The 142,132-nt window shown below is 43.8% G+C and overlaps 8 protein-coding genes and 1 long non-coding RNA gene across 11 annotated transcripts; 5 read left to right on the top strand and 4 right to left on the bottom strand.

The window, feature by feature from the left end:
* Positions 1–27,545: 27,545 nt before the first annotated feature.
* Positions 27,546–42,043, bottom strand: slc1a8a (solute carrier family 1 member 8a). Of its 2 annotated transcripts, none has more exons than XM_071906631.2 (11): positions 41,792–42,043; positions 38,559–38,638; positions 36,435–36,650; positions 34,487–34,529; positions 33,780–33,987; positions 33,005–33,104; positions 30,661–30,894; positions 29,608–29,802; positions 29,247–29,381; positions 28,447–28,549; positions 27,546–27,716 (listed from the first exon to the last, which is right to left on the bottom strand). In XM_071906631.2, the coding sequence occupies exons 1-11, from the start codon at positions 42,041–42,043 to the stop codon at positions 27,546–27,548; spliced, it is 1,737 nt and encodes a 578-aa protein (XP_071762732.1). The 2 variants fall into 2 exon arrangements, with proteins under 2 accessions (XP_071762732.1, XP_071762733.1); XM_071906632.2 differs by having other exon boundaries at positions 27,546–27,692; positions 41,792–41,959.
* A 3,442-nt stretch (positions 42,044–45,485) lies between these two features.
* LOC139917509 (zinc transporter ZIP3-like) lies at positions 45,486–48,919 on the bottom strand. The gene is made up of 3 exons (XM_071906642.2): positions 48,826–48,919; positions 47,582–47,925; positions 45,486–47,269 (listed from the first exon to the last, which is right to left on the bottom strand). The coding sequence occupies exons 2-3, from the start codon at positions 47,786–47,788 to the stop codon at positions 46,535–46,537; spliced, it is 942 nt and encodes a 313-aa protein (XP_071762743.2). The 5' UTR covers positions 47,789–47,925; positions 48,826–48,919; the 3' UTR covers positions 45,486–46,534.
* A 1,766-nt stretch (positions 48,920–50,685) lies between these two features.
* Positions 50,686–61,351, bottom strand: sgta (small glutamine rich tetratricopeptide repeat co-chaperone alpha). Of its 2 annotated transcripts, none has more exons than XM_071906638.2 (12): positions 61,230–61,351; positions 59,863–60,012; positions 59,465–59,568; positions 58,970–59,060; positions 57,950–58,049; positions 57,127–57,231; positions 55,512–55,647; positions 55,013–55,075; positions 53,557–53,594; positions 53,276–53,467; positions 52,087–52,208; positions 50,686–51,366 (listed from the first exon to the last, which is right to left on the bottom strand). In XM_071906638.2, exons 2-11 carry the CDS (start codon positions 59,960–59,962, stop codon positions 52,097–52,099), a joined length of 1,041 nt encoding a protein of 346 aa, XP_071762739.2. In that variant the 5' UTR covers positions 59,963–60,012; positions 61,230–61,351; the 3' UTR covers positions 50,686–51,366; positions 52,087–52,096. The 2 variants fall into 2 exon arrangements, with proteins under 2 accessions (XP_071762739.2, XP_071762740.2); XM_071906639.2 differs by lacking the exon at positions 61,230–61,351 and adding an exon at positions 60,567–60,689.
* Positions 61,352–62,052: 701 nt separating this feature from the next.
* Positions 62,053–79,996, top strand: thop1 (thimet oligopeptidase 1). Its single transcript, XM_071906628.2, has 14 exons — positions 62,053–62,172; positions 64,138–64,344; positions 69,159–69,307; positions 70,342–70,449; positions 70,795–70,897; positions 72,706–72,863; positions 74,018–74,153; positions 75,233–75,375; positions 75,767–75,990; positions 76,723–76,924; positions 77,852–78,038; positions 78,498–78,626; positions 79,128–79,264; positions 79,458–79,996. The coding sequence occupies exons 1-14, from the start codon at positions 62,160–62,162 to the stop codon at positions 79,617–79,619; spliced, it is 2,058 nt and encodes a 685-aa protein (XP_071762729.1). The 5' UTR covers positions 62,053–62,159; the 3' UTR covers positions 79,620–79,996.
* Positions 79,997–82,795: 2,799 nt separating this feature from the next.
* nwd1 (NACHT and WD repeat domain containing 1) lies at positions 82,796–101,723 on the top strand. Its single transcript, XM_071906627.2, has 19 exons — positions 82,796–82,880; positions 83,298–83,383; positions 83,594–83,710; positions 84,356–84,710; positions 85,022–86,330; positions 86,974–87,177; positions 88,220–88,373; positions 88,856–88,973; positions 89,928–90,092; positions 90,459–90,656; positions 92,312–92,434; positions 92,720–92,925; positions 93,497–93,757; positions 94,058–94,148; positions 94,652–94,800; positions 95,680–95,953; positions 96,088–96,641; positions 97,526–97,631; positions 101,175–101,723. Exons 1-19 carry the CDS (start codon positions 82,796–82,798, stop codon positions 101,483–101,485), a joined length of 4,866 nt encoding a protein of 1,621 aa, XP_071762728.2. The 3' UTR covers positions 101,486–101,723.
* A 281-nt stretch (positions 101,724–102,004) lies between these two features.
* Positions 102,005–105,285, bottom strand: LOC144539771 (uncharacterized). The gene is made up of 3 exons (XR_013505096.1): positions 105,211–105,285; positions 102,636–102,767; positions 102,005–102,103 (listed from the first exon to the last, which is right to left on the bottom strand). It is a non-coding gene; the product is annotated as an uncharacterized LOC144539771 (long non-coding RNA).
* A 2,303-nt stretch (positions 105,286–107,588) lies between these two features.
* LOC139917505 (uncharacterized) lies at positions 107,589–110,906 on the top strand. Its single transcript, XM_078285625.1, has 4 exons — positions 107,589–108,711; positions 109,062–109,940; positions 110,308–110,432; positions 110,898–110,906. Exons 1-4 carry the CDS (start codon positions 107,589–107,591, stop codon positions 110,904–110,906), a joined length of 2,136 nt encoding a protein of 711 aa, XP_078141751.1.
* Positions 110,907–113,674: 2,768 nt separating this feature from the next.
* Positions 113,675–116,939, top strand: LOC139917510 (zinc finger BED domain-containing protein 4). The gene is made up of 3 exons (XM_071906643.2): positions 113,675–113,816; positions 114,499–114,585; positions 114,947–116,939. Exons 1-3 carry the CDS (start codon positions 113,792–113,794, stop codon positions 116,353–116,355), a joined length of 1,521 nt encoding a protein of 506 aa, XP_071762744.2. The 5' UTR covers positions 113,675–113,791; the 3' UTR covers positions 116,356–116,939.
* Positions 116,940–119,290: 2,351 nt separating this feature from the next.
* Positions 119,291–126,719, top strand: tal1 (T-cell acute lymphocytic leukemia 1). The gene is made up of 4 exons (XM_071906634.2): positions 119,291–119,398; positions 122,668–123,257; positions 124,632–124,696; positions 126,280–126,719. The coding sequence occupies exons 1-4, from the start codon at positions 119,291–119,293 to the stop codon at positions 126,717–126,719; spliced, it is 1,203 nt and encodes a 400-aa protein (XP_071762735.2).
* Positions 126,720–142,132: the final 15,413 nt, after the last annotated feature.

Below are 142,132 nucleotides of genomic sequence, written 5' to 3'. Positions count from 1 at the left end.
ATAGAATGTTGTAGCCTCAATATCCCTCTGTTTACAGATGAAATGTCCTATATACACACACACATATATATATATATATATCACAATATGCATCCGGCTTTCATTTTAAAGCTTTAAATCAAATGGTGATTTTGGTGATTTTTCATGCAGTTGCTTCTCAAAACATCAGAATGTGTGACAGAAGACAAGACAAAGATGTGGTCGCCTATTCACTGTTGGAATACATGAAAATTTATAACAGTTTTGGAAGGAGACAGAAAAGCTGCTGCATCAATCTGCAAGAATAATGCAGCAAACTGAACCATTTTGCCTTCAAAATAGAAGTATAAAATGTGTCACTTTTGGACTGGCTCGACTGTAAGGTCACAGCCGAGCCGCTGTTGAGCCTTCTTGAGCGTCCTGGGCCGAATTCACACACAACACACTAACTCAGTCAGCTGCAGCTGCAGCAGGGAGCTGCTGAACACTGCTGCCTGTCACCAACACTGAAACACAGCTAACAATACACACAGATCAAATAGACAAAAAAGCCAATGTGATTTAATGCCATTAATAGTGATTAGTGTGACAGCTTTAAGCCAGCTTAAGCAGGTAACAATGGACAGTAGGCCCTCATGTTTTTAAACTTTATTGGCATGACAAAATTAGCCTACAATTAAGATTACAATCCATATGAAGAAATTATTTCTTTATATGGATTGTAATTTTAATTGATAGATGCCATCATGTAAACTTAAATCAACTTAAAATCAACAGTAGGCTATGCAGATATGGAAATTAATGTTCACTCTGTCCGTGACCACACGTCGCTATTTGAGAGAACATTATGAAGTGTTGTCAAACTAGACCAGATCCAAACCCAGACCAGACTAGACCTGACGTGCTCTCTGGACATTAACATGTGTCAGCTATCGTCCTCTTCACTCTGGATGGAAAAGTGTTTGGGACATGGTTTTTGTTCATTTTGCTGAGAGGCACGTACTTTAGGCCAGCTAAGAAGAAGGGTAAATATGTGGATTTCAACACTTCAGTGCACAACCTGGTCGGGTCGAGTCTTTCTGTGCTGTATATTTTAAGTCAAGTCAAGGTCAATAGGAGAAACCAGGAAACACCAAGTTGTTTAAACAATGTATAGGCCTAGGTCGATTTTACTTTACTTACAGAATATTACAGTGTTTGTCTGCAGACTGAAACACTGAGCAGTGACTTGGCTTTGTGTCTTTTTGCTGTTTATAAGAAAATTATCCCTGACATCCAAATATATAGCTAATAAGTTCATAGTCCTAAACTATATAGATTAATAGGGTACATTTCCTGAAGGCTATCTCCATGGTACTGTGTGCATTAATTTTTAAACTTGACTGTATTCTTGAAGCATGGATTTGTTTACTATACTGAACAAAAATATAAACGCAACACTTGTGGTTTTGCTCCCATTTTTCATGAGTTGAAATAAAAGATCTAAGACTTTTTCTATGCGCACAAAAGGCTTATTTCTCTCAAATTTTGTTCACAAATGTGTTTAAATCCGTGTTAGTGAGCACTTCTCCTTTGCCAAGATAATCCATCCACCTGACAGGTGTGGCATATCAAGATGCTGATTAAACAGCATGATTATTGCACAGGTGTGCCTTGGGCTGCTCACAATAAAAGGCCGCTCTAAAATGTGCCACAGATGCTCCACATATCTTCACAGACACATAAATACCACACTGTACCTGTACTGGTCCTACTGGTAGAGTACCAGTACTACTGGTCGATGTAATAAATCATGATGGAAAGCAAAGTGGTTGTGCCGGTCTGTAAACACAGTCGCCCTGCTAACGGCCCTCCTCACTATCTGTTAATTCTGTTAATTCACAGTTTCCCCTGTTCGGTTCATTTTATTACTTGTCACTTTGATTTGAATGAAATGTTTCTGTTCCTATCCTAAGCTGTCATATTTAATGGTTTTAGGGCAACTTACCACATTATTATTTAATTACAAGTATCCTGGTTTATACCCAGTGTTTTCCTTTTGATGGTAGTGAATAATTAGGATAAGAAGTCCCCGTATTTATTTCAGAGTTAGGGTTTTGCTTCATCAGTTTTAGGTAAATAAACCACATCAAGCTCATTAATTTCCATTCATTGTCAGCTGGGGATCTTGTTACAGTTTTTTGACCATGTTACTGATTTACATTTAACTTCAAATTTTCACCACAGCATCTCCTTTTATCCCCCTGATTCCTGAATTAAGGAGGATTTTTTTTCTATTTTGATTTTAGGTCTTTAAGCCACATTATCATTGTTTTTTCCTAAATTCAGACTTGGATGATTTTTTTAAAAATGTTTGCCTATTTTTTCTAGACATTCTTTCTGGGCTCTAGTGAAAAATTTTCAGAGTTTTTCATTTCAATATTAGCTCATTAAGCCACGTTAAGCCCCCTTTTTTAGCCATTTTTTCCACTATATTAATTCATTAAAAAAATCGAATTGATGTAAATTTTCTTTTTCTTTTCACCATTGCTAGTCCTTATGTTGCTGTATACCTGGGAAAAAATCTAACTTTTTCATCGTTAAATATTTTTTTGCCTCGTTAAGCCGTTTTCATATTAAGCCTTTTAGAATGTCCCGATTCGGATGGCCCGGTTACCATGGTGATCCACCCGGTTCAAACTGAGACTGAGACGCCTTCGTGAGAGAACAGCAGCTCAGACTAACGGCTCTCAGCTTGTTTCAGGTAGGAAACAATATGAACACATCAACGGGACACATAAGCTTGTTATGGATGTTATCTATAGTGATAAACTCAGTTAACGGTTAACCGACACTACTTGAAAAAATGAAATGATGCTCCATTAAAAGGTTTCTGCAACAGTTTGACCGAGCGGAGCCCAGACTGTTTTGTTTTGTTTTGATTTGCTTTGGGAAACGGAAAAATACACGACAATACACGATTCATGTGTATTTGACCCAGGTGGAAAGAACAAGAAAGTCATTTAAAACACTTTCATTGTGGTCCTTGAAGGCAGACAAAATACCAGCGACAACACAACAAACAAAAACCCATTTAAAAGATGAGAGGATACATGGCACTAGCTAAACTGTCTCAATACTGTTCCACAGTAACGTTCCCACTTCAACTCCAATGTAATCACAATGTAGTTCCAGCCAGAAACACAAAACAAAATTGACTTCTCGGCTCATTTCAACGTTTCATTTAAAGTCATACTGAGGAGGATTTAGCTGCTTGTGGCTTGTAAACAACTTTCACAGTTGACCGCTCCTCCCTGGTTGCCAGATCAGTAAAAACCAGTAAAAAAGTACAGCGAGGCAAAACGAACCGATGGGCGATAAGTTATGATTGAGTAGGATTATTTTTGGATGAGTTTATGGTATTTCCAGGGCGAAAATCCTGCTCAGTATGCCTTCAACAAGGAGATGGATGATCTTAGAAATCCTACAACAACCGTTTTACTGATCCATCGTCCTGTCTGGAACAACTTCACCTTCCTGTTCCTGAGAGCTGCCAAAACTCCAACAAATTAGAATGTAACCGGGCCAATCAGGGACTGCGTCGTAGTTGATGATGTAACCGGGCCAATCAGGGACCGCGTCGTAGTTGATGATGTAACCGGGCCAATCAGGGACCGCGTCGTAGTTGATGACGTGAAATACAGGCCGCCGCTGGCAAAACAGTAACGGCGTCTCCCGAAGCAACGAGCGGTAACGTTAACGTTAGTAGAGTAAACACAGCCATAAGTGCAGACTCAATAACAACAATTAAACAAGAACAAGAGTATGCACTAGCGGAGTTTCTCGGCGGAAAAAACGTTTTCGCCGTTCTTCCGACTGGATTTGAATTTGGATTCGCTGATTGGCTGAAGGAGTTTGTCTGTCAAGGCAAGTACTCCCGCCCACTGAAATCGATGTGGGCGGCTAGAAGTCCAGACTGATTCGTGGAGCGAAACTGAATGTGAGGTCACGTGATCTTTTTTTTTATAACACTATTTGTTATAACGGCTATTGCTAGTGAAAGCTGGTGGGATTCCTTGTTCAACTGGGGCAATGGTGCCTTTGTAAATGGGTTTAAGATCGGTGTGATGGTGATTTTCTGGTCAATACCGATGTGGTTGATGAGCATTTTCATGTACTGAAACGAAAGGTGAAATCCCTTCTGACACCAGACAGTGTTGATCCTACAGCTCCCCCTTTTACCTTCTGGCTGTCTGGTACTGACAGCCTCAAGACTACAGCGGGATCTGCAAGTCATCCACCCTCTAACCATTCTGTGGACCTGGTTGAAGCAGTCAATGGGCTGTTTGAACTTGACTAATCTAATAAAGTCTATTTACAAATTTCAGGCTCAACTAATCAGATAAGGTACTGCAGTCTTCCCATTCCCTCTGGGTGTGCTGGTCACAAGCTCCAGGTCACAACAGATCACCTGTACAGCTGAGAGTACTGTTAGTCCTTTACAGGAGAAAAGGGGGGGTAGTGAAGGTAGCCATTGATTACATTTAAAATCTCATTGATTAATATGAAGGTAGTTATTGATTAAATCCTAGTCTTAGCTTGTATAATTATTGATTCATTTTTAATTGATTACATTCTAGGTTCAAGTTTTTAGCTTTCCGAGTTCATGTTCAAAAAATTCAAAAAATCTTTCAGGTCGTATTGAATTATTAAATTGCCACTGAATGGAATCATTTCTTTATTTCTTTGATTCATTTCTTTATTTTCTTTACATGTAATGATGTCTGGTGTTGCAAGGAGATGATTATTGAGTGTAGGTTATTGAGTTAGGATTTTTCCCTCTCTCAATCATCCTGAAGGTTTTTGTCCTAAATGTATGGCTACTGTATTCACCCACTGTGTCTTTTACTCTTCCCTTGTCAGCGGTGATGTGTGGAACTTTATGTCCTGCGACCTCCGCTGTGTAGGCATAAGGCTTTTTTTAGATTAACACTATCAGTCCCTTGGCTGATGGACGGAACTCACAGAACATACTGGAGAGGTTAGTCAAATGGTATCCCCTTGTGTTATACAGTATGTTGTGGGTATATTAATGGTGATCTGGTGATTATTGTTTATGATTATGTTATTGATTGATTGTTGTTGATTATATTACCTATGCACATATATATTTATCACCTTGATCACTTTTGTGTAGATCCAATTGAATGTACATACTTGTGTTAAAGATGTTAATTAGGGGGCATTGTGTAATTGTATAAGGTACTTCATGTTAGCTGACCAAAGTTGACCTAGTTTGGGCATGTGCTTAATGTTCCTGCTACATTTGGCTCCAAGCATCAATTGTTACGTCAGTTATCAGACATATGGAGACATGCAGGAGCCAAGTCTTGTCATTTTATCCGTCATGTACCTAACTGACCACTAGATAGATCACAGGTCTCTCTCAGTACGAGGAGAGACTAACAGCACTGACTGTTCATGTTGTTCCTCTCCAATGATGCATCATTAAATGTCTACCAACTGATCAGATCGACTACTGTCTGTTCCTGTGCTCCAGTATCAATATCACCATACAACATGTATTATTCATATGAAGTCCACGCTTTGTTTTGTTCCACCAGTTGTCGACAACGTTTGACAGATTTATTATCTTGTGTGGCTCCTGCTTTTGGCATTGAGTCCTTTCCAGTCTATTTCTCCTCTACCCAGCCATGAGTAAAATGTAAAATACTGTAAAAACTATGTTACTAGGTAGTGAACAGGTGTTAAGAGCTTCCAGAGCCTCCCAGGTGATGACTCTTCACCCTGGCCTGGAGCCTGCGTGCCTCAACCCCTACTCCCTTCAGAATGCTCTGAATATTTCCATGGCAGGTCATGGACCTCTAGCCATTAGACACAGAGCAGTGGAAGTATCAAAACAACTGTGCTGTACTGAAAACACATAATGCAGGATAAGATGAATTTTACACACAATAAAATTGCAATGATATATTGACAGGAATCTGTGCATGAACACCTCAGTAAAAATATTTAACCGCAGTAAGCCCACAAATAGGCTATAGCCAACATGTGATATAGCCTACAGTATACTGTATGTATACAAATATTTATATAAAGATCTGTTATGTAGGACTAGATGTTAATATCCCTTAATTGCACACGTGAGACATGCTGCTTAGACTCTGTGGGATGGTCAAGTGAGTGATGGCACCTTCTGGGTTATCAAGTGGGCGCCTTTTCCTCGATGTTTCGCTGATAGACCCACAACACCTCCAGAGGGTTCAGCAGTGAATCCCAGCATCCCAGGCTCACCCCGTAGATGCCATCTACTCACTTGAGGGCCCAGGTGGAGTTCTTTCTCTTCATCCAGAGCCACTGACTGCTCTTTTCAGCAGCTCTGGAGAGGTCTTTGACTGTTTGCCGGTGGGCCTTCCCTCGCACTCCCATCTCCCGGAGTAGCCTTGATATTGATGTGGCTATAAACCCTCTGCAGCCTACTTCGACCGGTCAGACCTTTGCTTTCCAGCCACGTTGTTGCGCAACGGCCGCAAGCTCAGCGTACCTCAGCTTCTTGCGCTCGTAGACCTCTTCCACTGCATCCTCCCAGGGCACTGTAAGCTCGATGATGTAAACGAGATGGAGTGAGGCCGACCATAGCACAAGGTCTGGTCTGAGGTTGTTTGACACGATCTCAGCTGGGAAGCAGAGCCTCTGGCCTAAGTCTGCCACCATCTTCCAATCGCGTGCCCCGCCTAGCTGCCCGGTGTCTGGTCTTGATGTGACGAGTCTGGCTTGACCCTCACCTTCCCGGACAAATACTGTCACCAGCCAGCGGGATGAAGGGGGAGGAAGGGCGTTGACGCTCATCCGCCGACTTTCCAGCACTGCTGCAAGACACCGTAGCACCTGGTTGTGCCGCCAGGTGTATCGGCCTTGAGTGAGGCTGGTCTTGCAGCCCACCAGGATGTGTTTTAGTGTTGCTGGAGTCGGGCAGAGGGAGCATATGGGGTCTTCTCCGTACCACTGGCTGAGATTCTTGGGAGATGGCAAGACATCATAGGCAGCCTTGATGGTGAAGCTCGCTCTGAATGTCTCCATTTCCCACAGCTCTTTACAGGAGATCTTTCTCTTCTCCACTCCCTCCCATCTCATCCATTGCCCTTGCCTTGCCTTGCCTGAGCAACGGCCTTTGCGCACCTTGCTGCCTCCTCCTGCTGACGTATCTCTTGCACCACGAGCCTGTGTCTCTGAGACAGAGTAGCCTTGTTCCAGGCTGGTGTGCTGGCCCCAAGGCCAAGACCACTCCTCCCTTGCTACACTCGGCCCACGATGTCCCTGTGCTTGAGCGCCGCCTTTGCCTGCGCGGTTGCTTCTGATGGGGTTCATTTCCTCCCAGTAGCCAGAGTAGGGGCAGCTTGGGCTACAAATGGATCACTCGACTCTGTTAGCATCATCTCCAGTCTTACCTTGGCGTACTTGTACTCCTCTGAGAGACTGGAAATGGGTAGCTCTAGGACTCCTTTGCTGTAGAGCCCTATGCTGCTGAGGCACCTGGGAAGACCAAGCCACTTCCTTGCGTATGAGCTGATCAGTCTCTCCAGCTTTTCCACCTTCGAGATTGGAGCTTCATATAGGGTTAGCGGCCACATGAGGTATGGAAGGAGCCCGAATTGCATAACACCAGAGCTTCAGCTTGCCAGGGAGTGTGGTTCTGTCGATGCTCTCCAGGCCACTGACGGCATCCTTCCTGAGCTGATGTACTTGCTCTGTGTCTTTGAGGGATGCGCTGTACCACCGACCTAGGCTCTTCACAGGCTTCTAGGAGACTGTTAGAATCGTCTCATCGCCAATGTAAAAGCGTTGGTCTGACAGCTTCCCCTTGACGATGGAAATGCTTCTGGACTTGCTCGGCTTGATCTTCATCCAAGCCATCTCGATGTTCTCTTGAAGCTTTCTCAACAGCCGTACAGTGCAAGCCTTGATTGTGGTGAGTGTTGTGAGGTCATCCATATATGCTCTGACAGGCAGCAGCCTCAGGCCAGGTCTTATGCACTGTCCTCCAACCACCCATCGAGATGCTCTAATGATCACCTCCATGGCCATGGTGAAGGCTAGTGGGGAGATGGTACAGCCGGCCATGATTCCCACCTCCAGACGTTGCCACGCTGTGGTGTAGTCTGCTGTTGTTAAGCATAGCTGTATGTCCTGGAAGTAGGCCTTGACGAGGCTTGTGAGGGCCACTGGGACCCTGAAGAAGTCGAAAGCAGTCCAGAGGAGGTTGTGAGGGACTGAGCCAAAGGCGTTGGCGAGGTCCAGGAACACCACGTGAAGGTCTGTTCTCTCCTTCTTGGCAACCTGGATCTGATGCCAGATGGTGCTAGCGTGTTCCAGACAACCGGAGAAGCCTGAGATCCCTGCTTTCTGGATTGATGTGTCAATTAGATGGTTTCTTTGCAGGTATCTCGACAGCCTGTGAGCCACCACCCTAAAGAAGATTTTGCCCTCGACGTTTAGGAGGCTGATCTGGCGGAATTGGCCGATTTCTGATGAGTCCTTTTCCTTTGGGATCAGGATTCCTCCGGCTCTCCGCCAGGATGTTGGTATCTCAAGCTTGCGCCATACCACCTTCATGAGCCTCCAGAGGAATCGCAGGACATTTGGTGGATTTTTGTAGAGCCTGTATGGAACTCCATTGGGACCTGGAGCTAATGAGGCCCTTGCTCTATGCACAGTTTTCTCCACTTCACTGGGCTGATATCTGGTGTTGGTGTTCCGGTGGATGCATTGGTGGCATGTCAGGTGGGAGGGTGATCTCTTCGTGGCGTCGGTTGTCTGTGTAGGACTTTTCCAGATGTTTTTCCAGGTCTGCCTTTGACACTGAGAGACTTCCACTCTTCTCCTTTGTGAAGAGACCCTTCACAAATTTGAAGGGATCTTTGTAGAAGCTTGTTCTTGTCCGCTCCTTCTTTCTGCGCTTCTTTACCAGGTTCTCAGCTCTCCTCAGTGTCGCATGCCTGCTCTGGATGTCTGCTTGCAACAGGTTTATGCCTTCCTTCTCCTCCTCTGTGGCCTTCCTCCATTGCTTCTTCAGCTGCCTCCTCTCTCTGACTAGCCGATCTATTTCCTTCTGCCTCCTGGACTTAGTGGGGATCGTCGGTGTAGTTTTCTTCCTCTCTACCGCTCCAAACCGTTCCGCTCCATAGCTGTAGATTAATTCCCCCATTCTCTCCAACTTCTTCATGGTGGTGCATCTGAGCGTCTCTAAGATGTTGCAGAGGTCATCGTTGACCTCCTCCCACATTGCCTTTTCGCAGGATTTTGGCCACTTGATCAACGGCTTTCGCCCCTGGATCTTCTTTTCCGCTGCAGGTCATAATGGGCTGGGTTCAGGTTGCTCTCCTGTGCCTGGCAATGAAACAAGAGCTCTTGAGGCAGATATCTCAGTTTACTGGATATTTTAAAATGTGAGACTACAGAAAACGTTTCCTAGCTAAATCTAAATTTGTAGGCCTGCATGCATCATGCCCACGTAATGTCCGCAGGTTCCCACGTCTGCCCGCACCAGCCCGTTGCCATTAAAAGAACGGCCGTGCAGACCTCTACAGTGAGCTTCAGAGGAGGCTACAGGCTATTTGACTGAAAGACAAAAGCAGAGAGAGGGAGAGAAGACAGGTTAGCCCCTAAAATCATGACTTTCATTTTACACACAACATTTGAGTTGTTCATCTTATATTCCATTATATAATGTGATAGTACCCACTTGTGGCCACTAGATGCTGCTGTTCCTGCTATCTGGCATTTTCCTTCTCACTTTTTCCAAGTAGCACCATCTGGTGGTTAGAATATGGTATTACACTGTAGGTCAACAACTTTCAATGACTCAATCTGTACAAGGGGAAATAACCATCACTGTATTCACTGAGAATACATCAAACAGTATGAAGCAGTAACACTCCAAGGCCCAGCTTCATACTACCATCAAGACCTGATGTTATAAACTGTTAGAATGGGATTGATGTGGGGTTGGGTGGGATCTGTGGGTGGATTTTGACAATTTATTTGGATTCTTCATATCTGAATCATGAACAAGAATGACTTTGGTACAAATTGGATGTTGGTTACTACATTTACTGAATATAATGAATCCTAACCAAATTACATGCCCAATTTGGGTTCAGTAGATTAGCTTGTTTTCTCTTAAATGTAATTACATTTCTATAAAACAATATTACAGGAATACTTATTATTATTATTTTTGTTTCTAAGTATAGGAACCCTTTCAGAGCAATCTGAGATGGTGGGTGTTATGGCATCATGGCATGACCTGGTGTAGTCTTTGGTTGGAATGAAAACCTGCAGACTCTCAGCCCTCCATGGCACACGGTTGCCCATCCCTGACTTACAGTATTGGAGATGGACTGCAACACAAGCTGAACATCTCAAAGAAGGCTTCACGCACTGAGGAACATGATGCAATGTAGAGTAGGAGGAAAGGCTGGCCAGAGCAGTTGACTTCATCCATCTTCTGACAGCAATAAGCAATTTAAATGTAAGACAGAAGCAGAGGGAGGGAGGGAGAGGAGAGAGGTTAGACAACAAAAACATGACCTGCACTTTTCACGTATTTGATCAGAATTACTTTACTTACAGTATTGGAGATGGAGCGCAACACAAGCTGAACAGCTCAAAGAAGGCAGTAGTCGTGCACAGCAGCTTATAATCAGGTGCTGGTTGGTCGCAGGAATACAAGATAGTCCATATAAAGGACTACTTTGGCAATTTACTCACATCTTTATTTTTCTCGTCATATTTGCAAAAATAGGCTTAAGGAGCGTACAACGCGTTTCGCTTGTTGCTTCCTCAGGTTCACTTGGGCAAGTGGACTTTGTACCGAAGTTCACCCTCGGCAGTCCTCGCCTGGCAACATCCAGCATACTCATTGAAGTAGAATGCTGTCAGGTAAAGCCTTGAAATCAAAGTGTTTTTGTGAGGAATAGCGCACACTTTATTGAACATTATAGCATTTTAAGACATCTATTGCCACGGTACAAAAAGACAAGCAAAGAGCAACAGCATGCCAAAAACACAGCAGAGAGCAAAATACTGTGCCTAAATAAAAAACACAACACAAACAAAAGCCAATTAAAGAATTGTATTGATGATAAAATCCTAGTGAGTGGCTCTCAAATCCTAGCTCTCAACGGATGATGTTTTTTTTTTTTTTTGGAAGAGTTTGCAGAGGTTGGTCTTCATCTTGGACAGCCTGGAGCGCTTCTACTCCGTCGGCTGACTGGTGGTGGAATTGGTGGCCACCTGGTCTTCTGCTGGCTGCGAGCAAGCACAGGAATTGGTGGCCTGATCCTCAGCCTGGTCCTGAGCAGGAGTCTTTGAAAAGAGCTTGCGGATGAACTTGAACCTCTTCTTTTTGCTCTTCTCAGCCTGCTTGATGTCTTCCATGGGATGGTCTGTGGCTGACTGGGACTGGGCCACAGAGGTCTGTCTGTATGTGTCCACCAGGGCCTGGGAGCAGGTCTCCACCAGGACCATGGGAAACCACTTGTCCTTGGTGGTAGCTGCAGCCTTCACAAGCTTCTCTGTCCCGAACTTGAAAACAAGACTCTCGTATGTACGATTGCAGAGTGTCTTGAGATCAAACTCTGGTTGACAATCATCAGTGTGGCTGATGCCAGTGTCGCTACAGAACTGAGAGAGGATCCTCTCAGCAAGATCAGCGGCCACTTTGTTCAACTCTGCTGTATCATCTGGGGACTCACTGATTTTTGTGAAGAGTCGACCCAATAGTAGAGAGACAAAACTACCATAGTCGTCAGTCGCCTGGTTCTTAGCAGGAGCCTTTGAGAAGAACTTGCGGAGGAAATTGAACCTCTTCTTGGTCTTCTTGCTCTTCTCAGCCTGCTTGACGTCTTCCATGGGATGGTCTGTGGCTGACTGGGACTGGGCAACAGAGGTCTGTCTGTATGTGTCCACCAGGGCCTGGGAGCAGGTCTCCACCAGGACCATGGGAAACCACTTGTCCTTGGTGGTAGCTGCAGCCTTCACAAGCTTCTCTGTCCCAAACTTGAAAACGAGACTCTCGTATGTACGATTGCAGAGTGTCTTGAGATCAAACTCTGGTTGACAATCATCAGTGTGGCTGATGCCAGTGTCGCTACAGAACTGAGAGAGGATTCTCTCAGCAAGATCAGCGGCCACTTTGTTCAACTCTGCTGTATCACCTGGGGACTCACTGATTTTTGTGAAGAGTCGACCCAATAGTAGAGAGACAAAACTACCATAGTCGTCAGTCGCCTGGTTCTTAGCAGGAGCCTTTGAGAAGAACTTGCAGAGGAACTTGAACCTCTTCTTGGTCTTCTTGCTCTTCTCAGCCTGCTTGACGTCTTCCATGGAATGGTCTGTGGCTGACTGGGACTGGGCCACAGAGGTCTGTCTGTATGTGTCCACCAGGGCCTGGGAGCAGGTCTCCACCAGGACCATGGGAAACCACTTGTCCTTGGTGGTAGCTGCAGCCTTCACAAGCTTCTCTGTCCCGAACTTGAAAACGAGACTCTCGTATGTACGATTGCAGAGTGTCTTGAGATCAAACTCTGGTTGACAATCATCAGTGTGGCTGATGCCAGTGTCGCTACAGAACTGAGAGAGGATCCTCTCAGCAAGATCAGCGGCCACTTTGTTCAACTCTGCTGTATCACCTGGGGACTCACTGATTTTTGTGAAGAGTCGACCCAATAGCAGAGAGACAAAACTACCATAGTCGTCAGTCGCCTGGTTCTTAGCAGGAGCCTTTGAGAAGAACTTGCGGAGGAACTTGAACCTCTTCTTGGTCTTCTTGCTCTTCTCAGCCTGCTTGACGTCTTCCATGGGATGGTCTGTGGCTGACTGGGACTGGGCAACAGAGGTCTGGCTGTATGTGTCCACCAGGGCCTGGGAGCAGGTCTCCACCAGGACCATGGGAAACCACTTGTCCTTGGTGGTAGCTGCAGCCTTCACAAGCTTCTCTGTCCCGAACTTGAAAACGAGACTCTCGTATGTACGATTGCAGAGTGTCTTGAGATCAAACTCTGGTTGACAATCATCAGTGTGGCTGATGCTAGTGTCGCTACCGAACTGAGAGAGGATTCTCTCAGCAAGATCAGCGGCCACTTTGTTCAACTCTGCTGTATCACCTGGGGACTCGCTGATTTTTGTGAAGAGTCGACCCAATAGCAGAGAGACAAAACTACAATAGTCGTCAGTCGCCTGGTTCTTAGCAGGAGCCTCTAAGAAGACGTTGCAGGCTTCCTGATAACAGGAAGAACTCACTTCCTCTTTGATATGTTCAGTCTTAGTTGGAAGAGGCGAGCTCTCTTGCCTCGGGGTCATGGATCTCTCTGGTTTTATATAACTGTCTCTCTCCATCCAGCACACTGCTATGCTCACTGTTTCATCCTCATAATGTGAGGACTGTGCGGAGGTGTCATCTCGGCCAGCAATCAGGCAATGATCTGCGCTCTGGGCCGGGCTGAGATGGACAACATCAGACAGCTCAGTGTAAACAGATGTCCCAGATAGAGACACAGGGAGAAGATTGTCTGTTTCCACTGAGGTTGATGAGCTGGTGGATTTAGAGGTGGGTGAATGAGGTGTTTGGTCCTGAGTGTTCTCCACTACTATGCTCACTGTTTCATCCTCAAAAGCGGAGGTGTCATCTCGGCCAGCAATCAGGCAATGATCTGCGCTCTGGGTTGGGCTGAGATGGACAACATCAGACAGCTCAGGTGTCCCAGATAGAGACACAGGGAGAAGATTGTCTGTTCCCACTGAGGTTGATGAGCTGGTGGATTTAGAGGTAGGTGAATTAGGTGTTTGGTCCTGAGTGTTCTCCACTACTATGCTCACTGTTTCATCCACTACTATGCTCACTGTTTCATCCTCAAAAGCGGAGGTGTCATCTCGGCCAGCAATCAGGCAATGATCTGCGCTCTGGGTTGGGCTGAGATGGACAACATCAGACAGCTCAGGTGTCCCAGATAGAGACACAGGGAGAAGATTGTCTGATCCCACTGAGGTTGATGAGCTGGTGGATTTAGAGGTGGGTGAATGAGGTGTTTGGTCCTGGTCCTCCTCCACTACTATGCTCACTGTTTCATCCACTACTATGCTCACTGCTTCATCCACTACTATGCTCACTGTTTCATCCTCAAAAGCGGAGGTGTCATCTCGGCCAGCAATCAGGCAATGATCTGTGCTCTGGGTCGGGCTGAGATGGACAACATCAGACAGCTCAGGTGTCCCAGATAGAGACACAGGGAGAAGATTGTCTGATCTCACTGAGGTTGATGAGCTGGTGGATTTAGAGGTAGGTGAATGAGGTGTTTGGTCCTGAGTGTTCTCCACTACAATGCTCACTGTTTCATCCTCATAATCTGAGGCGGAGGTGTCATCTCGGCCAGCAGTCAGGCAATGGTCTGCGCTCTGGGCCGGGCTGAGATGGACAACATCAGACAGCTCAGTGTAAACAGGTGTCCCAGATAGAGACACAGGGAGAAGATTGTCTGTTTCCACTGAGGTTGATGAGCTGGTGGATTTAGAGGTGGGTGGATGAGGTGTTTGGTCCTGAGTGTTCTCCACTACTATGCTCACTGTTTCATCCTCATAATATGAGGACTGAGCGGAGGTGTCATCTCGGCCAGTAATCAGGCAATGATCTGCGCTCTGGGCCGGGCTGAGATGGACAACATCAGGCAGCTCAGGTGTCCCAGATAGAGACACAGGAAGAAGATTGTCTGTTCCCACTGAGGTTGATGAGCTGGTGGATTTAGAGGTAGGTGAATGAGATGTTTGATCCTGAGTGTTCTCCACTACTATGCTCACTGTTTCATCCTCAAAAGCGGAGGTGTCATCTCGGCCAGCAATCAGGCAATGATCTGCGCTCTGGGTCGGGCTGAGATGGACAACATCAGACAGCTCAGTGTAAACAGGTGTCCCAGATAGAGACACAGGGAGAAGATTGTCTGTTTCCACTGAGGTTGATGAGCTGGTGGATTTAGAGGTAGGTGAATGAGATGTTTGATCCTGAGTGTTCTCCACTACTATGCTCACTGTTTCATCCACTACTATGCTCACTGTTTCATCCACTAATATGCTCACTGTTTCATCCACTACTATGCTCACTGTTTCATCCTCATAATGTGAGGACTGAGTGGAGGTGTCATCTTGGCCAGCAATCAGGCAATGATCTGCGCTCTGGGTCGGGCTGAGATGGACAACATCAGACAGCTCAGTGTAAACAGGTGTCCCAGATAGAGACACAGGGAGAAGATTGTCTGTTTCCACTGAGGTTGATGAGCTGGTGGATTTAGAGGTAGGTGAATGAGATGTTTGATCCTGAGTGTTCTCCACTACTATGCTCACTGTTTCATCCACTACTATGCTCACTGTTTCATCCACTAATATGCTCACTGTTTCATCCACTACTATGCTCACTGTTTCATCCTCATAATGTGAGGACTGAGTGGAGGTGTCATCTTGGCCAGCAATCAGGCAATGATCTGTGCTCTGGGCCGGGCTGAGATGGACAACATCAGACAGCTCAGGTGTCCCAGATAGAGACACAGGGAGAAGATTGTCTGTTCCCACTGAGGTTGATGAGCTGGTGGATTTAGAGGTGGATGAATGAGGTGTTTGGTCCTGGTCCTCCTCCACTACTATGCTCACTGTTTCATCCACTACTATGCTCACTGTTTCATCCACTACTATGCTCACTGTTTCATCCTCAAAAGCGGAGGTGTCATCTCGGCCAGCAATCAAGCAATGGTCTGCGCTCTGGGCCGGGCTGAGATGGACAACATCAGACAGCTCAGTGTAAACAGGTGTCCCAGATAGAGACACAGGGAGAAGATTGTCTGTTTCCACTGAGGTTGATGAGCTGGTGGATTTAGAGGTGGGTAAATGAGGTGTTTGGTCCTGAGTGTTTTCCACTACTATGCTCACTGTTTCATTCTCATAATGTGAGGACTGAGCGGAGGTGTCATCTCGGCCAGCAATCAGGCAATGATCTGCGCTCTGGGTCGGGCTGAGATGGACAACATCAGACAGCTCAGGTGTCCCAGATAGAGACACAGGGAGAAGATTGTCTGTTTCCACTGAGGTTGATGAGCTGGTGGATTTAGAGGTGGGTAAATGAGGTGTTTGGTCCTGAGTGTTCTCCACTACTATGCTCACTGTTTCATCCACTACTATGCTCACTGTTTCATCCTCAAAAGCGGAGGTGTCATCTCGGCCAGCAATCAGGCAATAGTCTGCGCTCTGGGCCGGGCTGAGATGGACAACATCAGACAGCTCAGGTGTCCCAGATAGAGACACAGGGAGAAGATTGTCTGTTCCCACTGAGGTTGATGAGCTGGTGGATTTAGAGGTAGGTGAATTAGGTGTTTGGTCCTGAGTGTTCTCCACTACTATGCTCACTGTTTCATCCACTACTATGCTCACTGTTTCATCCTCAAAAGCGGAGGTGTCATCTCGGCCAGCAATCAGGCAATAGTCTGCGCTCTGGGCCGGGCTGAGATGGACAACATCAGACAGCTCAGGTGTCCCAGATAGAGACACAGGGAGAAGATTGTCTGTTCCCACTGAGGTTGATGAGCTGGTGGATTTAGAGGTGGGTAAATGAGGTGTTTGGTCCTGAGTGTTCTCCACTACTATGCTCACTGTTTCATCCACTACTATGCTCACTGTTTCATCCACTACTATGCTCACTGTTTCATCCTCAAAAGCGGAGGTGTCATCTCGGCCAGCAATCAGGCAATGGTCTGCGCTCTGGGCCGGGCTGAGATGGACAACATCAGACAGCTCAGTGTAAACAGGTGTCCCAGATAGAGACACAGGGAGAAGATTGTCTGTTTCCACTGAGGTTGATGAGCTGGTGGATTTAGAGGTGGGTAAATGAGGTGTTTGGTCCTGAGTGTTCTCCACTACTATGCTCACTGTTTCATCCTCATAATGTGAGGACTGAGCGGAGGTGTCATCTCGGCCAGCAATCAGGCAATGATCTGCGCTCTGGGCCGGGCTGAGATGGACAACATCAGGCAGCTCAGGTGTCCCAGATAGAGACACAGGGAGAAGATTGTCTGTTCCCACTGAGGTTGATGAGCTGGTGGATTTAGAGGTAGGTGAATGAGGTGTTTGGTCCTGGTCCTCCTCCACTACTATGCTCACTGTTTCATCCTCATAATCTGAGGACCGAGCGGAGGTGTCATCTCGGCCAGCAATCAGGCATGTTGTTTGGTCCTGTGTGTTCTCCAGAGCCACGAGAGGCGTCGAGGACTCACTCTGGCATTTTTGGACAGTCAAATCTCCAAATGTACTGCCTTGTTGCAGAAGTGTCTCGCTTGGATACCTCTGATGCAGGTCCTTCCTCACATTGTCGCTAGCACCAAATTCAGCCAACTCACAACACATTTTAAAAAATGCTTTTAATCGTTGCTCCACCTTTTGCCAGATTTTAGTATAAGCAGAGGATAAAACTGAGGTGTCTTTAGCGATTTCAAGCTCAGCATAACACTGATGTATAAACTGCGTTAAATCCTCAAGGTCCTCAGCAACCTTTTTAATTATGTATGAAACTACTGATTCCACTGTCTTAGAGACATCTGACAAGGTGCGTTGGACTGGGGTGGTGGAGGAAGCATAAAAGGTCACTTTTGTGGCCTCCTCTGATTCGCTGTCGCTATCTTCAGAGGTGCTTTTAGCGCTCTCAGCCTGTTTTTCAACATCACTCTGATGGAGAGACTGCATTACATCCTCAGCCTCCTCAGCAACACTGTAAGCTGTCTCTGAGACTTCCGAATCGGCTATCTCAGAGACAACTGACTGAGTGTCTTGGACTGAGGCGGTGGCGGAGGTCACTTTTGCAGTGTCCTCTGATTGGGTAGAGGGTTCCTCCTTCTCCATCTCTGGAGAAAGAGGAACTGGAGGAATTGGAATAGTAGTTTTTCTAATTGAGTCTACAATGAAGTAGAGAAACGCAGTGCAATAGTCAACGGCAATGTAAGACTAGTCTTGTAGGCTACTGCTAGGATATTCTGCCAGGAGCCTTGGTAGGTGAGAATTCTTGATTATATACGGCTGTGGCAGTGACGTCATAATCGGCCCCGCAGCGTCATTCGTGTTGGAACAGTGTCAACACGGCAGCCAATAGCACTGCAGCTAATAACACAAATGCAAGTATATCTTATAACTAATAAACAACATATTAGACATACCAACCTGTACACATTTTGACAACAAAATACACCGGAATGAATCGTCAGTCTAAAAAAATGTTGTTGTTTTACATAACCGATAAAGAAAAAATTGTAGCGGAGGCTGGAATGATTGACAATTACAGTGTGAGTTTCCCAGCCAATCAGCGATCTTGACTCGGACATATCCCTCCCCCTCCTGCTGGCTGGTTTTCTTCCAGTACACAGCGGCCAGGTGAAGGTAGGACGAGGTAACTAAGTTAACTTTAGATTTAAAACAAAACAAGTTCAGAGGCTGCTGTAGTGGTTAGAGTATCTAATGTGGTAACTCCCGACAACACTGATGACTGCGCTTGTTTTCTAAAGCTACCTGTTAGGCTAGTTTCATTAGTTAGCTAACCTTCAGACAGGCTGTACACAGTAACGTTAGCTCTGTAGTAAATCCAGTTTGGAGTGAACGGTAAGCTAGACTCACAGCAAGGCTGACAAACAGTTCCCTCTGTCTGCTTAATCCCTGCCCACTCTGTCATTAGTTTGTTAGAACAAATTAATTAACACACATTGACAAATTAATAAAATGTGAAAGCAATAAAATGTGTGCTGGATTTAGCACCTGTAGCAACTCAAACCGATTTAATTCACTTCACCATAATGATCATTATGGTGAAGTGCCATCATTTCATGTGGCAAGTGGGCCAGATGAAAGTGGGGGGTGGGGGCCAGACTTATTATGGGCCAGAATAATTTTGCTATCTGGGGAGTTGAACTGACTTGATTGCATTCATTTGTTGAGGTTAATTAGCCGGATGTTTTGTTGAATAGAAACATATCTACCGGTAGTTGAATGAGGCATTTGATAAGGATTTCTTGATGAAGTGTAGCCTAACTTCAGGTAAGAAACTCAGAGGATGAGTTATCGGTGCATTACGTACTGACAGCTGCCATGCATGGAGTTATTGTTAGTAAAGAACAACTGACAGCTGCCATGCATGGAGTTATTATTAGTAAAGAACTGACAGCTGCCATGCATGGAGTTGTTATTAGTAAAGAACAACTGACAGCTGCCATGCATGGAGTTATTATTAGTAAAGAACAACTGACAGCTGCCATGCATGGAGTTATTATTAGTAAAGAACAACTTACAGATGATATATAGGCTGTCAAACCCTGACAGTCTGCAAAAAACAAACAGCTGCTTCATTCATTTATTTGCACTCTGAAACAGAAAAGAAGAACAACACAGCAAATGGGAGCCAGTTGTGCAGGTGAGATTAAAAATGGCTTATGGTGTTTCCCACCTAAGAAGTTAGTAACAAAACAAAGAAATGTCACTGGTCAGTTCCTCCAGTCTGCTGTAGCTCATTAACACAGAAGCTGCAGGACGGCGGCCCTCCAGGAGGCTGTAGAGCATCAGTTATTATGTGCACACGTTTTCTATCTATTCACACACTTTTCATTCATGTTTTCCTACAGGACGGCCAATCCCGGGCTTCATAGACATGAGAGAGGATCATATCAGACTCTAATCATTCAGACAGAGGAGAGACCCGTCCTGCAGAACCAGACCGGAGGGTTACAGCGCCACCTAGCTGAGAAGAGCCACGTCTGCCGAGTCCAACTGACAAACTGCAGCCGGACTGTCGGCTGTGTGTCGGAAAGGAGGAAAAGTCCAAATGGTTTAACATGTTGTTCAAACTAAGTAAAACTCAGGTAGGTGCTTTTTCATTCATTCTAGTTCACAAGCTACGGATCGTTCTCTGGTTTCGCCTCATTCACAGCCTCTTCTTGTTTTGAGCCACAGTTTCATATTTGGTGCAAACATAAAAACAGTTTAATGTGCAAACAGTTTTAAAGTCGACTTCAGTTTGGGAACGACTTGTGAAGCTGCGAGGCCTTATTGTTAGTGAGAAGCAGCTGAGCGGGACACTGAGAGCTGCAGCGCCACACGGTGGTCAACATGCAGACCGGATGTTGTGGACTCCACAGCGGAGCGCTCGGTTTGGGTCGACGCTTCAGCTGTCGGACCGGGATCGGCCTGAATGTGCTGATGGGAGTTTGTTCATTTTGATGAGACCGTCTGTTAGGATTTATTCTACTTTAATCCATACTGGAATAAAGCTGCTGTGAACTGTGCAGAGTTTTGTGCCGGGCTCTGTTCAGATGAATCTGGTCAGGCTGGTTTTGGATTATAGTCTCACAACATCTTCACTGATAAAATGTTTTCATCACTGAAAACTTTATAGAAAACTGGTTAAAAAACAACAACAACAACCCAGAGTGAAACAACATCGGCTTTAGTCGAGCCAAGTGTATTCTAGTAGAATAAACCCAACACGTGCCCCACTGTTATACAGCAGAAACTGTTGAGTGTGATTTCTCTAATCAGTGAAATCATTGAATCAGTGAATTATATTATGAGGATATGATTAGCAACTCTAGTCCAATCTTTATACTGTGTAGATCTATTATTTGTGGTTAATACTTGGTTACATGCATGTTTTCCTGAGCTCCGTACCACTTGGACCAAACAGCATGAAGGAGAGAGGATGGAGAGAGCCTCACACCAAGCTGCATTCAAACATCTGGAGATTTAATGTTTCCTTCATTATCGGCAAAGGCACTAACTGGTAAAACATAACTTCAGACCTTTTCTGGATCAATGGGATCCACTCTTCAATTCGGCATGCATCAACTTCATATCTTCATAAAGTTTAAGGTTATTTAACTGGTTTTCCTCTTAACCCCACAACCGGTGAGCAGTAGAAATTTAATTGAAATTAAGTTCGATAAGCAGGGCAGCAGTGAACTGGCAGATTTTGGAAAGGACTTTGGTGTGACGTTGCCTGTGGATGGAAGCCATGCAGCTCCGGTGGCTTTAGATCAGATTTTGACCCTGAGTTGAGGATTTCTGTTTCTTTGAATGTTTCATTTGCATAAGGCCCAAAGCATCATGTTGTGAGTTGATGTTAAATGTTTTCCACCACTAGGTGGCAGACTGACCTGCTGCAGGTCTGTGGCTCACATTCACATGGAGTGAGGGTGGTATGTCTTTGAATTGAGTAGCTGTAAATCATTTTTTAATTCGACCAATCAGAGTTCCTGCAACTACGTGTCAGTCAAATATTAATTTGGCCAATCATCAGCCAGCATCAGTTGTCAGTTATTTTGTAGTTCAGCCAGTCATTTTTCATCATTTCCCTGTTTCTTGGTGAAAGCAAATTTAACAATAATGCGTTTCCAGTTTGAGGACTGTGTGTTAGTAATCATTTTCTAATCCGGAGAATCTTCTAACAGAATTAAAAGCAGCAAAGAAAGAATTTGTATGGCAACTTGGAGGATGACACATCATATTACAGTTTTCCAGTCACTCCAACACAGAAACCAGTTTAAACCAAACATCCCAAACCTTTACATTAGCTACCAACACACACAAAACCATAAGTGCTACTCATCTGTTTTCACACAAACTGCAGAAACCCCACACACAAGTCTGTCCATAAAGCCGTTAACTTTATGTTTTCATATATAAAGCACTGTGTTCGATATAGAAAAGTCCAGTCACAACTCGACGGCTGGTTATTGGTCAAATTAATATTCGATTGACAGGTGATGGCAAACTGGCTGAATAATAAAAAATGATTGACAGTTGCTCAAGTCTCCGGTCTGCAGCGAGACAAACTTGGAGTCACATTAACCCTTATTATGTGTTATTCCGGGTAACGTCCAGTGGGTGGCGCTGTGGTTTACTGCCCAGCTAGCTGTGCTGCTGTTGCTGAACCTGAAGAGCAGCAGCTGCAGTTCCTCTACCGTCCGCTGGAGTCCGGCTCCAAAAAGACTCCAAACCTCCAACTGCAAGAAGTCAACGGACCACAACCCAACTTATGATAAAAATATAAAGTCAATACATTTCTTCCACAAGAGGTTTTGGTATCAGCAGCTTATTTCACTTCTTCTAATGTGTGTCCTTAATGAATATTAAAAAGTGATTGACAGGTCGCCGATTTTGGGTTTTACAGTCTCTAGTTCCACTTCACTGAAGGGATTTAGCTTTGATCTGCTCACTCTACAAGCTGTGGACCAACCAGAGACCAGAGAGAGAAGTTGAATTAATAATCTCTGATCTGGAGCAGGCGGACATGGAGAGATATGGGAGAGATGCTTATCAATAATTTCAGTTTCATCCGACTTCCTTTCCCTGTTTTTGTCATAATTTTGAACTTTGGTGCCAGAGAAGCTGAGTCGGTCAACTTTAAACGTTGATTTTTTTTCTACATTGTCATTCCTTTTTACCTTCATGTATGCAGAGGAAGTGTTCTGAGCTGCCGGGAGCTGCCCAGTAGATCCACTGAGCTGCTGGGAGCTGCCCAGTAGAACCACTGAGCTGCCGGGAGCTGCCCAGTAGAACCACTGAGCTGCCGGGAGCTGCCCAGTAGAACCAGTGAGCTGCCGGGAGCTGCCCAGTAGATCCACTGAGCTGCCGGGAGCTGCCCAGTAGAACCAGTGAGCTGCCGGGAGCTGCCCAGTAGAACCACTGAGCTGCCGGGAGCTGCCCAGTAGATCCACTGAGCTGCCGGGAGCTGCCCAGTAGAACCACTGAGCTGCCGGGAGCTGCCCAGTAGAACCACTGAGCTGCCGGGAGCTGCCCAGTAGAACCACTGAGCTGCCGGGAGCTGCCCAGTAGAACCAGTGAGCTGCCGGGAGCTGCCCAGTAGATCCACTGAGCTGCCGGGAGCTGCCCAGTAGAACCAGTGAGCTGCCGGGAGCTGCCCAGTAGAACCACTGAGCTGCCGGGAGCTGCCCAGTAGATCCACTGAGCTGCCGGGAGCTGCCCAGTAGAACCACTGAGCTGCCGGGAGCTGCCCAGTAGAACCAGTGAGCTGCCGGGAGCTGCCCAGTAGATCCACTGAGCTGCCCAGTAGAACCAGTGAGCTGCCGGGAGCTGCCCAGTAGATCCACTGAGCTGCCCAGTAGATCCACTGAGCTGCCGGGAGCTGCCCAGTAGATCCACTGAGCTGCTGGGAGCTGCCCAGTAGATCCACTGAGCTGCCCAGTAGATCCACTGAGCTGCCGGGAGCTGCCCAGTAGATCCACTGAGCTGCTGGGAGCTGCCCAGTAGAACCAGTGAGCAGCTCCTCTGCTGCTGCTGCCAACGTATTCATTTAATAATCATATGAAATGGAGAAAAGAAAGCACATTTGGGGGTAGGCGGTCCACTGAAAACATCGGTTTAGAAAACAGCGTGTTATTCTTAAGCCTCGCACGATGCCTTCCCTCTGAATGCTGAAGCTTTCTGTTCACGTCCTTGAAGAGTGAAGCGGCGCTCTGCAGTAAAGCTCACAGCGGTTAAAGCCACAAGACCCTCAGTAAATCTCTAAGTCCCTGTTGTTCCCGCCTCAGCCATTAAGTCTTCATCGGAGATTAGCGGCGGCTCACCTGCGGCTGCGTGTCGTCGGAGGGATCGGCTCCCGCGCTGCACGCTCCCTTCATTGGATTAATGACAGGATGGAGATCAGGACGACGTCTCGGTGCTACAACCTGAAAGTGTTCACATATTTTACTTGTTGGAACACACACACACACACACACACCCAAACTCATTTTAAAACTGGCTCAGCTGGTAGAGTGTGCCATGAGAAAACCCCAAAACCTGTGATTCTGTTATCTGTTGCTTTGCTTTTTTTCTCTCCATTCACTGCCATTGAATGGAGGAACAGGTCTGAAAATCACACTTTAAGCAAATAAACAAATGTAAACAAAACAGATTCTGACAATATATAAAAACAGTACTATCACTCATATGTGGTTAAGTGAATGGCTTTCTTTATGTCTATTAAACCTTTCAGTTTGAAAAGTGCAGCACTGGTGTTACACTTGTTCAAACTGAAACTTAAACTATACAGTGACTGTTTTTTTTGTTGCCTATTGTAAATATGTGAAAAAAAAAGTGAGAGACTTGTTTTTTTATATATTGGCAGAATCTGCTTTGTCAAAGTCCTGTCTCCCACCTTTTTTCACCTATTTACAATTATTGGTAAACACATTATTTCCTTCGTTCCATCGTTTCACAAGTTTCCTCTGATTTCGGTGTTCCACTTGTTCAGACTGAAAGGTTTAATAAACATAAAGAAAGAGATTCACTTCAAAACAATTCAGCAGCTTGACTAGTTTTTTTTTAATATATTGTCAGAATCTGCTTTGTCGGCGTTCCTTTATGTGCTAGAAGTGATTTTCAGACTGTTCCTCCAAACAGGCAGTGAATGGAGAGAGAAAAAAAACACAATTCTCCAGTCTGCTCTACCGGAGCAACAGATCACAGAATCACTGATGTTGGGGTTTTATCATGGAGGAAGAGACACGACCCAAGACTCTACCAGAGTTCAAAAGCACTTTAAGTAGAACAATAAGAATGAAAACAAGAATAACAGCTTGCATGCAGGGTGTGCAGAATGACAGCAGGAGAGCAGGAGGGAAGCAAATCAATGGAAGAATATGCATGTTAGGAAATGTATAAAAAGGCATATATTTCATATATGCCTTTTTAAAGTAACATCAAGATACATGGAATATACACTACCAGTCAAAAGTTTTTAAACACCACATTTTTCTAAATTTTTTACTATTTTCCACATTAGAATAATAGAAAAGGCATCAAAACTGAAATAACACAAATGGAATTATAATTATTAAAAGTGTTAAATCAAAACTATCTTATATTTTAGATTCTTTGCCTTGATGGAAAGGCAAAGGCTTTGGAAAGAAATTCATACATAGGATCAACTTCACTATTTATATTCTAAGAAACTCATTTCAAGCATTTAAGCAGAAGACTTTAGATCAAAATGCTTTAAGAGAATGAAACAGAACATTCAGTCAGGTGGGTCCAGACTTTAGACTGGTAGTGTGTATTATAAGAAAAGTATGAGATTATGTTTTAAAGAGCACATATCAGGGAAAAGGATGAGTGGCTGTAATATAAGACAGCATGTTTCTGTCCTCTGTCCAGGAGCAGCTGAGTCATGTGATGTACGACCAGGAGCAGCTGAGTCATGTGATGTACGACCAGGAGCAGCTGAGTCATGTGATGTACGACCAGGAGCAGCTGAGTCATGTGATGTACGACCAGGAGCAGCTGAGTCATGTGATGTACGACCAGGAGCAGCAGGGCGTCTTGCTGCTCCGAGAGACATCCCGTAACCAGAAAGTCACACGTTCAATCTCCACTACAGCTACTGTCTGTCTGTCCGGCGCCGCCGCTGGTCCTCCACGAGCCGCTGGTCCTCCACGAGCCGCCGGTCCTCCACGAACCCGACCGGCTCGCTCACCCTGCTGCTCTGCATGAGACTGGCAGTCAGTATTACTGGATGGACCAGGGGAAGAAGTCTTTCACAGGAATATATATTAACACGGTGTTTAATTTCAGATACAAATACACACGAATCGCACAAGTTCAAAAACACATGCATACTTCATATAAAAATAAAGACAGAAGTATATACATGACACAGTTGAATGAGAAATCTGCTTTGGTACTTCATGAAAATGAGACTGAGACTGTGTTGGCAGACAGAAAGAGGTTTGTGGATTAGAAAGACCAGTCAGAGATGAACTTAAGGCAAGTCCACGTTTTCATGTCTAACACGACTAACAGTGCCGGGTTGTGGATATTGGCCAGTCAGCAGGTTTCCTTTGTGTTTCAATGGAGAGTTTTAGTGTCCCATGATGGTCTGAATGTTTCCACCCTGATAAGAATACGATTATGGGGGAGAGACTGAATACTTGGAATTTATCGGCATAAAAATTGAAAATTGAAAGAATGAACATCGGCCATTATTAGCTTCAGTACAAAACATAACGGTCGAACCCGACTACACACCGCTAACCAGCCATTAAACAAAGCTCCCAAAAAGAAAGCTGACAGCAGAGTCGTCCGACCCCGGCCTCCCGCCCCGGCTCAGACACCGCCTCGTGTCTTTGAGCGTTCGCTTTAGTCTGCCAGTACAAGATTGGAGGTTTAGTTGGTTTTATGGTTCCAGGCAAGATCAGTCGATCATAGAAAAGTTAGGCATGAGATGAGTTGAAACTAACTAGCTGCACCTGATACTGGTATGATGCCCATAATCCCAACAGCACTTTGTTTGCTTGCAGATGAGCAACGTTCGAGTTAAAACACCACAGAAGAAGATAATGCACATAGACTACGACTTCAAATGAAGCCAATCAGAACGCATGCCAGCATGCTGTCAAATATAAATGAGATGGACGGAGGCGAGTCTGCTTGATGAAGAGCACTTTGAGACATTCAGCCATCAGTTTCAACAGGATTCCACTTTAACCAATGAGAGCAACGGCAGCGGTGAGCACCAGCCAATCAGCTCCATGGAACAACACAGGTGTTGTAGCAGTAACACCTGAGAGGGCGTAACTCACTGTGAGTATGGCTCGGCACAAGCAGCAGCACCAAAGTCTCCATAACCCAGAGAAGAATTCCCTTTAGTATATTATGGCTTTTATACAACAGTTGCCAACACATGAATTCTGTCTGGTTTGCCTCGATGTTTTTTATAAGAATAAAGAAACAGGAGAAACAGGAAAGTTCACTCAGCAGATCGCTGCTGACTGCAGCAGCTGGCATAGCATCCACTTCCATTTCTGATAAATCAGATGGGATTTATCAGCATGGTTGGAATCAGTCTGAAAAAATAAAAGATACACGCACAGCACTGCACTCTGGGAACTATTCTCCCAGAAGTCCAAAGTCCACAGAAAACAGTAAATTCCTTCACGCAGGATTAGTCCTGCCTTCATTTAGTTTTAGTCGCTGCTTCAACTTGTCTTCAGAAAGGTCTGAAACCTCGACTGTAAACAGCCTGATGCTGGTTATCCTGTGTGAGGGAGTTCTCTGTTCTCTGACAGCCAGCTGACAGTAAGCCAACTCATCACATCGGCTCTTTTGAACGTGCCTCCAAACTGCTCGGCTGGCGCTCTGCGGCGCTGAACGTGTCTCAGCTTTAACTGCAGCGTGACTCTGCATCTCTGTCCAGCAGCTCTGGGATCAGATGATGAACCTGCGGCCGCTCTGTTCTCCTGCAGAACGTCAGGAACCTTCATCCTCCTTTCAGAACCGACTCCTCTTCCTCTTCCTCAACAGCAAGCAGACTTGGAAGTTGTTGTCAGACTTCGCTCCTCCGCTTGTGTCTTCAGTAGAGAGCCGATGCTTTCCAGTCCGTCCCGTCCGCTCGCCCTCTTCCTCGCGCTCCTGCTCGGACGGCACGGCGAGGTTTGGGTGAAGCTCTCCGGAAACAAACAGAGGTCCAGAGGTTCGAGGCGAGCGTCTCCCGCCGGGTGTCATACTTGGCAGATGTTGTAGTAGACGGTGTGTGGGTGCCGCTCACCGGCCGAGTCGCCCATCATCTCCGACATGCAGTCTTTGTGTGTGTGCATCTCCGTCATTGGCACGTTAACGCTGTGGGAGTTGTTGGGTGTGTGTGGAGTCTGAGTACCGTAGGACGGTACAGGCTGGGGAGGAAACACACACAGACACACACACACACACACACACACACACACAAACAACACACACACACACTAGTCAGCTTCCCACAGAGACATGCTTTTTATTGTTTTGTTGTAGTTTCTGTAATCCCTCTTTATATCTCTTGGACTTCCTCTTTGTTGTATCATCTCTTAATCCTCACTGTGCTGATGATGATAACGTCTATCTACGCATCCATCTAGCCTTGAAATAACAGCTCACAGCTAATGGTTCCCATCACAAGTTAAATAGTGTTCTTGACTGGTATAAACTTGTATAAGTATTGTGTTTTATTTATTATTTTTAGCCCTGCGACAGCGGCGACTGTATGGATCACAGCGCCGGTTGCCCGGTCGCTCTGTTCATCACTTGATGAAAGTGTTTCAGGAAGTCAGACTGCGGACTCAGGAGACCCGGGTTCGATTCCCAGCAGAGACGCTTCCACAAACCTCAACGTTGCACGGCAGTCTTGTTTTAAAATCATTCTCCCTGTCTTTCATTACTCTCTCTTCACTTCTCTATTATCGTCGTTCATTTTCGGCTCACAGGAATATTTCCATCTATTGTGACCTCTGACCTTTGATCTCCTTACTATTGGCTGCTTGTGTTGGTGATGTAGGAATTGAAGCTGATTCTACTGTCGGTATCAGTGGAGTCTCTCTGGATCAGAGTCAGATAAAAGTGATAATGGATGTTGGATCGGGACTGCTTCACCTTTCCCGTGCCGCCGTGAGGGAAATCTTTCCGACAGAGGTGGCCGATGATTCCCGCTGCCAGGGCGTCGCCCAGGACGTTGATCATGGTGCGAAATCTGTCTCTGGAGCAACAGAAGGGGAAACATCAAGTTAATCCAGACTGATGGTGAATGAGACTCGGAGCCAGAATAACACCCAAGTCAGTGGGAACAGCATCTCCATCGGGAATCAAAAACAACTTGTGATCTGATGTGATGTGTTTCTATCAAATTGGGTGAAATCATGTAAAAAAAAAAAAAAAAAGGTTATTACATAATGAATTTTTAACAGCTATTTTGCTAACAGCCATGGTGCAGATGTTGCGTCCGCGCGTCACAAAGATTTTGTACCGTCAGTCATGTAAGGATTCACTTCACTTTCAAATACTGAATGTCATTTTGGAACAGAACTGAACAGACGGTTAATTTCTGTCTGTTTCTGACTGAACTGATCATTTCATCACTGATCCATCTGATTGATTTAGTGTTTAGATAATGTCAGCTTGTTAGCTAGCTAACCATAGTATCTGGTCAGCTAACATCACTGTCTTGTTGTTAACACATCTGATTAGCACACTAGCTAACGTAGCTAGCACTTCACTTTTACTGAGAACGTTACTGAATGGATCTACAGCCACACCACAACAAGCTGACTCAGCTGCTCTCTGTTTCTAGCTGCTTGCTACAGATTTATTAACTAACACACAGTTCTACATGTTCCTCCATCATGGAGACTCAGCTGGATGATAAAACTGTAAATCGTCTAATCTTCTCTACTTACAGGACCCAATCGATGGCCACGATGAGCGTGATGTCATCTGGCGGCAGGCCAACTGATGTCAGCACGATCACCATGGTAACCAGACCGGCCTGGGGAATCCCGGCTGCTCCGATGCTGGCGGCTGTAGCTGTGATGCTGCCATACAGACAAAATATTAGTTAATATAATATTCCTTAAAATGTTTCATACCTTATTTTGTCAAAGTTTTTAAATAAAATGAGCTTGTTCTCAGTTCAGCAGAATTGTGTGTCATGATTTCCCAAAATCATCAGATCATCACCATATGATTCACTGAAAGACCGTAAACGATGATATTGAATTATCGCCCGGCTCCAGTTTGAGTGCGTCGGTGTCGGTTTACCTGATGGTGACCAGCTGGCCGAAGTCCAGCTCGTAGTCGTTGACCTGGGCGATAAAGATGGCCGCCACGGCCTCGTACAGCGCCGTGCCGTCCATGTTGATGGTGGCGCCCACGGGGAGGACGAAGCGAGCGATCTGCCGGTCCACATGGCAGTTCTCCAGCAAACACTTCATGGTGATGGGCAGAGTGGCCGAGCTGTGGAGAGAGACGCGGGTCAAACCGGCTCAGGCCAACAAACTAATGATCTGCTGGGGGAAACTGGGTCGTCTCAACAAACAACAACAAAAGATAAATAGCAATAGAGCAAATGGGAGTATTATAGTAAACAATTTGAACACAGGAACATGCTCAGCAGAAACTTCAGAAACAATCTGAAAAATATATGAATTACAGCAGGTATGCAGGGTGTGCAACATGACAACAGCAGAACATGCTGAGACGAAACCCTACAGCAGTGGTTCTCTACGTGGGGTCCGAAACCAAACATTACCGTTCGGTTCAATTGGATGAACATTAATTTGATTATTTAACATGTGATTTTCCATACATGAGCCATATTTTGAGATATATCAATATTGAAAAAAATTATGATTATTGTGATATCGCCCAGCTCTACTCAAACTGTCTCTGAGACTTAGATCGGAGCGTGAAACCAGTGAAAATCACAGGAGGACCACCAGGGGTCCTTGAGGGGGTTCCAGAGGGTCCCCAGCAAACTGATGAATTGTTAAACTTCAGCATTATTTCACTTACAAGAAGTTAGAGACTGTAGAAGAATGACTGTTTTGATCATAGTTTCTCTGTTATCTCTCTACCTACAATACAGATAGTCATGGAGTTCTGGACAAAATCATATCTGACAATAAAAATGTCATCAAATGGGTCCGTGGCTCTAATGTGGACTAAGTTAGAATAAGGTTCAGAATCACTGCTCTGAAGAGCTAATAAAAACATCTCAAGTGAAGTGAAGTGGATAAGAGAAACTTAACGACAACAAAACTCATTCCTCAGGTTAAATCAACTCTTCCCAGCATGCCGAGCTGCGCGTCTGACCTGGAGGAGGTGGCCAGGGCGATCACCATGGCCTGCAGCAGCCCCCGGATGTAGGTGAACGGGTTCTTCCGGGTGAGGATGAAGTAGAAGAGCGGGAGGAGGATGAGCCCGTGGACGAAGAGGCCGGCCAGCACGGTGACGGTGTACCAGCCCAGCTTCTTGCCCAGCGTGGTCGGGTCCTGCATGTCCAGGATCTTCCCCGCCACCAGGAAGATGATCCCGAACGGGAAGTACCTGAGGACAGAGACGCTCCGTCAGCAGAGAAGATCAGCAGAGGTGTGACCAAGGTGCTTTTTTGTTTGTTTGTTTGTTTTTTTTGGGGGGTTATTGTTGTTTCCATAGTATACACATCATATAATCTTATTTCTCGATGGGTTTCAAACCTCCCCGGCACATGCACTTTTATGTTTTGTATTGTCTTTATTGTTTTTCTTTCATGGTGCGAATAAAAAAATAAAAAAGTAAACTTTGCTCAAGTCCCAAGTCAGTCTCAAGTCTTGAGGCACAAGTCTCAAGTCAAGTCTCACGTCTAAATGGAGATTACCAAGTCAAGTCAGAACAAATCAAGAGTCTAGCATCTTTGACTTTAGAAACCTTTTCAAGTCAAAGTCAAGTCCCAAACACCAGAACCAAAGTCAAGTAAATTCTCAAGTCTTCTCTTCATGCATCAAGGCGAGTCTCAAGCAATTAAAATTGTGACTCCAAGTCCAAGTCATGTGACTCGAGTCCTCAAGACATTTACAATCAGTGCGTTTACAACTCTCAGTTCAGCAGCTTGGTGACAATATTATCGTCATTCTAATTCTTAATATCTTGGGTTTCAGTGGAGAGTTTTAGTGTCCCATGGTCTAAATTCCGAAGAAAATTCTGACTAAAACACTGAATTTTTTGGATTTTTATTTTTTGGCAAGAAATGGTAAAATCTGCAGATGGTGAATCGCGGCACAAAACATCAGCAGCTTCAGTGCAGAAATATCCGTGTGTCTTCAAAGCCCCATGCAGGCCGGTCCGCAGGTTAAGCCTCGCGTCGACCCGCGGGCCGAGGCCGGCTAATCTGCTCATGTGCCGAAGCCGCGGCTGGGCGGAGCCTCAGAGCGGGAGGATGTGATGTCACGGCCCGGCACGTTCTCACCGCATGACAAACCCTGACAGGTCATCAGGTCAGAAACACAAACATCTCTGTTTCAGGAGACCAATCACTCAACACTGACTAACTGGGTGACAGAGATGCAGACCGTAATGTACATTAATATTAACTAAATAAACAGATGCCATACTGTAAATTAATATGAATTAAATAAGCAGAACCACATAACCCTCACAACTGATCGGGGGCAGATCTGAAACTAAATTCTTCACAAAAACAGAAGTTGTAGCTCTGGATGTTGAAGTACTTTGAGTTTGTGTGACAGAAAAACTCTGTAACAGAAGAGCAGATCTTACTGCTTTAACATTAACACCAGCACACTAACAGCAGATCCAGGTTCCACTGAAGGAACCAGCAGTAAATACACACTGCCAGTTGCAAACTGCATGGAGATTTCATAATTTATATCTACAGTATATGTATCTTCTGGAGTTGATGTGGGCCTAATTCAACCAAACGTCTGCTCGGTTCAAGCTAAACAAAAATTCATATTTTTAGTTTCTATTAAAGGTCCATATCCTCCACTGTCCAGAGTTTTATTTTGTGTCTTTCTGTCCATTCAAAGCTGTGTGTGTGGTGTCATGAACCAAAAACACTCTCAATTCATTTCTCCACGTTCATTTTCCAGCATCTCTCTGAGCCTTACCAAGAACAGGCCGTTTCTGTCGCCGTGTCTTTAAGGCTCATTAATATTAACGACCCTCCGTTCCGATCGGCTAACCGTTTCGAGAGCGAAACGTGAGACGCCGCGGCCCGGCGGCTACAGGTAGGGAAAACTCTCCGGTAATAAACGATGACGACCGCTCGACCGCTTTGAAAAAAACACTTTGTTAGTCTATTATTTCTTACAGAAATGATAATGAGCGAACCTTTGTGACGCCACAAAGTTACGGAAGTCCAAACGGCTCGTTTAGAGGCTCGCTTTTCTAATATGGATTGTGTGGATTTAGTTTTGATACTTTCACCATGTTTAGATACACATCCAACTCCTTTATCATCACAGAGGAGAGGGAGTCCTGCTTTACACCATGTGGACCTTTAACATTTTCTCACTGACCGTGATAAAAACACACAGTTTGGGCAGACTGGTGTGTTTGGATTCACTTCACCAGCAGTTCTAAGGACTTGTAGAAGAGACCTTGTGCTCTTCACTAGTTTATCTAACTGTAGTAAATACTGTGTCGGTTTCCAGCTCACCAGACCGCAGCGTTGATGATTTTCATGACGCACTCGTTGATGCACTGACACACGTTGACCAGCGGCGCTCCTCTCTCTCCCATCCTGCCCAGCAGCAGACCTGCAGGAGGAAACGGTCACAGCTGCTTCAGTACTGAGGACGGGACGAGTCACAACGCCGTCCCGTCTGCAAGATCAGGACAGAGCCGCAGCACTGCTGACGCTTCTGATAGGCTGAGGACAGTCAGCTTGTTAGGCTGCGTCCCCCCATCATGTTCAAGTTTATCTGAACTCTGCAGGATTGGTTATTTGGTTTCTGGTGGCACCAAATAACGGCACCGAGAGTCTCAGTCCTCTAACGAGAGAACTGCGGTGCGGTTCGTTAATCCAACCGACTACAGGAAACCACTCCAAAACACAAGGGATTATGGGTAGAAGGAGCCAGATGCGGTTCCTCATGCTTGGAAAGCCTAGCAGAACAAAATGAAGTCTGGACTGATGCTCATATTCAGCTGTTCATGTGTTCTTAACTGGTATGAACACCACAGAAGAAGAGACAGACAAGTCCGTCTTGTTAGATGAAGTCTCGGGGGCTGGAGTCAGATTTCAGAGCAGTTGGACTACCAAGAATCTCAGGCTGCAAAATTGGTATCATCTTTTAAGTCACTTCTCAAAACCTACTTTTATGTAATGGCCTTCTCTTAGTGTTTATTTTAACTTATTTTATCCGGGCGGGGCGCTGCCCCGCCCCGCCCCGCCCCACCCCACCCCGCCCAGCGCCGCCCCGCCCGCTCACCCATGGTGGCGGAGAAGATGACGATGCCCAGGACGTTCATCTGCTGGCTGCTGCCGGGGCTCGTCTTGTAGGTGACCTCCGGGGCGGGGGTCAGCTCCAGGTACACCGTCCGGCCGTTAGGGTCGCTGTCGTCCGGGACGACGTACACGAAGTTGGGCTGGACGGTTCTGGCCGGGACTCGCAGGATGGGAATCAGGTCCGTTTTGTACTGAAACACGAACCCAAGACGAATCAAATTTCAAAAATCAAAAAAAAAAAAAAAAAGACAGCAGGATAAAAACAATAAAGAACAGACACATGACAAATTATTTTTCTGTCTTGGTTTCATCTGTTTTTCCTCTTGGACAGGAAGACAAAACTAAAAAAGAATGAAACTGAGATTTCTACTGCAAAATGCAAAGGATCTTTTTGAAAAAAAAAAAAATCATTAGTCGCATTCGTAGTTTATAATTCAGTATCTCTAAAATATAGATGATCTAGTTTGTAAAGGTGTCATTTTGTCAGCCTAGCTCTTGAGTTATAGTTTCCTTTAAAATGTCTCAGATAGTTTAATTTTTTTTGTTATTAATCATTCTGTTAGTGTCATGTTTTTCAAATCTGATTTGTGCTGTGAGAGCAGTGAACTGGTGGATTTCAGTGAGAGAATAGACGGTCAACTGTGGTTTAATGGAAACATTTGGTTGTAATTCACTTGGCTGTTTGCTGACCTGCTGAAACGTGGCCTCGATGATGTTGGATGGGACCATGTTCCTGTGGAGAAAAGGGGAAATTATGAGAAAAATACATTTCCAGCTTAAGTTTCCATCTGAATCCACCAATCACGCGCCTCCTCTGTTTTCATAAACTGATGTCATAGTTCGTCATGTCAGCGGCGTTTCCGTCTCTTCCATTTCATTTTCCTGCAAACTGTCAGATGTGACTGAGACTGTGCTAATGCTAACGCTAATGCTAATGCTAATGTAACAGTGCAGATGTGTTGCCTGAAGTCTTCCTCGCCACAATTTTGACAACAACCCAGTAGGTTGTGAGTTGTTAGCGAGGCAAACTGAGGCAAACAGTTTGGTCTCTGAACCTACAAATCTGTTGAAGAAGGAGGTAAAAACATCAGTAATCTGGCCAATTATTGGAAATGTGTTAAATTTTTCATTTGATAGTTATCCAACAATTTTGATCTTTTTGGGTTCAACTGTTGGAGACTACTTTGGCTCTGTGTGTGTGTGTGTGTGTGTGTGTGTGTGTGTGTGTGTGTGTGTGTTGGAGAGCAGCGCTCCCTGTAAAGCTCTACTGTGAAGTAAATGATGAAATTTTCATACACAGGTAAGGTCAATGTGCTTCACATTAAACGACCAAAATAGTGACAGTAAATAGAAAATACATATATAAAACACACTCCACATAAAACACTCTTTCAGCCACACATACAGACACACTGTGTAAAGGGTTCTTCACAGCACCATAAAGGTTCTATTGAACCATTTGACCATGGTGCTATAGAGAACCTGTGTAAAGGGTTCTTCACAGCACCATAATGGGTTCTGCTGTGGTACAAGTCTAAAGAACTACAGAAGAATCAGCTGGGATCAATAAATAACACAAATAACCAGTGAGCAGTCAGGAGAAAAGAAAACTCATCATCATACCAAGTGGCTTCCATCAGCCTGGTCTAATCACCTGAACAACCCCCCCCCCCCAATACACACACACACACAGAGGGGTTAAAGGTCAAGAGGATGACGTGGTCGACCTGGCTCGTGAGGCTGTTTACAAAGGGGGCGGGGCCTGTGTGCGAGGCACGAGACCGCGGTCTGCCAACGTGCCGCAGCAGAGATCACCGTATCCACCGCCGCTGACTCGGTTAATCTGTCAGTCATCCGCCCGGGATTACTAAAAATATACTAATCACCCCTGTCCTGTAATTGGATCGGTGCGTGTGTGTTTGTGTTTGTGTGTGTGGAGTTGTGTGATGTTGCGTTGGACGGGTTCGGCCTGCTGCATCTGGATCAGGTTTACAGAAGTCTTGCTGTCCTTAGGAAATCTTAACAGTTTTGTGTTTGACGGCTTCAGCTCAATCCTTTCGCACGGATGTTATTATTGTCAAATAACTTTTTATGAACCAAAACGTTGCATGAATGTGAAACAATTTGTGGATATTAAGGAATCCAAGCCAGCAGCTTCATTCAAATCACTGGGACCAAACTGCTTTAATTAAACTCATAGTAGTTATAGATTATATTACTGTTTATATTGCATGAACATTCAAATACTACTACTACTGCTACTATTACTACTAATACTAATGCTGCTGCCACTACTACTGCTACTGCTACTACTAATACTACTACTAACAATAATAGTAAAAATTTTATTTTTTTTTTGCAAGGCACTTTTCAAAACAAAGTCAAGGTGCTGTAGAGGAAACTATCAAATCACAGTTGATCCATTTCAAACAGTAATGCTGAAACTGCTTTAAATGCGAAATGAAGCTCAGATGGTTTAAAATCAACATGATGAAGTTGATGAATACAGAATGGAAAAATAACAGCCGTCACTCAACTGTACGTCGTCTCCAGTACTGCACAAGCTGACAGTCAAACCCCCAACAGCGTGGCTGCCCCTGACCTCTGACCTCTGACCTCCCAGCGACCGAAGTCTTACCTGATGAGGTCGAGCAGGGCGTCGGCCGAGGTCATCACCGGCCCGCCCCCCAGCCGGTTGCTGTCCATGTCCGTCCCCACGCCGGGTTTGATGATGATGACGAGCACGATGCCGACCACCACGGCGATGAAGGTGGTCCAGAGGTAGTAGGTGACCGTCAGGACGCCCATCCGGCAGCAGGCTTTGGACTCCATGGACGACAGACCCGACATCAAACTGAGGAGGCAACCAGAGTCCAAACGTCAGACGTGATGATTTTCCTAAGTTCAACTTTGAGACTACAGAACTCAAATCAGTTCATGAACAAACTCCGCAGTCTCACTGAATTTAGTGAAATGAGCTCGAAGTCTGAAGCTCAGCCTCCATGTTTCTGACAGGAATCCAGTTCAGATCAGGTTCCTCCTCCAGTAAAGGATTCTGGTCCAACAGCAGGAACTGGACTGGATGTTTTCATGTGAAAAAGTTAGCGAACAGTTTTTTTTGGTTGCATTTTTTCCTTTATTAGATAGTTCAAAGTCGAGAGACACAGGGAAGACCGAGAGAGAGACGGAGATGACGTGCGACAGGTCTTGAAGGATTTGAACCCAAGATGTTTGGTTTACAGCCCACTTCAGCCCACTGAGCCACCAGGACCAGGACCAGGTTAGCTTAACGTTACGCTGAGGCCACTGAACTCTGGTAAAGGTTAGGCTAAGATTTTGCTCATGGTTAAATAAATTAAAACTTCTTGACATGAGTTGCTGACAGGAACCCAGTTATGTTCCAACAGCAGGAACTGGACCGGACATTTCCACCTGTTGGTCTCATGAGAAGGTTAGCTAACGCTTCAGTTTAGCTGCTAAAACAGTTAGCTTCAGGTTAGCTTCAGGTTTTGCTCACGGTTCAATAAATGAAAAATTGTTGTCATGAGTTGGGAGTTGAACCATCCGCCCCCCGACCTCCGACCTCCGACCTCCACACCCTGACTGTCCACCGTCAAACTACTTCCTGTTTCCTGTCCTGTCTCCTGTTCCTTCCTGCTGGGAAACACATTTCCTTCACTTTTCCTGCATGGAGCAAGCACCTTATTTGCATTTTAACACATTGTGCTCATTTCATGATTTTTTTTTTCCAGTTCAGTCCAGTTGCTGAGCTGAGTTTTATCTATTAAGGTTCAATGTTTTAATAATGCCCTCAGTGCTTCTCTGTCTCACCTCCTTCTTTCCTGTTCCTGTGTGTTGTCATTCATGTCTGCAAATAAACAAAACTACAGAAACATTATCTCAAACTGCCATTTTTGAGTTTGGTACTTCAGAGAACAGCTAACATTATGAACAGCTTAGACCCAGAGACCAAAACAACCCAGAATTACACAGAAGTTGAATTAAATTTATACAGGTTGGATGTAGCAGTGCTGTAGTTTTATTATTTGAGGTAAAACACCAAACAAGTCTGCTGAAAATAGATGGAAGTTGAGACTTTAATCCCTAATAAACCTTCACATCTCTGTTATATTGATCATATTTTGGTAATTTGGTATTATTATTAGTAATAATAATTTATATTTAATTTTTGAGAGTGTCCTCTATTCTCTTAACAACAAGAGTTCTATACGGAACCAGAAAATGGTTCTTTAGGTTTGCACCATGGCAGAACCCTTCATAGTGCTGTAAAGAACAGACCGGTTACCTATAGCACCATGCTCAACTGGTTCTACATAGAACCTTTATGGTGCTGTGAAGTACCTTTAAAAACACATGAAATGTTCCAAACCAGCAGGATTAAAAGAACTTTGAGAACCACGCTGGGTTCTTTATTCTGATTTACCAGTTTTTTATTTTGACCGGAGGATTCGTTTAGTTGTGACCATGTAGAACCACCACCCTAACCACAGAACCCTTGAAGAACCCTTAGTTTTTTCTGGGTGTATAATTTGTTGAGAAACCTAAAAATCAGTCGCACTGTTCAGTCTCCAACAGAAACGAGTTCCTGAACAAACCGGCTTCATAACGTTCAAGTCCGTTTTCGTCCCAGGCTTCACCGAAACATTTTACCTCACAGAATCCTCCTTTTCTAAAATGTTTTTGATCACCTGACCAATTGAAAGGCTCCTGCCGTGTGATTGGACGTCTGTCTGCTGTTTACCTGGACGTGATGAGAGGAAGGATGAGCATCTTCAGCATCCTCATCAGCAGCTCTCCAGGAAAGGAGAAATAGATCTTCGCCTGGAATGAAAAGGACAAAATGTTTTAAAGAATATCCATCTGCTGTCAGATCAGATCAGAGGTGAGACCAAGTCAACTTTGCTCGAGTCCCAAGTCAGTCTCAAGTCTTGAGGCTCAAGTCTCAAGTCAAGTCTCAAGTCTAAATGTAGATTACCAAGTCAAGTCCATGTCATTAATGTCAAGTCTCAAGTCTAAATGTAGAACAGCAAGTCAAGTCAGAACAAATCAAGAGTCCAGTATCAATTTAATATCTTAAAGAAAACTAAATATCTAGGACTTTTCAATGCAATATGGTTTTAATAGGATAAAAACTTGGTAAGAGCATCATGAGTTTGATTTCTATAATCAGTTTCAACTTCAATAAATTCAATCATTCCATACAAATTCAGAAAAGAGTCCCAAGTCACCAGAACCCAAGTCATGTCAAGTCTCAAGTCTTCCCTTCATGCATCAGGTCAAATAAAACTGGACCTCTGGATCAGATCAGATGAGCCTGAACCTATGGGACAAAAACAGGACCTATGGGCCAAATTTGTCTCTTTGTAAAACATTTCTTGGCTTTTTACAGATTTTTGTCATTTCTGCCTTATTGCACAGCTCCCCAAAATCCTCCAGAGTTTTACAGAAAGCAACAGGATATTATATTTGGTCTGATTAGAGAACCAAGTGTCCAATCCCTACGCATTACATTTCTGAGTAATCAATGTCCAGTAACATCTGTTTGACCGTCTGACAGTGGCTTCGGGCCGCTGGTCAGCGGAAACTGTACTCAGCAGACAGTTTACTGAGCCAGAACAGACTCTGACTCTGGGGTAAACAGCAGATAACGGAGCTACTGGAGGCTCTGCAGTATTAGAAGCTGCTCTGTGGTCTCTGGGCAAAAAACACTTGAAGAAAGAACTCCTCCACTTGCCTTCGTTTATCCTTCACTGCAAAAAATAACAAGCTGTCCAGTGATTTTCTCCTGTCTCCAGACCTATCAGCTTATTTCATGATATTTTTAGTCAAATTCTCTCACTGCACTGGCAGATAATCTGCTGGTTTCAGTAAATTTCACTTGATTCATGCCAATATGACTTCTTTGAAGAAATCATCATGAAACAGAAGAAAAGAAAATTCTGAAAATCTGGAAACAAGAAACTTTCTCCAAGACAATTTCACTTTTACCAAGTAAATGTCCTGAAACAAGTTACAAGTGACAAAAAAGTCTAATTTGTTTAATTATCTGCCAGTGCAGTAAGATGATTTCACACTTTTTTTTTTTTTACTAAAATCAGCTTGATAAGTCTGGAGATAAAGATAAAATAACTGAACAAGTTTGTCAGTTTTTGCAATGTTTAAGTTTTTTATCTGGATGTTTGCTCACATTTACATTTTATGCATTTAGCCAGGAGAGGAAAGAGTTCCAAAATATCCTCCTCAAGCAGAAGTGCTGTTAGTTGACTTAGGTGGAGGTAAAATTACCGGTGTAGAAATCTACTTCTGTAGATTACTTAACTTTCTGTCTGCTGAAGCGTCAGCATGCCCACCGGACAGAGCCACTGTGTCTACTGGAGGCTGATGATTTTGGAGTTTTAAGCGAAAGATTAGAGTTAATTTCATGATTTTTGGTAAGTGGTATGATCCTTTATTACCATGCCCACCTGCACTCTTGGATATTCTTCCACTGTCAGGTCTCATCAGTCTTTGATGTTCAATTCATTTTTGTGAGTCATTATTATTATTATGATTGTTGAACGTCTCTCGGTGCAAAATGGCGGCTCTAGAAAGAAGCCCTCGCTCTTTGATTCTGAGGGACTGACACCAAAACCTGACGTTTACCGCTGAGGTTTTACATCCTGAAACATTTTCTCATGTCAGACTCCACTGTAGCTGCTGGAGATGCAGGAACCTTCATCACCACTAGCTGTTTCCACATGCTTTCACATGACAGTTGACCCCTGGTGTCTCCTGCATGGTGACATCAGCTGTTGTCACTGTAAAGCTCTCAGGTTTCACCTTCTAGGTAGAAACAGTCTGGTCACGTGTCGCCTGTGCTGATCCAGCAGCCTCAGGCCACGCTAACCGCTAACCGCTAACCGCTCCAGCCTGTCGGTCAGCAGGCCGCTGGTCCCTCTGCTGACCTCACACACATCAGTTTGTAGTGCGGCGCTGCAGTTTCCACCATGCAGCAACGAATATCTCGAAAGAACCGAGAAGAAAAACAGAGAGTGCTTAAAAAATTATGCAAAGTGTCAAAAGAAAACTTCAAAGAAACTGCTCTTTGGTTTAAGAGTGTGTAACTGAATGAAACAAAAGTCCAAAGCACTCTTCTTTGAAAAACTTAAGAACAGCTTTATATTCTGGGCTCATCTAGAAATATTTAAAACATAAAAATAAAAAAATTTACAACACTCCAACACGTTTCGGCATTGGCCTTCCTATTACATACATAAACATTCTTATGAAGCCTAATGCTGAAAGCTTCCCCATCAGCCCAGACTGCAAGAAGTTTGGATCAAGAAAAATAAACAGATTTTACCTTAAACTTAACTTTGTAACAGTTGTTTTGAAAAGTGCTATATAAATAAAGTTTATCATTATTATTATTAAAGGCTCCAGAAAACCCCATGATCCATCTCATGTATAACCTCACATGAAGGTAAACATTTCTGACTTCTGCTTCCTGACACGAACACAACAGAAGTGACATCACACCGACTTGGCTCTGCAGGGTCCAGCAGCAGAACCGAACCTGAGGTCAGTCTGCTCCACATGTGGCAGTGAAGAGTCTCAGCGCTCAGCGAGGAGAAGAAGCATCTCGACGCCTAACGGCCGCTAATTCAATGGAAGGGATTAATAAATCTGGACTGGGAGTCTCATTCAGTTGTTGCTGCTCCAACGCTGTTTTCTACACAAACAGCATGTACCGACTGTCTGGTTGACAGGCCGGTGAGCTGGGAGGTTGATAATATGTTGAACGCCTCGGAGAAGAGGAACAGGGAGAATAAGAGATGAACAGATCTACAGCAGACAGAAGACAGACAGATGCTCATGCACAAGACGATGCAAGACGAGACGAGGCTGCTGCATTTCAGACGGTCATGTCACGGTCCTCCTGCCCCCTCCCCCCTCCTCCCTTAGTCCACATCTACCTGCCAAGGTGTGACATACCTGTGTAGAGAGCTGACTTCCCCTCAGCATAAACCCCAAGATACAGCCGGTCAGCACAGCCATCAGAGAGAGAGTCAGCAGCCCGTTGCGCTTGCAGAAATTCTTCAAGCTCCGTCTGAAGTCCCCGCTCACCGTCTCCTGGAGGAAGTTCTTGATGCGATCCACCATGGTTTTCCCTGAGTCTCCCGGAGCGTAAGAGCTGTGTTCGGAGCGCGCCTCCTCTTCCCCGGTCGGTAAAAGTAGCTCCTCCATGGCTCCGAGTTCTCCTCCTGGCAGAATGACAAGCTGTGAGAGCGCCAAAGACAGCCTAACCTTTTCGCCGAGGGATTAAACCGCCACGGCCTCGCCGGAACCAACAGCAGCCAGCCAACCTCCAAGGAGACTTAAGAGGGACTAATAGGCTTACCGGCGTGGAATCAAATCTCACACGCCTTTGTTGTAGGTGGCGTCCAGCCGTGCTGCTGGATCTGGACGCTGTTGTTGTCTCCCATTTACTCTCCTGGCAGATCTGCAGGGTCAAAGCCCGGGTCAGAGATTAGGCAGGCTCTCAAACCTGCAGCGCTTCGGTGTCCAGCTCATGTTTTTTTGAGAGTTCCTCCTGGTTTCCTCTGAAGGTTTAGGGTTTGAGCTGCTGGATCCGTTAGTTCGGCCTGTCCTTTTGCTTTGTTTGTGTTTAATTTTGTTTGTACACTATATTTCATCATTTTGCTTTATGACTGATGGATTGGTTAGATCTAGGCAGGCTCGTTCGTTGTGAAGTCGTTTGAGACAGACTGTGATGATGGACTGTAGAAATAAACCTGACTTCACTTGACTCAAACACAAAGAGTTCAATTTACCAGCTTTATTTCCTTTAATAATCTGGAGGTCGTCCAGGCAATCTGCAGTCTGCAGGTTTTCAGTCTCCTGATGAACCCCCGGGAGGACGAGCTGAAGAGTGAGATCAGCTGCTGTGGTGAAAACCTGCAGACTGTTCGGTCGCCTGGTTGAAAACCTCCGGACCAGACAGAGCGAGTCTGGACTGCACACGGGTCCCAGTCAAACCCGCCTCCTGCTGCAGTGTGAAGCTCAGCGAATGAGGACAGACGAGGCGGTGACATGTTTCACTGCTCCACTTGTTTAGTTTTCTGACTTTTCTCAAGTCTTACTGACTGAACTGGGTAGGAGAAGTAGAACGGTGTGCACATCCGGCCCGACTCGGATGCGACGTTTCGACCGGTACGAAACGTTGCATCCTTCCTTATCTCTCTGTAAGTTACTGATTGAATTGGTCCTTCCCTTCCCAGAATGCTTCATTGCCTCTCGTCTACGTCATCATTTAATGAGCTTTCTGCTTGATTGCTCGTGCCTCCTGGGGACAAACCCTTCACACTGAACCCATACCGTCCAAACGCTTCATGTTGTCGGACAGTCTGCGTTAAATGAGACCGAATCACAGAAAGACGGCAACTTTCAAAGGAGTCGAACATCTCTGGATAACAGTCTGATGTGGATCTAGTTGGAAAGTCGATGTTTCTCACAGCGTGGGACGCTAGCTTTACAGAGAGATCACACAATCCTAATTACAGAAACAAAGTTAAGTCTTGATCAACCAACCAACCACTGAGTTCACATCGCTGTAATCTGCAGATCGAGCTCTTATTGATCACATTACAACCTGACTAAACTCTGGGATTAATTCGAAAGTTAAGAGGTCAGGCTCATGACGTAGGATTTGTCGGTGCTGTGTGTGTGTGTGTGTGCCAATAAACAATCAAACGCTGGCCTGTGACTGCGCTCCAGTCCAATCCTAATCCCATCCTGGCTGTTAAAAGCTGGCTTTACGCCGGAACTGGGTCTGATGGAGCTGAGGAGCAGGAAGCTGCGTGACGCTCATTCATCATTCAGACCAGTTCCCTCCTCCTTCACACCAGAGTTACATTACTGTGACATTATTTATACACACTTCAGACTCTCGACTCCCTCTGACACTCCGCTTTACGCTTCATCACTAACCTCAGACCATGAGGTCTGAGGTTAGTGATGTGTCCTGTGTCCTGGATCAGGAATTACACTGGAACTCACCAGAAGACTGATGAACTGGTACATTTATATTTACAAAGCCATTATAAGTAAACTGCCCTCTTCTTTCTCTCCAAATATCCAGCCATGCCTCCGGTCTCAGATCGCAGTCCTGCTGCTTCTTAAACCTCCCAGAGTCACAACTGGTTTTGGTGAAAAGACATTTGATCATTTTGCCCCCCGGTCCGCGAACAATCTCCATTTTATTCCCTAAATCAGTTCAAACAAATTATCACAGTCTTATGCAAGATGTGCGCTCCTGTTTCTGATGTAAATTGTGATTTTTTTTTTATTGTACATACTTTTTTTGTATTTTTTTGCTGTATTGTATGTTTTATTGTGTAACCCCCTGCTGCCATGCCTTGGCCAGGTCTCCCTTGGAAAAGAGATTGTGAATCTCAGTGTTACTTCCTGGTACAATAAAGGTTAAATAAATAAAATAAAATAAAATAAATTAAACCAGTCGGTCACCAACCAATGTAATAATGTTCCTGCTTGGTCTAAAACTGGGCTGTACAGAGACAAACAGATCCTGGACTGTATGAGAGTGTAGTTCTCAGTGGGTTCAGTTATTCATTTTCTTTACCTGCTTACTTCTCTTCAGGGGGAGGGGGGGGGGTCTGGAGCCTATCCCAGCATGCACTGGGTGGAAGACAGGTCTCCAGTTCAGATAGACAGACTCTCCATCAGTCTCCAGTCCGGCCGACTGTGGGAGGAAAGCGGCAGAACAGAGGAGAACATGCAGCTGCACACAGAGGAGCGGGAATCCAACCTGCAACCTTTTCACTCTCATATTAAACTGAGCGGCTCGAGTGAGAGAGCAGGTTGAGGGTCCAGCGTCTTGCTCAAGGACACTAAAGATGCCAGGACGCCCTGCTCAGAGCTACAGTCCAAGTTTGGATATCGGTCGCTGGATCGAATCCCAGACTGAGACTGATGCTCTGAAGCCCTTCAGCAAGGCACCTCACCCTCAGCTGACCGGTTGAACTGGTCCGCTCCCAGTCGACTTTACCTGGAGAAATAAAACACAATCTGGACAACAACTTACCCGACTAAAACCAAGAGAGAGTCTGGGAATTCTGCAGGTGAGCAGAAAGAGAGAAATGTGACTTTTGTTTTTACGTTTCCACCAAGAACGAGGAAACTCCGGATCGTTTCCACAGCTTCAGGTTTTCTGTTTGTTTCCTGTTTTTAGAAGAATGTTTTTCAGAACCCTTGTTGCTTTATGTAGTTCATCGTTTCAGTGGAAAATGTTTGCTACCTGAAATTCATCAGGCAACAGTTGAAACACAGAAATGATCCTGTCCTGAAACTCTTTAAAGACCATTAAATGTCTTCAGATGATTCCTAACTTCAACACTAACCAAGACTGCGCTTCTCTTTCCTGCCAGCAGTCACCGAGGCAGAGAGGCTGTCGTGGTTTTAGACGGCGGATCTCTCAGTCTGGTGCTGCCGTCCGTCTCAGCTCAAACTGGAGAAACAGTCTGAACTCCAGCAGGACGAACCTGCTTCAGTAAAGCTTACACAAGAGATAAAGCAAGATAAGTCATATTGAGAAATATTGACTGAGTGCAGCAATAATGTCACTTCTGTTTTAGATGCATTTAAAGCAAAACTTTAATTTAAAGCTCTCACTACTTTCCAACAGAGAAATTTCTGAAACATTGAAATATGACACGAGGTGGAGAAAAGAACAGAAGACACATCAAGATGACACAAACTGTCAAAAATACAAAATCATTCAAGATCACAATATCATCACATTAACCATAAAAAATATTCATATAGGCTATGTCATAAAAATAAAAGTTAGTGGACGTGTTGACCACTGTTTAAAGGGCTCCAGTGTGTTTACTCACGAGTTTACAGCTTCATGTAGCTGCAGAAAACACAGTAGCAGTTATTTTAACTAATCTGAACTTCATATATTTATATAATTCAAGGAAAAATATGATTATTGTGGAGTTTCAGTGTCAGTACCTGCAGTGAAAAGTATTATAGCTGCTACCGGGCGGGTTTCAATGTGTGAAGCGTTTCAGATTTTGAATAAGCTTTGGTGATTTGAATGATTTCAATAATCCAAATCTCCCAGTGGTGCAGATAAACAGGTTTGGGTTGCATGCTGCTAACAGGTTCAGTAATAAGGCTGAAACAGCAGGATTACCCAGAATTAACTGGACTTTTACCTTTCTAACAACAGCTGCTGACAGCCTGTCAGTTTTAGGTTTCAAAACCATCCAGGACTAAGTTCATCTCTTCCTTTGGAATTCAATGGAGATAAACACAAAAGTGAACTCAGTGTAAAGATGTTTTATGGAAGCTCAGACCGAAACTACAGTCGCATCGCACCAACAGATAAAAAACAGTCCTGCGTTCTAGAAAACACACCGATCATCCTCACTAAGGTTTACTGCAGGGGGAAATAAATAGTTTCTCCTCAGCCAAGAGGAAAAGGACTGTGGGGCAGAACGAGGAAATCAACAAGGAAACCTCAACAGATCATTTCCAATAAACAAGATCAGTTCAAACCCAAATGAACTGTGGGTAACGAGCAGCTGTACTGGACCTGGTTCAGCCGGGCACAGAACCATTACAGATGAGAAGTCCCCAGTCTTCCTTTGGTTTTGCAGCGTTCGCACGGTGTGTGTCGACGCCGTGACTCCGTGTGGCGCCGGCGGCGCGTCACCACTTGATGAGGACGAGCGCGGCCAGCGAGCCGTAGCCCAGGATGAGGAACAGCACTTTGAGCAGCCGGTCCCGCTTGTCCTCCAGCTCCCGGGACAGGATCTCGAAGAAGGTGACGAAGAGGAAGGTCCCGGCGGCGAGGCCCTGCAGCACCACCGACACCAGGCCGGCCGCCAGCGTCTGGGCCGACTCGATGCCCGCGCCCACCACCATGCCCAGCGGGATGGTGAGGCTGACGGCGACGGCCAGCTTGACGGCGTCCTTCATGGACAGAGCGGCTTTGGCCACGCTGACGCCCAGAGCCACGGCGGCCAGCGTCTCGTGCACGGCCACGCCCAGGAACAGGCCGCCCAGCTTGGCGCCGTCCTCCTGCAGGCCGAGCGCCAGGCCCTCGAACACCGAGTGCGCCGACAGAGCCAGGACCAGGCTGGCCAGCCGCAGAGGCCCCGCCCCCGCCAGCTCCGCCGGGCTGAAGTGGCCGTGCCGGTGGCCGCCGGCGCCGCCCGGATGGCCGCGCGTCGGCGAGATGAAGGGCGTGTCGTACTCCGAGTCGCTGCCGGCCTCCGAGCCGCCGGCGTTGAACGTCTCCAGGTCGATGAAGGACGGCTTCTCCTTCCGGAAGGTGAGGACGGCCTGTTCCACGAAGACGGTGAGGAAGAAGCCCAGCATCATCATCGTCTCCGCCACGGGATAGTCGGTACTGATCTTCAGCTGCCGGAACACTTCGTCCACCTGAGCAAAACACACAGTTTTCACTTAAGATTTCTGGCATATTATTATATTATATGTAGCATACAGTATATCTATATAACATATTTGTATTTTACAAATATTTCATATTTTTTATATATCTTCACATTGTTCACATTCTGCACTCATTCTTCCCAGTCCCACTGCTGCTGCACACCTGATCCTGCTGTAATCCAGACTTCTTACCAAACTTTCCATTCAAACATTCTACTTCACACACTGCTGTTGAAAATGTTTCTATAACCCATCTGCTGTTTCAGTTCATTCCGTCTCCTGCTGTGTCTCGTGTGTCACCTTGTCTCTGACGGCGGGCAGCAGGGCGTTGAAGCAGGTCGCCAGAAACACGCCGCCTCCGAAAGAGTTGCAGAGGGCCAAAGGCTTCCTGTACCTCTGGGCCTTGTCCTGGTCCACCAGCAGGAGGCGCACCGGGACCAGAACCCCCGCCAGCATCAGGCCCAAAACCCCCAGCAGGCACAGCAGCTTGGCCACCAGGATCTGCATCCCGACACTGTTCACACCGCAGCAGCTACAGCGACCGGGCCGGCATCACACACCGCTCCTCAGCTCTGCTCTGTCCTGGTTTTACTGGTTTCTACTGCGGTCCTGACATCGTGCCAGTGTGTTCCCAGCTGTTTCCACTGGAAGACAAAGTAATGATTGTAATGTTAAAAGCTGAGAGAAGTCAGACAACAGGGAAGTAGTGGAGGATAAACCAGTTTACCCAGATTTTTTTATATTTCACCACCAATACAGGCTGACACAAACCTTCGTGACTTAATTCCACAGTTTAAACCACAGTAAATAGTTCCAAACTGATGCAACCCATTTAAAGATGGCGTCTTTTAAGATGCAAAAAGCATAATTTACTGATTTTTCTGCAAATATTATTGTTTTTTTGTTTCTGTTGGTGGCTGTCTGCGCCGACTGGAGGTCAGAGTTTTCTCTCTTTTCTATTTAACACGAACTACTTCACTGTCAGTTCAGGTTTTCCAGACACACGGCTGCAGTCTGACTGTTTATCTGTCGGTTATCTAGTTCACTAATGTTCTGTCATGTTAATGTTGTTGTGTTGTTAATGTTGTGTTGTTAATGTTGTGGCTGTAGGCGACAACTGTCAGGCCAACCAGAATTAACAACTTCCTGTCAAAACATTCAAAATAAAACCCTTACTACCACGCTCCGTAATAACATATTAACTTTTTTAGTATCTATTTACGCAGCTGTTCAACTCCAAATTTAACCAATGATTGCAATGAGTCTTAAAATACGGTTTGTCCCTTATTATTCTTACATTAAAGGCAAAATACCCGTACTTCCTGTCTATCTCTGGCTAACTCTAGCTAGCTTGACACAGCTAGCTAATGTTAGCTATCGTTAGCTTCCCACCAGCAGCAGCTGAAGGAGCTAGCTAGCAGCGAAACTCCGCGCTCACAGGGGGAAACGACAGTTTTTACATACCACTCTGTTATATGAACGAGTTCAAGTACACATAAATTTATAAAACCAAAAACATCGATTAAAGTTAACATCTTGTTTACCTGTCCTTCCGCTCCCTCCCAGTAAGGTGTCTGTTACTTCCTCGAGTAACGTCACGAAGCATTCCGGGACGCTGATTGGTGGGTCTCTGACATGCGTAGGTGAGGGAACCCCTGCGTCCACAACATGGATGGATGGAAGGTCCTCGATCACAATAATAGAAGCTGGCTGGTGCCTTATGACTCCATACAGATACAAACAGATACAAGCCCAGGGAGTCCTTTTAACTCCCTGGGCTCGTTCAGTTTCCACCTGCTCCTGCATGACTGAACGCTGTCAAAGGTTTACAGATGCAGCCTCCAGGCAAAATAATCTAAAAAAAATCAGTTTAAAGATAAACTCCTGATAATTGGCATTCCTTATCTGGACAAAATGGAAATGTTTCCATTTAGTGAGCAGCTGACGCAGATGCTTTTGCCATCGACTTCAGTTGTTTACATGAGGCCAACATTCACAAAACTGTCACAAATTCATTTTTTGAGATGAAATTGTGAAATCAGACATCTGCAATGACTGGAAACATTTATTTTCCTGAAGCTTGGGCATTTATTACGGGAGAACTGCCAGCGGCTCTGTGCAGCAGCATGTACAGTCAAACATGTTCATGCACTGTAGGCTGGATCTTTGAAAACGTTAAAAACCCTGTAGATCTTTAAAGAGGGTCGGACTTCATATTTGACTGAAGGTTGCAGTGAAGCAAAGCTTCCTCACATGTTGATGGATGGAAAGTGAAACAGAGTTCTGTGCAGAACCTTCCACTCATGTTCTGCAGTTTGCTGTAGCGCCACCATGAGGCCGACTGGCTCCACACTGCGGGGGGCATCATCTGGCGTGAGACCGAACCTCTGTGCAACATGTGGGGAATTTTCATGCGTGGAAAGACAGTTTTAGTAGAAATACATATGTATTTACGTATGTAGAAATACAGGAGAGTTCTTGTTAGAGGCTGAACTCTAATGAGAACAGGCACAGAGTTTCTCCAGCTGTTTCTTCTGGGTTTCTTCCTGAGCACTGGAAGGTTTTAATGAACATTCAAAGACAAATATCGTTTTCAAAACAGAGGAAATCTGACCTAAATGGCTTTAAAAACATTCAGTGTTGTACATATTTGTTTTCTTTAAAATACCTTATTTGTGGTACTTTTATTACATTTCATAAGAGTGACTACTTCATGTTTTCAACCACCTTTTTTTTTTTTCTGAAGAGAAATTAAAACATCTTAAAAGTGTGAAATTATTTGCATCCTTTATGTAAGAGGTTAAACTTGTATTTCTAGGTTAATTTTCCAGTGAGAATTGATTAATTGAAATGTAAATTCACTGCAGTCACACCTCCTCATATTTTAGACTTGGGAACACCAAAACTCCAAATATGAATTGCATTTCAATACAATGAAAAGTGGTTCCTCATGAAGCAGATATTCTAGAATATTTGAAGCAATGTTTGTATTTGTTGTTTTTAAATAATGGATTTGGACACAAAAAATGACAGTGTGTCGTTGACCGCATTACATTTACTCCTTAACGTCCGGAAAATGTGTAAAAGCAACAGATATTTCAGATGTTTGTTACAGCAGACACTTCTGACTCGTATTCTGAACCGAGTGAACAAAATATTAGAAAGACCTGCTTGACCTGAAGCAGACTGAGCAGGTAAATCCACACAAAGTCTAGAACTGATTATTGATCTCCTCCAGTCAGGAAGGAGTGAGACGGATCTGAAGGAGAGGAGAAGCTTAAACCTAAAAATCAGGTGTTTTAGTGGAAGCTTTAGTAAAGCCGGTGTACAAAAATAAAGACTACAGGAGGCTCGTACGATACGAGTCACAAACCTGCTGAGACAACAGACGCAAAAACAGGAAGTTGTAAAATTTTGCAATGCTCCTTTAATTCCCATCCTGTCCACAGTCCTGCCTGCCTGCCTTCCTGCCTCTGCACAGACTGAAGCCTGTCAGCTGATCTTCTGGTGGGTTTGTGGAAGCTGCAGCGATTAACTTCCATTAACATGAATCGGCCCTGCGCTACACTGCAGTACAACCAAGGCTCTCCTGCACACACACACACACACACACACACGCACATCCAGGTCCATCACAAACAGGGTACTGAAAAAAATTGCATTTAAAGTTGCACTGTGTAGTTTTGGGATGAAAGAAAAAGAATTTGCAAGCGTGTTTTAAATCTCATGGCGTTCGCCTCTCAGTGAACCGACCTGCTTCACTACAGACAGACAGCTTCAGCTTCAGATCCAGGTTCCTGTTAGTACACTTTATTTATTCATTACTAATGTGATAAACTTTTTTTTTTGGTCAGGTCAGAGGTTCAAAAAGTTCTTCCTAAAACTACACAGAGCAGCGGGAAGTGGGTGGTGTTTTGGCTGATCTGGTTCCTGAATCGGGAGGAGGCCACTCATGCAGTAAATATTCAGTGATGAAAAACTTCCTTTTTGTCCCTTGAGTTGCAACAATACAAATCAGAACGAAGGACAGCCGGTCTCCGCTTCTTCTTCTTCTTCTTCTCCACACACACAAGTCTCTGTCGGACCTGGAGACAGAGACAAGACGACACGCTGTCAACACTAAAATCAACTGGAACATCACTGGTGTTCATTCTTTGTCAGCCTAAGAAGATATTTTTAGAATATGAAAGGAGCACTGGTGGGGACTCGAGTCACATGACTTGGACTTGAGTCACAAATTGTTTGAGACTTGACTTGATGCATGAAGAGAAGACTTAAGACTTGACTTTCTAAAGTCTTGACAAAAGATCTTATGTTTGTGTAAATGTCACATGACTCTCAAGCAGCTTGTTTATTGGACAGTTTGAACCTGTCATCCTGCAGGTTAGAGACTAGACTCCCTGTTACTTTATCTAACATGATGGACTTGTCTGTCTCTTCTTCTGTGGTGTTCATACCAGTTAAGAACACATGAAGAAACAGCTGAATATGAGCATCAGTCCAGACTTCCATTCCAGTCCATTTTGTTCTGCTAGGCTTTCCGTCTCCTTCTACCCATAATCCCTTGTGTTTCGGAGTGGTTTCCTGTAGTTGGTTGGATTAACGAATCACACCGCAGTTCAGTTAGAGGACCGAGACTCTCGGTGCCGTTATTTGGTGCCACCAAGGTCATTGTTCTCACCTGGACAAACCAACCAACTAAAGGAGGAGAATAAAGGTTTCCACCCATGTATTTACCGGCTGTCTGTATTTACCGGCTGTCTGTATTTACCGGCTGTCTGTATTTACCGGCTGTCTGTATTTACCGGCTGTCTGTCATGGCTGCTCCTCGTTGCTGGCGCTGGGCGTCCGGCTGCGGATCTGACTCCTCAGCTGTTCGATGAGTTCTGGGTTCTGCTGCTGCATCTGCTGAGCAAACTGCTGACCGCTGCAAAAAACAACCAGCATGTCAGTGAACACAACACTAAACAACCAGCATGTCAGTCAACACAACATGAACCAAACTACCAGCATGTCAGTGAACACAACGCTAAACAACCAGCATGTCAGTCAACACAACACGAACCAAACAACCAGCATGTCAGTGAACACAACGCTAAACAACCAGCATGTCAGTGAACACAACATGAACCAAACAACCAGCATGTCAGTGAACACAACATGAACCAAACAACCAGCATGTCAGTGAACACAACATGAACCAAACTACCAGCATGTCAGTGAACACAACGCTAAACAACCAGCATGTCAGTGAACACAACATGAACCAAACAACCAGCATGTCAGTGAACACAACGCTAAACAACCAGCATGTCAGTGAACACAACGCTAAACAACCAGCATGTCAGTGAACACAACACTAAACAACCAGCATGTCAGTCAACACAACATGAACCAAACAACCAGCATGTCAGTGAACACAACATGAACCAAACAACCAGCATGTCAGTGAACACAACACTAAACAACCAGCATGTCAGTGAACACAACGCTAACCTTTACTGACAATATAATATCATCAGTGAAGCAGGTAGAAACACTGACGCCTCTAAAAACTTAAGATACTAACTTTAAAATACTGAATTTCTGATCAAATGGTCAGATTTAAAGATACTTCAAGTCACAATGAAGTGAAAAATGACTTCTTTCCATGTCATAAGTTTTTCTTTTATTTCTTTCTTATCAGAATCCCATTCCTTTTCCTTCCTGATGAGCAGAGCATCTTTAACGATGACCTCACACTGCACCAGGAGGCGTAACTAGAAACTCCAACCAATAAACCATCACAGACCTGTCCCGCCCCTCCACTCCTCCCATCCAATAAAACTGCCTTGCTCTCCCTAACTGATCTCCCATTGGTTTAGACTTTTGAATGATCCCGCCCCCACATCCTGTTTCAACAGGAAATACATCACATTAAGATGCTCTCCAAATGCCGTTTCATTGGGACTTTTATCACTGAACCAAAACATCATCAGCAGCAGCAGTACGTACGCCTGGATCAGTCCTGATATGTCTCCAGGTCCGGCTCCTGCGGCCGCGGCTCCGGCTGCGGCCGCCGCTGCAGCTCCGGCTCCGGCTCCAACTCCGGCTCCGGCTCCGGCTCCGACTCCGACTCCGGCTCCGGCTCCAGGAGGCGCCGCCGCTCCCATGGGGCCGTAGGCTCCTGACATCATCCCCGACATCCTGAAAGACAGGAAGTAGACGGTAAATCGGCCGCTCCGTCCCCGACGACAGAACGCATCACTGAGCCGGACAGACGGAAATCAACTTACAGCTGCTGGACTTGTGGGTTGTTCATCAGAGTGGACGCCTGGGGGGGAACACAGGGATATGTGACAAAAAATAGAATACAAACAAGAATAAAGCAGGTGGAGCGGCATCAAACTGACTGCAGCCGACAATTACGACACTAGAATGTATCGAGTAGAAATATATGAATGGAAACGCATGGAAATATGCAGATTACAGCACTGTGCAGGGTGGGAAACATCTCCAGCAGGGTGATAATGTGCATATAACTGCAGCGGTAGTTGTAATAAGCCTGTGTGTTTGTGTGTGTGTGTGTGTGTGTGTGTGTGTGTGTGTGTGTGTGTTCTCCACATCAGTAGGCCTCTGGCACGCTGACACCAGGCTTCAAAATAAAAGCGTTACACAAATTAACATGCAAATCCTAACACACCTAATAACCCTCTCCCTCAGGCCAGAGGGATAAATCACACAGAGCTGCATGTTGGGTTTGTTTGATTTGCTGTTCGCTCTAACTTCTGTTTGTAGAGGGGCTGGGTTACTGCTGAAACCATTAGTCGATTCATTGATTAGTCGATCGATTGATATAATAATAAAAAAAATCATTGATAGATTAATCAATCAGGTGAATGGTGCAATTGGTGTTTCCTGATTTTGTTTCTAACAACAAAATCAAACTTCTGAGAGTCTTTTTTTCCCCCACATCTGTTTAGTGTTCAGCTTCACATCAAGCAGCGTCGCTCAGTTTGGAGTCCAGATCTCCTCCGGGGATTTGACGGGTCGGTTTGGACTGAAGATCCAGGTAAACCCAAATGAACGACAAGCGCCATCTAGAGGCCGCCGGCAGAGGGGGAAGTTGGTGATGTTGGTGGCGATGATGATTTGTCCTATGCAAGATTATTATAGTTTATAGTTAGTTTTCATGTTTAGATTTCGATAGTTTTCAGTGTGGGTTTGGTCATTTTAGTTTATTTATTTTATTTCTGGTAGGGCTGGTACTATTTAAAGTTACAATGATAAAAGTCGGGTTAGGGTTTTTACATTTTATTACATAATTTTCTCGATTAGCTTTCAGTAAAAATAGCCAAAAATGTATTCTTTTTAACCCTGCACATAAACAGAATGATGAAAATTAAAAACAAGTAGACAAGATCGTTGACTTTTTATTTTCATTTCAGTTTCTGTTATTTAACCCCTAGTTTTGGTTTTAGTTTACCGGACACGTGCTGCTCAGCTCGTCTCCCCACTGTCTGTCTGTCTCTGTCTGCCTGTCTGCCTGTCTGTCTGTCTGTCTGTCTGTCTGCCTGTCTGTCTGTCTGTCTGTCTGCCTGTCTGTCTCTGTCTGTCTGTCTGTCTGTCTGCCTCATGCTTTTATTTAATGCTGCGGTTAATACTTGCTGCCAAACCAAATGCCCTTGGGGACAAATAAAGATGAAACCTGAGCTTCAGCCGACACGGACAGCACCAGGCCGCAGATCTTACCATGTTCATGAAGCCAGGGTTACTGAGCAGACCGGCCAGATCCACTCCTCCCATCCCCGCTGTCTGGAGAGAGGGAGAGGGAGAGAGAGAGAGAGAGAGAGGGAGAGAGAGAGAGAGAGAGAGAGAGAGAGAGAGAGAGAGAGAGAGAGAGAGAGAGAGAGAGAGAGAGAGAGAGAGAGAGAGAGACAGACAGACAGACAGACAGACAGACAGACAGAGAGTGTTAATATTTGCAATTTTATTACAATTGAAGCAATGTATTGCTTTGGCAACATAGGACTCCTGTCATGCCAATAAAGCTGATTCGAAGAGATAGATAGATAGAGAGTTCGATAGATAGAGATAGATAGAGACACAGAGAGAGAGAGAGAGAGAGAGAGACAGAGACAGAGAGAGAGAGAGATAGAGAGAGACAGAGAGAGAGAGAGAGAGAGAGAGAGAGAGACATCAGCACTGAGCCCTCTGCAGGCAGCACAGCACGGCGCTCCTGTCAGCTCACCGGACTTGGCGTCTCCATCTTCTGCTCTGCGATCTTCAGGTTGGACTTGTACGTGTCGTTGTCGGGGTCGAGCTCCAGAGCTTTCTTATAGTAGCTCACTGCCTCTGTGTGTTTGTTCAGGCTGGCCAGAGCCAAGCTGCGGCCGGGGAGACACAACAAGGCAGCGGTCAGCATGAAAACTGATGATGGATTTTCATATAAAAATACAAGAAGATAACATGTTTTGGCAGTTATTGTTAGACAGGTGTCTGGTATGATGTAGAATTAACTAACAAAGTGAAACTTTTTTCCATTTTCCATTTCACTGTGACTTTAAATTCCACCCAGACTTCATCTGACTACAGATCCATGTTAGACTGAAATGTTTCCAGATATTTCTGCAGTAAAATCAAAGTGTGAGTCTGACAGGAGGAGAAGGGAAGCAGCTCAGAGGTTTGAGCAGCAGCCTTCTAACTGGAAGGTTGCCGGTTTGAATCCCAGACAGGCTGCAGACGTCTGGGTGCAGAGAGTGAATGAGCAGCAGTCTCCCTCCATCAACAGCTGCTGTCGAGGAGCCTCAGAGCAAGGCACTGAAGTCTGCTGCTGGGAACCAGCAGCAGACTGGCTGTACTGGGCAGCTCCCAGTGTGAATGTGAAGCAGAGTGGAACTCAGTCAACTTTCGGGGGAATTAATAAAACTGAAAGGATGATGCTGTCCTGCTTCAGACTCCTAAATCATCCCTCAACTCTTCAGATTTTGTGGAGCGATTCAGAGAGTCTGGTGTTTCCATCGTCAATGGCTTATTTTCGCTCAGAGGAACAATCGAGCCAATCAGAGCCTTTGTGGGCGGGACTAAAGTTTGAGCCGTTCGTGCAACGGGTTTTCATTGGTGTTTCGGCAGAATAGATTTGTTGAAATTATCTCCTTAACCAACAGATTGTCTTTGCAAAGGCGATATTTTTGTCAAAATGGACAACATTCTTGGTCAGTTGGTAAATGTCTGCTAACCATGTAGAGGCTGACTGGCTGCAGCATCATGTGACTGAAGTGACGTCAGAGCGGCCGATACATCAGTCACTAGTGATCGGTTCAGATACATCGGTCACTAGTGATCGGTTCAGATACATTGGTCACTAGTGATCGGTTCAGATACATTGGTCACTAGTGATCGGTTCAGATACATCAGTCACTAGTGATCGGTTCAGATACATTGGTCACTAGTGATCGGTTCAGATACATCAGTCACTAGTGATCGGTTCAGATACATCGGTCACTAGTGATCGGTTCAGATACGTTGGTCACTAGTGATCGGTTCAGATACGTTGGTCACTAGTGATCGGTTCAGATACATCGGTCACTAGTGATCGGTTCAGATACATTGGTCACTAGTGATCGGTTCAGATACGTCGGTCACTAGTGATCGGTTCAGATACGTTGGTCACTAGTGATCGGTTCGGGGAAAATCAACCCCCCCACACCAGATGGACGTTCAGTCTGAAGATCAGGACAGGATGATGAGAGTTATTTTCCTCCTCTTGCTCTTTGCTGAATCCCTTCTCTACTTGTTTATCGCCTAATGATCAATCAGAAATAATGAGCAAAAGAAGAAGAGCTGGCTGCCTTCTGCTTCCCTACCCCATCCTTCCATATGCTTTGCTGTAGTTGGGGTCGATGCCAATGGCCAGCTCACAGTCTTGCACGGCTCCGGCATAGTTGCCCAGTTTGCTGTACGCTGCGGCCCTGCACACCACACACACACACACACACACACACACACACACACACACACACACACACAGGATCAACGCACAGTTCAACTGTGAGCAATATGGGGACATGGGACCAGAGTGTCTGCAGGTTTCATCAAGGACTGGTTAAGATCTTTTTATGGCAGTTTGAATGAAATATCAGACCTATTTTGCAATTGAAATGAAGTGGGAATTGAAAACAGAGCAGTCAGGATCCAGATCTGAGAGACTGGACTGACTTCTCACTGAAAGAACAGCGCAACAAGAAAACAGCATTTTAAAAGACCTCAGAAACTGAATTTAAGACTTAAAATGCTTTAACAGTATTTGACATCTTTTAAGGCCTTGAGTTTAGATAATATGATTTAAGACATTTTTAAGACTTTTTCAGGACCTGCAGACACTCTGACACCAGGACTGCAACACAATCCATACTTTACGTTTCCAGACCTTAACTACTCGACTTGATGTGAAGATTTATGACGGTCAACTAGATCACATCACTGTATAGCGGAACATTATTCTAATATCACAGTTTGTGAAATGACAGCGGATCCACAACTACACAGAATGTGTAGTCGTCTCTAGCTGAATTCCTATTTCTGAACACATTCTAAAACTTCACCATATAAATGATCCTGAACTTCTCCACACTTCCCAAGATGAGACCTGTGAAGGAACGCTCCCACCGAGCTTCATAGGAAACGTACCTGTTGCAGTAGTAGACGGCGTTCTGAGGGTTTATGGCGATGGCCTTGGAGTAAAACTCAACAGCGGCTGCAAAGTTCTCCACTTTCATTTGGTCGTTACCTGAAGATGAGACAAACTTGATTTGTCAAGGGCTTGAACTCAGCCTGTCACTGGAAACAAGACTCACTGAGCGCCTTTTCATGCTCACTAAAAACCCGGTAACTGGGAATAATGAGGTTATGGCAATAATTCCACTGATACGTTTACATGCACTCTAGTAATGTGATAACAGGGAAAACCGGTTTACATGATTCAGTCAGTTGATTTCTCTCCTTAAGGAAGTGATGTAAAACTCAAACTTCCTGTCGGTTGTTTTGCATTTTGATCATAAAGCCGCGCGCAGCTTCTTTTCATCTGGTCAGGTTTCTGTCTCATTACTTTGCAGAACAGTTTAACAACAGTTGTTTACTGTTCTAATGTTCGCTGCTTCCTGGACGTTGTTCTCTGTCCGGTTACGTTTTGCTCTCAGGCTCAGATGTGAAAAGCGTGAAGAAATCAGACTGAAGGTAAACATGCGCTAAATATTTTGAAACATTGGTAAAAAACCTGCGGTGTTAATCGGGTTTCTCATAATGCGATTCCAGCTTATCAGATTAAGGAAATCACACTGTGCTGTTTACATGAGCACTTGAATAATGATGAACTGCCTATGATCAGTTCATAGGCAGTTCATCATTAATGTGCTTGTTTTAACAGCCTCAATATTTTAGCCCGTGTAAAGACAACACAGCGTTAACCCTTTATAGCTTTGTTTCCAATGCATTTTAAACCAGCTGACAGAGGGAAATGAACACCAGCCTACTGATGAACTTCATTGCTGATAAACTTTAACAGTGGCTGGTAAGTCGATCACTTGTGTTCGCCACTTTGACAGATCAGTCCTTTCTCTTCTCAAAGTTACTGCAGCTGAACTCTGAATCCGCTGAGTCTGTGTGACGAACAGCTTCTGGTCTGAAGTGACAAACTGCTGCCGGTCTTACCGTCGGTTTTGAGTCGCTCTGCCTCGGCTATCTGTTCCTCGGTGGGGGAGTCGGGGGTCGTGTCTATCTTCACCTGGGGCGGGGCGGTGTGCTGCCACACAATGACAACACTGTGAGTCATCCACTTCCTGGAGCATGTCGGCTAACAGTGTGACAGCGGTCCGGATGACCTCACTGACTCAAAATTCAACATCATTTCCACAAATACTTCATTGTAACGCCTAAATCAACAAGTACAACGGTCCTGATTCTATTGTTATAAACTAATTCAAGGATCCAATAGTGCAAACACTTTGAAACGACTAACAGCCAGGTTCATTCCTCACAGCAGAGATCTGCACCACAAAGGCCTGCAGCTGCAGCTTGGCTGGTCATATAGACTACATGTGTGAGCCTTTTTCAGTTCGACCGTCATGTTATGAGCACTATCTTCTGACAGCAGGTTGAGATGGTGCCATGTAAAGCAGATACACGCTGGTTATTTACCGAGTCTACCTTGGGTGTAGCAGAGGCGAAGATCTCCGGTAACGTCTGGGTGACGGCGAGGCTCTGGTCGTCAGTCGAAACTTCGAAGGCTGTCTCCAAACACTGGACAGCAACTGGAAAACAAAAACGGAACACGTGTAAATGAAATATACCAGCCTCAAATTAATTATAGTAGTGACATTCAGCACTGCAGTACATGGCCCTCGTCAGCTGCCTGCCATTATAACATTTCATTATTTATTCTCCCTTGTGCTTTTGCTGCTTAGCTTACCAATAAACCATGAGTGCTTAGATTTAATGGGTAATAGAACACAACAACTCCCAACTTAAGTACATAAAGGACAGGCATGTCTTTGCTGCACCCTGAGCCAACACATGACGAGCTGCGGTCAGTAGCCGTCTGTCACCTTCTAGACTCTCCTGGGCGTCTGAGGTCAGGTCCCCGGAGTCGAGCTGCTCATGGAGGAACTGGATGATGGAGAAGGCGAGACGCTTAGTGTCTGTCATTGTGATGGATGGAGGCTCAAACCTCTGTGCTCTGTGATGGAAGAAAGACCCTGGGACAGAGATACATAGGGCACACTTAATTAGATACCTAGCAAGTTATACATGAATGTCAGTAGCTGTCTACATGAAATATATGGCTTAGAAGAAAAGAGATGGCTTACAGATTCGTTACTCATGTATATAATGAATTGAATTGACTTTCATCCCGTCCTAAGTAACATGTACAGAGGCACACTTATCAGACTAAGTTAAGCCCCTAGCATTAGCTTATCGAATATTCTAGAAACCCAGGCTAAATATGTCGAGGCACGGCTATCTTACTAAAGCTAACAACTGCCAGCTAACATTATCTTTGTAACGTTAGTTTCATAATCATGCACGCTGACGCTAACGTTAGCTACTTAATCAACGTTGAAGAGTGCTACATAGCAGGTGGCTAACTGTTGGATCAAAGCTAATTCAAGTTAAACATCACCAAGCCGGTAGGGTCGTACTGAAGAGGTCAGTTTGAACTTGAACTCTTTATTCATCAATCAAGTTAGCTAGGTAACCGTAGCTACTTTTAGCTTAGCCAGCTATCATGCCAACAAAAGGCTTAACTTACGCTAGCCTCGATACGTTCCGTTCAATGTTGTGTAGAGAGAACGTCACGCCAAAGTCCAATCACAACTCTGGTAATTAAATGCTGACGTGCTTATCGGCGAAGGCACGGACCTGTCAGAACACGATGTAAGACCGTTTACGAGTCATTGGTGTCTTCTGGTAAATTCGGCATATACGTGATTCACCGAGCAGCACTTTATTTCAATAAAATGGAACTTGAAAATTGATTCCTCATTGCTCGCTACCGCCCACCAATGTGTAACGTTAACGTTATTGACAATGTTGAAATAAAGGGCAAAACAGTTATAAAAGGTGTAATTTTATTGAAATAAGTACTGCTTGGTGTATTGGATGTATGCCGAATTGAACAATGGCTCCTAACATATCATAAAAAGTCTTAAGTTATGTTCTAATAGGCATGTTCCTTTGCCGATAAACTAGGCCACATTACATTGCTAGAGTTTTGAAAGGAGCTTGGCGTGACGTCTCCATGCGAGAACGGCACGTATGGGAGCTACAATTCCGCGAGAGCTAAAACTAGCAGAGAAGCTAACGGTTAGCTAGTTGACCATTCGTGGACACTGTCTGTAACAGTGCTGTATATATATGAATCTGTGTCATGCCACCAAATCTAGCATTATAATCAGGTGAAGTGTTTTCCTACCAGCTGTCTTTGTATTTCAGGTCTGGATTAGCGTGGTATGGGTGTTGTTAATCGTTACTGCTCCTCCAACAGCTCTAACGTAACATTAGCCAATCAGCTAGCTAGCTCGTCGCCTAGTTATGTCGTCGCATGAGGCGCACTATGCTCTGCCGTTGGACAGCTGCTGCGTCAAGCTATCAGGAAAAAAACAGAAAAGGACCGGAAATAGTGGCAATTTTGTCTCCAGAATAAAAACCTTAAGAAGTTGACGTGATACTGGTTACTGTAGTTCTCATTATGTGGCATATAGGCCTACAACTGTGCCTTGCCCATGGGTTAAAATCGACTTTTACAAGGTAGTAGACATCCTTAACTTGTCTGGTATACATTTTGTGTTTGAGGATTTGTTTGTAAAAGTTCAGCAGAATAGACCTACAGTACTGTATATCTGCACCCACTGTACACCTGAACGTCCATTTCTGAGGTTTTCGTGGGAGTTTTCCCCATGGGAGTATTATATAGTTTTCCCTTGTTTTCACTGGGCCTAAGGTTTCGGGTATTGTTTTCATTTTCAATTATCGTATTCATTCATTGTTTCATAACGTGGACATTGTGAAGCCCTTTGAGAACTACACAAATAAACTTGACTTCATCTTGCATCTCTCTTGTGGGTATATAATACGGTATGGGCATAAAATGAAAAAACAACAACAACATTTTAACCAACTACAGATTCCTCTTGAATAATATTTTTCTTTTCACTATGGTGCTTTGTGTATTTTTACTGAAAAATTGGCACTCGTTCGTCAATAAGGGTTTTATTTTGGAAAATGGTGACCGGAAGTTTTTTTTTTTTTTATTCTAGCTGCCTTGACACGCCCGTAGAGCTGACTGACACCCAGCAGCAGACCACACGCGCACTAACAAACGTTGTGATTCATTTTCTGCAATATGGGACCGACAGGTATGTGCCGATGTGTTTATGTCACTATGTCAGTATAATGTAAAAGTAGTGAGCAGCGGCTGGACAAACTGTCCGCTCTCTGTCCCGGTGGAAACATTTTGGCTTTAGTCAATGAATCAGAGTCATCTAGCTAGTTGACGTGCTATTAGCTGGCTAAAGTTACAGTCACCAGAATATAATATAATGTTAGCTGCATGCCGGTTCAGTGTATAAGAAGAAAGCTAAACCGCCGTGTATTTTTTGTTCGTTTCTCGGTAGTTCTGACTGATCCAACCCGCCTGCTGCTGAGTTTAGCATGTTAGCTCATTCTGCTTATTCACGGAGCTAACAGCAGAGCACGGGGGCTTCTGCCCTCACGGCGAGGCTGTGGTGTGGCTGCGGAGAGCAGGCTGGGCAGGGATGGATTATCAATCCAGTTGGATTGGATTAGCTCACAACACCAATCTCTCTAGCCTCGATGCATTCTGGCTCATTTGTAAGGAGAGAAAACTACGTTAACTGTATTCAGAAATCTGTGAATTCAGTGTTGAATTGCTTGTCGCCAAACGTACATATCACGTAAACCACAACTCAAGACATTTAATGAATCGTTATGGTCTGCTGATAAATTCGGCATACATCTGATCCACCAAACAGCTGCTATTTCAGCTACATTTCAACTTTTGTAATCGGTTCACACTGCTCGCTACCGTTCACTACGGTGTATTTTTGGTGAAAGAAGGTAGTGGGAATAGCAGGCGATCCAACTCTAAAAGTTGAAATTTGATTGAAATAAATTGCTGCTTGGTAGATTATATGTATGCCGAAGTGAATGATAGCTCCTGATGATTCAGTAAAGGTATTGAGACGTATTTTATGGGGTTCGTACTCTCGCTGACAAGTAATGACTTAAAAAATTGGCAGATTTTTAAAGGGTGTCACGTTCCCTCCATGCAAGAGAACGGCAGCTTACTTAGATCTTTCTGTCATCAGTTACAGGCTGAATATAGATGTTTGTTTCAGATCTGAAGCAGCCAGCGGAACCTGCTTCTGCCTTGTCTCCTCAATCTGCTGCTGGACAAATAAACCTCTTGTTAATCTAAAGCAGTGGTTCCCAAACTGGGGTCTGGGGACTGCCCGGGGTCCTTGAGGAGGTTTCAGGGGATCCCCAGCAAAATGAGGAATAGTTTGATTTTAGTATCCCTTCACTGCTTCCCTCCCCACCTACAGTATAGACAGTTATATTATTCTGTACCAAGTTATATCTAAGAGCAAAAATGTTGATATGAGGAAGCTTGGGCATTTGGTTACACCACAGGCCTTCATGCTGAGTAGCTGCTCACAAATGCTTTTTTTATTCAGGATGACTGTTCATATCTATTCTGGGATGTAACCCACATCCCATGCCAATATGAACTGACAGTGGCGTTAAATAAAGCAGAGTAACAATAGCAAAAAGATGTCCCATCTGTTTTTATTCCAACACATTTTGGTTCCAGTTTGGACTGAATTGAGTCGTCAAGTTGTCTGTTTTCTTTCCATCGCTGTTTCTCATTGTACTCCACGCTAATGCTGGCCGAAACAAAATTATGACAACTGTCTCAGGGGAATGATGTAAGATTTACTTGTTGTCATGGCGTTGTGCTTAAAAATTTCAATACAAGTTGCATGGCTGCAGATGGGAACTGAAAAAAAAGTTGGGAAACTTTCAGCTGCAGTGTGAACGAAGCCTAAATGATTTAAGATTTCTTCCTCAGTCCGACCAGCAGCCAAAAAACCCAAAGAATTCATTTTGTAACGATATGAAACAGAGAAAAGCAGAAAATCTCAGCATTTGTGAAGCTGTAACCAGTGAATGTTTGGTATTTACACTTAATAAATGACTAAAACGATTCATTGTTTATCAGAATTATAACTGATGAATTTTCTGTCGATGGACCACGTGTCTCAGCGGTATGAGTCTGACCTCGGCGCGGTGTGTTGCAGGAGAGGTGGTGTTCGGCGGCCCGGCGCCGGTCTGCTCTGACAACCGTCTGCGCTGGGACCTGAACCCCCAGCAGATCCAGCAGCTGTCAGAGGAACTCATCACCAACACCAAGAAGGTGTACGACTTGGTGGGGGGGCTGGAGCTCGACGCCGTCACCTTCGAAAACACCCTGAAGGCCCTCGCCGACGTGGAGGTGGAGTACACAGGTCAGCCTCTCCTCTGCCTCCCTCCTCTGCCTCCCTCCCTCCTCTTCCTCTCCCCCTCTTCCTCCCTCCTCTTCCTCTTCCTCCCTCCTCTTTCTCCCTCCTCTTCCTCTCCCCTCTTTCTCCCTCCTCTTCCTCTCCCCCTCTTCCTCTCCTCTTCCTCTGCTGCTGGAGTCAGAACAGTATTCCACTTCGACAGCTGTGGCTGTTCCAAGACCGATACTGATACTGTTGTGTTGAAGCTGCTGATAGCTGATATTTTGTGCTGATATTTAATATCTTTAATATTATATTATAATATCAGAATCATATCATATATATTCAACAGAGGTGTGACCAAGTCAACTTTGCTCAAGTCCCAAGTCAGTCTCAAGTTTTGATGCACAAGTCTCAAGTCAAGTCCCAAGTCTAAATGTAGATTACAAAGTTAAGTCCAAGTCAAGTCCAAGTCATTAATGTCAAGTCTCAAGTCTAAATGTAGAACAGCAAGTCAAGTCAGAACAAATCAAGAGTCCAGTATCAATTTAATATCTTAAAGAAAACTAAATATCTAGGACTTTTCAATGCAATATGGTTTTAATAGGATAAAAACTTGGTAAGAGCATCATGAGTTTGATTTCTATAATCAGTTTCAACTTCAATAAATTCAATCATTCCATACAAATTCAGAAAACAGAATTTAAATTCAGTCGTCCGCTGGAACAAATCTCATCACTTTCAATCTAAGTCATTTACACAAACACAAGATCTCAAGTCAAGACTTTAGAAACCTTTTCAAGTCATCAAAGTACAAGTCAGAGTCAAGTCCCAAGTCACCAGAACCCAAGTCAAGTCAAGTCTCAAGTCTTCTCTTCATGCATCAAGTCAAGTCTCAAGCAGTTCAAACTGGGACTCGAGTCCAAGTCATGTGACTCGAGTCCCCAAGCAGAGGTGGGCTAAACAAACAATTCCATGTATTCACAGTTTCCTCCAGAGTTTTCTTCTTGTCAGGGTGGAAAAGCCGCTGAAACATTTCGAGCATCAAGGGACACGAAAACTCTCCACTGAAACCCCCTGCCCCCCACCCCCGCCCCCCCCGCCCCCCGACTCTATATAAAGGTCTGACAGGTTAATGTTGCCTCATTGTCAGCGAACAATACACACATTGTAGCACATGTACACCATTTACTTCACTAGCAGCCGCTGGAAGGTTCAGTATAGTGTAAATGGTGTTAAGTGACATTCTGCATTGAAATACAGAACGTATTGTTCCAGCAGCCTGCCAGCTTTTTACTAACCAAATCCAATATGAAGAGAAACCTGATGATGAACACTTAAAGGTGATAAAGTAGGCCTAAACCTCACAAGGAGGATAGCTTTACAAAACTGATGATGAAAACGATGCGTGTTTTGATCGCCAGGAACAAACTGAAAAAAGCTGCCATAAACGGCTCTTCTGATTGGTCAAGCAATCTCCGTAAGGCCGCCACCCCCGCTCCACCCGTTCAGATAGAGACTTGCACATTTGTAAATCTTTTCCTCAGGTGTTTTGCCACAATAATATTTCACAAGTCCGATCTGATCCAGTTCACTGTGTTGGCGGTTCAGTCTCAAGCACACAGACTTCTCTAGAACTCTGTGGCTTTATACTGACAGAAATAATGAGACGGGCCACGAGAGACGAGACGTTTTCTTGGTTATCATTGTTTTTGTCCTCCAGATTTTCTTGTGTTTCGTACACTTTGTCAGAGCATTAACTTTGTGTGAGTCGCAGTCCAGAACATCACGGTCAGGTCTCCGCAGCTTCACCTAGCTCTCCTCTCCTCTCGCTCCTCTGCTGCCATTGTGAGCGGAGAGGGAAAGGTCTGAGTTGGCAGGAACGAGGTATGTGACGGTACAGCAGGTCAGCAGTTTGTACAGAAAGAGCCGCTGAACCAGCCGGGGCTCCTACAATAGAGCGGAGGCTTTGTTTTGCAGCGCAGCGGAGTGCGGGCTGAAAGCACCTGCATGCTGTGAGCTGCGGGTCAGAGCTGCGGGTCAGAGCTGCGGGTCAGAGCTGCTGCGGGTCAGAGCTGCAGCGGGTCAGAGCTGCGGGTCAGAGCTGCTGCGGGTCAGAGCTGCAGCGGGTCAGAGCTGCGGGTCAGAGCTGCTGCGGGTCAGAGCTGCGGGTCAGAGCTGCAGCGGGTCAGAGCTGCAGCAGGTCAGAGCTGCAGCAGGTCAGAGCCGCCGGTCAGAGCTGCAGCGGGTCAGAGCTGCAGCAGGTCAGAGCTGCAGCGGGTCAGAGCTGCAGCAGGTCAGAGCTGCAGCAGGTCAGAGCTGCCGGTCAGAGCTGCAGCGGGTCAGAGCTGCAGCAGGTCAGAGCTGCCGGTCAGAGCTGCTGCGGGTCACAGCTGCGGGTCAGAGCTGCAGCGGGTCAGAGCTGCAGCATGTCAGAGCCGCCGGTCAGAGCTGCAGCAGGTCAGAGCTGCAGCAGGTCAGAGCTGCAGCAGGTCAGAGCCGCCGGTCAGAGCTGCAGTGGGTCAGAGCTGCAGCGGGTCAGAGCTGCAGCATGTCAGAGCCGCCGGTCAGAGCTGCAGCAGGTCAGAGCTGCAGCAGGTCAGAGCTGCAGCAGGTCAGAGCCGCCGGTCAGAGCTGCAGCGGGTCAGAGCTGCCGGTCAGAGCTGCAGCGGGTCAGAGCTGCAGCGGGTCAGAGCTGCAGCAGGTCAGAGCTGCCGGTCAGAGCTGCAGCGGGTCAGAGCTGCAGCGGGTCAGAGCTGCAGCAGGTCAGAGCTGCCGGTCAGAGCTGCTGCGGGTCTGAGCTGCGGGTCAGAGCTGCAGCGGGTCAGAGCTGCAGCGGGTCTGAGCTGCGGGTCAGAGCTGCAGCGGGTCAGAGCTGCAGCGGGTCTGAGCTGCGGGTCAGAGCTGCAGCGGGTCAGAGCTGCAGCGGGTCAGAGCTGCAGCGGGTCTGAGCTGCGGGTCAGAGCTGCAGCGGGTCAGAGCTGCAGCGGGTCAGAGCTGCAGCGGGTCTGAGCTGCGGGTCAGAGCTGCAGCGGGTCAGAGCTGCAGCGGGTCAGAGCTGCAGCGGGTCTGAGCTGCGGGTCAGAGCTGCAGCGGGTCAGAGCTGCAGCGGGTCAGAGCTGCTGCGGGTCAGAGCTGCAGCGGGTCAGAGCTGCGGGTCAGAGCTGCTGCGGGTCAGAGCTGCCGCGGGTCAGAGCTGCAGCGGGTCAGAGCTGCTGCGGGTCAGAGCTGCGGGTCAGAGCTGCTGCGGGTCTGAGCTGCGGGTCAGAGCTGCAGCGGGTCAGAGCTGCCGCAGGTCAGAGCTGCAGCGGGTCAGAGCTGCGGGTCAGAGCTGCTGCGGGTCAGAGCTGCGGGTCAGAGCTGCTGCGGGTCAGAGCTGCTGCGGGTCAGAGCTGCAGCGGGTCAGAGCTGCAGCGGGTCAGAGCTGCTGCGGGTCAGAGCTGCAGCGGGTCAGAGCTGCAGCGGGTCAGAGCTGCAGCGGGTCAGAGCTGCTGCGGGTCAGAGCTGCTGCGGGTCAGAGCTGCAGCGGGTCAGAGCTGCAGCGGGTCAGAGCTGCTGCGGGTCTGAGCTGCAGGTCAGAGCTGCAGCGGGTCAGAGCTGCAGCGGGTCAGAGCTACCGGTCAGAGCTGCGGGTCAGAGAGCAGCGACTGGTGACTCCAGCTCTCATCAGGTTAAAAGTGACGGCCTTTTGTCACAGCTGCATGACTAAATGACAAGTGAAAACTAGCTTAGCATGTAACAGGTTGCATGCTTGTAGAGCTGAACAGTTAATTGAAAAAAAATCTAAATCACAATATGAACTTCTGCAATTTCCAAATCTCAGAGGCTGCAGTTAATTTCTTCAGAGAGAGTTCGGTCCACTTGTGTTTGTGTAAATGACTAAAAGACCAGACCAGAATTTAAATTCTGTTTTCTGAATTTGTATGGAATGATTGAATTTATTGAAGTTGAAACTGATTATAGAAATCAAACTCATGATGCTCTTACCAAGTTTTTATCCTATTAAAACCATATTGCATTGAAAAGTCCTAGATATTTAGTTTTCTTTAAGATATTAAATTGATACTGGACTCTTGATTTGTTCTGACTTGACTTGCTGTTCTACATTTAGACTTGAGACTTGACATTAATGACTTGACTTGGTAATCTACATTTAGACTTGGGACTTGACTTGAGACTTGTGCATCAAAACTTGAGACTGACTTGGGACTCGAGCGAAGTTGACTCGGTCTCACCTCTGATAACAAGTAAACATGTCGTCCCCCGTGAATGATGCAGACTCTCCTCGGGCCAATCAGGATCAAGACACATCATCCCAAGTCACAAGCCGACCCATTTAATGTTATTTTTACATGTTAGCAGATATCGTCATATATTGATATTGAAATACTTCTTATGATTATCATGATATTAATTTTGTCCGCATCACAGCTCATTGGCTGTGTATATATTATTATAATCACCTGTTATTGGCCGTGTGCTAATGGAACAGAACACTTTCCATTACTCTCCTCTCATGGAAAGCACCAAGCAGCTTCTCCTGCTGGAAGATCTGTGGCACAAAGCAACATGAATATCAATATGAGAGTTGTAGCTGTGATGGGCTTGATTTTCCATTCTGATAGATACCAGATACCAGCAGCTTCTATTAGAACTATTGAAGTTTCCATTTAATTTGATGGCAGAATGTTTTTGATGGCAGAATTAAGTTGACATGTAGAATCACAATTTCTCCACCCATAGAGGAGCATGGACTCATTCAGTTCAAGCAAAAACATGAAATTCATCAAACTGAATGTGATTGACGTCTCTTCCCCCCCCCCCCCCCCCCCCCCCCCCAGTCCAGAGGAACATGCTGGACTTCCCGCAGCACGTCTCTCCCAGTAAGGAGGTTCGGACAGCGAGCACCGAGGCCGACAAGAGGCTGTCAGAGTTCGACGTGGAGATGAGCATGAGGGAGGACGTTTACCAGAGGATCATCGCTCTGGAGGTGAACTGAGGAGATGGATAGATGGATAGATAGATAGATGGATAGATGGATGGATAGGTAGGTAGGGAGGAAGGAAGGTACCACCCTTCCTCCCTAAACCCATCTAACCTCAGTTTACCCAACATTTTATTTACTCTGCCTGTCAAAAATTTGGACGCACCACATTTTTCTTTATTTTTACTATTTTCCACATTTTAGAATAACAGTAAAGACTTAAAACTATGAAATAACACAAATGGAATTATGCAGCGACCAAAAAAGTGTTAAACAAATCAAAACTATCTTATATTTTAGATTCTTTGCCTTGATGGAAAGACAAAGGCTTTGGAAAGAAATTCATACATAGGATCAACTTCACTATTTATATTTGACTAAGAAACTCATTTCAAGCATTTAAGCAGAAGCCTTTAGATCAGAATGCTTTAAGAGAATGAAACAGGACATTCAGTCAGGAGTCAGACTGGACTGGCGGTGTAGAGACAGTGGAGAAGAAGGTTTAGAGTTTGGAGGAAGACTGGAATAAATCTTTATGGTGGAAATTAATAGTAAGTAGAATCAAACTGATGCAAGTTAAATGAAGATGTGGTCTTTTAAGGTGGGGCAACACATTAATATTTCCTGCATGTTTCTTCAATCTACATCGATCAAAGAAATATGCAGGCTTGTTGTAGAGTTTTTGATACTGATGAGGATTTGCTCGTCCAGCAGGACAGTCTGCAGAAACCAGGGAGTAACGTGTTTCTGCCACAAGGTGGAGCCAGTTAATTTGGTTAGAAATGAACAAAATTGACCAGACATTTTGACTGCAGAGTGATATTAGATGTGAAACAGCAGTCTGATCAGCCAATCAGAATTGAGCATTCAAAAGGCCATGCGGTAATATTTATTTATTATCTGTTTGTGTCTGTAAAGAGGAAGGAGAGGAATCATTTAGATTCGGTCGACTTCCTGTCGTACGTCGGTGTGTTGCAGGACTTCTTCACTGTGCTGCGTGCTCATGTCATTCTCATAAGCCGTGTTATTTCTCACTGCAGAAGAAGATTGACGCTGACAGCCTCACCACAGAGTCCAAGAGGTACATGGAGCGACTGATCAAACTGGGCAAGAGGAACGGCCTCCACCTGCCCAAAGAGACTCAAGAGGTGACGGCCGTTTCTTCACGCTTTAACACCTGAAGAGTGCTGTTTCCTAAGATCTTTGTATTCATCCCCAAATGTGACATCTTTAAATTCATCATTGAGTATTTCCAAAATACAGAAGATCCAATCAGTAAAAGTGCTTGTAGCGTTCAGTCAACCAGTGACTCAAGTTCTCTACTGTCCTTTGAAAAAGTACGATCTCTTGTTCTAATGTTGTGCTGTCAATCATTTAGTCAGAGAAACTGGAACTTCAGATGGTGAAGATCTGACTCTGTATCTCTGCATCACATATCAGCGTCTCACTCCTCTCACTCCTCTCACTCCTCTCCATCTTCACTCTGCTGACAGGAGATCAAGACGATTAAGAAGAAGCTGAGCAACCTTTGCATCGACTTCAACAAATATCTGAACGAAGACACCACCAGTCTGTCCTTCAGCCGGGAGGAGCTGGGTGAGTTCTACCTACCTGCAGTACATTAAAGCAATACTCTGCTTAGTGTTAACATGGGGTTATCTGGCTCTGGACCGCCATGAAAACCAGAATATAAACTACTCACCAAGATCGGATGCACCGTGATGGGCAGTGATCTATACTGATCTATACTGATCTATAGTGATCTATACTGATCTATACTGATCTATAGTGATCTATACTGATCTATACTGATCTATAGTGATCTATACTGATCTGTAGTGATCTGTATGATCCATACTGATCTATAGTGATCTATACTGATCTATAATGATCTATACTGATCTATATGATCTATACTGATCTATACTGATCTATACTGATCTATAGTGATCCATACTGATCTGTAGTGATCTGTATGATCCATACTGATCTATAGTGATCTATACTGATCTATACTGATCTATAGTGATCTATACTGATCTATACTGATCTATAATGCCCTATACTGATCTATAATGATCTATACTGATCTATAATGATCTATACTGATCTATATGATCTATACTGATCTATACTGATCTATAGTGATCTATACTGATCTATAATGCCCTATACTGATCTATAATGATCTATACTGATCTATAGTGATCCATACTGATCTGTAGTGATCTGTATGATCCATACTGATCTATAGTGATCTATACTGATCTATAATGATCTATACTGATCTATATGATCTATACTGATCTATACTGATCTATACTGATCCATACTGATCTATAGTGATCCATACTGATCTATAGTGATCTATACTGATCTATACTGATCCATACTGATCTATAGTGATCCATACTGATCTGTAGTGATCTATAATGATCCATACTGATCTATAGTGATCTATAGTGATCTATACTGATCTATACTGATCCATACTGATCTATAGTGATCCATACTGATCTATAGTGATCTATACTGATCTATACTGATCCATACTGATCTATAGTGATCCATACTGATCTGTAGTGATCTGTATGATCCATACTGATCTATAGTGATCTATACTGATCTATAGTGATCTATACTGATCTATATGATCCATACTGATCTATACTGATCCATACTGATCTATAGTGATCCATACTGATCTGTAGTGATCTGTATGATCCATACTGATCTATAGTGATCTATAATGATCTATACTGATCCATACTGATCTATACTGATCTATATGATCCATACTGATCTATAATGATCTATACTGATCTATAGTGATCTATACTGATCCATACTGATCTATACTGATCTATATGATCCATACTGATCTATAATGATCTATACTGATCCATACTGATCTATAGTGATCCATACTGATCCATACTGATCTATAGTGATCTATAGCGCCGCCCAGAGGGCAGCATCTGGACAAGGTGGTGTGCTGGGTGGGGGGGGGGGGGGGGGGGGGTTCAGGATGAATTTCCTTGCTGTTTTAGAGCTGCAGGTAATCTTTGCTCCATGAATCAAAACCTTTCATCAGACTCGAACTCCTGCACACTCACATTTATTTTTTTAACAAAATGTTAAAGTTCTAAAAAGTTTATGACAAGAAAAACTTGTGATGATATGAATCGCAGTTTAAATTGCAATTACAATATTCTATCAAATAATCACAATTACATTTTCTATCAATATCTTTCTGCCCGACCGCCAACTCCTAAACCTTTAACTGTGGCTGGTTAGTCAGTCTCCTCTCCAGGTAACCAGCCGTCACTGGGCGTCCCGTTCTAATTGGCTTCTTGATTTCTTCCCTGGTTGCCGTGGGTAACATGACACCTGTCTGTCTCCAGGCGGTCTCCCTGAAGACTTCCTGAGCTCCCTGGAGCCGGACGGGGACATGCTGAAGGTCACCCTGAAGTATCCTCACTACTTCCCCACCATGAAGAAATGTTTCGTCCCAGAAACCCGCAAGAAGCTGGAGGAGGCCTTCAACTCCCGCTGCAAAGAGGTGAGACAGTCACATCAAATCAACACGGCGTTTAAATCACAGGTCACACAGTCAGCTGATCCTGATATCCAGAGTGATTTACGATGCATGCAGCAGTCACATGAGCTTCATTTCTTTATTGCCAAAAATGTACAAGCAGCCCGCAGTGCCAGGTCAGGGATTTGTACATATAAACCCTGAAAACAGATAAAATGCTGAAACAAGAGAGAAGGAGGACAAACTGTGGGTGAGACGGTGAAACTCAGCACAGTGTCACTGTGTTGTAGCAGAAGATGAAAGTATTGATGAAGTATTAATAGCAGATTTCCCTCCAAATCCACCCTGGTGGCGCACAATGTAAAATGCAGTGTAGGTTAAGACTTTTGGAAATTTAAATTATGGTGTTAAAGGAATAGTTCACCCAAAAAAATTAAAATTCGGTCATTATCTACTCATTCTCCTGCCAGTACAAACTCGGGTGAGTGTTTTTTCTTCATACAACTTACCTGGAGTTCTCCAGGCTCGCTGCTGGAGGAGCTTCTTCCAGTGAACTGGGAGCCGGACGTTCTGCTTCAAAAAGGGCAACAAATGTCCGTAAAATTACTCCATAAAGCTCGTGTAGTATAATCAAAGTCTTCTGACGCCTGACGATCGCTCTGTGAGTCGAAAAAAATGAAATTTTATCAATAATTTAATGAAAATCCGAGTCGATCGCCATTGCATTTACTTAAGCATTACCGTGTACAGTGTGTGCGATAGTGTGCGACCTCCATCTCGTGAGGTTTGGTAATGCGATCGACTCGGATTTTCATTAAATTATGGAGCAAATTTTGTTTTTTTCAACTCATAGAGCGATCGTCAGGCGTCAGAAGACTTTGGTTATACTACACGAGCTTTATGGAGTAATTTTATGGACAGTTATTGCCCTTTTTGAAGCAGAACGTCCGGCTCCCCGTTCACTGGAAGAAGCTCCTCCAGCAGCGAGCGTGGAGAACAATTTTTGGGTGAACTATTCCTTTTAAGTTTATAATTTTTGTAAACTTGAAAATTTAATTTGGAAAGTAAGTAATTTGGGAAGCATCTTTGAGTACTACATAATTAAAATGTATTATGGAAAAGTTTTGGATGTAGTTGTGAATAAGCGTGTCAGTAACCGGAGTGCTGTGCGGCTGCAGGAGAACTCGTCCATCCTGAAGGAGCTGGTGCAGCTGCGGGCGCAGAAGAGCGCGCTGCTCGGCTTCAGCACGCACGCCGACTTCGTCCTGGAGATGAACATGGCCAAGTCCGGCAGGAAGGTGGCCGGCTTCCTGGGTGGGTGTTCCAGACCGGACTCGCATCACAAACCTGTTGTCCGGTGGAGGCAGAGAGACGAGTGAAGAGCAAACAGAGACAGAGAGAAGCTCATCCATAAAACTGAGCGGCGGGTGTAGCGTGACGTCGGGGGCGGAAACCGTCACAGTGGGGCGTTTTCCACCTGATCTAGTCAGATGGTATACTGTAGAAATGAATGAAAACACATTTTAATTACTAAAAAAAAATCAATAGATTAAGTTCCATTTAATTATCACTGGAAGCATGAAAATGTTTAATAAATAAATATGACTCTCACACTGGCTTTGCAGTCAATTAGCGCTCTGATTGCGGTTATAAAAGCCAGTTTCTGATATGTTTCAGTTTATCATAATAAAAAAAGAGAAGATGATCATTTTTATCAGCTGCTGGAGTGGTAGAGAGCTACAGCACACGGCTGCCACTGCTCCCATATATTTATCTTACAGCGTCTCGATAGATCTTCATCAGGTCACGATCACCACATATGTTCAATTTATCATTTCAGTAACTCGCATCATAAACATTTGTTTTATCATGGTCAACATAGGAAGTTGCAGCAGTAAGTGCATGAGGAGCAAGAGGTTTATCTGCCGTTCTGACTCGTCTCTGCTGCCCACTGACACACAGGTGGACAAGCTGTTAAATATGTAAAGCTTAATTAACATGTCGGTTTTGATTGGCTAGTTTTGCTGTTTTGACTCTGTACTGTTATCTCTTTCAAAATCAGCTGATACGTTGACTGAGGTTGAATTACAAACACTGAAGTAACTGTTCAAACAAAATGCTACTTATATTACACCTTCCCCCCATTTGACAAAGATATTACATGAACATCGCCACACTTGATATCATATTTCCAACCACTTTATTGTGGTGCGATGTGGAGTCCAGTGTTAAGACTATTGAAATGCATCCAGAAGTCAGGCAGAGGAAAGATGCAGATCCTTCTTTAGGTGATTAGAAAACTCTTACATGGGCCGTCTGTGTTTTTATAATGCAGAGAAAACTCCTCTCTCCTGACCCCTCTCTCTCTCTCTCCGCTGCTCTCTCTCTTCCAGAGGATCTGGCTCGGAAGCTGAAGCCACTGGGCGATGAAGAGCGGACGGTCATCCTCAAACTGAAGGAGAAGGAATGTCAGAAGAGAAGTTTGCCTTTCAACGGCGAGCTTCATGCCTGGGACACCCGCTACTTCATGACCCAGGTGAGACTTTTAGTCCTGGGACACCCGCTACTTCGTGACCCAGGTGAGACTTTTAGTCCTGGGACACCCGCTACTTCGTGACCCAGGTGAGACTTTTAGTCCTGGGACACCCGCTACTTCGTGACCCAGGTGAGACTTTTAGTCCTGGGACACCCGCTACTTCATGACCCAGGTGAGACTTTTAGTCCTGGGACACCCGCTACTTCATGACCCAGGTGAGACTTTTAGTCCTGGGACACCCGCTACTTCATGATCCAGGTGAGACTTTTAGTCCTGGGACACCCGCTACTTCATGACCCAGGTGGGACTTCCTCCTCTTCCTCTTCCTCTTCCACTTCTTCCTCCCTCTCACTTGTTCTCTTCTTTGCTTCTTTGCTTCCTTCCCCCCCAGGTGGAGGAGACGCAGTACGCTGTGGACCAGAACCAGCTGAAGGAGTATTTCCCGATGGAGGTGGTGACTCAGGGTCTGCTGGACATCTACCAGGAGCTGCTGGGTCTGTCCTTCCAGCTGGTGGAGGGCGCCGCCGTCTGGCACCCCGACGTCACGCTGTACTGCGTCAAGGACCGCACCTCCGGTCAGGTGGTGGGCCAGTTCTACCTGGACCTGTTCCCCAGGTGAGGGCCGGTGGGCGGGGCCACGCGGGAGGATTGGATAATTTAGACTATTAATCTGGAAAAAGAAAAATCGACAATCGCAAAATGAATTACTTTGAATTAGTTGATATCGTGCAGCCCGAACTTCAGCCGACAAAAACACTGTCAACGTTATCATATAACCAGTGTTTCTCAAACTGGGCTCCAGGAATCTCCAGGGGTCTTTGAGATGTTCAAGGGGTCTCCAGCAACATGAGGAATAGTTTAGTTTCAGTATAATTTAATTCACCAATTAGACAATTATAAGAATGACTCTTGTAGTCCTGGGTTTAGCTCTCACCACTGTTGTCTCTCCACATACAGTTCAGACAGTTATGCAGTTCAGTTAAATGCTAAACAACTAATATGGGTCACGAGGATAAAATCTGATTATAAAGAGTCTACAGGAAAATGTTTGAGAACAGCTGTTTAACATATCCTGATAATTCCAGTCAGGCATTTATTTTGTTGGTTTGTGCCTGTATTGTTTTCCTGCTCTGTTTGCCTTTTATTCATCGCTTTATTGACCGTCAAGCACTTTGTCACTGTTTGGAAAAGTGCCATACAATTAAATTAAAAGAATATTTAGACATTACTAACAGACAATTCTCCAGTGTTCCTCCATGATGGAGACGCAGCTGGCTGGGTCTCTGTACATGTCTCGCCTCTGAACAACAGGCTTCAGACTCTCTCTACGTGTTTCCCTGTCTGCAGAGAGGGGAAGTACGGCCACGCCGCCTGCTTCGGCCTGCAGCCCGGCTGTCTGCTGTGCGACGGCGCGCGCCAGATGTCGGTGGCGGCCATGGTGGCCAACTTCAGCAAGCCGACGGCCGACGCCCCGTCGCTCCTGCAGCACGACGAGGTGGAAACCTACTTCCACGAGTTCGGACACGTCATGCACCAGCTCTGCGCCCAGGTCAGCTGATCGCCCCGACCGGCAGTCTAGTTACTGTTCCGTTTTGGAAAAATATCCGTTATGTGATACTCCAACCCAATATAGTGCCAGCTGTATTGTGTTAGTATTTTCTAATAATATAGTAGAGAGGTAACGCACACCAAAAAATATTTTTGTAGAGAGGTGCTGATCAAAAAGTGTCGCACACTCCAGCTCCATAGAAAATACTCTCATAGAAAATACTCTCATAGAAAATACTCTCATAGAAAATACTCTTTAATTGATAACGATAACACTTTTTCTTCTGTTTTCTTCAGTATTTTATAATAAATCACTTTGCTGTATCAGCAGTGCTTCTGTGTAAGTAAGTAATGTGCTATAAGCTGTTTGTGAGGCAGCTGATCAATTAGGGAGCCAGAGAGCTGAGACTGAACTGATCGTTAATTAATAAACTGATCAATAAGTCGGTCTGTCTGTCACTGTGGGACTGGACACGATGTCATCAGGGAGGACGATGCATGGCTCTGTTAGTTTGTTCATCATGTGATCTCAGACTGAGCTGATCACATCTGGATGAAACTTGGGGGAATGATGTGTCTCACCACTGATCTCCCTGATTGGGCCAAACGGAGATACAGACAGTTCAGTTTACTGTCGTCAAGAGGAAAACATCACAGATCCTCCTCCATTCACAAAACAGCAGCAGAGGAGCGGATCAGTGATGTCAGCAGGTCTCAGTCCAGTTAGGGAGCGTGTTGAGCGTTACAGGTCAAAACCGACATGCTGTATTTGTTCCTGATTGGCTGTGAGGACGACCGCATCATTCCTGGGGGACGAGTTTCCTGTCGCCTGGTTTTCAGTGCAGTGTGTGTGTGTGTGTGTGTGTGTGTGTGTGTGTGTGTGTGTGTGTGTGTGTGTGTGTGTGTGTGTGTGTGTGTGTGTGTCCAGGCGGACTACGCCATGTTCAGCGGGACTCATGTGGAGCGGGACTTCGTGGAGGCTCCGTCCCAGATGCTGGAGAACTGGGTGTGGGAGAAGGAGCCGCTGCAGAGGATGTCCCGCCACTACAAGACAGGAAGTCCCATCCCCGACGAGCTGCTGGACAAACTCATCAAGTCTCGCCTCGCCAACACCGGTGAGGAGCAGGACTGCAGTACTGCACCTACTGTCAGTACTGCAGTACTGGACCTACTGTCAGTACTGCACCTACTGTCAGTACTGCAGTACTGGACCTACTGTCAGTACAGCAGTACTGGACCTACTGTCAGTACTGCACCTACTGTCAGTACTGCAGTACCATACTGGTCCTTGTATGATACAGTATCGTTCTATACTACAAATGTCTCTCACATGTCAAATGTTACTTTTCCAGCGGTGTAAGCATTTTACATTAAAGACTTATTTTCCAATTTACTCATTCATTTACTCACTCTTTTGAGTTTCGTCTATTTTGAGTTTCTGAATGATTCACAAAATGTGGATTTGGCTGGGCTAATCAATTTAAAAAAATAATAGATACAATGTCTCTTTCTCTCTCTCTCTCTCTCTCTGTCTCTCTCTCTCTCTCTCTCTCGCCCCCCCCCCCCCCCCCCAGGTCTGTTCAACCTGAGGCAGATCGTCCTGGCCAAGGTGGACCAGGCTCTCCACACCAAGTCCGGCCTGGACCCGGCTGAGGAGTACGCCCGCCTCTGCCAGGAGATCCTGGGGGTTCCTGCTTCACCAGGTCTCACACACACACACACACACACACACACACACACACACACACACACAGATAGTAAAACCTACTTTTATTCTTGTCTTTTATTTCTTTTTATTATTATAAATTTTCTATTAAATGATTTTACCCTGTATGTGAAGCGTCTTTGAGTACCTAGAAAAGCGCTATACAAGTCTAATGTAGTATTATTATTATTATTATAGTAGTAGTAGCAGCAGTACTGGTGGTAGAAGTTGTAGTAGCAGTAGTAGTGATAGTCACTGCAACAGTAGTAGCAGTATTATTTGTAATAGTGGTAAATGTAGTAGTATTACTAGCAATAGTAGTAGCAGTAATAGCAGTAGTAGTTTCCATCAAAATAACTCTCCTACTCACTTTGTTAGGACAAAACTTCTAATCCGTCTCTGCCACCTGTTCTCACCTCTCTGCTCCTGGTGTCATGCTCTGACCTCTGACCTCTGACCTCTGACCTCTGACCTCTGACCTTTCCGTCGTGCCCTGCAGGAACCAACATGCCCGCAACCTTCAGCCACTTGGCCGGCGGCTACGATGCCCAGTATTACGGCTACCTGTGGAGCGAGGTGTACTCCATGGACATGTTCTACGCTCGCTTCAAACAGGAGGGCATCATGAACCCCAAGGTCAGATGAGGTCAACATTAAGAGGATACAGCAAAGAGAATGGAATTGAAATAAAAATAGAAGAATTAGAGGATATTAATAGAGGGTAATAAAGTAATTAATAGAGGGTATTAAATGCAGCAATTACAACACTAGAATGTATTAAGTAAGAATGTTTCAGTGAATGTTAAAATGTAAATGTGTTTTCCTGCAGGTCGGTCTGGACTACAGGAAGTTCATCCTGCGGCCCGGCGGGTCTGAAGACGCCTCTGAGATGCTCAGGAAGTTCCTCGGGCGCGAGCCGAAGCAGGAAGCGTTCCTCCTGAGTAAAGGACTGACGGTGGAGCTGGAGGCGTCCACGCCCTGCCCGTGTTGACCAATCAGGTCGGCCGGCAGGAGCGCGCCCCCCGCAAAGAATCCACCAACCGCTGGGCTCGACGGGAACAAAGGACTGAGGTTTTCTAGAAAAAAAATAAAACAGTAACCCAAGATGGAAAAAATGATCAATAAATAAAAGAATTTCAAGTGACCCCCCCCTCCACCTCCTGTGTGCTGCAGATTCTAACAGAAATATCATTAAGAATAGAATCAAACCGGTTTGTCAGCATTTGTTGGCTTAGAAATAATGTTTTTTTTTAAGATGTTGAGCTAAAGGTAAAAGTGAAATGTTACTAACAGCTTACTGCTGTTGTCACATGAAAACCACATATCTCCAAAAAGTAATTTCTTTAATGAATAATAAACAGAATGCCTCTTTTCTCAATGAGATCCATGTATTTTTGAAATTACACAATGAGGTTTTCAATGGGTTTAAATAGTTATGAAACTCTCTCAACACATAAATAACCACAGAACCCTTTAATTCATGTAAAGAAAAACACAAAACTGCAGTGATGAATATGTAATGATAAATATGTCCTATAGCAGCCAATCAGAGCGGAGTGGTAACAGACTCAGAGACAAAATAACAAGAAGCAGATTGTGTTGTGATTGATTTTAATCTGCTTTATTCAAGGAAAACTCCCCTAAAACTCTGTAACTCTGTTAAAAACAGCTGTTGGTGATGTTCTTTTCATCTCTGGCTCCATTCAGTAGTTAGTTGTGTTTTTCTTCTTGGTGGAGAACCGGCCAATCGTAGACGAGGTGACGTCACCTCCAGATGTTTCCAGCAGCTACAGTGGAGTTTGATATGAGAAAATGTTTCAGGATGTAAAACATCAGCGGTAAACGTCAGGTTTTGGTGTCAGTCCCTCAGAATCAAAGAGCGAGGGCTTCTTTCTAGAGCCGCCATTTTGCACCAAGAGACGTTCAACAATCATACAGGGAGAAATCCATCGTAGTTTGGGGTTTGAGTGAAGGGGAGCGCCCGCCGCCGTAGACGCGCCACACTGTCCAGCTGCTGAACGAAGCGAGAGCAAACCACTTGGAGCAAAATGTCGTCACCCGCCTTTGAGTGACAAGGTGACGCCCCCTCTCAGGGTTGTCGAAAGGCATTCTGGGAAACCGAGGAAATCGCTAACTGAAGTAGAAGCAGGTTGAGGGAAAGTGGGTTCACCAAAAAAGTAAATTAATAACTCCTGGAGTGTATTAAACATCACAGACTGATGATATGAAACCGAGGAAGAGGATCTGAGGGAGTTCTCCTTCATCTCAGTCACTTTACTGTGCAGCAGCTTTGTGATGACGCCTTTAAAATCCCCTGCAGCACTGAGGCGGGTCTGGGTGTGACAGAGAGGCGGCGTGTCTCCCGGCCAGAGACTCACTTGATGATGAAATCCTCCTGTGAGACCTGCAGCCTCAAAACAGCTCCGGGCTCCGGGCTCCGGGCTCCAGGCTGCGCTGCAGAACAAACAGCAGCAAAAACAAGCGTCCGTCTGCTCAGCTCCACCCCCCTGACATGTTCAAATGAACAAACACCCTTTATGTTTGGGATCCGATTGACCCCAGAAATTTAAACCTACAAAAAATGATTGTAATTGAAAGTGTTACCCAAGTTTACACTTCAGAACATCAGCAGGTAACACAGCAGTTAGTCAGTAATGAAAAAATAACACCAATAAAAAGTTAATTAGTCACCAAATAGTCTTTCAAAGAGCTGACAGGACAGAAAATCTTCAGGTGAGATAAGATAAATGGTTTAGAGGGCTGTGTGTGTGTGTGTGTGTGTGTGTGTGTGTGTGTAGTAAAAATAAAGAAAAATGTGGTTTGTCCAAACTTGACGGGCGGTGTACATTGCGCTGGGTTTACTGGTCTTCTGATGGTTGTTTGTCCTTTAGTGAACCCAGTGTGATGTAAGTAATCCATTGTTTTGACTCTTGTGTGTTGGATCAAGACATCAGCTGGTCTCTCCTACAGTCTCTCTCTCTCTCTCTCTCTCTCTCTCTCGCTCTCTCTCTCTCTCCTGCTGACGATCTCTGGCTCAGTCTGCAATGAATCAATATTCATAATCTAGTGCTGACTGTGCAGGGAAATGTCTCCAGCTGTCTGTGTCTCCCATGACATTTTAACCCCGCTGTACAAAAACTACAGACACAACAAAGACGTCCTACTACTCTAATACTGCATTATTAGTATTATTAGTATTATTAGTATTATTAGTATTATTAGTATTATTAGTACTGTATCCCTTGACTTCAGTGTAGTCACAGGTGAGGCCCAGCTGTGAGCTGCGGCCCCTGGAGGCCTCGGCTCCCAGCGGCCCGCTCAGTAAACACACAGCTGATTGTACCACTGAAGAAGAGTGCTGCGCTGTAACAGTTACAGTTGGCTCTGGTACTGGCATGGTGGAGGTGTTACTGGTTCTGGTTCTGGTGAGGTAAAGAACCTAAAATCCCTGTTGTCAGGTGAAAACCTTGAAAAACGTTTCAGTATGCAAGAAAAACAGCCTTGTTTTCAGCTTGACCATCATGCATTTATCCACTCTGTTTTGTAACGGTTTCATAAACCATGTGAGCATGTGATCCTGCTATTGAAGATAAAACATGAAAATCACTCATACTATAGCCATACTGCCCTGCAAAAGTAAACCACAGTAACTGTTTTTGTATCAAACATCATGAGTCAAATTTAGATTTAATTTGAACAGATGCTACTAAACAATATATTGTATATTATCCGCTTATGTACTAAGAATCCTTTAATCAGGACAGGAGGTGATGAACATAAAGTAATTCCTGTCAGTTTCACTCTGTCTTGGTCTCATGCAGCTGCTGCCTGTCAGCTGTGTGGCAGCACAGTCCTGATGCTGTCCTGCAGTGGGACCGGTTCAGGTACAGCATGGTGCAGCTGTGTGGCAGCACAGTCCTGATGCTGTCCTGCAGTGGGACCGGTTCAGGTACAGCATGGTGCAGCTGTGTGGGAAGACTCTGGTTGTCTTGGAGGAAACTCTCTGAGGGAAACAAACCAGGCAGAGAAAAACAGCCGAGGCAGAGAGACGGACGCAGATTTAGAGCTGAGAGCGTCCGGACGGCTGCAGAGCGTCCGGCAGGAGGAAGAGGAGGAGGAGGAGGAGGAAGAGTGAAGATGGAGGAGTCTCCAACAGGACAGCAGAACATGGAGGTCCTGAGGGGCCAGGCGGCCGGACCGCAGCGGAGCCGGTCCAACATGGTCCGAGTCTTCATCAGCTCCACGTTCACAGGTCAGTGGGTTGACTTCACCTGGACAGGACTGACCCGAGCCCTGCAGACGACTTGGTGAGGGATTTACAGGTCCAGTTCTGTTGAACGAGCTCACACACACACACACACACACACACAGCCCACAGCAGCAGGTTGTGTCAGGAGGAATAGTTTTTATCACACATGGAGAAAAGGTTTCACTGATGAACAAGATGAATATTCTGCTTTCTGGGTACAACCAGGTAGACACTAATAACTTGTGTGAACATTTATTTCATGTTTTCACCAAACATGTTCACATATGAAAACTGAGATGTGGGTTTTCACATTTTTGACTTTTTTGTAAGTTGTTGTTCCTTAAACCCAGAATATATTCCAGTAAAGCTGTTTGTCTGCATTGGGAAGTGAGACTGTGAAGTGTGTTGTGGTTTGTGCAGATATGAGCAGTGAGAGGAGAGCCTTGCTGGTTAAAGCTTACCCAGAAGTCCATGCTTTCTGCCGAAGTCTGGGATTGGTCTTTGAGGTAAGATCACCATATTCGGATTTTTTCCTCATTAATCTTATGTAACTTAAAGTTTACTGGAAGAACAAATAATCTCTACAGCTGCAACCAGGTCATGCTGCCTGAATGTACATATGGTTAAATGCTGAATGTATATTATATATATCTGAGACTCATTCCTGTATTTTTAATGGACTTGGCTGATGAACAGACTCCGGTTGCTCCCTGTAGGTTGTGGATTTGCGGTGGGGGATTCGAAATATAACCAGCGGAGACCACGAGGCGCTGGAGCTGTTTGTGAAGGAGATCGAAGCCTGTAAGAGGATTTCAGCCGGTCCAACTTTCATTGTGAGTGTCTCTGTTTCATGAGAATGGAAAGTTCGTTTAGTCGTACCGTCAGATACTTTACATCTCTCTTTAAAGGGGCGAAAAGAAAGATTTTTACTGTCCCATAGAACAAAATGAACATAATATATCTGTTGTTGGTCAATACTAACAGGTAATCCTTTAAAATAACCTTACATTTTCAGTACTTCGCATTAATTCACCCCTTAATTCATGCAACATCCCTTTAAAATGAATTAAGGGAGTTATTCATGGAGGAGATTACTTTCTAATTTAAGGAAAAATTCAGGGAGACAGGAACTTTTCCATTCATTTCCACTTAATAACCCTGTAAACCTGTACAAAAGGTATGAAAAATCCTTTAATTACTAGTGTCTCCATGAATCAATAATGGATAATTAATGTTTATGTAATTGAAAAAAAATTAAAATTAAGGGGTTTGGTTTCGTAGTGGATGATGCTGGAATCTTTGGAGCTGAAACTCCTCACCAGTGGAGGGTGATGTTGGATAGAAGTCATAGATTACTTAGTTCCCCTTTTAAGTTAGTAGTGGAAGTGTGTGGGAGGTAATCTAACATAACATGAGTATCATGGAATTCCAACTTTTTGTTCTTCTGTTGTTTTTTCCCCTGTGTCTCGGCTCCAAAGGCTCTGCTGGGGAATCGGTACGGTCACCGAGCGCTGCCTCGTCTCGTCCCAGAGAAGCAGTTTGAAGTGTTTTTGTCCAAGCTGTCGGAAAACCCCGAAGGCCTCAAGCTGCTCAACCAATGGTTCTTGAAAGATAACAATGCCGTCCCGCCCGCGTACGTCCTTCAGCCAATCACAGCTAATTTCCCCCACTACAGTGACCTCCGACCCGAGAGTGGGCCGCAGCGCGACAAGAATGTCGCTTCCTGGCGTTCCACAGAGACTCGACTGTTGCAGGTCCTACGCACGGCCGCCACACAGGCCGAGGCGGACGGAGACGCCACAGCTGAGCAGAAACAACACTTCTACAGATCGGGTCAGAACTTCAGACAGTAGAGGTTTAGTTGGACTGCTGATGTCCACTGCATTCTCAAATTTGTTTTGTGAAATTGTTTGAAGTTCCTCTGTTCATTGCAGTTACCTCCGAACGTCTTCCTCTTTTTAGATCACTGAGTGTTCATCTTGGAAGCTTAGAAATACGAAGTTACATTAGAGATTAGAACTTAAGGAACTTAACTAGAGGTTTTATTGGATTACTAGCATAGTCCTTCCTTTGCTCCGTGAAATTGTTTGACGCTCTTCTGTTCATCGGTTGGCTTCCCGCTGTCTTCCTCTTCTCTTCCACAGTCACAGAGTGCGAGATCGAAGAGGGTTTGTGGAAGGAAGAAGAACCATCGGCCCTCCTCTTCGTCCGAGAGCTTCCCCGCCAGAAGGTGAGGGACGGTCCCAAACGCCTGGCCAAGTACTTGGACGTGACCGCCGGCGGCCTGTTGGACGCAGAAGCCCAGGGACTTCTCTCCGGTCTCAAGTCGCGCCTCTACACCACTTCGCAAAAGATCCTCAACTTGCACTGCGTGGAGCTCAGCAAGGGAAGCGTCGACCCGAAACGCAAAGAGCACGCTCAGTACCTGGAGAGCATCTGCGAGCAGTTCGTCTCCCAGATGAAGGCCAGAATCAGCCGGGTGATGGAGCCGCCGGTCGGGGAGAGGCAGAGGAAGAGATGGGGAAGCATCGAGGAAGAAAGGGAAGACTTCTCCAGCTTGGTGCTCGAAGAAGTCGGCCGCCACGCTGCTCTGAGCGCCGAGCTGTGCGGCGGGCTCCAGGGAAGGGAAGGCCTTCTGGGTAAACTCTGCCTGGCCATGTGGGAGTCCACCAACGCCCGCCATGGCCCGCTGGTGCTCCACGGCGCAGGCGGCATGGGCAAGACGGCTCTGCTCTGCAAACTGGCCCAGGAGATGCGGAACGTCCTGGAGCCCAAGGCGGTTGCGGCGATCAGGTTGCTGTCTGCCTGTCATCCTCTGAGTCCTGACGTCGACCACGTCCTCCGCAGCGTCTCCTTCCAGATCTGTTTGGCTTGTGGTTTGGCGCCTCCTGCCCCGCTGACCGCCAACACACATGTGGAGCTCGTGAGGTTCTTCCAGGACCTTCTAGCCAAGGTTTCCCACCAAGGAAACACTGCGCTCATCATCCTGGACTCCCTGGATCTGCTCTCTGAGGAACATCAGGCACATAAACTCCACTGGCTGCCCGCCGACTTACCGCCCAACGTCCACTTGGTGGTTTCCACAAACACCAACAGTCAGGTGTTTGCTGTCTTGCGGCTGAAGTTGGAGACATTGGAGAATTTCTTTGAGGTGGAGCGTTTGTCATGTGATGAGGGAAAACAGATCATGGACTCCTACATGCGAGCCTCGCAGCGAACTTTGACCTCGGAACAGAGCGCCGCTGTGCTGAGCAGCTTCGAGCAGAGCGGCAGTCCTCTCCACCTGAAACTGATGCTCGCCGCGGCCAAACGCTGGACGTCCTTCACCCCGCGAGCAGAGCTACGCCTGGGCACCAGCCTGCAGGATATGATGTCACTGCTCTTCCTGTCTCTGGAGGAGAAGCATGGAAAGAAGCTGGTGGGCGCCGCCTTGGGTTACATCACTTTGGCGAGGTGAGGCAGTCATCACACAACATCAAAAAGTAATACGTAACTCCTTAACAAGTAATTTAATCTTGATACTATAATAATAATAATATAATTACTTTATTTGTACAGCACTTTCTTGCTTTCGTGCTTTGACAAATTAAATAAATCAAACATTATATAAATCAAACATTATATATTATAACAACAGGATAAGAACAGAGGGTAAAAATGACAACAGGATAAAAAGTGGATTTACATTTGAAACCAGTGAAATCATCTCCCCCCAATGATGGATTTTTTTCACTTGTTAAATGAAAACTTAGATTCATTTGTTAATAGGGATATTTTTTTTTACAGTGTAAATTTTCTGTCACAACAGATAATGTAATAAATGTCGGATAATGTAATAACTTGTAATAAAATGTCCCTATATTCTATAAAAGGGTCAAAAATGTAATAAAGCCTGTTAATGTAATATATTGCCAGTTAATGTAATGTCATCTTTAGACTGATATCGAATAATTTTAAAAATTGACACCTGTTCTACTGTTATAACTGGCAGTTAATGTAATATTGTGCTACATTATCAGGAATAAATTATTACAGTATTATGTTTTATTACATTTTTGCTTCCGTGTCTAATCACTGCTACGTCACGACTCTGTAGGGAAGGTCTGTTAGAGGCTGAAATGCGTGATGTCATGTCGCTGGATGATGATGTCATCAGTGAGGTGTACAGGTTCTCCCTCCCACCGAACCCCTCTGTGATCCGGCTGCCCCCCCTCCTCTGGGCTCGGCTCAGACGGGACCTGGGAGAAATCCTGGAGGAGCGCCAAATCAGCGGGGTCGTGATGCTCGTCCTGCAGAACCGGTAAAGATCTGGCTGAGATTAGATTAGGTTAGGTTAGATCAGATTAGATTAGATTAGATCAGATTAGATTAGATTAGATTAGATTAGATTAGGTTAGGTTAGATCAAATCAAATCAAATCAGATCAAATCAAATCAAATCAAATCAAATCAAATCAAATCAAATCAAATCAAATCAAATCAGATCAGATTAGATTAGATTAGATTAGGTTAGGTTAGATCAGATTAGATTAGATTAGATTAGATCAGATTAGATTAGATTAGGTTAGGTTAGGTAAAGTTAGATTACATTAGGTTAGATTAGGTTAGGTTAGATCAGATTAGATTAGATTAGATTAGATTAGGTTAGATCAGATTAGATCAGATTAGATTAGATTAGGTTAGGTTAGGTAAAGTTAGATTACATTAGGTTAGATTAGGTTAGGTTAGGTTAGATCAGATCAGATTAGACTAGATTAGATTTGATTAGGCTAGGTTAGGTTAGGTTAGGTAAAATTTGACTAGATTAGATTAGATTAGGTTAGATTGACTAGATTGACTAGATTGGTTAGGTTTGACTAGATAAGATTAGGATAGACTAGATTAGGTTAGACCAGATTAGATAAAATTAGATTAGATTAGATTATATTAGATTAGGTTAGATTGACTAGATTAGATTAGGTTAGGTTAGGTTATGGTTAAATTAGATTAGATTAGATTAACTAGATTGGTTAGGTTAGACTAGTTTACATTAGGATAGACTAGATTAGATTAGATTAGATTAGGTTATATTAGATTGACTGGATTAGATTAGGTTAGGTAATTTTAGATTAGATTAGATCAGATTAGATACAATTTGATTAGATAAAATTAGATTAGTTTAGTTTAACTCCCCATGAGGCCTGAGATCTGAATCAGAACCATTTCCTCTCTGACGACACACTGGCTGTTAACAGATACTGTGACAGAAATTAAAAGCATGCAGGTATTGGTCAAGGATGTTAAAATAATGTTCTGTTTAAACTGTGTGTGTGTGTGTGTGTGTGTGTGTGTGTGTGTGTGCAGACAGCTGTGTGAGGCGGTGGCAGCTCGGTACCTGACAGCGGAGCAGCGGGGTCGGAGGTTCAGGATCCTGGCTGAATACTTCCTGGGCCACTGGGCCGGCAAACTGAAGCCCATCGCTCTGCCGGCGCTGTCGCTGCTCCTGTCCGACAGAAAGGTACCGCCCACCGCCGCCCACCGCCACTCACCGCCGCTCACCGCCGCTCACCACCGCTCACCGAGGACGATCATCACACACACATCAGGGTCAGACTGATACATCGGGCCGATATCAGCCCGTCAGTGTTTCCCACCTCTGATATGATGGAGGAACCAACCTGACGCTCTAAATGCTTTTGCGACTGAGCGCCAAGTGATTTGATTGGTTGACATGAAATGTAGTCTTCTGGCTGGTGACACTAAACAGGTTCACACTCTGGTATCCTTCATGTTTTGGAGAATATCTTTTTTTGAATTATACTTCACATGTTCACACCCCAATGGATAAAGCAGAAATCCACGATCCACTTATCTCAGAAATAATCTTGAGTAGCATGAGAACATCTAGTTCTGCTACAGTAAAATATTAGTGTAACCCACATATGGAAGTGATTTCCTTTTTGTTCAGTGTGTGTTTTGATTGGTCCTGTGGTGTCCCAGGTCCCGCCCCAACCCCTGTGGTTTGCTCCAGGATTGGCTAACATGAGGAAGCTGCAGGAGCTGCCCTATCACTTGCTGCACGCCGGCTTGTGGGAGGAGCTTCGACAGGAAGTCATCGGTAAGAAGCTGCGAAGCTCAGCGGAGCTTTTATTCTTCCTGATGCTGCAGTCTGGAAGACTTGACGGTTAAAAGCAACGAGTCAGAAGTGTTCACACTTTCACACGCTTTGAATCTGTGAAGATGCCTGGATTGTAGTTTTCTGTAGACTTCGGTTTCTCCTCATCAGCCGAGGGCATCAGGAGCCAAATTCAGGTCAGGCAGTCAGTCAGACGTCTGTTGCTTCATTAGATGTCGCTTCATGAGATGGCCTGTAGAGAGCGTCTTTGACTAAGAGTTGGCCTCTCTTCTATGAGCTAAAGGCCACATTGAGTCCCACACAGTGAGCCACACTCTCCGCCGATTTACAGACATCCACGTCTTCTGCTGCCCTGCAAACTTTAACGGTAGGTAACGTTATTACCTGTGGTTACGTTAGTGGAATTCAACACATGCGCCATGGGCCTGTACAGGATCTGTACTTGTTCAACTTAACACACATGAACTGAGTGATGAAACATCTGAGTTAAGATTTGTAGTCACAACATGACTTCTGTGATGAAAATCCTTCATGTTGGTTTATCTGAAATGAATCTGTCATTCCTACACTGGACTGCAGCTGTTTCCTGTTGGTGACGTCAGAATTCAAGTTCCCAAGTAGAGTTTACCATCTGAAAGCTGAGGAACTGTATTTTCTAGCTGGAAGCTCATATTTACCGTCTCTCCTAGATGATGTGAATGCAGCATTAGACAACTTTAATTGTCAATATGGAATTTGGTAAAGCAGCCTTTCACATTGTATGCATCTTTTAAAAGGAACCAAGTTTTGAAAAATCAAATGTATTCGAATGTATTAGACGCATCTTGGTGTTGTCTGTACTGTTGTGTCTGTACTGTTGTGTCTGTATGTTGTGTCTGTACTGTTGTGTCTGTGTTGTTCTGTATTCATCCTGTCCTGTCGGCCTTGTGTTTGCAGGCAGCGCTGACTGGCTGTACGTTAAGAGCAGGACCTGTGGGCTGTCCAGTGTGATCCGGGACCTGAGCCAGTGTTCCCGCTATCTGGACTGTCCTGAGACCAGACTGGTGCGGGACACTCTGGTCCTGATCAAACCCAGCCTGGACTTCCTGGACGGTCACATGGGTCGGTACACAGCAGCAGGGTTCAACCGTAACGGGCTTTTAAAGATCAATACTGATTATTTTGGATTGAAGCTGTCGATATATAGTTGATATTTTGTGCCGATATTTAATATTTGACCATTTTCATGCCTGAAAATTCCAAGTATTCAGAGTTTCCCCCAGAATTTTCTTCTTGTCAGGGTGGAAAAGCCTCTGAAACATTTATACCATCATGAGACACTAAAACTCTCCACTGAAACCCATACTACTACTACTAATAATAATAGCAATATACAGAGAAAGAAATGAATAAAAAATATGTACAATATGAAAATAAACGGAAAATATTTCTAGTAATTTTCCAAACCTCTCTCTCCTCCCATGACAGATATGTCTCTGTTCTCTACTGAGCTGTTGGCCAGGCTGCACTCCCTGGCCACACCCTTCCCCTCTGTGATTGGCAGGCTGTGCAGCCAATGTGAGGAGTGGTTGTTGACCTGTCCGGAGCCAATCCTGGTCCCCAAGTGCAGTTTCCTGCAGCCTCCAGGAGGGGCGCTGCAGCACACACTGACCGGACTCCAGAGAGGTCAGAGATCTGATCTGATTAGATAATAATAAAATATCATTTAAATAATAATTTAAAATTATTTATTTACCAAGTACATGTATTGTTCAGGCATTGGTACATTACCATTCACTTGGTATATTATCATTTACTTGCTATATTATTATTCACTTGGTATATTATCATTTACTCGGTATATTATCATTCACTTGGTATATTATCATTCACTTGATATATCATCATTCACTCGGTATATTATCATTCACTCGATATATTATCATTTACTCGATATATTATCATTCACTTGATATATTATCATTCACTCGATATATTATCATTCACTCGGTATATTATCATTTACTCTGTATATTATCATTCACTCGGTATATTATCATTTACTCTGTATATTATCATTCACTTGGTATATTATCATTCACTTGATATATCATCATTCACTCGGTATATTATCATTCACTCGATATATTATCATTTACTCGATATATTATCATTCACTTGATATATTATCATTCACTCGATATATTATCATTCACTCGGTATATTATCATTTACTCTGTATATTATCATTCACTTGGTATATTATCATTTACTTGGTATATTATCATTTACTCAGTATATTATCATTCACTCGATATATTATCATTTACTTGGTATATTATCATTTACTCGGTATATTATCATTCAATTGGTATATTATCATTTACTCGGTATATTATCATTCAATTGGTATATTATCATTTACTCAGTATATTATCATTCACTCGATATATTATCATTTACTTGGTATATTATCATTCACTCGATATATTATCATTTACTCGGTATATTATCATTCAATTGGTATATTATCATTTACTCAGTATATTATCATTCACTCGATATATCATCATTCACTCGGTATATCATCATTCACTCGATATATTATCATTTACTTGATATATTATCATTCACTTGATATATTATCATTCACTCGATATATTATCATTCACTCGGTATATTATCATTTACTCGGTATATTATCATTTACTCGGTATATTATCATTCAATTGGTATATTATCATTTACTCAGTATATTATCATTCACTCGATATATTATCATTTACTCGGTATATTATCATTTACTCGGTATATTATCATTCAATTGGTATATTATCATTCAATTGCTATATTATCATTTACTTGGTATATTATCATTCACTTGGTATATTATCATTCAATTGGTATATTATCATTTACTTGGTATATTATCATTCAATTGGTATATTATCATTCACTTGGTATATTATCATTCAATTGGTATATTATCATTTACTTGGTATATTATCATTCAATTGGTATATTATCATTCACTTGGTATATTATCATTCACTTGGTATATTATCATTTACTTGGTATATTATCATTCACTTGATATATTATGATTTACTCTGTATATTATCATTCAGTTGGTATATTATCATTTACTTGGTATATTATCATTATCATTCACTTGGTATATCACCATTTACTTGCCATTTCAAAGTGTACTGTTCATGCTGTTTGAGACACACAGTCTCATTTTAAAAGATATTTCAGTGAGCATCATGTGAGTCAGTGTTTTCCTCTCTGAAGCAGTTCCAGCTGGTTGTGTCTGTCACTGCTGTGCTGTGTGTCTGCAGGAGTTCTCTGTCTGGACGTCGGTCTGGAGGCGGAGCTTCTGGCTGCCGGGTCGGACGACGGCGCGGTGACGGCCTGGAGCCTCGCCGACCTGCAGCTCACCCACACACTGCTGGGACACACAGGTGACTCTGGGTGTGTGTGTGTGTGTGTTTATAACAATAAGAGTGCTTTACAAGATAAACTAAAATGGGAGCAATGAATAAAATGTGAACACATCATGGTTCAGGTGAAAGCAAGCCTGGAAAGTGTGTTCTTAACAGTGTTTTAGGGGAAGACAAAACAGTGTTCTGCTCTGGTCCAAGCTTAAGGAACCATTTTCTGATGCTGTATAGAACCCTTTTGTTAAGAGTGTAGTGAATGTCTAAGAGTTTAAGAGTATGTTCTGTATGTGTATCTGTGTTCTACAGCTGCGGTTCTGTCCGTCAAGGTGATTGACGGGTCCGGCCACTGCCTGTCATTGGCTGCTGACGGCTCTCTGAGGAGGTGGAGCCTGCGGACCGGCAGACAGCTGTTCTGCATCCAGGAGGCGGTGCCTGTTGACTCCGCCCCTTCCTCAGTCCACCTCCACCTGTCTGACCAGAAACACCTCGTCTTCGTTTACACCAGGACACAAGTACTACTACTGATAATACTACTACTGCTTCTGCTACTGCTACCACTACTGCTACTACTGCTAATACTACTACTACTACTACTAGTAGTAGTACTACTACTACTACTACTACTACTACTACTACTACTACTACTGCTAATACTACTACTACTACTACTGCTAATACTACTACTACTACTACTACTACTAGTACTACTCTTACTGCTGCTACTACTGCTACTACTACTGCTAATGCTACTACTACTACTACTGCTACTACTAGTACTACTACTACTACTACTTCTACTACTACTCTAACATTTGTCATTTGTGCACCAGTTATTAGAATATTTATGAATCCTACTGGACTTGTTTTATTGGTCTGTTTAGCATTTACCAATCTACAGAGTTGATGTTGCAATCCTTTGTGCCATAATCCAAGGTGAGCGTTCATACAGAAGCCCAGTTCACATGTCAAAAGAATGATGTACTAACCTACAAATGGTGACTATAAATAAAGTTAACTAGTTTAGGTCTCATAACTGATTTCTGTCTCTGTTCAGATTTAAGTTCCAGTCTTGTTGACTTGCAGGTCAAAGCCTGGAAGCTGGAGGCTGCAGAGCTGCTCTTCAGCGTCAGCGACAGTCAATCTGTGATTCTAGGAGTTTTGGGGGAATCGGTGGTTTCTGTGTCGGACTCTGGTCTGGTCAGGATATCCCATCCTGCCAACGGGACCAAGGCAGTGGAGACTCAGCTGGAAAACTCGCAGAGAGGTTTGACCCTCGTCAGCTCCGTTACATCTCCAAAACGTGGGAGACTGTTGATGGTTTCTAAAGAAGGCTTCCTCTATCAGGTACTTGTGTTGATACTTTGGTTTGACTCTTCTTATGGCCGTGACATTCTTCTGATCATACAGCTGCTGCAGAAAAATCACACAATTTGGGAGATTTATTTTTCATCACCTTTTGGCCATTGAAACTTGTTGCCACCTTCATTTTAACATCTCAAAACAACATAGGTCCATATGTCAGCCAGAAAATAAGCATTCTTTTATTCATCCCTTAAAAACACATCTTTGACATTGAGATGTTGTGTTGGTGACATGCGTGATCCTGACTCAGATCACAGATGTTCTCCTTCCTGGTGTGTGCAGATCTCCGGGACGGGGAACCAGACGGCCGTCAAGTTTCCTCTGGTTCCTTCGCTGCTGACAGTCACTGAAGATGAGAGAATCCTGTTAGCAGGTAGGACTGTGCTGAGTTTAGCTAACAGACTAACTCGGTGGTTCTCAAACTGGGGTCTGGGGACCTCCAGGGGTCCTTGAGAAGGTTCCACCGATCCTTGTGTGGGTTTCAGGAGTCCTTGAAGGGGTTCCAGAGTTCACAGCAAAATGAGGAATACATTATTTTCACAATAGTTAAATTCACTAGAAATGATTCCAGTTAGAGAATGACTATTCTAATCCAAGGTTTCACTCTCACCACTGTTATCTCCCCATGTGCAGTGTAGACAGTTCTATTATTCAATACTAAGCAAACAAGAGCTAAAATCTTCCCATATGGATCCCTGGGGGTCTGAGGTGTACTGTGTGTTTATTTGGGGTCTGTGGCATGAAAACCTTTGAGAACCCCTGAAGCGACCATCTGATGCAGGAGTGATATTAATCCGGGGGACAAGAAGTTTCAGAGTGTGTTCGGTGTCAGTGAGACCGTCGACAGACTCAAACCTGTCCGTTCGTCACCCGCAGGCTGTGAGCGGACGCTGAGCCTCTTTAACGTGGAGAGAGAGTCTCTGGACAGATTCCTGGACCTGCAACATGACGAGGCCGTTCTGTCCGCCTGCGTGTCCCAGGACAGCAGGCTGCTGGTCTCCGGAGCCGCGGACCACGTCGTACGAGTAAGAACCAAACAGATATGATAACAATCTCAGCTACAGAACAGCTCACCTGGAGCATTATGTTGCTCAAGGACACTTCAGCAGGGTGGGGGTTTGGACCCGGGTGTCTCTGAACTTCAGACCGCCCTGCCAACCCAAGCAACTGTTTCTACCTGTTTTGTATTCCTGGTATTTTTACCTTAGTGATTTTTATATATTATTTTGTTTGTTAATGTTGTGTAAAGCACTTTGTAACTGTTTGGAACAGTGTGATGTGACTATAGTTTATATTCTTCTTCCTCTTATCATTATTATTATTTGTTACTGTTATTATTTAGTAGTTCTAGTAGTAGTAGCAGTGGTAATAGTAGTAATAGTATTATAGTAGTAATAGTAGTAGTATTTAAGGATCCATTTCTCACACAAACACTGGTCTTCTTTACCACAGCTGTAATAGATACTGTATAGTGTTCACAGGACAGGAACCTGGACCTCCATCCATCTGCTTTATCTTAATGGCTTTATTAGTATTTGTTTTTTACTTGGAAAACAACACAGTTTTGAATGGGTCATTGCTGCAGCAGCTGAACAGAAAAATAGAAAATAAATAAGAATACAGCAAATGAAGAGCATTAAACAGAATGTAACACTATAATGCGTTAAGTAGAAATATAAGAAAGAAAAGTATGAGTGTAACTGAACTACAGCATGTATAGTACTGAGGCAGAGAAAAAAAAAATATATATATGTACAATATGAAATATACCATAAACATTATACATGCAGTATGAAATAAGTGAAAAATGTCTATATGCAATATAAAACAAATTATAAGATTGTGAAAATATAAAGGAAACAAATGAGTGAATTGGCAGCATGTCCATGTTGTGTGTCCGGCAGGTCTGGTCGGTCACCACCGGGCTTCTGCTGGACGGTCTGTGTGGGACGGACGCTCCCGTCTCCTCTCTGGCTCTGTATAAAGGCTTCATAGTTTCAGCCTCCGCCGCCGCCACCTGCGTCCGGCTGTGGAGTCTGAAGTACGACACCCGCCACAAACCCAAAGCCCACATCCCAGCCGGCTGCCGCCACGTCGCCCTGACCGCAGACTGCGACACGGTTTACTACACCAGAGAGGAGAGCCAGGCGGAGGTCATCAGCTGGAACAACCTCACAGGTCACACAGGCTTTAAAGATAAAATCTGTCATTTTCCTCTAAACAGAAGCAGAAACACCACAGCAATGAGGCTGAGCAACAAAGATGGAGACTAAATAAAAAACCATAAAACCTTCACCCTGATCTCCATGCAGGTTCTCCCTCAGAGTGCTTGGAGGTTTCTGCTGAGGTGTGCTGTCTGGAGTTAGCTCAGCAGAAGCGGCTCCTGCTGTGCGGCCTGAAGTCCGGCACCATCCTCATCTACCCTCTGGCCCTGCCGCAGGAGACGCTGTGCATCCCGCCTCCGGAGAGCCTGCCCCGGGTGCTCTGCCTGGCCGTCGACCCGCAGGAGAAGCGCGTGGCGGCGGCGTACGAGGACGCGGTGTGTCTGTTTGAGATCACGGCCCGGGACTGCTTCCCGGCGGTGGAGGGGCCCCTGCACAAGTTCCCTCTGTCCCTCCTCCACTCCCCGCTCTCCTCCATGGCGCTCCTGGGCGACCGCAGGCTCCTGTACGGGACCGGCTGCGGGGAGGTGAACCTCCTGGACTTCCGGAGCGGCGGCACCTCGGCCCTGGAGCCCCACCGCAGCAGAGTGACCTGCGTGACGGCCGGGAACTGGGGCCGCCACGCCCTGGTGGGCTCCGAGGACGCCGTGCAGAGGCTGTGGGCGCTCAACCCGCTGGTGCTGGACCACACCATGGAGTACAAGGTCAGAGGGAAATGGAAATACACACAACACAAAGTATTTATACTATTCCTCTTAGTTATATTAGCAGCCATGTTTCCCTATGATCTCAGGACAGCTGAGTTGTTATGCTGTCAGGTTTATCAGGTCAGATACAGGACTTTCCCACCAGGAAGCTCACCGCCCCTCCATGTTGGACGGTCAAGTCAGGGAAATTGCAATTCTAGAGGCAGCACGAATTGTGCCGTTTCTTCCTTTTTCAACATGGCGGCCGAAAACATCACAGTAACAACAGAATAACAGATAACTGCTTACTTAAAAATTGATTCATCACCTTACACATCTCTTCTCATCCTCTTCATCCTGCAGGTACTGATGACACTCTGTAGATGTTTAAAATATAAATCAGATGCTTCATCACCCTCATTTTTTATTTCTGACCAAAAAGCACAAGTAGACTGACAGAGTAAAACCCTCTCAGCTGTTCTGAAATCAGTAGAAAGCACAGCGTTGAGGTTATTGTCTTTTTTTTTTTTAAACTGCCACACATTCATTTTAAGATTGAGCTCTTGCTTGAGAAATGAGGAATGTTGCCTGTTAACAAATGGAGAAAAAAAGTTTCATTTTTGAGGGTTTGGAGCCTGAACGGCGCAACTGACATTTTGAGCAAAAATGACATCTATATATGAAGTAAAAGCTCATGAGGAGATTTATTTCATAGTGCAAGTATCTCTTTATTTATGTATTTACGTGATTACATTATTATTATTATTAGAAGATATTTACAGCAGTAGATCAAAGTTAGGTCGATGGTTTTGTTTGTTTGCCCAAAACCTTCTGCCGCCCCTCACGCTCCAAGCCGTCCCGTCAGACCGCTTCAGTCCAGCTGTCTTCCTGTTGATGCTCAGGGTTTCTTCTTCGAGGGCGTCCTGTCCGCCGCCTTCTCTGAGAGCGACCAGTTCGTCTTCACGGGATCTCAGGACAGAACGGTCAAAGTCTGGGACGTCGCCACCGGTAGGTCCCGCTGCGTCTGGACACACTGCAGCTGAGGGTTTATGATATTGTTCCAATATTGTTCCAAAATGAGATATACAGCGTTTGGAAAAAGTGACAGTTAGTCTTACAAAATGATTGACAACAAACAAACCAAACTGTTAGGAGGGATATATATATACACAGAATAATATGATACCTACAGCTAGATGATTGCATAAAATATCAAATCTGCTGTTAACTGGTATTAAACAAATGAAGAATTTCATTACAAAATGAAATTTCTATTAGAAAAAAAAATGGTGTCTGCTCTTACAAAATGTATTACAAATGACAGCACAACATGAAACCAAACTCTGGTGCTTTTTAAAGGATAGTGGATAACTGAACTCCTTGGTTGACTAATTGAGACGCTAACAGCGGTTCTGATGACCCTTAAAATGAAGCGATGGCTCCTCGCCCCCCGTCACAGGCTGCATATACAGAGTGGTGAACAGTTCAACCAAAGAATGATTTTCCCTTTCCAGGTTGTTTCATTTGATTGACTAAAAATAGACATGACAATAAATGTGTATAGTAGAAAAAAAATAATTTTCCCTATCCCATAAATGATCTCTCGAACCCCTGGAGGGTCGTGAGAACACTGCATTAACGGACTGGATCCTCTAGCGTCATCTGTCGCTTCGTGAGATGATGCCCTTCATCAGATGGCCTCTAGAGGTCTGCGACAGAGAGATGCAGTGTTTCCCATACAGAGGCACAAAATCAAAAGTTGATCAGTGTATAGAAATTGATCTAAATCGATCTCTAATACGTCTGATGTCGCATCACGTCATGTCTGTCATTGAAAACATGAAAACAAAGTGAAACTTAACATTCCACAATTTGCTTCAAACTCTCCTGTGTTAGTAACAGGCAGGGTGCGATTTGTAAAAAAAAACAGGGGGGATATTTTTCGAATGCATTTTTGCCGGGTGATATTTTACACAAGGAGGCGTGAAAATGAAAAATACAAGTGCAAACCACTATCATACACATATTATTGTTCCCCAACGAATTCTATCCATATATGTCCATATATATCATATATGGACATATATGTCATATATGAGCCACACAGAGAGAGAGAGAGATTCTGAGTAGGAGAATGCCGTGTATGCATGCTTGCATACCTCCACGCAAGCATGCATACACTCATGCATGCTTGTGTCAGCTCCCGGTGAGTGTGATATAGCTATGTGGCAAAGAGAAGGATAATATAAAAGAGGGAATTTGTGCAACATTTTATTTTGAGCCTTAAATGTAATACATGCGTGCGTTAACATCCCTTTCCTACAAGCCTGATTTCTATTCTAGTGGAGTAAATAGGTTTACATATTGTCACCATATCGTACAGTAATGTGGGAATAGGAATAACGCACATGAGATAATAAATCAGACCTACTGGTGTGATCAATCGGGCCATTATGGCTCAAAATATACAGCGGTGCCGGTGCGTAATGGCTGTGCGTAATACAGCGGCTGCTTTGGCTTGATCTCCAGTTTTATGCGTCTGGCCCGCAGGTGAAAAGAAAGCGTGTCCCCACCTGCGATCAGGGCCGCGGGAAGATGTTTTAAGTTGGGGGTGCTGTAGTGGGAGGTGCATTTTTGCGTATGCATGTCGGAGCTTATTTTGTACAAATTCTTATTGGGTGTCTCTCCATACAAATACAACATAGGCCTACAATAATACTAATACTACAACACAGACCAAAAAAAGCAACAACAGCAACAACAACAGCAACAGTAGCCAGGTCTGTAAAACACAGAAACTATCAACTCAGTAATACAAATGCTATTGCTATTAAAATTCACAATAATGCCATGATTTTATCAGCTGACACAAACCTGAGCCACTGCACCATCAAATTTATGCCATACTCTATTGCAACTAACACGTCCAAAAGCCCATTGCGCACAGCACACAAGAACATATCCAAATATGCACATTTTTTTCAGCAAAGGTATATCAGTGTGATGTTAAAGGGTATTGACAACTGAATATTAAACTGCTCAGCGGCAGCTTATAATAAACCAAATATTTTACCTTGAGCTGCGGGCCAGGTGCTCCAGTGGTTATAATAATCCAAATGTGGCCTTGCGCTCAGGGGTTGAGGAAGTGAAGGCCCTCATGAGGGCATGGATGTCCAACGAGTTCAAAATGTCAGTGTGGACATGAATCAGGGAGAGGTGAGTCAGTCTCTTCTGGGTCATGGTGTTGCGTAGCCATGTTTTCAAGCGACGCAATGTAGAGAAAGTCCGCTCCGATGAGGCCACAGAGATGGGTAGACACAAACATAACACTGTATCCAGGCGGCCTGTGTCCAGCTCCTTGGGAAGGTGAAGGGGCTCCAAATCAACTGTTCTTCCCTCTGCTGCCTCTATAACTGCCCTCTCTCGGTTCGCTGCTAGTTTCATACTCTCCTGATCAAATCTTCTCTTCAGCTCCGCCACCAAATCAACAGCCTCGTAAAAGCCACGTCGCCAAATCACTGTTGCCGCGTCGTGCGCCGCTGCCTCTGGCTCCGTGGTTTGGCGAAAATTGAAGTTGGATGGCTGGAAAGGCTCCTCAAATGCCGCCAAGTCATTCCTAGCTTGACATCTGGTTGCAGGTGCAACGGCAGGCTCCTCAGTAACTTCGGTGCTAGGGCTGATACTCCGGGTGTCGTCGGCATCTCCGAGGCAAAACTACAACCAGGCGAAAGCGATGGAGTGCCGGTCGAGCTGCTTTCCTGGACCCGCTGGACTTCAGTTGTGCTCTTTTTAGAAGCTGGTGGTTTACCAAAAACATCTACAATACGTTTTTGCGCCATTGTGATTTGATCCATGGATGTGATTTGATCCTTTATAAATTAGCTATCAGGAAATGCTCCAGCAGTGGGAAACGTTTCAAGTGTATGCTACATAACTTCCGTATTAATGATAATTAAATTTAAATTAAAATACATTTTCAGTATATCAGTATTGCAATCATTTCCCGAAACCTCCCCAAACAACAGGAAAATTATGCAAATGTTTTTAATACATTTATAAAAAAATAAAATAAAAAAATTAAAATAAAAATCATCATCTCGCCAGTAAGGGGTGCTGCAGCACCCCTACTTCCCGCGGCCATGCCTGCGATTGCATTTCATGATCAGAGGTGGGGAAATCAAAAGCAGAGGGGGGGGGGGAAATCCCCCCCATCCCCCCCATCCCCCCAGCAAATCGCACCCTGGTAACAGGATTTACAGTAACATGTCTTCTGCTGCCCTACAAACTTTAATGGTAGGTAACATTATTATCTTGTGGTTTTAAGTAACATTAGTGGAATTAGGTAATTGAACTGTCGCAGTGCTTCAGTGCAGAGAATTGAACACCGTGGGTCTGATCTGTGCTTGTTTCGTCTAGAGAAACTGAATGATCAACCCCAGCCAGTGATTTATTTCTTTCATGATGCACGTATAGCGTCTTGGAGTTAAACCTTATTTTCAAATTCACCCACAACACCGCAGAACCTACAACTTTGTATTTCATCTTTCCCAGGAAACCTGCTGTACGTCCAGTACGTCTACGCTCCCGTTGTTAAAATGCTGACCTACAGGAACGGCTTCGTGGCGTTGACGCAACAGGGCTTCGTTATTAAAGAGGCGTTCCGCTGTCCGGAGCACGTCAGTCCAGAACACAACCCTCTGAGGAACGTCAAGGCGCAGTACCGGGTCACCTCCAGGGAGAAGAACCAGGACAGCCTCGACACCTCCATGTCAGACCTCCAGGACTACAACCCTGCCCAGTTCAACCTTAACTTCATGAGCATGCTCAAAACCAAACCCTCCTCCACCTGTCACATACTGTAGGGCAGTTCTTGGGTCCTTGAGGGGGTTCTTGGGGTTCCAGGGGTTATTGAAGCAATTCCAGGAGTTCTTGAGGGGGTGCCATGGGTTTTTCAAAAAGGTTCCTGGAGTGCTTGAGGGGGTTATAGGGGTCTATGAGGAAGTTCCAGGGTTCTTGAGGGGGTTCCAGGTATCCTTGAGGGGGTCCCAGGGGGTCTTGAGGAGGTTCTAGGTGTCCAGTAGGAGGTTCCTGCGGTGTATATGGAGGTTTCCAGGGTCTTGAGGGGGTTCCAGTGGGTCTTGAGGGGGTTCCAGTGGGTCTTGAGGAGGTTCTAGGTGTCCTGTAGGAGGTTCCAGGGGTCTATAAGGCAGTTCCAGGGGTTCTTGAGGGGGTTCCAGGTGGTTCCCAGCAAAATGCAATATAAATGATCCCAGTTAAAGAATTGTTAGAATGACTCTTCTAATCCAAGGTTTGACTCTCAGCACTGTTCTCTCTCCATACAGTGAAGACAGTTTGACAGTTCAACACTAAATCAACAGCTGAAATCTTCCCATGTGAATCCCCGGCACTGAACCTGATCAGATGGTCTGAAGTCTGCTGTGGGTCTGTTTGGGCGTCTGGACCATGAAGACACTGTTCTGCTGTAAAGGGTTAACATCATAGAGATATAACACATGTTATATCACATGTTATACACGTGTTATATCTCTATGGTTAACATGTTAAGATACAACACATGGTTAATATTCCAGAACACACCATCTATTATATTGTGAGAGTTCTGCCAACATCAGTTTTGTTAGTTTGGTTTTGATTATTTCTGATGACATTTGATAGTTGATTCATTAATCTAAAACTAACAGCTATTCTAAAATATGTAAAAATATAAATATTTTTCCTAAGACGTAGTGATCAAAGTGAAGAGTAGTGACAGGATACAATAAATATAAACTGCTAAATTGTTCGTCTTTGTGGCTGTTCAGTGTAAATTAAATGTTATTTGTTTTGTAGAATGATTTACTACCAGAAATAATCTGCTGTAAAGAGACTTTTCTGTTAGTAATGCATTTAATAGCTAATAGTGATGCCATCCAGCTGGCAATGTAAGAGATGATATTTCATTAATTCATTCATATTTATTTGATATTTGTTTAGCTTTATTTAAACACTCACTTGGTCACATTTTCAAAATCAGCATTTGTGGATTGGAGGACTGCACCTCTGTCAGATTTGTCAGAAAAATCCACAAATAAATGCGTCCGAATCCACATGTGTCTGGTTATTTGTGAATGCAGAATCGACAACCTGTAAATAAATGCAAAAAATTCAATTCAATTCAAAGGCAATCAACCTTGTTAATTTACGAGTCGTGATATACATTTGTGAAACTTGTTGTGTGCATTTACTTCTTTTTAAGACAAATCTGATTCTGCATATGTGCGAATAGCAGTTCGATGTGCACAAAAACACAGAAGTTTGTACCTATTTTGCAAGAGCCTAATGCTCATTGTGGAATATTTAATCAAGGTACCTACACTGGTTGAGGTGTGCGTAATTGCGCAGCGCTTTGTAAATACGCACCACATCGTTCAAATTAGAGGCTGCAGATGGAACGCTCATGTGCTGCCGCCGTTGGATGGATACAGCGATTTCTTTAACCAAAATATATCCTACAAGCTGTTGTGGATGACAAATATTGATAAGAATAACCCCCTAATCTAGCCCAGTACAGACTACAATTACCTTTTACCTTCACATGGTGAGCTGGACACATGCATAACTTGGTCATAGTTCAAGAAATGTGACTAAGGTGTAGGCTGTTAAAAGTTTCTATAATAATAATAATAATAATAATAATAATAACTTTATTTATATAGCACCTTTTAAAAACAGAGTTTACAAAGTGCTTTGACAGACAAAATAAAAGCAGAATACTCAAAATATGAATTTAAAAAGCAATAAAACAATAAACAGTGGTTAAATTGGGCCCTGATGGAAAAAGCACGGTCACCTTTAGTTTTAAGTCTGGACTTAGGAACGGCCAGAAGGCCCCGCCTGAGGATCTGAGGCTGCACACCGGCTCATATGGGGTCAACATATCTGTGATGTAGCCTGGAGCCAGACCCAAACGTGCTTTAAAAGTGATCAGTAATCAGTAAAATAATAATAATAACACTCTTGTCCTTTATCTCATCACAGTTCATCTTTAAGAGTCCAGAACACATGAAGATACCTTACGACCAGAGACAGATTTTATCAGTTTCCAAAATTTGGTGGGGTTATTCAAGTTTTCAGTGACGACATTTAGATGGCAATTGTTATGTATTTGGAAAAAGAATACATTATTTCAGTATTTAGAATAGGCATTTGGCACTACTTTTGTTAAGTGATACAATGGTCAGTATACCTTTAATAGGTTAAGTGATACGTCAGCGTAGGGATACCTGTTGTGATTGGATTTGCACTTGAACAGTAAAGACCCTAAACTGTATCTCGTGGTTCAACTTATCATTTTATTGCTGTTAGTGTAAGAGTAATCAGCTCAGCATTTCTGATTAGCATGGTGAACTTGTTTCTCGCTGTCCTGAAGGAAGTGGAGCGTCGGATCTGCTGGACTTTGGACAAGCTGCTTCTCTGAGACGGAGCAAAGAGGTGATTTTATGAGATAACCATAACCAGATAACCAGTGTTATCTCTTCCACTGACTCCAAACCTTTCAGTAGGAGCATGCTCATTATATATAGCCATAAAAGTTGATTTAAAACATTCCCATGTCATGTGTTATCCACATCTGGTAAGAATTAATAATAATAATTTATCTAAGTTTCCGAGGCAAAGGTCATGCAAGAATGCTTACTCGCTGAAATGCTTGAATTGTCTCTTAACAATAAAGTGTATCAATAAAAAATCTTGCCATTTCTTACACAATGGCACAGTGATCACAGTGGTTTTGGGGTTTAGTTACTCTTTAAACTTCTGTACAAAGCACGCGCTTGACATGAGGCTTTTGTCATACTTCCACTTCCAAGAAAATTCAAGGCGCACTCTCTTGTCTTTTCTTTTAGTTTCGTGCTTTATTTATCCCACCAAACATTTTCGGCTACATGGCCTCTGTCAGGGTCAGGCGTCACCCTGATGAACGGTCAGGCCGAAAACGTTTACCAAAGTTTCAACCTATAGGAAACTTACTTTTAGCTTAAAAGTAGCATAAAAGTAGCTTAAAAGTGCCTTTTGTCAGAAAAGGATTGCCGAACAAGTAACGATTCAGGTAACGTTACAAAAGTTTGGGTAATGAAAAACTGCTCAAATATTTACTCTGTAATTTTTATGTTTGTTGCCATCCTACTTTTATTTTAAAAGCACAACCACTAAACCAGACGTCTTCAATTTGCTCACTTATTAGCATAACAAGTAAACGCTAGCCAAGTGTAGGCACTATGAACACTGATCTTGGCAATGCCCCTATTATAAATGTATATTATATGTATACAGGGAAATTACTGTGGATCATTCTATAGTTGCTTACTTCACTAATTTAGCCAGGAATAATCTAAAGGTAACCTTAGACAACATGACAGAGCAGTAGCCATCTACCTCAACAACTTAAAAAAAAAAACAAAAAAAAACAAATCATGCCACATAATCAAGATAAGGCAACGATACTTGTGGCAGAGACCTGGAATATCCAAATATTAATCAGACTTGTCGGGATCACTGCACAGTAAATTAAAAATGATTTCGTTTTTACCTGAAACTGGTTCCTTTCAGTCAGGTAGCCCACCAGGTGATGAAGGATTGGAAGCGCTTGATGGAACACTGGGACTGCCCTCCATTGCAGACGAGCGGCATCTAAATTTGATAAAGCACAGCTAAACCTGATAAACTCCATCTAAATCTGATAAAGTATACTGAACAAAAATATAAACGCAACACTTTTGGTTTTGCTCCCATTTTTCATGAGTTGAAATAAAATATCTAAGACTTTTTCTATGCACACAAAAGGCTTATTTCTCTCAAATTTTGTTCACAAATGTGTTTAAATCCGTGTTAGTGAGCACTTCTCCTTTGCCAAGATAATCCATCCACCTGACAGGTGTGGCATATCAAGATGCTGATTAAACAGCATGATTATTGCACAGGTGTGCCTTGGGCTGGTCACAATAAAAGGCCACTCTAAAATGTGCAGTTTTATCACACAACACAATGCCACAGATGTCGCAAGTTTTGACTGCAGGAATGTCCACCAGAGCTCATGTTGCAGCATGATGATGCACGGTCCCATGTTGCAAGGATCTGCACACGATTCCTGGAAGCTGAAAACATCTTGTTCTTGCACGGCCTGCATACTCACCAGACATGTCACCCACTGAGCATGTTTGGGACGCTCTGGATCGGCGTGTACGACAGCGTGTTCCGATTCCTGCCGATATCCAGCAGCTTCTCACAGCCGTTGAAGAGGAGCGGACCGACACTCCACAGGCCACAATCAACAACCTGATCAACTCTATGTGAAGGAGATGTGTCGCACTGCATGAGGCAAATGGTGCTCACACCAGATACTGACTGGGTTTCAAAAAATGTATATCTGTAGCCCTAGTCATGTGAGATCCATAGTTCAGTGCCTAATAAATGTCTTTTTTCAAGATAAAACTGCACATTTTAGAGTGGCCTTTTATTGTGAGCAGCCCAAGGCACACCTGTGCAATAATCATGCTGTTTAATCAGCATCTTGATATGCCACACCTGTCAGGTGGATGGATTATCTTGGCAAAGGAGAAGTGCTCACTAACACGGATTTAAACACATTTGTGAACAAAATTTGAGAGAAATAAGCCTTTTGTGTGCATAGAAAAAGTCTTAGATCTTTTATTTCAACTCATGAAAAATGGGAGCAAAAACAAAAGTGTTGCATTTATATTTTTGTTCAGTATAGATCTAAACCTGACACAAGTCCACCTAAATTTGACAAAGTAGATCTATGAATGACAAAGGCAGCTGAGGATGTCCTAAAATGGCCACCGTACACTAGGGGGCGCGTTGAATGGAAGGCAACAAGGTTATGTGGATCTGAATGCAGCGCCTGATTATAAAGAGGCTTTAGGCAGGAAGCTGCAGCCTTAGTGGATTAGTCTTAAAAACTGAAACGTGGCGTTGGTGATGAAGCGTCTCAACCTGCTCGCTGCTCTGTTCCAGGGATTGTTTGTGCCACAACTTGATTTGCATACATTTCTTAGTGAATGAGATGAAAATTCTTATTCTTATTCTTATGCAAATTTCCCTCACAATGCAGTCTTTCTGACTGTGGACCTGAATCCTACCAGCTCCAGAGCTGACACTGACCTCTGACCTCCCAAACAAAAAGGGAATTTCCATACAGGGAACAGTGACGTATCACATTAAATTTTCTTAGTGTATTGAGTTCTGTAGTTAGATGTAATCCTGGACAGTCCAGTCCAGGTCAGACCAGTGATCTTCTCAACTCGTCCTTCAACAGATTGAAGCTTTACAGGAAGTTCTAGAGAAGTTAAAGAACAAGCAGCTGTCGTCGGAGAAGAAACTGGGCTGGGTTCCTTCTGTAAGAACTACTAATGCATCAAATCTGCAGCAGGTTAAATTACTGTATATTTAAATGTTGTGGAAAATACCCTCATCATACTGGAAGGTGCTTTGGATAAAAACATTCACCAATTAGCGTGGATGTGTGATGTTGGACGTAAAACGGACCTGTTGAACTCTATAGAAGGTGACATCATCACCCGGCACCAAAGATCAGCCAATAGCAGATGGTAATTTCAGGAGCATGCTTTTTACCAGTAGATATCAGGCTTCACACAGATCTGGCTTTGGGGTTTAGTTACTCTTTGAATTGTTTTTGTGGGAATGTATTTTTATTATGTGTTGAAGGCTTTCATTAGGAGTGGTCATATTGCCAATGGGTTGGCTCGAGTCTACTGTAAGGCCCATGGTTTTAGTATTTGCATTTGACGTAGTTTCTGTAACAGGATGTTTTTTTACGGGGTGGAGTTGTTAGCCCCACGCCCAACCCCCAACCTGGAGGGCCAGGTGTTGCTTTTCGTCTGGCCTCTACCCTGAAACCTGCCCGGCTTGGTTGGACCTGCTGGGGGTATGGCCCCCGCCGGTATAGCCTTCAGAGTCACGGAGGCACACAAGCCTCCCCACCGCAGCAAGGTAACAACACAAGGAGAGGAAGTTAGGAGTGTGATAGACAGTCTGCTTGGGCCCATAACGAAGGTCCGCCTAGGAACATGGAATGTCCGCACTATGTATGAGACATCCAAACTAGCCCAGGTCATCAGTGAGATGAAAAGGTACAGGCTGGATATTTTAGGAATTAGTGAATGTCGATGGACTGGTTCTGGATGCCAAACAACCAGCGACGGATCAGTTATCCTTTACTCAGGACAGGAAGACAAGCACATACACGGTGTGGCTCTCATAGTCTCCAAAGAAAAGGCAAAAACCTTGGTAGAATGGGAACCTGTAAGTGACAGAATGATCAGAGCTCGCTTCAATTCCAAACATTGCAAACTGACCATCATACAATGCTATGCACCAACAAATGAAGCTGAGAAAGAGGACAAGGATGACTGGTATGAGGAGCTACAACGAACTGTCTCCAAGGTCCCTCAACACGATATGTTACTGATCATAGGTGATATGAACGCCAAGGTTGGAGCCGATAATGACAACTGTGACAGAGCTATAGGGAGCCATGGCTGTGGTGTGAGGAACAACAATGGTGAGCGCCTTGTTGACTTCTGCCTCGAGAACAACTGCGTAGTTGGTGGTACCATCTTCCCACATAAGAACATCCACAAACTCACTTGGAGGTCACCTGATGGTCTTACAACTAACCAGATTAACCACATCTTAATCAACGGGAAGTGGCGCAGGTCTCCCCAAGATGTTAGAGTTTGTCGCGGTGCAGATGCCAACAGTGACCACTATCTGGTGACAGCTAACATCAGGCTGAAACTCCGGAAAGTAAAACAGCAGGGTCAACGCAGGAGACAACTCGACATTGGCAAACTGAAATGTCAGAATATCAGCAAAGAGTTTGTGTTGGAGCTGAGAAATCGCTTCGGTGCTCTTGGTGCCCTGGCTGATTCAACTGATGAGGACCCTGATATCTACACCAAATGGGAAACCATCAAGAACACCTATGTTGAGACAGCTACCAAGATCCAGGGCCACAGAGAAAAGAAGAACAAGGAGTGGCTGACACCTGGCAGAAAATAGAACAAAGAAAACAACTTAAGGCCAAGATGCTGAACACCAAGTCGCTGAGGCTCCAGAAACAGGTCCAAGAAGCCTATAAGACCAAGGATAAGGAGGTCAAAAAGAGTGCAAGGAATGACAGAAAGGCCTTTGTTGAGATGCTAGCCTGCAAAGCAGAATGGGCAGCTAGAAGAGGCAAAATGAGTGTTGTATACAAAATCACCAAACAACTATGTGGCCAAAACATCAGCCAATCTGCTCCTGTAAAAGACAAGGATAGTAACAACCTCTTATCAGAGAGCGAACAGGCAGCGAGATGGGTGCAGCACTTTCGTGAAGTCCTCAACTGCCCTGAACCAGAACATCCTGCTAACCCTACACCTGCAGATAACATACTCAACATCAACACCAGCCCCCCGACTGAAACAGAAGTCAAGAGTGCCATTAAAGCAACAAAGAATGGGAAAGCTGCAGGCATTGACTCCATTCACGCCGAGATGCTGAAGGCTGACCTCAACACCTCAGTCAAGGTTCTCACAGACCTGTTCAGAAACATCTGGGACAGAAATGTCATTCCTGAGGACTGGGCCAAAGTTCTGATTGCCAAAATTCCAAAGAAAGGCAATCTACAAAACTGCAACAACTGGCGAGGCATCACATTGCTATCCATACCATCCAAGGTCTTCTGCAAAGTCTTGCTGGGCAGAATTGACATGACAATTGACACCAAACTGAGGCAGGAACAGGCAGGCTTCAGGAAAGGAAGAGGGTGCACTGACCAGATCTTTACACTAAGGAACATCATTGAGCAATGCATGGAGTGGAACAATCCATTACACATCAATTTCATCAACTTCCAGAAAGCTTTTGACAGCTTACACCGTGACACCCTGTGGAAAATCGTGCAATCCTATGGAATTCCTCCAAAGATGACTGCATTGACAAGGATGTTTTACCATCAATTTGAGTGTAGTGTCATCGTAAATGGCAACCTCACTGAATGGTTCCCCGTGGAATTTGGTGTACGCCAGGGATGTATCATCTCCCCCATTCTCTTCCTGATTGCCATCGACTGGACCATGCGAAAAACCACCTCAGACAAGCCCAGAGGCATCCAGTGGACTCTCTTCACCCAGCTAGAAGATCTTGATTATGCTGATGACCTGCCTATCCTCTCCACAAATCATACTCACTTGCAAGAGAAGACGAATAGGACTGATATATTTGCCAAACAGATGGGTTTGAACATTAATATCTCCAAAACCCAAGTGATGTGCATAAATTCAACACCACATGCACCAATCACTGTGGATGGTAACTCTCTCAATTATGTCGAGGAGTTTACATTTTTGGGAAGTCTCCTCAGTAAGGACAATGCATGCAGCAAAGACATCAGCGTAAGGCTCGGGAAAGCTCGCAGTGCTTCTTGCCATCTGGAAATCAAAGCAGTACAGCCTAAAAACCAAGATCCGACTGTATAACAGCAATGTTAAATCAGTTCTGCTGTACGGCTCAGAATGCTGGCGAGTGGTTGAGAGTGACATGAAAAAGATCAATGCATTCCACAATGGATGTCTCCAGAAGATATGTCACATCTTTTGGCCAGAAAAGATCTCCAATGAGGACCTGCACAAAAACACAAACTGTCACAATGTGGTGCTGGAAATTAAACATCGGCGGCTCAAATGGCTCGGACATGTCCTCAGAATGGACCAGGACCGCATTCCTAAAGTAGCCTTGAGATGGACTCCACCTGGAAAGAGGAAACAAGGGAGGCCAAAAACAACCTGGCGGAGAACTGTGACCTCGGAACTGAAAACGGCTAACCTAACTTGGGGCGAGGCACAACATGCTGCACAGGATAGGACCAAATGGAAGCAGATAGTCGCAGCCTTATGTTCCACAGGGAACGAAGAGGATTAAGTAAGTAAGTATTTTTATTATGTATTTTGCTTGCTTTGTATCCTTCCTCTTACTATTATTACTTTGTTTTACTGCTGTGGAGCACTTTGTAACTGTTCAGATAAAGTGCTAGGCTATATAAATAAAGTTATTATTATTATTACTACTACTGCAGCTACTACTGTTGAAAGTCTTCCATGTCTGCTATGAGCCTCGAGCTCTGGGAGGAGCAACAAGCTCAAACAGACACAGTGTGCTCCATCAGCCTCTGAGTCTCTGAGCTCTCATAATTAGAAGGAGTAACCATTGCTCTGCTTGCTCTTCCACCTGTCCAGTCTTGCCTTCCCCTTGTTCTTGTTTGAGTGCGTTTAAAGTGAGTAATGCATTGGGTGTATTGCTCAACCTTTAGATTACTGATTTATTATTCCATGCCTTATTAGTTTGATAATATGTGTTTGTATAGTTCCATTCATGGCCAATTCCAGTGTTTGAGTGTTTGGGAAATCAGTTTAACACTGTTTAATGCAAGATTGATAGAGCAGGCTAACTGAAAATTCTTTGTGTTAAGTTGAGCAATTGTTTCTTAATGTCATATGAAATCCTCTGTTTGTATAATTCTTCTTGTGGAATCTGCCACCTCACTCTCCCTAATTCCAGTGACTCATGTTCCAGTGAATGTTCCTAGACTCCCTGCTTTTCAGTTACCACCAACAATGAAACCACTGGTGTGTTTTTAACAAAATCAGTGTAGGTTATACAGAGAACATCACAGGAAACTAACTGCAGTCAACACACCCAGACTGGAGAATCTGCAATATGACAACCTGCACATACAGTTAATCTAGGTCAGATAGTCTTATATTGTATTGATCTTTTAGTTAGAATAAACTACTTTATTCTAACTAAAAGAGATCAATACTTCATAGCCAGAAAACCCACCTGAGGCAAGAGTCAATGTAGAAATATTACATAACTGTATGTGGATTGGTGACTCATTGCATTTACATTTTATCGTTAGTAAGGCCAAACGTGTCTGACCTCCAGAACTGGTTTGGGTGATTAGATCAACAATGGGTTTCCACCTGGATTTGATGTACTTTTGCTCTATCTGAATACAATATTCACCCAGGACGTATGTTAATGCCAGGAGGGAAAGCGGTCAACTTTTGCATATAAGTTTATAGCTGATAGCTATAACAAGAATTTTGATTATTTTTTGATATTTTTCTATATTTGACATCCTGGTCCCAGGCCGAATGTAAATATAGGGTGTTGTTAGGTACTTTAGCTACCGGGACGGCCCAGCACATGGCATATTCCCTGACCTGAAGTGCATTCGTTGGTTTTTTAGAAAAGGGGTATGACCAAATAAGTATTTTACTTCTTCCTACTCCATTTCAGACATGTAATATTTATTTATTTATGTTGTTTATTGAGAATTTGTTGTATATGTTTACTGTAAATTTTATTGGTTATTCTTGTTTTGTTTACTTACGTATGTATATACTGTATATATATGTACATACATATACATATATTTAACATGTTCGAAATAAATCTATTCTATTGTAGATTACAGGTGGTGGCTGATGTGTATAGCATGCAAATCTAGAGTGTTGTGGGTACATGGTTTGTGTCCTGTTCACCAGAACGCCCCAAGCCACAACAAGATCAGACATGAACTGTTATGCCAGAGTTTGCCAAAGGAAAGAATATCAAGAACACTCTCTCTAGTCAGCAAAACAAAAGATTTATAGGAAGACAGAATAGGAATTGAATATTTTCAGTACAGAAGACAAGGTTTATATTTACCAAACATCTCAGGGTCTGAATTTTGTTGCTACTGACAGAACTTGAAGCAATATCCTAAGTCCTGGTTGTATACTGAACAAAAATATAACAACACTTTTGTTTTTGCTCCCATTTTTCATGAGTTGAAATAAAAGATCTAAGACTTTTTCTATGCACACAAAAGGCTTATTTCTCTCAAATTTTGTTCACAAATTTGTTTAAATCCGTGTTAGTGAGCACTTCTCCTTTGCCAAGATAATCCATCCACCTGACAGGTGTGGCATATCAAGATGCTGATTAAACAACATGATTATTAGAAAAAGTCTTAGATCTTTTATTTCAACTCGTGAAAAATGGGAGCAAAACTAAAAGTGTTGCTTTTATATTTTTGTTCAGTATAGATCCAAACATTAACAGCACAGCTAAACATGAACAGTCTAATGTATGTGTAGTGTATATTCATTTTCAAAGTTACACTCCTGTGACATAGTAAATTGTCTTTGCCCTAGCCCTTTTAAGCCTAGTCCCTTTCGCCCTAGTTATTTAGCCCTAGTCCTTTTAGTCCGTTAGTCCCTTTAGCCCTAGTCTCTTTAGCACTATAGTCCCCTTAGCCATACTCCCTTTAGCTCTAGTCCTTTTAGCCCTATCATGTACCCTATAGTCCCTTTTAGCCGTACTCCCTTTAGCCTAGTCCTTTTAGCCCTGGGCCCGTTAGTAATAGTCCTTTTAGCCCAAGTAATTTCACCCCTTTAAAGATTTGTGCTAAATAATGGTGTAATTATCAGTCTTTTCCATTCATTGTGCGATCGTTTGGCTTCAGAAGACTTGGATTATGCTGCAGAGCTGTATGGAGTCATTTTATGGTAATTTGTTGACCTTTTTGGAACTCTAAAATCCTGCTTTCCACCGACTTATGTCGGTGGAAAGCAGGAAATAATGCAGAGTGTCCCATTACTCTTTATATAGCCGTGAACACTCAAAGGCTTGCACACCCTGAGTTCAAACCTTCTCTACATCATGAAAGTGCATCATGGAAGGTCCTGAAGGCGAGCGGGCCACAGCCTGAGAAGAACTGTGCCATCAGTGGATCTTATGGGCTTCATGGCAGACATTTGTAAATATTAACAAGTGTCCTTGAACGTAAAGAGTGTATATTATGGTACGTCTGACAACAGAACCAGCACTACCAGTTACATCTTTCAAAGCACACCTTCGAGCACACCCACACCTGAACCACACCCAGATGTAGAATCAGACTTCACCAGTCTGTTGAGAGCGGCTGGAGGTGAAACTTCAACAGAGAGGATTCTGCTTCTTTTGCTTTTTCTTCTTTAGTTTTTTCCATTCAGTCATCGCAGCATTTAGTTAAACCGAACAGTAAGGAGAAGCAATCTGAAATGCCTCACAGAGCAAGAGACCGTTGTAAGTACCTTTACTTTAATGAAAAAAACACGTAAAGTGAATATATTGGAACTATTTTTTACTCAGGGATGCAAACAACTTGCTTTTCGGCGAATGTTTTTTCACGTTAATTTGGGTGACTTGTGTGAATCGTCCAGATCCGAAGAGGTTTTTTTTTTTTTTGCGACACACCGATAAGTGAAAGTGAAATTAAATCAGGGAGGGATGGAGAGAGAGAGAGAGAGAGACAGAGAGAGACAGAGAGAGAGAGCGAGAGAGACACACACACACACAGAGAGAGCAAGAGAGAGAGAGACACACACACAGAGAGAGAGAGCGAGAGAGAGAGACACAGAGAGAGAGTTCAACCCAGTTTTTTTATTTTCAGAATTAGAAAAGTATTACTTTTCTAATTCTGAAAATAAAAAACTTTACTAGTTAACATCTGTCTCTCTCTTATTGATCTGAGTATATTAAATAGAATTTCCTATTTATTTAAGCATATGCCTTCGTCACATGGTTATATATTACACTGTCGCATTTTTTTTTTCGACTTCGGGTAGCTCTCTGTTTTTTCACCATACATGTGTTTGCATCCCTGTTTACTATTATTACCACACCTTGTCTAAAAAAATATTAATGATGGTACACAGTTAGTGCAATGTAGCTTTTGTGTTTTTTAACTTATATTTTTGTTGAATAGCGAGGAGCGCAGGTGGTTTCCAGAGGGGAGAAAACCAGGAAAACTCCCTCCAGAGATCCAGACCTGATCAAATCAGGCAGGGAAGAGGTAAGAAAAATCTCTTGCAGTGCTGCACAAAACAAAAAATCTCTGAAAATAGAACTTCGATAAAACAGTTCGAGGGCTTGGAGCCAGAAGGGCGTGACTGGCAGTTTGGGCAATAATGAGATCTATATATCATGAAGAAGCTGTTGAGGAGATCTGTTTCATAGTGTAAGTACGGTATCTCTTTATTTGTACATTTATGTGATGACATTATCATTATCAAAAGATATTTCCAACAGTTGATCAAAGTTAAGTTTGCCAAAATCTCCTTGCACCCTTCAGGCTCCAAGCCCTCGATGTGTTTTTGTACCAAAATGTCCCGAAATTTGAAATCTGTTTGCTTCATGTTTCCTATTTGAAACAGCTGGGAACCAAGAAAAACTCACAACTAAAAGGCTCATGTTGAAGATGATTGTGTCTAATCTGCTGCCTATGGCAATCACAGAAGATGCTAATTTCCAGGCTTTTGTAAAAGCACTTAAACCTACTGCCAACATTCCCGACAAATCTGTGATGCGTTCAGAGCTTCTCACCGTGTACGAGCGAGAGAAAATGGCGGTGAGACGCAGCTTGGCTTCTGCTGATGATGTTGTGCTGACATGCGAGTTGCGACTTTCAAGAGCCGAATACTCCTATCTGACAGTAGGTTGTCATGTTGTTGATAAAAATGGGAAACTCAAGTCCTACATGCTGGAGACTACCTGCCTCTTAAGTGACCAATCAGCAGGCAACATTATAAATCAACTTTCAGCTATCATGGAGGCCTGGGGCATAAAAGAAAAGGTCCACACTGTCGTTACAGCTGGCATGCCACAACTGAAGAAAATGAAAGCAAATTGGACACACATGCCTTGTTTTGCCTACACCTTAAATATGGTATTCAACGATCTTCTGATGTGTGACGATAGCCTCAGGGAGGTTCTCACAAAGTGTCAGGAAATTGTGAGGTTCTTTAAGAACGATTCTGAAGCTGAGCAGAAACTCAGAGAGATTCAAAACCAGCAGAGGCTACAACAGGAGGAGCTGATCATGTACACCGGGGAGGGATGGCTCACTCTGTTACACATGCTAGAGCGACTGGATAAGCAGTACAAGGCAATGCCTATGGTGTTGAATGAAAGAGGTAAGACTCATTTCATTCTCATCGAAAATGATAAAAAGAAAATCCAGAACACCATATCAGCCCTCATACCTCTGAGAGAAGCCACATCCACGATGAAAAAAGAAGGGTTCGACACCATTTCTGTCATCATCCCACTGCTGAAGAAACTTATGGACAACCTCACAGAACAAGCGAAGACAAGGAACAAAGTTGCTGCAATGTTGCTCTCAAAGTGTGAACATCACTTTGGTAAGGACAACATCCCCAAACTGGCTCCCATCACAGCTCTGGACCCAAGGTTCAAAAACCAGCTGGAAGACCAAAATAAAAGGCAGGCAAAAGATAAAATAATTAAAGAGCTCAGTGAGAGTGCAGCAGGGTCTGCTTCCTCTGCTCTTGACCTCGAATGCCTGCTGAGCAACTACATGGCCCATGAACCTCTTCCAGAGGGTGGAAACCCTCTTGCATGGTGGAGATTCACAGGATCGAGGAAATTCGGGGAAATGAGCAAGCTTGCTCTGAAGAAACTTGGCATCGTCTCCACTGCTGTACCGCTAGACAGAGCCTTCTCAAAAGCAGATGATCGGTTCTGCAGCCTCAGCAGCTCCCAGGAGCCAGAAAACATCAACATGATCCTGTTTCTGAACAGCAACTGGGATACAAAGCCTTAGATAAAAACCCATTGCTTCTTATTAGGCCTGTGCATAGAAACTCTGAGATTGTAATACATTTTCTTATAGGAAATACAACTCAAATGGAATAGTAATGACAAATGAGTGTTTTATATATCTTCATCTCATATTAAAATGTGTCACTATGCAAGCAAGTAAACTGAGACTGCCACCCAGTGGTAAAGAGAAACTACTACACTGCCAAGGAAAAGGTCTGAAAATTGTGTCAGTTTGCAGTTGTCATCAATAAATTAATTTATGCATTCATTCAACTTTAACAACATCAACCAGTGATAACACCGTGTTTTGTTTGTATGTTTACTGCATAACCTCACGGTTACGACCATCGGTCCTATTTGGAATATTGTATATTGTGTGTGTGTTTCTCTCTTGTCTGTCCTGTTTTTTCTCCTGTTTTGCCTTAGGGAGTTAGGTTAAGAGTTTGTATTTTTGTTTATTTTTATTTTTGCTAGGGAAGTCAGGTTTGCTGGGTTTAGTTCCATTTTGTTCATTATTTTCAGCAGTGCCCACCCTGAAGTCTTCTGCTCAGATTTCTTTCAATAAATTTCTATGTTGGACTGCCATACTGAATGCTGGTCCTTCTTGGGAGCGGGGAAAGAGGGGGAGTCACACATGTCATGTTATACCTGTACCATGTTATATAGGTTTCCCCTAGGCATGACATTCATATAGTATTAGAAATCTGAAATATTGTAGCTTAACATGAAGAAATGTGTTTATCCTAATGTTGTTTAAAGTATAAAGTCACAAGTACCTTAATTAGGGTTTCAATTTAGACAATACATTGGCATTAACAAACATGTATAACAACATTACTTAATGCAGTTGTTTATTGTGCTTTTAATATGAACTCATCTTTGTTAATGTCACTGTTCATGCTTAATTCATATTAGTAAACACATTAGTCAGCATTAACAAACATGTATAACAACATTAATGCAGTTGTTCATGTGCATTTAACATTAACTAATCTTTGTTAGTGTTGCTAATCATGTTTAATTCATGTTAGTTAATGCATTAGTTAACATTAGTTAGTGAATACTTAATGTAAAGTGTTACCACTACTACTACTGCTACTACTGCTACTACTACTACTACTAGTAGTAGTACTAGCCTACTACTGCTACTACTGCTACGACTACTGCTAATACTACTGCGACTACTGCTATTACTTCTAATACTACTACTACTTGTAATAATAATAATAATAATAATATGTTTTTATTTATTTTTTATTTAACCATTATTTCTCCAGGTTAGCCTCATTGAGATTAAAAATCTCTTTTTCAAGAGGGACCTGGCCAAGAAAAGCAGCACAAAGTTACAGATGCCACAACAAACATCTCATCACATTACAGCATTATACATGATAAACATTCAGCGTCTCATATAAAAGCAATTTAAACTATGGGGAAAAAAAAAAAAGCCACAGGTGTATACATGTATAAAATGTCTCCATAATCTACTGCAGGTAGAAAAGTAGCCGACACAAGCTGAGACAAGAAGAAGAAGAAGAAGAAGAAGAAGAAGAAGAAGAAGAATTTAATTGAAATCTTACATATTTAGAAAGATAAAAAATCCAGCACACATATTGTATATCCTTTTATATAGTGGATTTTTGAGAACTGGATTTTTTCAGAAACTGGTTTGTTGTTTTGATCAGTGAGGTTAAGTTAGCCCACGGCACGCTCACCAGAGAATTAAAAAGCTTTTATTCACATTGCTGGAAACAGTTTAAAAACACCAGCTAACCCACGCTGGCGGCTTCACAAATTGTTTTGTAATTATGACACCTCAGCTGAGGGAGGGGTGGAGCTTCAACTATCTATTGTGGATTCACGGTCATTTCCAAAAAAAATTTTAAAAATCCAAATTCTGATGAAGGTCTGCATGGACTGAAATGTTAGTTAATAGAAGAAATGTGTAGGCTCATGCAACAGCAGTGTGCGGGATTTTTTTTGTTCTATTGATGCCTTCTCTACATTACAACACAGCTGCACAGATTAGATGTGTGTTATCAGAGTTCTTCATAGACTTCAGCAGGAATCTGCTGCATGTGACTGAGCCGGGTGACGCTCCTGCAGCTCAGCCTCCAGCCAGCAGGGGGAGCTGTCAGCACTGCAGCAGAACAGGAGGCTCGCTGGGTTTTTAACTAAACACAAAGAACACGTGATGGATAACATATCCAAATCAAAACCTTGATTTCAAATATGTTACTCCTGAAAATGAGATGTTTAGTTTTTAGTTTTGATAAACAATATAGGAAAGTCGCGCACATCCCGAAACCACTGAAGGCAGGTGCTGGACCCGGAAGTACGTTTCGAGCTCAAAACGTCACTTTGTGGTGCCAATAAAGCAACAAAAGGGAGCTACAGTGTGCGGACTTTCCTTGCTGGATATAGTTTTTAGTTTTGGTCATGTTTTTAGTTTTCAGGCTCTTATTTCATTCTGTTGATGTCACTGTGTTTGAAGTTGTAATTTTGTCATCATTGTTCATTCCTGCTTGTTTTAATTCCTGTTTTGTCTTCCTAAGTTAATTTATTTTTGTTTAAATAGCTAGCTTTCTTTTATTGTACACCCATGTTTTACCTATTTCTCTGGTACTGTAATATCTGAGGACTCCAGGAGGACCGGCCTGCAGCCTGCAGCAGGTTCATATGGATCCTTAATAAACTAATAAACTCTTATTTGAACATGCAGCACAACTACTAGTGCAGGCTCTTGTAATATCAGCCTTGACTACTGCAGCTCCTTACAGGCAGGGCTCCCGGCATGTACGCTCAAACCTCTGCAGATGATCCAGACCGCGGCGGCGCCTCTGGTCTTCAACCGGCCCAAAACAGCACATGTCACTCCGCTGTTCATATCCCTCCACTGGCTCCCAGTCGCTGCCCGCATCAAGTTCAAGTCCTTGATGCTCGCCTACAAAGCAGCAACCAGAACGGCTCCGACCTACCTGAACTCCCTCATTCAGGTCTACGCTCCCTCCCGCCCGCCACGCTCTGCCGAGGAGCGGCGCCTGGTGCTGCCGCCACAACACGGCCCTAAGTCTCTATCCAGACTCTTCTTCTGTGGTTCCTCGGTGGTGGAACGAGTTACCAAACTCCATTCGATCTGCAGAGTCCCTCTCGATCTTTAAGAAAAGGCTAAAGACCCAGCTCTTTAGTGAACACCTTCTCACCTGATGGACTGTGTAATTGCTAAAAAAAATAAAAAACTCTTTATCTGCCTCTCTGCCTTGTGGCTCCTCTGTCCTGTCGGACCAGAGCTTAGCTTCATGGCTCTTACTCTCGTTGTTCTCTCCTGACTAGATCCTTGCTTGTGTTGTATTAAACTCTCATGTGTACGTCGCTTTGGATAAAAGCGTCTGCCAAATGGGAAATTGTAATTGTAATTGTTATCCAGAGACTTACAGTGACCGGGCAGGTTGACGGCTCAGTGTCTTGCTCAGTGGCACTTCAGCAGGAAACAGCAGCTGGGGGCTGGAGATAAAAAAAAAACAGAGATGAAACTTTATTGGTCGAAATTGAGTCGCTGCTGCAGCAAGCAGCAATAAGATACAGCAGGGGAAAGAAAACTAGAACATAAGCACGCAAACAGAATGTAAAATAGGCATTGAGATTCACTGTGAACGAAAAGTGCAGTGCAAATAAAACACATTATTATTATTATTAAAAACAGCAGAGACAATAATAAAAATACAAAATAATAAAAACAAAAGCATTAAAATAGAGTAAAACAGTTTGGGCATCATGTAAACATAATGCTGCTGAGAGAAATATGTGCAGAGGAAAACCAGCGCAGCCTGCTGTCCTTACCCACAATACATCTGGTTTTCTTATATATTTGAGAAAAAATATAAAAGTCAAAATAAAACAAAACTGCACTGATCTTTACTTCATGTTTTTTTTGTTTTTTTTGTTGGCTCTTTGTGATGAAAAGTGAAAGTCAGAGTTCAGATAAACTCCAACGGTCTGAGGCAGCGTGCAGCTCTCTGATAAACCTGCTTCCTCCCTTCCTACCTTGTTTCCTTCCTCCCTTGTTCCCTTGCTATTTCCTTGCTCCCTTTCTACCTTGTTCCCTTCCCTCCTGCTCCTCTACCTTCCTCCTCTCCTCCCTCACTCTCTGCCTCCCTTCTTCTCTTCCTCCTTTGCACCATCCCTCCTTTCCTCTTTTGCTACCTTCCCTCCTTCCTCCCTTGCAACCCTCCTCTGTTCACCCCTTGCTTCCTTCCCCCTTCTTTCCTTCCTCCCTTCTCCTCTTGCTCCCTCGCTCCATTCCTCCCTTTTCTCCTTACTCTATTCCTCCTTTGCTCCCTTCCATCTCTCCTCCCCTGTTCCCTTCCTCCTTCACTCCCTTGTTCCCTTCCCATAATAAAACAGTGGAAGCAGTTTCCTTTGCTGCTGCAGAGGCAACATTGAGGAAATGAATGTAAAACAGAAAGGAGAAGAACTGAGGCTGACTGATGTGGGAAATACATTTATTTTTATTTTATTCTTTTATTTGTATTTATTTAAGTGTTGAGGTGGCAGACAGAACGTGTTTGAGGTTCCACGTTCTCACCTCACCCACATTTTTTTGCACTTTTCTGTCACTTGAACTGTAAATAATATTTTTCTTGCATCTGTGAGCCTCAGTTTCAGACATTCAAACATTACTGTTTTACATCACATGATTACATAATTGTCTCTGTTGCTCTTACCCAGTCTCTTGTTGGATTAACCTCTAATGAATAAATATAAACTATTCCTCCCACTGGAGACACCTGGACCGCTCTGGACCCCTCTGGACCCCTGCAGGTCCCCAGACCGCCTATTGGAAACCACTGAATTAGTTATGTGTGTGTGACTGCAGGGTGATGAGGCTGGGAACTGAAGAAGAGCCAGCATCTCACACTCACACACACACACACACACACACACACACACACACACGCACACACACCTCTCATTCAGACACGCCCCCTCGGTCCTGTGGGACCTGCCGTCTGATTGGCTGAGATGCTTATCAGTCTTACACTCCAAGCCCACTCATCATTAGTTTATTTAGCATTGTATGTTATTGTGAGATTGAGTATTGAATTACAGATCAGTCATCCTCATACATGCTGTGACTGAACTAAATTAAAGAGTGAAATTAAATGATTCCTCATTTTACTGGGGAACCCCAGGAACCCCCTCATGGACCCCTGGAGGTCCCCAGACCCTAGTTTGGGAAACACTGGGTGGGGCTATTAACAGATCAGACAATTTCTCAAGGGACAACTTAAAGCTCCACATGAAAACACTTAAAGCGTCTTATCAGCTGACATCTTCAAAAGTCCACACACTGCAAAAATACATTCCACATGTACTTGTGTATATTTGGAGATGAGCTTCAAAATACAAAAATGTATTTGTAGGCTAGATGTGGATGATTTTCATGTTTAAATAGATTCTGGACACTGGGAATCCATTCGCCTCACTCAGAACATATTCTGATTAAATTAAATTTCCATGTACAAATACTTTTTTTTTGACAGTTTAGTTATATTTTGAAAAATATCTCTACACATTCTTAAGTATATGTGTGAAACATATTTGGATGTAGAATATGAACACCAAACCATGACTGCATCCAAACCCACTGCTGATGAATGTAGTCGAGAACAAAACGAAAATGATAGTGTATAAATAATGGATAGGAAATCAATAAAGAGTTTAATCTAATCAATCAAACCCAAACGAGGTGGGTGAGTGAGGTCAACAGGGGGCGCTCTGCTCCAAACTCCGGACTGTGCCTTTAAAATAAAGCTGTAGAGAAAACTCACTGAAACTAAACCACAATGTTAACGGGACTGAAACTGCTGAACAATCTGTGAGTCTAATATTTAGTCCTCAAATCTTATTTCCTTAAAACAAGTGAAAAAATCAGGTTGAGGTAATTCCACTTGTTTCCAGTACTTTACTTGTTTCAGGACTTTTTATTTTAAACAAGTGTCACTGTCTTGAAACAAAGCAGAATACGGCAGATCACTGCAGTAGTGCAAAATGAGACTCAATTCAATTGTTTGAACTAATTTGCATTGGAAACAAGTGAATTTATCTCTCAACACTGGCGGATCTTTACATGTTTTAAGAAGAATTTGGAAGGGAGCGAAGGAGGAATTTAAGATTCCATACAGATGAAATGACTTGAGAAGACTCCATAGGCTACAGACGAAATGACTTGTTGAGATGGATCATTTCTTCAGTGCATTTATGACATTAGATGAAACAGTTGATGTAAAATGACTGAAGTGTTGTTTTCCAGGTGAAGTCTGACCGCGTCACCGCGTTTACGCACAAAGGAAAGGAGGAGAAGAAGAGGATGGAGAAAACTATTATAGAGGAGTTTGGGTCCCTGAAGGAACCCGGGCCCCTGGGTGCATCCGGGGGGAGAGGGGGAAGGAGGGGGGGGTACAGGCCTCCGGGACACGACACCCAGACCTGCAGGACGGGTCGTGTCGGCGGGGAGGAGGCGGGGGCGACACCGGAAAACACGACGCCTGGAGAGGGGGAGCCCCAGCGGGAGGAGGGGCCCCCGCTGGTCCCTGGGGTGCCGCTTGATGGGACATCCCTTAACGGGACTGTGCTGCTTAATGGGACTGTCATCCTTGATGGGGTCGCCATGGAAACGGCGCATCACGACAGAGAGCCGCCAACGGGTATAAGAGGCGGGCGGGACGCGGCGGAGAAGGCACTCAGGCTCCGCACCGCCGCGCCGAACAGACCGAGCGCCCCGCTGCCCGCTGCCCCGGAGCCGCTGAGCCAAACCCGCATGCTGCTGAGTCCGTCCGCGTTCCCGCTGTCTGCCCGCACCATGCTGTACGAGACCGCGCATCCTCTCGCCACCTTAAACAGGTAAGAGAAAAAAATCACTATGATGTTATATAGCCTATGGTTATAATATTCCTATGGTATTCTTATAATATTCATACTTATAGGCCTAGTGTGTCTGACTCAATAGTGAGTTTATAGTGACCTTATCGTATTTTACAGTATATTTTAATCTCTTTTTCTATACTAAAATATTGACCTATTTTGTTGTGACATTTTGGAAAAAATGTAAAATGTAGGCCTATTCTAAAATGTATTATAGGATTACTATAGGCCTAGCTGATGTTCGTAAGGAGTATCTTTTAACTGTGAGGTTGTTTTATCCTGACAAATATCATAACAGATATTCATGTAAGTCTGTTAAAATTCAGTGAAATTCAGTGAAATCTGTGTTATCAGTGACTGCAGCCTAAAGCTGCATCTGTCTGTTATATTGATTAGGAACAGACGGTCAGTATTCTGATCTGTAACAGGTCATGACCATTTTTTTTCTATTTATCGGTGACCCAAAGCTCTGCTGGGGAAAATATTTATAAGGTTAAAATGTTAGAACAACCTGCTGCAGGTTTTCAGTCTGTAAATTAATATTTAAACTGTATTCAGTGATTCAGTGGAGGCTGAAACCACACCACTGTGTTCACATGCTGTTTACTGGCAGAACAGTTAAACACCTTGTGAAGCGATAGAAACAGGTCTATGAGGTAAATTAATCATGCGGCCTATAGGTATGAACCTGATGTGAGTAATATGAAGATATGGTATTTTTTAGGGGAAATAGCTTTTCTGAAGATACAGTTGATTTTTATTTCTGTTGGTGGTTGTTTATAGAGGTCACAGTTTACCATCCTTTTGTATTTAACGTGACAGCACTGATAATATACTGTATATGCATTTTGGAAAAAAAAAATCCCGTATGACAGTTGTTACGTCAGATGTGAACATTTTAATTCATAGGTTAATAGTTTTTTCTCACGTGAATTCTTTTTTCACGTGTTCACCTGCCATTACAATATTTCACGTGAAAACTGAATTTACATGCAAAGAGGCAATTCACAGGTAAAAACGTCATGGGGAATTACACGTTCACATATAAAAACCAACATGTGTCCAAAAAGCACATGTGCTTCTCGGATTTTGCATTTTTTGACACTGGTAAAAAAAAAGACTAACTCTAAAGTTTTGTTTTGAGGAAGAAGAAAAGACACAAAACTGAAATGTTACTAATGTCCTTTTTACCACTGTATTATGTTTCTACTGTCAGTCTGCTGTCTATGTAGACTGATATGTATATTTTCTATCTATATATATACTGATATGTATATATACTGTATATATGTACTGATATGGACATATATAGTCTATATATTAATGTGTGTGTGTGTGTGTGTGTGTCTGCAGCGGAGCAGACCGGTGTGTCATGATGAAACGAAGACCGACGCCGTACGAGGTCGACCTCAACGACGGTATGAACAGTTTACAGCTTTAAACCAGATTAGACTAGATCTAGACTACATCATCTAGACTAAATCCAACATCCAGACTACATCCAAACATCTAGACTACATCCAACATCCAGACTACATCCAAACATCCAGACTACATCCAACATCCAGACTACATCATCTAGACTACATCCAAACATCTAGACTACATCCAAACATCTAGACTACATCCAATATCCAGACTACATCCAAACATCCAGACTACATCCAACATCCAGACTACATCATCTAGACTCCATCCAAACATCTAGACTACATCCAATATCCAGACTACATCCAAACATCCAGACTACATCCAACATCCAGACTACATCATCTAGACTACATCCAAATATCCAGACTACATCCAACATCCAGACTACATCATCTAGACTACATCCAAACATCTAGACTACATCCAACATCCAGACTACATCCAAACATCCAGACTACATCCAACATCCAGACTACATCATCTAGACTACATCCAAACATCTAGACTACATCCAACATCCAGACTACATCATCTAGACTACATCCAAACATCCAGACTACATCCAACATCCAGACTACATCATCTAGACTACATCCAAACATCTAGACTACATCCAACATCCAGACTACATCATCTAGACTACATCCAAACATCTAGACTACATCCAAACATCTAGACTACATCCAATATCCAGACTACATCCAAACATCCAGACTACATCCAACATCCAGACTACATCATCTAGACTACATCCAAACATCTAGACTACATCCAATATCCAGACTACATCCAAACATCCAGACTACATCCAACATCCAGACTACATCATCTAGACTACATCCAAATATCCAGACTACATCCAACATCCAGACTACATCATCTAGACTACATCCAAACATCTAGACTACATCCAACATCCAGACTACATCATCTAGACTACATCCAAACATCTAGACTACATCCAATATCCAGACTACATCCAAACATCCAGACTACATCCAACATCTAGACTACATCCAAACATCCAGACTACATCATCTAGACTACATCCAACATCCAGACTACATCATCTAGACTACATCCAATATCCAGACTACATCCAAACATCCAGACTACATCCAAACATCCAGACTACATCCAACAGAGACAGGGGTTGCAAATTAGCCGTGGCTAAAAACCTGTATGCATGGCATCTATTTTGTATTTTATATCCTATATGAAACAATGTTTTATGCATTTCTCCCTGTTAAATAAACAAGTAAAAAAAAAAAAACATCCAGACTACATCCAAACATCCAGACTACATCCAAACATCCAGACTACATCATCTAGACTACATCCAAAACATCTAGACTACATCCAACATCCAGACTACATCATCTAGACTACATCCAAACATCTAGACTACATCCAACATCCAGACTACATCCAAACATCTAGACTACATCCAACCTCCAGACTACATCCAAACATCTAGACTACATCCAACCTCCAGACAGTTTGGTCTTTCTCAGACCCGGCTGACTCGCCCAGTGTGTCTAACTTCCCTCTCTCTCCTCGCTCCCCTCAGGTCCCCGACCCAGGATCGTACGCCGAATCTTCACCAACAGCCGGGAGCGCTGGCGGCAGCAGAACGTCAACGGAGCGTTCGCCGAGCTGCGGAGGCTCATCCCCACCCACCCGCCCGACAAGAAGCTCAGCAAGAACGAGATCCTGAGACTGGCCATGAGATACATCGACTTCCTGGACAAGCTGCTGGGGGACCAGGACCTGATGGCCGGGGCCGGGGCCGGGGCCGGGGCCGGGGGGCCGAGGGTCCGCTGGGGCCGGGAGGAGCGTCCGTACGGGGAGGAGGGCCTGCGGGGGGCGCCGTCGCCCGACTCCAGCTGTGGCAGTCTGCCGGACGGCGAGGACAGCCCCGACAGCTCCACGGACTACCAGGACTCGTGTGGAGAGCCCGGCCGCCCGCAGCACCGCCGCCTGGCGGCACACAACCACAACCACAGGTGATCCGCCATGTTGGCTCCAGAGAGACCAGCAGGGAGGAAGAGGAGGATGACAGAACGAGAGAAGATGTGGTTGAGTTGGACTGTTCCTGGACCCGTCCAGCATGTGGAAACATCATAATTCTAGTTTTGGTGATTTTAATTTTCTAACTTCAATTGAAGAATTAAATGCTCCACAATAAAGGCTTTGCAGCTGAGTTACCAACCGGCTCCCAGCCAGCTGAGTCTCCATGATGGAGGAACACCAGAGAACTGTCTGTTAGTTAATAAAGTGTAAATCTGTAGCAAGCAGCTAGAAACAGAGCTAGCTGATGCAGCACTGATGTTAATGTGAACATGCTAACGCTAGCTGCTACTAGATACGTTAGCTAGTGTGCTAATCAGATGTGTTAACACGTTCAAAACCAAGGCTGATTCTCTTAAGTCCTGAGTATTTGACATTCAGGTGATGGAGGTTTTCAGCTGACAGCAGCACGCTGAACTTGCTGTTGTTGCTCTCTGGTTTCTGTCCTGGTTTCTGTCCTGGTTTCTGTCCTGGTTTCTGTCCTGGCTTCTGTCCTGGTTTCTGTCCTGGTTTCTGTCCTGGCTTCTGTCCTGGCTTCTGTCCTGGCTTCTGTCCTGGTTTCTGTCCTGGCTTCTGTCCTGGTTTCTGTCCAGGTTTCTGTCCTGGCTTCTGTCCTGGCTTCTGTCCTGGCTTCTGTCCTGGCTTCTGTCCTGGCTCCTGCTGCTGTTGTAAGCAGCTGATGGACTGGAAACCGCCTGTAAGGATGAAGAAGAGATAAAGCTCCTAATCCCTCAGCAGGGGAACGAGGAAACATGGTGCAAACATGGAAGCTTTCCTCTCTGGACCTGACGGACGATACGAGACGACTCGATGGTCTCAGCACGTTTACATTTCTGAGTCTGAGGCAGCAGGATGTTTTTCTGACTGATATTTAGATGCTGAGACTCAGAACAGAGAGGAGCAGACGTGTGTTAGTTAATGTGATATTCACATTTACCATCGTAGTAATTACAATTACAACATGAATGTAAACATTTTAGATAGCAAACAAATGAATGCACACACAACCAACACATTAGACACACACACACACACACACACACACACACACACACACACAACCAACACATTAGACACACACATACACACACACACACACACACACACACACACACACACACGTTTGAATGAGCAATGACATTTTTGTATATTGTATATAAAGGTTTGTCCATCTGTGAAACTGAGCCTGTTGATCTGCTGTTTACATCTTTTATTCTTTTCTATCTGCATCTGTCTCTGCTTTCTGTTGCCATGTCTGTATGACAGATAACCCATATATATATTTATGGGTATTATATATATTTTTGTCAGGTTGTTTGACATGAAGGCCTTCTGCTGTTGGAGCAGACTAACCAGTAACCAGATTTGGTATCTTTAACTCTCTGATGTTTTACAGAAATCAGTATTTTATTGTGATATCTGGCAGAAATGTCTTTGTTGTAAGTTGATTATGAATATACCTATAACGCAGAAATATATCTGATGTAATTTTGTTAAACCAATGGATGAATAAAAAATGAAAGCAATTCTTCACTGTGTGCTGCGGCAATTTATTTGTAAATAATAATTTGTATTCTAATAATTATAATATTAATGCATTAAATGCATGGTAAAATATATATATATATATATATATATATATATATATGTATATATATATATCAACAATGCAATTTAATTAAAGAGGGAAGAAGTACAGAACATTAGTAGCTATTGGCTATTGTAAAGATCTGAAATACTCTGATGGTTATATAACAGTTCCATGATTTACTTGGTTACTGAATTATATTCAGTATACTGTTGATCAAGATTTATCTCATTATCATTAGATCATAAAACATGCATTTTTAAAGCATGACTTTCTACACATTTGCCAAAATCAAGTGAAGAAATCAGGCAAAAAAGTTTGAGCAACCCTGGCCTCTCTGGGCTTCCGTACCGCAGCGCTCCATGTTGTCTTCTCTGTAAATCCAACATGTGGGAGTCTCTGCGTCTGGTGACCTTTGACCTGCGCAGATTGAAAGAGCTGAAAGAGATCTGAGGTGTTTACATGCTCTAATATATCACATGACTGAGTGTTAACCTGAGGATGCTCACTCCGATTATGACTTTACTCCCATTAAGATAATCAAAAGATGTTTACATGACAGTTTCAAAAATAATAATCAATAATCAAGAGTATTGAATTAAGACTGAATTAAAAGTATGTAGATTAACAAACTACCTTCAAAATGATTGAGACTTGAACTGTTTCTCTTTACTGAATCAAATATGACACGTTACATTTTGTCGGCTTGTGTAGATAAAAGCGCTGATGCTAAGAATTATGGGTAATGTAGTCTCACCACATTTAGCTCAAACGAACAGCGGCATACTTCCCTTTTCTTATTACCAATCAAATTAAGATGCAAAAGAAATAAAAAATAGTTTTATCCTTTAGCATGAACTATCTCTTGTATACAGTGGGTGATGCCATGGGTGGGTCCATCACTGTGAAGAACCATTTTCGGCACCTTTATTTTTCTGTGTGTATTTATGTGTATTTTCTGTGTGTATATTTTTCTGTTTATTTTTCTGGATGTTTCCATTTGTCATGGCATGTAAACGCCTCAGTCAGGTTTTGAACCATCTAAAAGCTGTAATCCAAATTTTGCCTGAAGCTGATTCCTCCCTGTTGGTGTGCATGTAAACACACTCAGTGTTGCTTCTTCTTTTATGGTTTTGACTCCAGGGATCCCCCCCCTCCCCCCCCCCCCCCTCCCCCCAGAGAGTCTTCACTGAGCCCTTTCCCACCACTCAGACAGGCAGTAATGAGCAGAGATGCAGCAGATAGGGAGTGTTTAGTGTTTATGGGGTCAGAGGGGCGGGGCCAGTCACTCTAACAAGCCAATGATGAGTGGGCATGGAGCTGATGACTGATAAGCATCTCAGCCAATCAGACGGCCCTGAGAGAGACGGCAGGTCCCACAGGAGCGAGGGGGCGTGTCTGAGTGAGAGGGGTGTGTGTGTGTGTGTGTGTGTGTGTGTGTGTGTGTGTGTGTGAGATGCCGGCTCATCTTCAGTTCTCAGCCTCATCACCCTGCAGTCACACACACAGATAACTAGAGCTTTAATTCAGTGGTTTCCAATAGGAGGTCCAGAGGGGGTTCGGGGGGGTCCCAGAAAAAAACATTAATTTCAGTAATATTTCACTGCAGGTTAGAATGAGGAATAAAGATTTCTTCACGTTTCACTCTCCTCAGACAGCTTCAGTCTAAACAACTGAGACCAAACAGCTTAAAGCAACAAACTACAGTTTGTCACAGCTAATACTACTGCTACTGCTACTACTACTAGTTTATTTAATAGTTTTATATTGTTTACCTTCATAGTTTTTTATTCTATGTATATTGCCTTATATCTTTCTGCACTATTTTTTATAACTTTATTACCTTCCCTGTACTTGTTCTGCCATTGTAGTGTACATTGCTGCTGTGACTCCCGAATTTCCCCTAGGGATCAATAAAGTGCATCTTATCTTATTTTACTACTGCTACTGCTAGTAGTAGTACTACTACTACTACTACTACTACTACTACTACTACTACTGCTGCTAATACTACTTATACAACCTTATATCACATTATATTAAAAATATTTTTTTAAGTCAGTTGTTAAAACTTAGTTTTATCAACTTGTTTCTGTCTTCATGTCTTTTATCTTGTTTTAATGTTTTTACTTTCTGGTCTCGTCGTTTTATCTTGTGATTCCTGCTGCTCTTTTTTTGCTCTAATAGTTTTATGATGTTTGCTTTTATTCAGTTTTTAAAACACTTCTCAAAAATCTATTTTACCCTTTAATTAACTACACAACCAATTTCCCATTTACCCTGAAGCTCTCTCTCTCAACTCTCTCTCTCTCTCTCTCCCTCTCTCAGGAGCCTCTTTAAACAATGACAGGACGATTTCACACCGATAAGACGAGAGAGTGAAAGGATTCAATTATCCAATTAACCCCCCCTCTCTACTCTCTCTCCTTATCTCTCTCTCATCCCTCGTTCCCTCCCTCTGTTTTGATTTGATCGCCCACCAGGGAGTCATGTAGCAGAGAGGAGGAGCAGCGACGCTATCTGACCTCCTCATCACCTCTTCATCATCTCCTCCTCCTCACAGAGAGAGAGAGAGATAAAAGAGAGACTTGTTTCTACATCATTAGAATTAATTGACTTAAATTGTAATTGAATGTTTCCTTATTCTATTTCTGCTGCTAAAACTGATATTTACTGATTTCCGTTGAATTTTTACCTTTAATCTGTTAACATTATTATAATATTCCCACTGATACACTGGTTCACTTTGGCAGCAGTTTTCTGTTCTGTCCTGATAAAGAAACGGACTGAAACAGAGAGATAAGGGGGCGTGTCGCTTTGGATGCAGTGTTTCCCCCCTCTCTCTCTCTCTCTCTCTCTCTCTCTCTCACACACACACACACACACACGTCCCTGGGGTGCAGGGGGGCGTGGCCAATGGCCTTCAAGCCTCCATTCTCTCTGTTTCTCTCACCAGGTTTGTCATTTTCATTCTCACAGCATTCAGTCCCCTCTCTCTCTCTGCTTCTTTCTCTCTCTCTCTCTATCACACACATACTAATATTGCCAACATCAAAATTCAAGTGTAATGAAAACAAACATGAAACTAAATATGAAATGGTATAATGGTAAAAGGAAAATTATTAAATAAAGATTACTATTAAATAAATATAATCTTATAAAATAATATATGATATACAATATATAATCTCTCTCTGCAGTTGTGTTGGTGTCAGGTGAAGTTCTGCTAAAGCAACTAAATACAACTGAATAAAACAACTTGTCTCATCCTGTAATAATAAATATTTCCTCCACTAGCTTGTTAAAGGATAAGGCCGGTGTTTTTTAATGCATTTCTTACCGTCAACAAATCCTATGAAAATAACAAAATCAGCAATGCGTTTGCTCTCCTCCCGTTACTTTCTGAATTCCCACGTTCCCTTTTTAGCCGTCAACCTGGAAGTCATTGGCTCCAATTGTAAGCTAAAAACATTTAAATGCAGCTCACAAAGACATCGTTTACATTATAAAAATCTCTAACTGTTACCATGAAAAGTCAGACTGTTGTAGTTATTACCAAATCAAATTCAAATGGGAACAAATTCTTCATTACGCCGGGGACTATTTTCTGTGCTACGGAACTACTTTCCCGAGACGGAAAACGTGTTTACGGTCGGCTTATTAAGTCGTTTGAGGAAAAACTCGTCCGGCCCGGTGCATCGTGATGATGAAATATGCTGCAGAGCAGCAGCATGGCTCTGTGACGGGGTTTAATAGTTTTTAATACAGTGGAGTTCTATGGCTGCTGGGACATGAGGCTGCACTGGGACCGCTACATGGACCAGACTTGTTGGCAAAACAAATTCATTGCTGATTTTGTTATTTTCATAGGATTTGTTGACGGTAAGAAATGCATTAAAAAACACCCTGATCCTTTAATGATGGTTTCACTGCACAGTGACTTGATCAGTATTGATCACTGATCAGTATCTGTGTGTTACAGAGACACTGAGCTCTCTCTCTCTCTCTCTCCTCTGTCTCTCTCTGTTCTGACCTCAGAGCCTCAGTCTAAACCAGGGTTATTATTATCATAAATACAAATGAGATGAGAAATAAAGATGAAAACTAGGCGTCATAAGAAATTAAAAAAAAATTAAATAAAAATAAAAATGAGACTGTGAAAAAACGAATACAACTAAAACTCACTCGTCTAGTTGTAAAACCAACAAAAACTAAATAAAATCAAATAATCAAAACAAAATCAAAACTAGCTATAGCCAACTAGTTTGCGAACATGGGGGCGTGTCTGTGATCGAGGCCACGCCCCCTTACTCAAACCCAACCTGTCTCTCTGCTGCAGTACATGCTGGTCTCTCTCCTGCTCCTGCAGTGCATTCTGGTCTCTCTCCTGCTCCTGCAGTGCATTCTGGTCTCTCTCCTGCTCCTGCAGTGCATGCTGGTCTCTCTCCTGCTCCTGTGGTGGAGAAACTGGTCTCTCTCCTCTTCTACGATGGATTTCTCCCTGTATGATTGTTGAACGTCTCTCGGTGCAAAATGGCGGCTCTAGAAAGAAGCCCTCGCTCTTTGATTCTGAGGGACTGACACCAAAACCTGACGTTTACCGCTGAGGTTTTACATCCTGAAACATTTTCTCATATCAAACTGGAAATATCTGGAGGTGACGTCACCTCGTCTATGATTGGCCGGTTATCCACCAAGAAGAAACACAACTACTGGATGGAGCCAGAGATGAAAAGTACATCAGCAGTAGCTGTTTTACATGGTAAAGTGTTTAGGGGGATTTTCAGTGTGTGATGCTAGGAAGCTTCTGCTTGAGAGAAATATACAGTATGTCCTAAAATACAAATATCATCTGCAGATTGATCACTTCAAAACAGAGATGTGACCAAGTCAACTTCGCTCGAGTCCCAAGTCAGTCTCAAGTCTTGAGGCACAAGTCCCAAGTCTAAATGTAGATTACCAAGTCAAGTCCAAGTCAAGTCCAAGTCATTAATGTCAAGTCTCAAGTCTAAATGTAGAACAGCAAGTCAAGTCAGAACAAATCAAGAGTCCAGTATCAATTTAATATCTTAAAGAAAACTAAATATCTAGGACTTTTCAATGCAATATGGTTTTAACAGGATAAAAACTTGGTAAGAGCATCATGAGTTTGATTTCTAGAATCAGTTTCAACTTCAATAAATTCAATCATTCCATACAAATTCAGAAAACAGAATTTAAATTCAGTCGTCCGCTGGAACAAATCTCATCACTTTCAATCTAAGTCATTTACACAAACACAAGATCTCAAGTCAAGACTTTAGAAACCTTTTCAAGTCATCAAAGTACAAGTCAGAGTCAAGTCCCAAGTCACCAGAACCCAAGTCAAGTCAAGTCTCAAGTCTTCTCTTCATGCAGCAAGTCAAGACTCAAGTCTTAAAATTGTGACTCGAGGCGAAGTCATGTGACTCGAGTCCCACCTCTGGTGAGTGTTTACAGTGGTAACTTTTTTTTTTTTTTAACCACACAGCAGTGTCTCTCTCATTAGGACAAATTTCTCCTAAGGGAGACAATAAAAAGTAAACCTGAACCTGACATGTCCTAAAATAGAAATGTGATCTGCAGATCGATCACACACCCACACACACACACACACACACACCCACACACACACACACACACACACCCACACACACACACACACACAGAGCTGGACAGTGTTGACTCATGCTGTGATTGTCTGAGCAGGTTAAACATTAACAACACAGTTACTGACAGACAGACAGGAACAGACAGCAACAGACAGGAGGCAGAACACAGCAGATCCTCTCTCTTCTCTGTTTAAAGACTCAAGTCAGGATCAGGATCTCCTCTCGACTTCTAACTTTTTCACTTTTGAGATTTCTTGCATATTTTCAGATCAGAAAACAGAAGATGGGGAAAGTTTCCACGGTGATTTCCTGGTTGTTGCTGACCGGAGGAACGGCGAGCGCTCAGGCAGGTAGGAGCTCTGCTGCTGGGAGGGTTTCATCCTCCGGTCACTCTGCAGACGTAATGTAGAAACACAAGGTAACGCTTCACATTACAGGCCATTAATTATGTAGTAATGACTGGAAATAATAAGTAATATCCAAGTAAAATAGACGTAATAACTAGTTACTGCTTTAGAATGACTGATAATTACTGAGGAATATACAAGTAAAAAAGCTGCTTTAATCAGTAACTGTATTAGATGAGTAACCACACACTTTTGTTTGTTTGTTTGTGAAAAGCTGCTTATCATTATTATTATTATTATTGTTATTATTATTACTGAGAAACAGAATCTAGAGCGGATGGGAAATGTCAGTATGTATGTCATGTAATGAGTTTTTCTAAATGATGACTGCAGGTTGTGTTTTATAAGTTCTGGTCGGCCTGCAGTTTTAATTTACTGAGGCTGTTCGGCTCATTAACCATCAGAATTATTATTTTTTAACTTATATAACCAACCAGCTGCCTGCTGGTGGAACTGACACTTTATCCACATTTCTCAAATACTTCCACAGTATTATTGTGTAGTTATAAACTACTGTGTGTGTGTGTGTGTGTGTGTGTGTGTGTGTGTGTGTTTGTATGTGTGTGTGTGTGTGTGTGTGTGTGTATGTGTATGTGTGTGTGTGTGTGTGTGTGCCTCAGCCCGGCTGCAGGACGAGCGCCTGCTGCCTCAGTGGCTGACCGGCATCATCGCCGTCAGTGTGTTCCTCTTCCTCGTCTTCATCGCCTTCCTGGTCAACAAGGCCTGGTGTGACAAGTCCAGGTGGGAAGAAACAAACAAACAAACAAACAAACAAACAAATAATTATTTAAACAACAGGACAGCAGGTAACTAAACTGCCAGGATTTCCATACATGAACTGACATGAACAAATTATTTTACATATTTACAATATTAGATTACATTAAATGAAACTGTAACGATCCTTGTGGGGAAATTGGGAGATCACAGCAGAGAGAATAGATAAAGATTAAAAAAAGACAAAGTTGTATCTTATTATAATATAATCAGACCTGGTCAGAAGCTGCAGGTCCGTCTGTCTGGAAACATCAGCGCAGGACTTCCTGTTCGACTCTCTGATCTCGGAGAATTTGATTGTTTTCTGAACTGTCGCAGCCCGCGGAGCGCTGAGGACGCCGACTACGCCGTGAGCAACGGAGCGGCCTACGACCGCAGCGTGGACGCAGACAGGTAGGACAGCGGTTCTCAACGTGGGGTCCGGGGACCACCAGGGGTCCTAGAGGGGGTTCCAGGGGGTCCCCAGCAAACTGATGAATTGTTAAACTTCAGCATTATTTAATTTTAAAAAAGTGAACACAGTTAGAGAATGCAGCAGAATGACTTCTGATCAGTTTCTCTGTTATCTCTCTACCTGCAACACAGACAGTCAGGGAGTTCTGGACTAAATCATCTGACAATAAAAATATTCTCAGATTTAGGTTCAAGAGACTAAATCTCATCAAATGGGGGTCCTTGAATGTGGACACATTTAGGGTCCTTGATATGAAAAAGGTTGAGAATCACTGGGGCAGGACATCAGCTCCAGAGGTTAGACAGGTTCAGTCTGCAGGTATTTACAACAGATAGGAATGGCGTGACGTTTCAGATAGGCCACGCCTACAAAGTGTGACAAAACAGCGAAAACCCCGTTCAATTTCTGAGAGCAAATCAAAAAAATCTGCATTTTCTGCATTTGCAGAGCTGTTGATGAGAGAGTTGATGCTTGAATGCTGTGAGAATGAAAATGACAAACCTGGTGAGAGAAACAGAGAGAATGGAGGCTTGAAGGCCATTGGCTACGCCCCCCTGCACCCCAGGGACGTGTGTGTGAGAGAGAGAGAGAGAGAGAGAGAGAGAGAGAGAGAGAGAGAGAGAGAGAGAGAGAGAGAGAGAGAGAGAGGGGGGGGGGGGGGGGGGGGGGGGGGGACACAGCTGATGATCTTTATCATTTAATTATCTGGAAGTCACAAAATGCTAACAAGCTAGAGAGAGGAGCCATGTTGCATTTTGAGACTGTAAGAAATAACATTTTAATGATCCTGCTGGGTTCAGAGCCGGGTTCAAACCCCCCACCCTGCTGAAGTGTCCTGGAGCAAGGCACTGAATCCCCACCAGCTCCAGACCCTGACCCCTGACCCCTGACCTCTGACCTCTGACCTTAATGTGGAGGGAGGGGGGTAAAAGAAAAGACTCTTTCCCTCCAAAGAAACATAGAGGAGTGCAGAATTATCATCACTACATCCACAGTATTTATCATTCCCATGTCTTCTACTTTCCTCTGATTCAAAATAACAAGCTAATGTGTGTGTGTGTGTGTGTGTGTGTGTGTTTATCCAATAGGAGCAGTAAATATGAGAACGTCTATGAGAACCCGGGGATTGACAGCGCTGAAGACAGAGTCACCGCCATGTGACCGATCTGGACCGATCCTATTGGCTGCCTGGGCTTCCACAGCTCTGGACACACACACACACACACACACACACACACACACACACACACACACATATATATATAGGGACAAGCAATGTGCGCTCACATACAAGCATGCTAAGTGTATGTACACAGTAGAAATAACATGAGAGAGGGTTAGGATAGTGTTATTCTACAGCAGTACACACACACACACACACACATACACACACACATACACATACACACACATACACACTATGTCTAAGATTCTCATTCACACAAGAAATGACAGAGCGTTTCTCATCAGGTTTGGGTCCAACAGTATTTACAGATGATTCGTAGCGTTTGTTTTAATCTTCCTGCAGCACCAGATGGGTGGAGTTTAACACGAGGACGATCCAGATGGCATCAGGAAAGCTGTCAATCATACAGAAGTATATTAAATTGACTTTCCAATACCTTCCTTTGATTATCTAAACTTTATGTCCTCACTGTATCTTCCAGTGCAGCAAACTCCACCCATCTGCCGCCGCAGGAAAGTTAAATTTTAGGTAAAGTTAAGAATCATTTAGCAGTAAGTGTAAGATTTTATGAATTATTTACAACTACTGCTGGACCCAGGTCTGCTTCTGATATCCAGAGTAGAACAATGTGACTGTAGTTCTCTTATTAATATTTTTCAAAGTTTTTTTATTTTATCTGTAACCAGGTTCTAATACAGAGCAGTAAAGCGCTGTGAGGAACCTGCTGTCTTGTGTCTCTGATCAGCTCAGTTCCAACACACTGCTGTGTGGCTCGGCCTGCTGACAGGTGAATGACTGACTAGTGATTAATAATTAATAAAACAGCACTGTCGTTAATACACTCCAAACAGCTGTGGACTTCTGATGCAGAACTGAGTCACTTCCCGTTAAATACACAGAGTTAAATTCCAGAGAAAACAAACAACTAGAAGGAAGTGATAAGAAACGGCCGGAGAGTCCGATCCGGATTCAGCTGTGATGCAGATCATCTGGTCTGACTGTAGTCTGACGGGGGAAAACCAGGAAAAACATGGAATGTGATTCTTCCCTGTTTAACGGTCATGAAAAGATCAGTTAAAACTCTTCAAAACTCAGTTTGAACAAGTGGAACCACACAAACAGGTGTTCCACACAAACTTAAAGGTTTAGTAAACATAAAGAAAGAGACTCACTTAAAAACAATTCAGCAGCAGGACAACTCTCCAGTCTGCTCTACCGGAGCAACAGATCACAGAATCACTGATTTTGGGGTTTTATCACAGAGGAAGAGACACAACCCAAGACTCTACCAGAGTCACACAGAGCTTTGTGAAAACTAGCTTAGCTCTATAGTTACATTTGTGCCAACTGCAAATGAAAAAAACAATGAAATTAAAATAAACTAATACACCAATAGCTCACTACTAGCCCAAAACGAGTGTTAGGCCTACTGCTAACATTTAGCTACACTTAGCAAGACCCACTGTGCTAACGCTACATCCTGACCCACTGACAACGAAGTCCAACAAACAAAATGCAAAACCTAAATGGAACAGATGTTGTAAAACAACTAACCTCTTCAGGAAACCAGGGAACTGGAGGTGAATCTTGACGTGTAGAGAAATGTGAAATGGAAAAATCTTCCGAAGCAGCAGCAGTGAAAAGGAGCAGCAGTGGGAGCCTCAGCTGCTCTGTTATAGCCTGTAAAGAATTAAATTAAATTAAATTCTGTTTTCTGAATTTGTATGGAATGATTGAATTTATTGAAGTTGAAACTGATTATAGAAATCAAACTCATGATGCTCTTACCAAGTTTTTATCCTATTAAAACCATATTGCATTGAAAAGTCCTAGATATTTAGTTTTCTTTAAGATATTAAATTGATACTGGACTCTTGATTTGTTCTGACTTGACTTGCTGTTCTACATTTAGACTTGGGACTTGACATTAATGACTTGGACTTGACTTGCTGTTCTACATTTAGACTTGAGACTTGACTTTAATGACTTGGACTTGACAATCTACATTTAGACTTGGGACTTGACTTGAGACTTGTGCCTCAAGACTTGAGACTGACTTGGGACTCGAGCAAAGTTGATTTGGTCACACCTCTGTTAAAAGTATTTCACTACGAACACTGCGAAACCAAACCCTTAATTTTATCCCTGAAATGTCCTTAATTTCTCATTACATAAACATTAATTATCCATTAAAGATAACAGCTTTAAAACAGTAAGGTTAGTATCATGGATTTATAAGGGATTTATTCATGGGTTGGTTTGTGGAGACACTACAAATTAAGGGATTTTTTATGCCTTTTGTGCAGGTTTACAGGTTATTAATGAGTTATTAAGGGAAAGTTCCTGTCTCCCTGAATTTTACATTAAAGTAGAAAGTAAGCAGTCAAACATTAAAGGGAGGTTAAGGAGGTTTTGATGGGATCTCCTCCATTAATAACTCCCTTAACTAATTTTAAGTGGATTTAGCATGAATTAAGGGGTGAATTACTGTAAATGTAAGGGTATTTTAAGGGATTACTGGTTCGTAGGGACAGGTTTTATACAGACGGGTCCTGGTTTCACTCTGACTGTCTCCTGCTACTCCGGATGAGACTTCAGACTCTTCAGGACAAGACCAGCCGACAGACAAAGTCCAGAAGACCACAGCAGGTAGATTGTGCTCTCTTTACATTTTAATAAAACACAGATCATAACCACAAATCATGTCAAATCAAACAGCAGGGGGCGGATGACCGATAATCAGTACAGACAGAAAGAGACGACTTGCATTTTGTCACCACAGACGATACATGTTCCTAGCTGCAGCTGAGTCTTGTCAGGCAGGTTTCTACCTCAGAGCCAAAGGAGAGTCTCTCTGGATCTGAAAACACTCGCTGTCGCTGAAACGGGATTAAAGATATTTGTTTTGGTAAAGAGGTGATGATGAAGTTGGGTCGTCAGGTGCGATGAAGCTGCGTTGTCGCGTCGCAGGTTCGCCACCAAAACACGTCAAGACCCGACAGAAGCAGGACCGGGGTTAGACCGGCGGACCGGGTCGATACCGGCTTTTAATTAAAGATCCGATATCAGCAGGTCTGTGTGCTTCATGTCTTCCTGGTTTCAATCTGTAAAGCCGGACATGAAACCTGCCTCGCCTTAAAGAGCTGGAAACCTCACAAGACTTTCATTAGTTTGGCTTTCAGTGGAGAGTTTTAGTTTCCCATGATGCTCTTTTTTTTTTTTGGCATAAAAATTATCAAATTTAAAGATAATTAATGTGGGCAGCTTGAACACAAAAATATCAGTATCGGCCATCAAAAACCAATATCGGTCTGACACTACGCAAGAACCACGGACCAAGAAAGAGGGAAAGTAGGAGAAGGAAAAGAGAAGGAGGGAAGGAAACACAGAGGAGAGGAGAGGGAATAGGAAAGGACAGAAAGACAGAAGGTCTGACTAAGAGAGAGAAAGAGAGAGAGAGAGAGAGAGAGAGAGAGAGAGAGAGATGAAGAGAATTAAAAACTGGAAGACGAAAGGAAAAAGGGAGAAGCTGGAGGGCTGGAAGACCAGGAGAGAGAGGCTGGGTGTGTTTCTGATGTGTTTAAAGGGACTGAACCGCCGAGGAAACCACGACGGGAAAGTGCGCTCACGGGGCTAAAGTGGCGGCTAGTCGTCGTCATGGTAACTGCCGCCCCGCGCAGGACGGACGGCACACAGAGGTTTACAGCACACCGAATAAAGACTTAACTCCTATTGGCCGATCAGAGGGACCCGCCTTTCACGTTTTCCTGCTTTGTGATGTCACTTCCTGTGGGCGTGGCTGCAGAAACAGAGAGACGGGAAGTTCTGACGGCGTTGAGATGCTTTGAGCTCGACAGTTGGCAAGAATAATACGAAAGGCAAACTGCAGCGTGAGAAGAGTCAGGAGTCAGAGGGAGAAACGTAACATCATGGATTTTTCTTGCATTTTTTGTCTCCCCCCCCACCCCCAACACACACACACACACACACACACACACACATACAGCAGTTGACCAGCAGTTCTGACACTCGTGTAGTTTCCCTGTCACTCCAGACTCTTCAGACGCGCTGTACACACATTGGCAAAACATAACAGAGCCTCATAATAATAATAATAATAATAAAAAACAAAAAAAATACATTGTTAATTTTCATTGTGATCAAAAAATAAATTACATTTCATCTACAAATAAAGTACCAAAAATTAAGACAATAATTATGACAAAAAGCTGAACATAAAGTATTTGCACTTGATTGATATGTATAAAGATCAGGATGTTGCTGGGAGCCGAGGGTCGCAAAACCAGACTGAAGTTCCTCTGAGAGAAGAAGAGGCTGAGGCTGAACCCCCCCCCCCCCCCCCCCCCCCCCCCCCCCCGTCCCTCCTCAGCGCCCGGGGCGAGGCGGCGCTCCGGCCCGGTGGGAGGCGGAGCTCCGGCCCGCACTAAATAATCAATTACACGTCTTAAGGTCTTAACAGAGTACCGCAGTGTCGTGACAGACAGATCTGTCTTCACCTGAACCAGATTTAACTTTTAATTCACGGCTGATCCCAGAAAGTCTTTCTCCACCTTCAGCGACATGTCAATCACTTTCCCTCTCCATGGAGACAAACTGACAAACAAGACAAAAAAGACAAACTTAATTGCTCTCTCCATGACAACGATCTTTTGGAAGACGCTACATCTGTTGCCGGGGCAACAGGGGGTCTCCACACCCGCCGAGTCCTGAGAGTCATCTCGATAGAGACACTGGGTGCTGGGTGTTAACCTGTATATAATCTGTATAGTGTTTACATGTGAGATCTGCATTCATTACTGTTTTCTGACCGCAGCATCTCTGATGCTCTGTGTGTGTGTGTGTGTGTGTGTGTGTGTGTGTGTGTGTGAGTGTGTGTGAACAGAGTTTTGTTCCAAAATAAAAAGTCCATTGCAAAAATGTCATGCCTAATTTCACACAACATTAACCTAATTGATGGAACTTTAAATAGTCCGGATAGCAGGGAACTGAAGTCCTCGGTTGATTAAATGATACACAGACTGATCCTCTAGATTTTAGAGATATTGGATGATGAACTTCTGGTGACGGATATATAGAGGCTTTATAGTTACATCATAAATCTGCTCCATCCAGCTGAGTCTCCATGATGGAGGAACATGTAGAACTGTGTGTTAATAAAGTGTAAATCTGTAGCAAGCAGCTGAGTCAGCTTGTTGTGGTGTGGCTGTAGATCCATTCAGTAACGTTCTCAGTAAAAGTGAATAGTGTGATAAGGTGGATTTGGTTACTGTGACACAGTAAACTGTCTTGT

This window comes from Centroberyx gerrardi, chromosome 9, assembly GCF_048128805.1.
Source record: "Centroberyx gerrardi isolate f3 chromosome 9, fCenGer3.hap1.cur.20231027, whole genome shotgun sequence".
Taxonomy (NCBI): Eukaryota; Metazoa; Chordata; class Actinopteri; order Beryciformes; family Berycidae; genus Centroberyx; species Centroberyx gerrardi.
The sequence above is the reverse complement of the archived record's forward strand: the minus strand, read 5'-3'. Positions and strand labels throughout refer to the sequence as shown.

Excerpts from the sequence above, each read along its gene's own strand:
- slc1a8a (XM_071906631.2), bottom strand. The coding sequence starts at position 42,043 with ATGGAGGAGCTACTTTTACCGACCGGGGAAGAGGAGGCGCGCTCCGAA. Across the intron at positions 36,651-38,558 it reads CTTCCTCTCATCACGTCCAG|TTTGATGTCGGGTCTGTCGT; the intron begins GTAAACAGCAGA and ends TTGCCTCCTCAG. Across the intron at positions 28,550-29,246 it reads GTGGCCATCGATTGGGTCCT|AGACAGATTTCGCACCATGA; the intron begins GTAAGTAGAGAA and ends CTGTTGCTCCAG.
- LOC139917509 (XM_071906642.2), bottom strand. The coding sequence starts at position 47,788 with ATGCAGATCCTGGTGGCCAAGCTGCTGTGCCTGCTGGGGGTTTTGGGC. Across the intron at positions 47,270-47,581 it reads TGCCCGCCGTCAGAGACAAG|GTGGACGAAGTGTTCCGGCA; the intron begins GTGACACACGAG and ends TGTTTTGCTCAG.
- sgta (XM_071906638.2), bottom strand. The coding sequence starts at position 59,962 with ATGACAGACACTAAGCGTCTCGCCTTCTCCATCATCCAGTTCCTCCAT. Across the intron at positions 58,050-58,969 it reads AGAGCGACTCAAAACCGACG|GTAACGACCAAATGAAAGTG; the intron begins GTAAGACCGGCA and ends TCTCATCTTCAG. Across the intron at positions 52,209-53,275 it reads ATATCAGGACTGATCCAGGC|CGGTCAGCAGTTTGCTCAGC; the intron begins GTACGTACTGCT and ends TGTTTTTTGCAG.
- thop1 (XM_071906628.2), top strand. Across the intron at positions 64,345-69,158 it reads CGTGGAGGTGGAGTACACAG|TCCAGAGGAACATGCTGGAC; the intron begins GTCAGCCTCTCC and ends CCCCCCCCCCAG. Across the intron at positions 79,265-79,457 it reads AGGGCATCATGAACCCCAAG|GTCGGTCTGGACTACAGGAA; the intron begins GTCAGATGAGGT and ends GTTTTCCTGCAG.
- nwd1 (XM_071906627.2), top strand. The coding sequence starts at position 82,796 with ATGGAGGTCCTGAGGGGCCAGGCGGCCGGACCGCAGCGGAGCCGGTCC. Across the intron at positions 82,881-83,297 it reads CATCAGCTCCACGTTCACAG|ATATGAGCAGTGAGAGGAGA; the intron begins GTCAGTGGGTTG and ends TGGTTTGTGCAG. Across the intron at positions 94,801-95,679 it reads CCGCGGACCACGTCGTACGA|GTCTGGTCGGTCACCACCGG; the intron begins GTAAGAACCAAA and ends TGTGTCCGGCAG.
- LOC139917505 (XM_078285625.1), top strand. The coding sequence starts at position 107,589 with ATGGCCCCCGCCGGTATAGCCTTCAGAGTCACGGAGGCACACAAGCCT. Across the intron at positions 108,712-109,061 it reads CAAGGAGTGGCTGACACCTG|AACATCCTGCTAACCCTACA; the intron begins GCAGAAAATAGA and ends GCCCTGAACCAG. Across the intron at positions 109,941-110,307 it reads TATATTTGCCAAACAGATGG|AAAAGATCTCCAATGAGGAC; the intron begins GTTTGAACATTA and ends TCTTTTGGCCAG.
- LOC139917510 (XM_071906643.2), top strand. The coding sequence starts at position 113,792 with ATGCCTCACAGAGCAAGAGACCGTT. Across the intron at positions 113,817-114,498 it reads TCACAGAGCAAGAGACCGTT|CGAGGAGCGCAGGTGGTTTC; the intron begins GTAAGTACCTTT and ends TTTGTTGAATAG. Across the intron at positions 114,586-114,946 it reads TCAAATCAGGCAGGGAAGAG|CTGGGAACCAAGAAAAACTC; the intron begins GTAAGAAAAATC and ends TATTTGAAACAG.
- tal1 (XM_071906634.2), top strand. The coding sequence starts at position 119,291 with ATGCTCGCCTACAAAGCAGCAACCAGAACGGCTCCGACCTACCTGAAC. Across the intron at positions 123,258-124,631 it reads CCTCTCGCCACCTTAAACAG|CGGAGCAGACCGGTGTGTCA; the intron begins GTAAGAGAAAAA and ends GTGTGTCTGCAG. Across the intron at positions 124,697-126,279 it reads CGAGGTCGACCTCAACGACG|GTCCCCGACCCAGGATCGTA; the intron begins GTATGAACAGTT and ends CGCTCCCCTCAG.